General features: G+C 48.3%; 1 long non-coding RNA gene across 1 annotated transcript; it reads left to right on the forward strand.

Annotated features, from left to right (window-relative positions):
• Positions 1–34,722: 34,722 nt before the first annotated feature.
• Positions 34,723–86,850, forward strand: LOC146799040 (uncharacterized). Its single transcript, XR_014968835.1, has 3 exons — positions 34,723–34,805; positions 52,944–53,091; positions 86,086–86,850. It is a non-coding gene; the product is annotated as an uncharacterized LOC146799040 (long non-coding RNA).
• The last annotated feature ends 57,329 nt before the right edge of the window (positions 86,851–144,179 follow it).

Raw genomic sequence — 144,179 nt, forward strand, 5'->3', positions numbered from 1 at the left:
TCCGCCCACCCCTAATTTCAATGTCCACAGGATTATCACAAATAACCGTTTGATTAATAGCTTCAAATCATTCCTCCATGATCTCAACCTGGTTCAAATCTGCAGCACCCTGATGCACAATAAAGATGCCACCTTAGACCTTACAATAGCCAAGGACAATAGCATACAAATGGAATCTATCCTACCATGTGACTGGACAGACCACTGCTGCATCATATTCTCCATAGCAGAAAGGGTAGTTATCTCTAAAGGCCAACCATTGAAAGCTAAATGTTGGGCCAGGGACACCAGAAGCATCAACCCTCTCATGCTAGCCACTCTCAGTAACAACATTCTTCCTCCACCCACTAACATTTCAGACATACAAGTCCTCTCCGATCACTACTTCAACTCCATGTCTGAAATCATGGATCCTATTGCTCCCAATAAATTGAAAAGAATCCAAATCAAAAAATCGAACCCCTGGTTCATTAACAGCCTGAACGACAAACGACGCTCAATTAGCGCAGCGGAAAGATCTTGGAGGCTCTCTCCCTCTTCAACTAATCTCAGTTTATTGAAATCAAAAAGAAAAGCCTATAACAGGCATATCAGAATATCCAAAGCATCCTTCTTCAGACAACAACTTGACAAGGTTGAAAAACGTTCCAAATAACAAAAATCGAACTAATAGTAAAGCCAATCCCCTGTCTTCTGAGAACGCTTCCCCGCCCAGCAGCGATGTAATTGCCTCCTTCATCAATGAGAAAACAAAGCAAATTGACACCATGCTGCAAGCTGGTTTACAGTTCTTATATAGCACTGCCCCACCTCATCTGGATACCCCCAAACCAAAAAACAATGCCTCCTGGTCAACTTTTAAGACGTCTGATGAATCAGACATCTCAATCTTCCTATCCTCTCTGAAATAGTCTAACCACTACAACGACCCCTTACCCTCAAATTTTCTCAACGAGATCAAACACTCTCTGCTTCCTCTTTGGACCAAGGTTATTAACACATCTCTAATACAAGGCTTCATCCCAGATTGTTTAAAAATTGGCCAGGTGGCCCTTACATTAAAAAAAACTCCAATGCTGCCAGCAATTATCGCCCTATTTCCAACATCCAATCTCTGGCCAAACTACTTAAAAAACTGGTACATCAACAGGTATGTAATCACATAGATCAATTCCAACTCCTCGACCACTAACAATCAGGATTCAGGATGGGCCACAGTACTGAAACTGCCATGGTCCATATAATTGATGACACACTAAGACTCCTTGACCAGAATGAATCCTACCTATTAATCCTGCTTGATGTGTCAGCTGCGTTTGACACCATTAAACATGAGAAGCTGTTGAACCTCCTAGAATGCAGGATTGGTCTATCTAGTACCATGTTACAATGGTTCTACTCATTCTTACACAATAGATCTCAAAGAGTCTTCTTCAACCACATTTTATCTCCCCAAACTCCAGTCGTGATTGACGTCCCTCAAGGCTCTTCACTCTCCCCAACCCTTTTCAAACTGCTCGTGGAACCCCTTGCTGAACTCCTCCAACTCTCGAACATCTCATATTATATGTATGCTGATGATATGCAACTGTACCTAAAAATAGTCTCTCCTTAGGACATCACCATCCTCAACAACACACTGACACAAACTCAGCACTGACTGACAGGTAACCCCCGCAAACATAATACCCTAAAACTGAATCCTTCCTAATTTCTCCACCCAATCATCCTCTGAGCATCAAAGAATGGCTTTACAATCTTACAGCCTTGAACTGTTCCCCACGCATCATAACCTCAGCTAAATCACTAGCAATAATCTTGGACAATCACCTCTCCATGCAGTATCCCATCAGTGCCATCACTAGAGTTGCCAACTACCAGCTTCAGCTACTAAGGAAAACTAAAACCTTTCATGCAGACGGCAAATCTCAAGGCAGCATTACTAGCACTTGTGATCTCCAAACTCGACTATAGTAGTGCCACCCTCGTGGGTCCATCAAAATAAAAAATAGCACCTCTGAAGGCTACTTTTAAGGCCGAAGCCTGGCTCATCACATCCACCAAAAAAGTGATTGCATGACCGCAGATCTCAAGGCTCTGAATTGGCTTCCTTATGAAGCAATGATACACCTACAAATTGCCTGAGCTCTTTACTTCAACACGCCAACCTACCGTGCCAAGCAACTCATTCTATCAGGTGCGACTAGAACTCTTATAAGCACAGGCTGCCTTCTACTGAAGCCCTAAAAAATTAAAAAAACAAGAATGCCTACAAGTGCTCCTTCTCCGGAATGGCCTCCAAAATTTGGAACTCACTTAAACCTGGGACCAGATCTAACCCCTCTATAGCCATTTTTAAACAAAGAATAAAACAGATAATAATGATCAGATACTTTCCCCAATGAAGATGCTTCCTTTTTCCCCTCTGGTCCTTTGACTATCGGGCTGCATGTCATCCTACGTTCATCCCTACACTCCCCCATGTGCTTCCTGATGTTCTGCAAATGGAGCATAGTAATGCTCAACTCTATATTACTATCTGCTTACACTTATGTTCACTTTGTTTGTTCTGTTGTCCAGTTGCATGGCTCCAGAAAGGACAATTTTTTATATGTATCTAATTCTGTTGTACACCGCTTTGGTCCCTAAAAGGGTCATGTGCTTATGCTTAGCTTCTTGCCACCTGTAAGATCTTGTTGTACAATGCTCTGATACCCTAAAGGGTCATGGTCGTACTATATAAAGCTCAATAAATAAAATAAATAAATAAAAATGTAAAATAGACGAAAGAATGCAGAGGTCTTGCTACAAGGAATTCTCAACCTTGGCACAGCGGGATAGGCTACTGCGTATTTCATAGGGCAGGCTGCCAGTGTTACCGTCGGCCCAATTACAATGTGCGTTCCTGCGAATTTAACTGTGGTGGTACAACCACCACATCTGAGCTGGAAGAAAGGGAGGAATATAAGCTGAAACTCACCTCTACTCAGCTTAACACATACTGTGCCACCATGGAGCCCATCCCACGTGTCCTGCCGCTGCTGTTTCTGCTTGATGACATCTGAAACCGACAGCGTCATGGAAGCAACCAACGGTAAGCTATACTCATGCCCGTTTCCATCAACTCATCACCAAATAAATGCCCCGCCATGGACCTGCAAGGGATTTTGGGGTCTCTGGGCCAAACATATTTTGTGGGCCCCTGTTCTGAATTGTTTTCAATGTATGATCCAATTACAGCTCTGTGATGCCCTCTTTGGCCGGGTCACTGACACTGCACAGGACACTCTACTAAAGTCGACATGTGTTCACGTCACATAATCAGGGATAGTGATGTGTGCATTAAACATTAAATTGTGTAACACGACAGCACCTCCTCATCAATATCACACATATCATTCTCGATGACACCCTCATCTTACATCTGTATGGATGTGTTATGAAACTGAAACACACCTTCTCTGCTAAATCTCTGTAATGGACTCTCACACATCACCCATATTAAAAGGTAATGTCAAGATATCTGGTTCAAAATAAGCAGTGTGAGAAGCATTAAAAGGGCACAATATAAAGACTCTCTGCAGAATAGGTAAGCCTCTAACAGGGGGACCTGGGCCAAAGTCAACATTGCACATGCCTCAAAACCTCAATGTGCACAGAACCTGTGGCTTGAAGTATATCAGGGACAATATAGATCATAAGGGACACTGTTCCAAATGATGGGTGCAGATTGTCACCCAATCAGTGTGTGAAAAGATGCGGGGGTAGAGTAGAAGATCAGAGAGGCAGAGGTACATCCCCAGAATCAAGGATCCAATCCCGAAGGGGAGAGCCAAGTCTTGCCTCTTAGTGACCCTCACACACCCCGAAGGATGTTATGCTTCATCATTGGGCTTTTTTGCTCCTCGTCGGGCTGGCGCTGCAATGCCCGACAGTCCCCCGAAGGGTCACTTTAATGGAGATCTTTTAAGAGAGAAGCCATCGGGTGAGTGCGGGTGTGTGGGGTGGATCCAGTGACAGTAGTGCTAAGGTGCGTGCAGTGATAAGTGAATAAAAACACCTAGGGGTATCCACAGAGAAGTCCTTTAACAACGTGGTATCCCTGGTAAAATAAAAAACCCGAAGGTTAGTGAATTACTATGAGGCCTAATGTGCCCGTGTAACTTAGCATGTGGTCGACATGTTTCACGCCGGATTGATCAATGGCGTTTCTTTTCCCTAATATGTGGATCCACGGGGATATTTTCCCTAATATGTGGAAATGAAATCTCAACATGTAGATTATGTCCAAGCGATGATGATACCCTCACTTCAGAAGGGAGCAGTCTCCCTAGGCTAGCGGCTGCCTGCAATCAATTGCAGGCAGCCGCTAGGAGAGGGTAGGTGCTCATGAGCCGGTACCCGACGCAACCCCAATAGCGTGCAGGCACCTAGTGGAGACTAGCCTAGGGAGACTGCTCCCTTCTTAAGTGAGGGCATCATCATTGCTTGGACATAATCTACTTGTTGAGATTTAATTTCCACATATTAGGGAAAATATCCCCGTGGGTAATCCCAAGCTACCACTCACCTTTGTGGTTTACCATTTCTCCTTTGGAACACCCCTTTTAGTGCACATCCACGATACCAGTTAGGTCCTGAAGAAACGCCATTGATCAATCCGACTGCCGGGCGTGAAACATGTCGACCACATGCTAAGTTACACGGGCACATTAGGCCTTGTAGTAACTCACTAACCTTCGGGTTTTTTAATTTACCAGGGATACCACGTTATTAAAGGACTTCTCTGTGGATAACCCTCGGTATTTTTATTCTTACCACTGCACGCACTTTAGCACTACTGTCACTGGATCCATCCCAAACACCCGCACTCACCAGACGGCTTTTCTCTTAAAAGATCTCCATTAAAGTGACCCTTCGGGGGACCGTCGGGCATTGCAGCGCCGGCCCGAAGAGGAGGAAAAAACCCCAATGATGAAGCACGACAACCTTCAGGGTGTGTGAGGCCACTAAGAGGCAAGACTTGGCTCTCCCCTTCGGAATTGGATCCTTGATACTGGGGATGTAACTCTGCCTCTCTCTTTTTCCTCTTCTCTGATCTTCTATCTACCTCGCATCTTTTCACACACTGACTGGGTGACAATCTGCACCCACCATTTGTAACAGTGTCCCTTATGATCTATATTGTCATTTGTGGAGCACGGACACTGGACCTTAACAGGTTCCTGGTCCTCCCCTCTCTTTTGTTGACCTAGTATATCAGGGACAACCAATAGCATAAACAAGTGCCATGCATATTTGGGTAACATATAAGTGCAAGTCATGAAAGCAAACACAGCTGTAACAGCATTTGTCACACATTTACATAAAGTAAGTGTAAGACACAGACGAAAATGGACACATGTCCATAAAATGTCTACAAAGGTATGACAATTTAACACTCTCCATGTATGGATAAACAAATATCAAACTTGCACACATCAACCACATATCCAACCTACATCACAGGGAGAAGTGCAAGCTAAAGGATGTTTACATTGGCCAAGCCAAGCTGAAATACCATATGAAATACCACCCAATGCAATGTTAGCCCCAATTGGATTTCATTCCACATATCCATCCTTTCACCTTGTCATGTGTGACTCCATCACTTGTTCCAAGGTCAGATCATACTAACCACTTAAAATGTATCAGCAATCAGCATGAAACAAACACAACTGTAGTCACACATTCCAAAGTATCCAATAACATTCTGGGGTCGATTCCGATCCTGTATTTTTTTCGGATCGGGAAAAGTTGTACAAGACGGACCCGGACACTTTTCCGTACGAATCGTAAAAATACAGTCCGACCGTACAGTTACGATCCGGACCGGCTTTCCGATTTACGAATCATACGGAAAACGTCCCGTACACAGGGAATGACTTTACCCGCTACGAAGCGAACTTTGTACGACTCGTATCCCGGGAAAAGTTGTTCCCGGTGTGTGAGTCATACACGGGTACGAGTCGTACAGGCACCGCCCATGCATATGTACGCACCTTACAACAACATCGCGTATGTATGCACCGTACATACGCAATGTTGGTGTACGCACCGTACATATACAATGTTGGTGTACGCACCGGACATACGCAATGTTGGGGTACGCACCGTACATACGCAATGTTGGGGTACGCACCATACATACACAACGCATGGGGGTGTATGCCTGTACGACTCGTACCCCTGGGGACTCTGCTTTTACGGCTGTTTGGGGCTCCCATAAGAAAAGAGCCGTACGGAGTGCCGTAGGGACGAATTGTACTTGCTAGGCCGGAAACAGCTGCTTAAATATGTCTGGACGTCGCATACAGGCTGTTCCGGATCCGAATCGTTTGTGTTTTTTTACCCGTATGGTCTTTTGTACGATTCGTACGGAAAGAGGCTTTCTGTACGAATCGTACTTCCTAGGTTGTAAGGAAAGTTTACCGGGTACGAGTCGTACGGAGAAAACGCTCCGTAAAACGATTCGTACAGTCTTTTTCCAGGATTGGAATCGGCCCCCAAATAGTTAGAAATGTAATGACCGGACTAATGTGTTATAAACAAACAAAATATTTCTATTTCTCCAAAATAACTAAATAGAGTAATCCGAAGGCCAATTGACAGTCCTTGTATGCACTTTGTGCTCCAGCACACTGCTGTGCCACTAAACTTGCTCTTCATGACACTATCAGAGAACCTCCTAACAAAGGGGCATCCATTGGGCATGGCAGGCCCCTTGAAGATACGATGTTACTTGGGAGATATGGGGTCGGTATCAGGAGGGATGAGTTTGGTTTTGGGAGGGGTGATCCTGACTTTGGGAGGGGTGTCTTTGGTTTTGGTCTTCTTAGGGGTATGGCTGGGTTCAGTGGTGGGGTGATCAGGTTTCTGAGGGGTGGATTGGAATGTGGAAGGGATGGGTTGGGGTGTGGAAGAGGTTCATTTGGCTTTGGGAGAGGGGGATCAGATTTGACAGGGGGAAGGGCAAAGGCAAATAACACACCTTCACAGGGAAAATGGGCAGGATGATTGGGAGGGAGAGGGGTTGGGAGCTAGAGGAACCAGAGGTTTTAGGGGTGGGTTGGTGTGTTGTTTGTGCTGGTGTCTGTATGCCTAACATACCTTGTTAGTGTTTTGTAGGTGTCTGTTGTGTGGGGGAATGTGTGTGTGTTTGTGTTTTTCTGGGGGGTGTGCTGTCGAAGTACTGGGTATGCTGTGGATTGTAGATGTCTCTGGTGGTGCGAATGTTTTGTCTGGGGGAATGCTGGGGTGGTTGATGGGTCTGTGGTGCAGGTGTGGTGTCTTGAAGAATGCTGGGGGCAGTAGATGGGTCTTGTGGTGTGTGTGTGTGGTGTCTGGCAGAATGCTGGGGGTTGTTGATGGGTCTGGTGGTGCAGGTGTGGTGTCTGGGGGAATTCTGAGTTTTGGGGATGGGTCTGTGGGTGTGAGTATGTTGGGGTGGTGGTGAGGGGGGTTAGTGTCAGGTGAGTGGGATGTGCTTGTGTGTTTTCTGGTGTTTCTGTTTGCATGTGCTGCTTGGGGCTGTTGAAGTGTAGGTGTGTGTTTGTGTGGTGCTTGAGACAGGCTTGGGAATAGGGAATTTGGATGGGGAAGAGGCAGGAGGTGGGGTGGAAGTTTGGGATGGGTGGATAGCTGCCTTGAGGGAGTAGGCCAGAGTGTAGGACAGGCATAGCACTGTGGATGCCTTCCAGGTAGTTTGCTCCTGGATGGCATGCAGTAGGGCTGTCTGACCCACAGATATGTTCTCTGGAGGTCAATAGCCTCCTCCCTCAGGGCAGCAGGGGTAACAGGGGCAGGGGCTGAGGTGCCTGGAGCAAAAGAGATGTCTCCCGTCTTAGGGGAGCTGGCCCTTCCAAGTGGGTGGTGAGCAACAGAGAGGATAGAGATGGAATGGGGTTGGCAGACAAGGATGATGTGGGTACAGGTCCTGTGCATGCCACCACCACTATGGATTGTCCACTTGAGGTCGATTCTGAGGATGATGACGTTGAGTCGGTATCCTCCCCGGCACTCCAATCACCCTCTAGGCCACTGGCTCCCTCGGTGTCTGTTGTGTCATGACTGGAGCCACTGTGGCCAGCTGTCTTACAAATTAAATGGCCCTGTCTCCTCTGCTTGCCTTTGGAGGATGCCAAAATGACATTTAAAATAGGTTTATTGCATGTGCTAGAACACACTTGACCAACAGCTTTGATCATAGAACGTTAATAAAGTGTACAGTTGACTCCAGCTGCAAGGTCCATGATAGTGGCTTCCACATTAGCACTTAGTACATACATTCATGCTACATGACCTGTAAACAGTTGCTCACACTTAAGTCATTACCACAGACAGCTACAGTTGCATGAGTGAAGTTGCCTGATCTCAATCCTCATTTATCTTGTAGGATACCTCATCACCTTGTATATGTTGGCTCTTGTAGTATACCTTAATAACCTGATGTCATCAAATAGGATAGCAATGACAAATTAATTCCTACAGATTCCACACAAGGCCCTGCAATCAGCAAATGGTCATATACCTACTACCACATCATGATGAAATGATGGTCAACTAATACCGCTATGTTTCACTAATATGCACAGTAGCAGGAAGATGGTGACATGGAAATACTCATTTAACAAATTTGACACTTCCTAATCGAAACCTCCTCATGTGTCCACTGTCAGAAAAGTCTCATGAAAACGGTACTTAAGTAACTTTGCTATGTATCACATGTTGCACAGAAAAGGAGACTGGAGAAAATCTGGCCCACATATCTGGGATATTTGCAGTGCTTAATTTGTGCCGGCGCTTTCCGGTGCTAAGCACCGGCACCTATTTCTCAGGGCCGGGTCTATAGCATTGAGAGCCATGGGTATGCTCCAGAGCCCGAGGAGTGTTGCAGGTGCCGAATTTTTCATGGTGAAGTTTCGAGTCGGTCAGCTGCAGAGCAAGGAGTGAAGGGGGCTGTTGTTGGAGGCACCTTCAAGGCTCTGCAGGGATAGGCAGGCCTCGGAGCGAAGGGAACAGGCTGGCTTCGGCGTGAATCGATTTGCGGATCACTCCTGGCAGGGTGAGAGGCTGAGAGCTAGTTCGTTGTCCCCATTCAGGCCCCCCAGCCTCAAAGGAATCTTCCGGAATAGGGAAGCAGGAGCACTTGAGTTCGACGAGAGGACAAGGAGCAAGTAGAGGAAGTGGCAGAGGAAAGAAACCGCCGTGCATCCCCCCTAAACCCTCCTGGCAAGAGAGCTCTGGGTAAAAGGTCAGTGCAGTTGGTGAGATGGGTCCATGTTAAAATTATATACATTTTCAGTTTTCCGCCCCAATGTGACAAATTGAAACTTCTTTGCTAACAAACGTGCAGTTCACTGTGTGCTGGGGCTTATTTACGATGGGAAGATAAACGACCGTGATTAGCACAGACACAAATGCCATATTTTGCGTACGCATTAGGAAAATACGGTGCAAAGAAGAGGCAGTGATGGAGAGAGTGCAATGAGCTTGTGGAGTGTGTTTACTTGAGAAAAAGGAAAAGAAAAAGTCATCTTGCCAGATCTTTACAAATACAGAATTATTCTCTTCCAAGAGCCTGGTGTCGCCCCTAAAGATCTATCTAATCTTTTAAAAGGAAAAAGGTTTACACAGGCCAGTCCAAGCCCAGCGTTTCTTACTGCCACCCCCAGCTGGTCATTCCGGTCATTCTCTGAAGGGGCAGTTTGTCTTCAGGCCCCATGTGATGCGCGCTCCGTCAGAGATGGTGCTTGGTGCTAGCGGAGGCAAATGTTGCATGCCGAGGACTCCAGGCTACCTTTCACTATCACTTATACTATGTGCACGAGGGGGCAGTGCAGGACCCGCGCTTCACAGAGCAATGCCATGAGTGCAGGGATAGTCATTCACGCTGCAATGATGAGCATTTTCATGCCACCGTGGCCACCACAGGAACGTGCATCTCACAAAGAGCAGTGTTACACTCTGGAACAAGCTCCGCACAGGCACAGCCCTTTCCCACCCCCCCTCTCAATCACACTCTTAACTACCAGGTCCCGTGACTCCTCAGCGAGGAGCTGGCACGGAGTTGTTATGATTATGTTGTGGGGACAGGGAGGGATGTATGTGTCTATTTTGTCAAAGGACCTAACAATGTATTTATTTAGGATTTTACTTGCAGGGGCGGATCTTATGACTACTTTTCTTGGTTTTTAATTAACCAGGAGTGTAGTTTCCACTGCTGCAGCAGGTGCAGTGGCACCGAGGCTCATTCAGTTGGACTACTGCTATTGTTTACAATCCAAATGGCAGCTAGGAGTGGGGTGTGGGTAGGGGCTTTTCCTGCTTTGCACTAGGGCCCATGACACACTGGCTATGCTATTGGAACAAAATGTTCTAAAATCAAATCTTGACTTCCCATTCTAAAAAGATCTTACCCTGAACAAGCTACTCAACCTCCGTGTCCCGCTTCTGCTTGCCATGGTCAGGATTCATACACTTTGCTCTTCTGCTGTACCATTTTGCACCGACATTTGCACTTCTGCATCATATGCAAAAACAGCTAATTACTGAATGATATGTGAAAATTGAAGTTTACAACCGTTAACAGGTTCAAAGTTATTGATTACACGGTGGGAAATCTATTGAAATGTGAGCAGAAAACTCTATTGCATCGGTACCAAACTGCATAATTTGGACCCAGTAGGTCTTCAAAACAGCGTACATTCTGATTTTAGCGCTATATAACCAACGTTCTTTTACAAAACAAGCAAGAACAGAAGAATGACCAATCATGGTAAGAGAAAGAAAGTTAAACTCACAGACGTTGATTGTTTTGAAACCTTACCAGCTATGTGCCTTTAAAAAATACACATTGCATTGGCAAAAGAAAGTGAAAAGGACAGAGTACAGTTTGCACGTATTAGGCAAAAACTAAGTTGACATTCTAGCCACGTCAATAAATAAACACTCAGGCGTGACTTCACACCGGGCTTGACACACAAAATCATAATCACAAGCTTTTTGTAATCACTGAGACCGCAACTCAGCACTTTAAACAATATATTTTAAAAAAATGAACATAGAAGTTAATATTTCATCAATGAAAGCGTTGTCGCCATATTTTGGCGTTAATACTTGCTAAGGGTTAGAGTGTTTCAAGAAAGATACACACCAGGTTTTGTGTTTACATCCTGGCAGCCGTGCCAGCCTACATCACCGCTGAAGACTCCTCGTCGGTAGGTTGGTGGTCACTTATCCATCAAGCAATCTTCCCACACAACTCGACCTTCGATTATACAGAGAACCAGGCGCACCGGAGCCTCGTTCCCATATATAATATTATGTTATGTTGATTTGTATAGTGCACTAATCACTGAAGAGGGTATTGAGACGCTTGGACAGGTGTGTAGGTGTGAGGCCCCTAAGTGCTTATTTGAAGAGGCTTTCAGCTTCTTGCCGAACTCAAGATGTGAGGAAGCGGCACTGATGTGTTGAGGCTTATGGGTGTGGATGGAGCTAATAAATGAAGTGGGTGGAGCCACTGGAGGAAGTGGGCGGAGCTGGGGAAGTAGGTGTGGCCTCCTAAAAAAATGAGAGCACCTGCACTTAATATTTTACAAATTAAGCACTGGATATTTGTAAACAAATATCTACAGCATAATGAATCAGCTAGGACTATGGACATCCCAAAACCAGCTTGGTACTTGTGAGAATACCATTCTTACATTGTATACCTAAAAACCAATAGACCATTGAAGGTTGTTGAGGTTCAGAGAATCCCCTTCACATGAAGAGATGGTCTTACTTGTGTCCTAATGGGAAGGCACATTGCAGTACCTTTCTGCCTCACAAACGCACATTTCATTGTATTACTGACTGTAGACACTCACATATGATCCCTACATTTCTGCATGTTACTCCCTGATGCATGTTACCAGTCAGTGAAGAAACCTTGACAAATAAACATGTGCAAATTCACATCAATGGCATGGAAATTCACAATGTCAGAAATTACTGTAAGTTTACCAGTCATGTCTTTCATTGCTTCATCAATTGAACCTGAATAATGGCATTGAGTAATGCCTTAGGGAATGTCTGACCACTCACCAATCTCTAAACACTCTTGTCTATGGTAACACATGAACTGTATACCCATCACAAATAGCTATTCTCAAATACAGATTAGCCGACACACACATTTGTGATGGAATTAGACATTAATCTATGAAGACACGTAGATTATGTATGAAACAGTGGTGCAGATGATACTACAACAGGGAAAGGTACACATGCCAACATGTAGGCACTAATACTGATGGCACCAGTGATGTTTGCTATCTCTTGTTACTGTGCATTCCTCGTGTATCAAGGGGAAGTATTGCTCAGTGACTCAATCCATAGTGCACTCTATGCTGTGTCACATGTAAGAAGGCCACGATGACATGAGACACAGTAGTGAGGGAGTATCACTCCTGACACACTGAAGTGGCCTCTTTGGTTCAATTGTCACCCACAACATCAAACAACATGAGCTGATTAACCACTTTGCTTAGCCATATGTCTGCTAAAGACAGTAAAATTGGTAGTGAACTGGACTCTGCTGTGTTCCTGGTCAGAAAGATTATAGCCAAAGCACATCAGCATGCACCTACTACCAGACCTACGCTAACAATAACTTTTCTTGTGTGTTGCATATGGGCCACCCCCAATATTGATGGGGAAATGCCTGCCTGTAACACACAAAGTTGGCAATGTGACATGTATGACTCTGAACAGAACTTACCCCTTCTAGCTGCTGCTGGACCCTCACCTGCCCATCAAACTCTGAGTACGCCACTGCCAGTATGCGGGCCATTAGGGTGTTCAGGGTTTGGCGTGCCCCCATCCACATTGGGAGGACATCCCCAGCTGGACCTCAGTGCCTCACATCCTCTCATCCTTTTGCTGCAATGGACGCTGTTCCGGCAATAGACTCCCAGGGTCCGCATCTTCTGGGTGATGACTTTCCAAATGGATTGCTTCTGTTGATTTGTTTGGTTGACATTCATTTTGTATACACCTAGCACAAGCATTAATCAATAGTTAGCACTCTATATGTGTAATTCTCACATGCAAAGCACTACAATGACATTACTACACACTTCTGTAGTCATCTGCTGACTATCCTCAATCCTGGTCATGACCCATACCGACTAAGCCAACCCACTACCATCATGTAGCCCGGGCCATCCTACATGTACTATGATGTGAGTTTCTATGAAACACAACACACCATTGTGACCTTCTGAAGGGTAAAGTACTTGTGCATTACTGTACAGATACCTTTACAGCCAGGCCTATTGACTTGATGCATATGGTTTATACAAGCTGGTACCATAGTATAGACTACATCCTAAGACTTAGGTCACAATGAAAGGGTTTGCGTGCATGTCACAGACAGCTTCCTCTCTGGGGATGTGTAGACATGTGGACTACTTAATAGTATAACATACTACATCTGATTGAGATTTTATGGTATGTACTGCCATCACAGGACACATCTTTTGCCATATGTGGCACTGTTACAGTATGACATTCAACATAACATTATATTTGTTGTCTGATTGCTTGATTGTAACAAAGTTGGTGATTAACATATCAAAATATTTTAAGAAGTAACCAACTATCTGCACTGTTATTGTGTCATGTGTAAAAGGCCAGTACAATGCCAGTATGATTTATAGAAAAGTGATAACAGACCTGTGGGAGTAAGGGGCCTGTCATAAGTAAATGTCACACACTGGCAATGTGGGTCAATAGAAAGAAGTATCAGGTCTGTGGGTTACCTCAGTCACCATTCCAAATGCAGTCCATGTAAAAGAATTCAGGGCTAATATTGGTTCGGAAAACTCATTTTGGGAACATCTAATGATCAGCAGGTCTACAGGGAGATTACTCTGAGCATCAATTGTATTTATTTAGAACTCTTGTATAGCGCGCAGATACCCCAACGGGTATTGCCATAGTAACTCTGCCAAGCCTGGGCCAAGGCACAGACTTGGCATAACTCATTGTCAGTCCTCTGCAGGCTGAGCATACTGATCCCACATGAACATCACATTTACACCACTTCAATACACAAAAGAACATCTTGTGACCATCCAATAAGTGATCTCAAGGTTGTGTGGCACTTTGAAGGGGTCTGTGAGGTATAGCCAGCTCCTAGACAACAGTTTGGCGAGCCCTGATGTGGGCTGAGTGATATGTGGGGCTGTATGAATAGCTAACATCATCCTCAACAGCTTCTTACACTATACTTACACTGCTCATGTTGTAAAGCCTATACATTGTATTGCACACTTACCATGATCCGATTAGCAAATATATCATAGGTGCTATGAAATATATACATGCATAGATATGTGCATGCAACACAAGTACTATTCAGGGCTTATCACATATCACACTTCAAGATGGTGATTTTAAGTACACAAAGTTCAGTGCTCCACAATCTATTATATGATTGTCCTATGTAGGGACCACAAAATGTTACAACGGTAACCTGAGTTCCCTCTGGGACTCAGAGGCACATTGTAGCCTGTGGGAATGAAAAACATGGAGTTGAACACAGTAAAATATGTTTGTGAGATAGTTACCTGTTCTTCTAGTGAGCCATAGGCCATAGAGCTGGCCATATAAAGGAAGACCTCTTCAACAAGTTTCTCCAGCTCCTCCGAAGAGGGCAGGGCCCTACACACCTTCTTGGCCTGCCATGATTGCGCCCAGAGGTAGCAAACAGCAGCTAAAGTGGAGGAGGTGTTGATAGCAGCAATGTCGGGAGGCACGTGAGTTATTTTTTCAAACCGCAGCGTACATGTACGCCACGTACATGGACATCAGCATAGACAGACACAACCATTAAGCCAAAACAGTCACAATCACCAATGTTAGGCTATGGCTGTGTCTGCCGTGGATGAACCGCATACCGAGCGATCAACTTGGTTGGTGACTCTTAACTGCGTCACCACCACTACAAATGTGTTGTAACATGTTTACATATGTATTACTCTATTGCTCTGCACTTTCCTTTACACAAACATCAGTGTAGTGCATTACTGTGCATACAAATGCTATATTACCACGGTGCAGTATACATCGCCAAAGATGGTTTTTTGTAAGAACAATTCAAACTTTACAATATTAGGGTGCCCATGATACATTTTTGGAAGTATAATGTGAACATTTCTGTTACAGACACATGTGAAGACTACAATGGGTATTACAGGTGGATGTTAAAAAGTAGACAAATATGTGAATTATGTGTAATGCTTTGTGAAGCAGTTATGTTTTATCACATGACTGTACCCTGGGAGATAGAGGAGACGGCAGCCTTTAGTGTACCACCCAATTGAAGACGTTAAGACCATGAAATAAAGGGATGTCATCAATAAGTTTTGTTTGAATAGGCAAACAAAACAGGATTTATGTCATCAGTTGGAGCCTGATCACCTTCCTCACAATATTAATCCCACATGTATCCCACCTATTGTGAGACTTATGGCAGTATTGCCTTTTTTTGCCAAAGGTTCCTTTCAATACACAGTGGCTATATATGGTGGTATGTCAAAACCAATGTTCAGTGCTATACTACAAGATGTGCTTTCAGCAATGATGAGACACATTGACAGCTACATCCAGATTCCCAGATGTGAGGGTTTAACCAATGTGAACGTTGACTTCTATGTTTTTGCTCGCATGCCACATGTTGTTGGAGCCATTGATGGAACCCATATTGCCATAGTGCCACAGCAAGCCAGGGAACACATTTACTGTAACAGGAAGCACTTTCATACTATCAATGTGCAGGTTGTCGTACATCTTAAACGCCTGTGCCTAGTTCCCATACTCAGCCCATGATTCCTTCATACTGCAGAAACACCATACCCGAACTGATGTAACAAGTACTACCAGAGAGGTCCTGGCTTGTTGGTAAGTTCCATCTGTCTTACCTTTGTGTGGGTGATGTCAGGTAGTATGATCAGAAAGTATGCAACCTATTGTTGCACTTTTGTCTGTCTTCCATCTAGGAGAGTAGTATCTCACAGAGAAGGGTCTTATTGGAGTATTTAAAACCACCCAATGTACTACTCTACACAATCTATCTCACATAATGTATGGAGTTGGAAAAAAGGAGAAGAGAAACAGAACAAGAAGGAGGAAAAAATGGACTAGGAAGCACTGCTGTGTTAAGATGAGAACGCTCACTCACCCTAGGGTGACATGCTTCATCATAGGGTCCCCTCTTCCCTGTCTCTGTCTCCCTCCCTGTCTCTGTCTCCCTCCCTGTCTACGTATCCCTCCCTCCCTCTGTCTCCCTCTCCCTCCCTGTCTCTGTCTCCTTCCCTGTCTCCGTCTCCCTCCCTCCCTCTGTCTCCCTCCCTGTCCCCGTCTCCCTCCCTGTCCCCGTCTCCCTGTCTCAGTCTCCCTCCCTCTGTCTCCCTCCCTGCCTCTCTCCCTCCCTCTCCCTCTGGCTCCCTCCCTTTCCCTCTGTCCTTCTCCCTCTGTCTCCCTCTCTCTCCCTCTGTCTCTCTCCCTCTGTCTCTCTCCCTCTGTCTCCCTCCCTCTCCCTCTGTCTCTCTCCCTCTGTCTCCCTCTTCCTCCCTCTCCCTCTGTCTGCCTCTTCCTCCCTCTCCCTCTGTCTCTCTCCCTCTGTCTCCCTCTTCCTCCCTCTCCCTCTGTCTCTCTCCCTCTGTCTCCATCTTCCTCCGTCTCCCTCTGTCTCCCTCTCTCCCTCTGTCTCCCTCCGTCTCCCTCCCTCCCTGTCTCCCTCCATCTCCCTCCCTCTCCCTCCCTCCGTTTCCCCCTCCGTCTCCCTCCCTCTATCTCTCCCTGTCTCTCTCCCTGTCTCTCTCCCTCCCTCTGTCTCCCTCCCCCTCCCTCTGTCTCTCTCCCTCTGACTCTCTCCCTCTGTCTCCCTCCCTGTCTCCCTCTCCCTCCCTCTGTCTCCCTCCCTCTGTCACCCTCCATCTCCCTGCCTGTCTCCCTCCCTCCCTCTGTCTCCCTCCGTCTCCCTCCCTCCGTCTCCCTCCCTCTGTCTCCCTCCCTCTCCCTCTGTCTCTCTCCCTCTCCCTCCCTCTCCCTCTCCCTCCCTCTCCCTACCTCCCTCCCTCTGTCACCCTCCGTCTCCCTCCCTCCATCTCCCTCCCTCTGTCTCCCTCCCTGTCTCCCTCTCTACCTCCCTCTCTGCCTCCCTCTCTCCCTTCCTCCCTCTCCCTCTGTCTCCCTCCCTCTCTGCCTCCCTCCCTCTCTGCCTCCCTCTCTCTGTCTCCCTTCCTCTCCCTCTCTCTGCCTCCCTCCCTCTCCCTCTGTCTCCCTCCCTCTGTCTCCCCCAGACTGCGCCTCTCTGTCTCCCTCCATCTGTCACCCTCTGTCAACCTCTGTCTCCCTCCCTCTCTCTCTGTCTCCTCTCCCTCCCTCTGTCACCCTCTGTCATCTCACCCGTGTGTGTGTCAGCCCTCAGCCCGGGCTGGGACAGCTTCCCAGCGCGCACACACAGCCGCACTGAGACAGCTTCCTAGCGCGCACACACAGCCCTTTAAAAGACCATTTACATGTTAATAAAGCTTTGTTGTATTTCACCTCTTAGGCCCCTGCATCTCCACTTTGACAATCACTGGAATCCCCAGTCCCCCACAGAGCAGAGTCTCAGAGTCCGGGCTGCTGCACCCGGCAGTGTTTTTTAACACTATTTTAATTTATTTTTTTTAAAACACAGGTAGGATGTCTGCAAGGTCCGCGGGCAGCAAAGGAAGGCTTGCCGGGCCGCTGGCGGCCCGCGGGCCGTACTATGAGTAACCGTGTCTTAGACAATAATATACTTTCCATTAAAAGAAAGTGCTAAAACAACACAGTACAAAATAGCATTAGAAATACAATAAAACACACAAAAATTTCATCAATAACAACACACACATTTTCTATACACTTTACTACATACCACACCTTACAAATACGTTAAAAAATGCTTGAACATTTATTTACCTTTATTGCTTAACAGCAGAACCCAACAGCAACTTCTTCCTTCCAATAACAACCCAAAATACCACCTATAGACTACTAAATCTAGTTAGTGGTAGCTAATAATTGCCTCCTAATAAAAGGAAAAAAAGTCTATTTCCCCATAGCGATGAATGGGAAAAATAGCAGAAATGTTATTATAATGTTTAAACAAATGTTTAAAAAAATGTATAAAATATTACACGTGTAAAACAATATTGTATAAATTACTACCAAAATTGCAAATTATATAATAAATAATACTATAACATATATCAAATCATTAAATATATACTGATTATATTTATGTTAAATAACACTTGCAAAATGCAGATAAAAGTGTTTTTAAAAATATATTAACAAATGTACTATGTTCCAAGAAAAAAGAAAATGTCTATAATGTAAAATGCAATCAAGACTCTTATTTTCTGTAGGTGTTTTACATCTATAAAAACATGTTGTTATGTATTTGCATAAAAATGTACTGCTTTTTATGTAATATATATGATTCACAACTATGAAAAGCTTGCAATTAGTGTTATTTAGTTAAACATAACATATTAATAAATATGTATGTGTGTTTGTTTTAGTATGCTTGTTAATATAACAATTGAAATAGTAAAGCAATGAAACTTTATGTTATTATACCAATGCAAAAAAGCTGTTACAAAATATTTAACACTACAAACATAACACTTACTATTCCCACTTCACTACAAACAAACTAAGCAAATATTTATACCACTTGAGGGTTAACTGTCCCAAATCCCACTCCAACATAACTTAACTCAGTGAAGGTGTTGGACACTAAATGGGTTAAATCGTCTATTCCCACTCCAATATTGTTTAACTCAGGGAAGGTGTTGGACCTTAAAAAGGTTAAATGTACTATTCCCACTCCAATATAAAGTAACTCAGGGAAGGTGTTGGACACTAAAGTGGCATGATTTACTAATCCATTAATACTTTTTTTTTTTAAAACATAGTATATATATTTTTTTTATTTACTATTTTTCCAACACAACTATACATGTTTTCAAATAGTTGTACATTTTGATTTGTTTCTAGCACAAATTTAAAACTTCTTAATTATTTTAAAATTTTAATTTAATTTCCCCATTTTTTGTTATACTATAATAATTATATCTATTTCCAAGTGACAATCATATTTTTTAAACAAATATCACGTTACAATATTTTAAAAAAAGTAAAATTTAAATTATTTTTCCCAATAAATTTATAAATATTTATTTTAAATAAATAAAATGTCCTTTTTATATTCAAAATTCATACAATTGTAAGACTGAAATAATATATTAAAAAATATATTTATATTAACAACATTTTTTTTAATCTCCCACCCTTATTCAATATGAACCTAAACTCCCAAAAATAAAACATAAAAAAATTCAACATTAAAAAAGTACACTAATACATTAATTTTTAAATACTTCCCACCCCTATCCCCTATAAACCCAACATCCCACTACAACAAAATATATTTCTACATATAAAAAAACAATTGAAACAATTCCAATGACAAAAAATCATTCTTATAAAGAACATTAACATTAACATCAATAAAAGCAACATATAAGATGATAACTACAATATATAACATACTATTTATCACTAAAATCAATATTATCAATGATATAAACTACTTCAATATGAAATAAATCGATTTTTTAAACAACACCTAAAAGGATAACGAAATTTAAAACATCAATATTTATGTATCACTATATTCTTGACACTATATTTATGTAACATGACATTTTTGATTCAATATTTTGTCCAAATACCATGGTTTACTTTTTGCAAATCACTTCATTTATGAAGGGGTATTTGAGCTTAGTAGTGACTCAATCTAATAGGATTTTTAATTGTGTTGCAATTGGTAGCCTTTAAAAACCTGCGTCTTTATTGAATAAAATAAAGGAAATGGGTGTATTTTATGTGAGGATTAATTGCTTCATATTACTGTGCGTGTTCCCTGGTTGTGCAATAATCATCAACAAAGTACAAGAGTGTCACATTCCACATCACTGAGGGATACAAGAGACAATATTGGGCACCTGCCTCCCCAATTGAGAGCTCCAAAGATAACCTTCTCATAGCCATTCTCAAAGAAAAGGAGTGTAATGTCTTCAGGGTTAAAAACAATGAGTTCTTTACAGTGGTAGGGGACACAAGTATGGTGACCTCACAACTTTTAGTTCATAATAACGCCGATGTCTCCCAGCCAATGGCACAGCCAGGTTACCATGGGCCCTAGCGCAAACAAAATAACTGGGCCCCCTCGCTAAGGTGATATCCTAGGGTCTGATTATGATGACGGTGGGACTGCCACTGACAGCCGGTCAGTGGTGGTTCTTCCGCCATCGGAAGCATCATATCCGCCCACTATATTTCAATGGCGGCAGATGGTTGATGGTCGACCGCCATGCATCTGACAGGTTCCTTGAGCCCGCCGGTGTGTCGGAGGGGAATCATATCCCTACAACGGTACTGTGCCTACCAGGCACCACTGTATGGATAATGATGTCCCTTTCCCCCCGCCTTTTCATGGCGGGTTAACCCGCCATGAAAAGGCAGGCGGAAAGGGACTTTGGGGGCCCATAGCATGCCCCCTTTGCCACCTGGCTCTTTGATGTAGGCACTGGGGGGCACCTACGGTGCCCTCCCACATATCCCTGCACCCGCTGCAATGCAAAAGATACCTCTGACCCTGCTTAAGGGCCGGGTCGCTCCCCTGCCGCCGACCAGCACCACCTGTGCGCGGCCACCCCGCTGCTGCCGCTCTTAGTGTGGGTTCGATCCTCCTGTGCCCAGGATCACCGTTCTGACTGTGGTTTGATTTTCTGTTTTTCTCCCTCCTGCCTGTTTGTATTTTGTTTTCAGTCTGCTCCTGTATTTTACCGATTGTAGCACACCTGCCCACCCCCACCCCCCTTTTTTGCTCTCTGTGACCCGTTGTTTCCCACCGCTGTCCCCCACGGCCACGTTCCCTCGCCGCCCCGCTCCCGCCTTCCGGCTACTCCCCCCTCCCTCCACGCCTCATAAGGCAGCCGCTGCCCGACGGTAGAGGTGACCTCTGACCCTGCTTAAGGGCCAGGTCGCTCCCCTGCCACCGAACAGCACCACCTGTGCGCGGCCACCCCGCTGCTGCTGCTCTTAGTGTGGGTTCAATCCTCCTGTGCCCAGGATCACTGACTGTGGTTTGATTTTCTGTTTTTCTCCCTCCTGCCTGTTTGTATTTTGTTTTCAGTCTGCTCCTGTATTTTACCGATTGTAGCCCACCCCCCCTTTTTTGCTCTCTGTGACCCGTTGTTTCCCGCCGCTGTCCCCCGCGGCCACGCCCCCTCGCCACCCGCTCCTGCCTCCCAGCTGCTCCTCCCTCCCTCCACGCCTTATCATGTGGCCGCTGCAGAGACGCCCAGCGCCAGAACCCCTGGACCCCACACACGCCACAACGCCAGAACCCTATACTACGACAACACTCTCCACGCTCTCAACACCGGCCAAGACCACCGCTGCTTCCAGGCCACCCCAAAACGCACCCACAGACCCTTCTCCTGCCACACCTGCAACTTCACTTGCGACAGAACCACCAAAACCCCAAGGAATGGACCCAACCACCTTCGTTGCATACTCCTCAACACCCGCTCCGTGCGACAGCACGCCGTCGAGCTCTGGGACCTGCTCAACACCACCGCCCCAGATGTTGCATTCCTGACCGAGACCTGGTGGAACGACTCCTCGGCACCTGACATCGCCATAGCCATCCCGGACGGCTACAAGATCTCCCACAGAGACCGCACCAACGGGATGGGAGGAGGAATATCCATCGTCAACAAGTCCACCCTCCAGGTCCACACCCTCGCAGACCACTCCCTCAACTCCACCGAACACCTTCACTTCCGGATCCACACCGACCCCAACACCACCCTCAGAGGAACACTCATCTACAGACCCCTGGGCTCAGTTCAGCGAGTCCACCGCTGACCTCGCCAGCACCCACGCACTCGCCTCCACGGACTACATCCTCCTCGGGGCCCTGAACTTCCACCTCGAGAGCAACAACAACACCAACTCCACCGCCCTGATCAATAACCTTGCCAACCTCGGCCTCTGACAACTCGTCACTGAACCCACCCACGCCGCCGGCCACACGCTCGACCCCGTCTTCTCCACAAGCACCCATGTCACCTTCAACCACACCACCAAACTCCACTGGACTGACCACCGATGCATCCACTTCACCTTCAAGAAACCAACCACGCACAACCGCACCCAGCAGCTGCCTCGCCGCTGCTGGAGCAAAGTTGCCGAAGACCAGCTGACCTCCACCCTCACCCAGAACCCACCCACCGACCCCACCGACACAGACGCCGCCGCCCGAAACTTCAGACAGTGGATCAACGACTGCGCCAACACCTTCGCCCTGATCAAGAAAACCTCCATCAACCACCCCAGCAAGAAAGCCGCCTGGTTCACCGAAGAACTCCAGATCATCAAACGAACATGCCAGAAGCTGGAGAAGAAATGGCTCCACGACCGTGCACCAGACAGCCATGCAGCCCACAAGGACACCACCCACAGACATCACCACCTCATTAGAGCAGCCAAGAGATCGTCCTTCAAAGCCTGACTGGATAACAACGCACACGACAGTAAAGAACTTTTCAACATAGTGAAGGAACTCTCCAACCCCAGCGCCAACACCAACGACATCCCGCCATCACAGGATCTGTGCGACTCACTGGCCACCTTCTTCCATCGCAAGATCGCCGACATCCACAACAGCTTCAACTCCTCATCCGTCCTGACCGCAACAGACCACACCCCGAACACCACCTGCACCAACCAGCTGACCTCCTGGTCCCACGTCAACGACGAAGAGACACACAAGGTCATGAACTCCATCCACTCAGGATCTCCATCAGACCCCTGCCCAAACCACGTTTTCAACAAAGCTGATTGAACCATCGCACCCCATTTGCGAAAGAACATCAACATCTCCTTCGACACAGCGACCTTCCCGGAAAGCTGGAAGCACGCCGAAATCAACGCCCTCCTCAAGAAACCCAAGGCGGACCCCAAAGACCTCAAGAACTTCCGGCCCATCTCCCTGTTCCCCTTACCGGCAAAGGTCATCGAGAAAATCGCCAACATGCAGCTGACCCGCCACCTCGAGGACAACAGCCTCCTAGACCCATCCCAGTCTTGATTCAGTCGCAACCACAGCACTGAGACCGCCCTTATCACCACCACTGACGACATCAGGTGCCAGCTAGACAACGGCGAAACCTCAGCCCTCATCCTCCTGGACCTGTCTGCCGCTTTCGACACGGTCTGCCACTGCACACTAAGAACACGCCTCCAAGAAGCCGGAATCCAGAAGAAGGCCCTGGACTGGACCACGTCCTTCCTCTCCGGCAGAACCCAGAGAGTCCGCCTCCCGCCCTTCTGATCCGAAGCCACCGACATCATCTGCGGCGTACCCCAAGGCTCATCCCTCAGCCCGACCCTGTTCAATGTCTACATGGCCCCCCTCGCACAAGTGGCCCGCCAGCACAACCTGAACATCATCTCCTACGCTGACGACACCCAGCTCATCCTCTCCCTCACCAAGGACCCGCACACCGCCAAGACCAACCTCCACGTGGGAATGAAGGCCGTCGCCGAGTGGATGAGGAACAGCCATCTGAAACTGAACTCGGACAAGACGGAGTTCCTCATCCTAGGTTCCACCCCCTCTCCTTGGGACGACTCCTGGTGGCCGACCGCATTGGGAGCAGCTCCAACACCCACGAACCACGCACGCAACCTAGGATTCATCCTCGACTCCTCCCTCTCCATGTCAAAGCAGGTCAACGCCATCTCCTCCTCCTGCTACAACACCCTCCGCATGCTTCGCAGGATCTACAAGTGGATCCTGACCGAAACAAGAAGAACAGTGACCCAAGCCCTCGTCAGCAGCAGGCTAGACTACGGCAACGCACTCTACGCAGGAATCCCGGCCAAACACCTGCGACGACTACAACGCATTTAGAACGCCTCAGCCCGACTGATCCTCAACGTCCCCAGCCGCAGCCACATCTCCCCCCACCTCAGAGACCTGCACTGGCTCCCCATCAACAAGAGGATCACCTTCAAAGTCCTCACCCACGCACACAAAGCACTCCACAACACCGGACCAGCATACCTGAACGACAGACTCAACTTCTACACCCCCGCCCGCCAGCTCCGCTCCACCAGCCTCGCCCTTGCCGCCGTCCTGCGCATCCAACGAACAACCTCCGGCGGCATATCCTTCTCCTTCCTCGCTGCAAAAACCTGGAACACCCTCCTCACCCATCTACGGCAGACACAGGTCCTGCTCACCTTCAGAAGGCTCCTCAAGACCTGGCTCTTCGAGCAGTAGCAGCACCCCTCAGCGCCTTGAGACCCTCACGGGTAAGTAGTGCGCTTTACAAATTCACTGATTGATTGAAAGATAGGCATTGCGACCGCCGTGGTGGCGGTCGCATTATAATGTCCCTGTTGGGACTGACAACAACCTGTCGGGCTGTCCCATTTCCGATAGTTACATCGGCCCACCACCCTAATCAGCCCCTTAGTCTTTCATCTGCCCCAACACTCCTCAATCTCCTTTGAAAAAGTTATGTACCAGCCACATCAAAACTCACTAACATTGCCATACACACACTATTGTATTTCCACTCCGTGCACTGCATTTCTGTACATCAAAGCCATAAAACTAAAAAGAGTAACCAAAGCCAATAGACTTGGCCCTTGTAAAGTGCGTGCACACAAACACGTAACATGCAGGGACCACACACTCACACTGCTGCCCTCACTTAGGGACATGCCTCATGCTGCACTCACACAGGCATATGCCTCATTCTGCACTCACACAGGCACAACTTTCAACCTGTAGACTACTTACCCTGAACTCACAAAAGACAATGTTAATCCTATATTTAAACAGGCACATTCTTCACAAAGCACTCACAAAACATGGTGGCTAGACTGTACTCACATTAGCCCACTCCTCACACATAGGTATGCAGCTCATTAGAAATTAGCGGAGTTTGGAAAGATGGTGGTATAGGATACATAGGTTGAGTAGCTGGTACATCGATCCACTAATGTAATTCAATGATCTTGAAGTAAACTACACCGAAGCCTGAACGTCCACTGAGGTTATCTAATCTCCCATAAGCTTCACTTGGACTACCACTACAGACTATGCGAGTCTGATCTTCATAGACTTTTGCAGGGAAGAGTCATGGCATAAAAACAAGGGGCTGTTTTTTCTTTGTAGTACAGGCATATACTAAAATAAAGCAAAAAAATAAAGAAAGGAAAAAAAAGGAAAAATATGCCAAAAAAAGTTAAGGGCATGTCTTTCAATAAAGAAACTAAAAAGTAAAGCCTTTCAATGACCTGCCATCTTGGACCAATAAAAACAATGGGATATGCCAAATACTGTTTTAAGATGGTGACATAGTTTTTAAGCTTGTAGCAGTGATGTCTGGTGCTCTGCATACGAAAGTTGTGATCCAGTAGCAATGGCAGTGAAATTGCTGGTACTAACATAACTCAATTAGCACTAGCCTGCATTTGCAGTTAAGCTGCTAAGGAACTATCTCCTCAGGTCAGACTTCTCTGGATGCAAAGCAACACAGAGCAAGCAGGCAAAATATTGTTACTCAGAATACCTGACATCCTGAAGACCAACAGTTGTCTACTAGGTAGAACCAAACATTGGCAAAACAGTCAATGGTTAGAAATTGCTGATCCACTGCCCAATCGTATGTATGTTGTTCTGAAGGGTTGGACTAATATGTGGAAGACACTCTGGGCCTTTTTATAAGTTTGGCGGTGCTGGAGCGGGACTGCCAAACTCCTGCACCACCAAATAAATGTACGAATTGCCTGGTAGATCAGGAGTTTTCTCCTTTCAGGCAGGCGGTTCTTTGTCATTCCCAGGGTGGTGCCTATGAAATAGGCACCGTAATGGAAATGTCAAAGACAGTACCTGCACAGCATGGACTGCTGCAGTCCATGCCATGCAGGTACCCGTATGCATACACACGGGGCATATGTGCCCCGTGTGCATCCACGTGGCATGAGGTGCATTGGGGCCCTATAGGGCCCCCTTTGTTTCCTCACCGCCACACTTTTCATGGTAGTCGCACCCCCATAAAAGTGCGGCAGTGATTAAACTCGTAATATGTTTGGTGAGGCCGCAACAGCCATGCCAAGCATATTGCAACCTCAAGACTGCTGCAACACTGCCAGGGATCTCGGTTCCCTGGCCGTTGCAGTGGTCCCAGGGTGGCCCGAACACCCTGATCATGATAGGGTGCTCGGGAGACCGCCACCGCTAGGCCACCGTGAGTCTGCCAGTTCGTGGACTGCCAGACTCTTAATAAAGCCATCTGTGTGATGAATAACTGAAGTGGGCTTACCTAAAACCGACTTTCTCTTAGCAAGATTATGTATTCTTTTTGAGAAAACATGAGGCTGGTGAGACAGCTTAAACAGTTACTTGGTCAGGCCTAAAAGACAGAGAAAAAGATACACCACAGTAAACAGGAGCATAAGGAGTCATTGGCTTACAAGATATACAGCACCGATCAAGAGTGCCACCATCTTCTCTGAAAGACAAGGCAAGTTTGTTACTGTAGGACCAGTGCAAATTTCCTTTAAAGACATGGAGCAGCTATGCTACTGTAGGACAGTCAGTGCAATCTTCTTTCAAAAACATGCAACAAATGTGGTACTGCAAGGCCAATTCAAGCTTCATTCAAAGACATGGAACAAGGGTGGCACTGCAGGGCCAGTGCTAGCTTACTTTTAAGACATTAAACAAGGGTGGTATTCAGGGCTAGTGCAAGCTTGTTTTAAAGACATTGAACAAGTATGGTAATACAGGGCCAGTCAGCACAAGCTTCCCTCAAAGACATAGGTAGAGTGTTGCAATGCAGGGTCACTACTAACCCTGGGCGTAGTTCGTAGTTCGAAGCTACGCAAAGTGCAGTTCGCACTACGCGAGCTACGCTTAGCACTTCGCGAACTGCGTAGTACCTTGTTCGCACTGTGCCAGATGTCGTTTTTAATGATTGCACAGTGCGGACAAGCAACCGGCACTGTGCAATCATTGAAAATGGCATCTTGCACAGTGCAAGCTGTAGTTTTCTGCTGCTCGAGTAGATTTTTACTCGAGCGGCAGCTTTCTCAACGCGAACTGGTAGTTTCTCATCGCGAGCGGTCGTGAGCATACGCGACCACTTGCAATGAGAAACCGGACCTCCTCGCGTTGGGAATCTCGCCGGGACGTTTATTTTCCATGCTCGCGATCACCAACTTGATGTTGCTGATCGCGAACAAGGAAAAAGTCTCGCCGGGATGTCATTTTGCTTGCTTGCGGTCGCCAACTTCACGTTGAGGACCGCGAGCAAGCAAAAAATGACCGCAGCACTACGCAACACTACGCTACGCGTGTTCGCACTGTGCTACGTACAATTCGCGTAGTGCGAAGTAGCGCGAACTTCGCAAAATACGCGAGCGTAGCGTAGTGCTTTGCCCAGGCTTAGTCACTACACACTTCCTTCAAAGATATGGAAGACATGTGGCACTGGGCAGTGCCATTTAAAGCCTCCCTTAAATAAAATAAGGAAGCAGCATTTCTGATTTGGTACAAGTGCAAAGAACATCACTGGAGTGGTTGAGTGCAAGATTAACTCACATGCATAGCAAGATTTCCAAACACAAAACAGGTACAGCAACAGACAGGATTACCCACGTTTTTCACAGCCATAGAACACATAATGATCTGGCTGGGCACAATACAGGCTTCCCTTGCATGCACAGAACATGGACATCATCTGCAGCAGCAATCCAAGCCTGTGTGTAAATAAACACACGCACTTTGCAGCATTTGGCAGAGGTGTAAATTCCCCTCGCATGAAGCACATATATAAGATGTTCATCAGCAGTGCAAGCTAATAAGCTCATGGAAAAGCAGGTATCACACTGGCAGCAGCATCTAAGATTATTTCCGAAACTGAATACTGTAAAAGAAAATATTGAGGTGGGGAGCCACTAAACCACTGAAAGTTCAAGCCAGATGCTAGGCTGTTGTTCAGTTCGAGGTCCTCTTGAACCCTTGACGTGGCTTGAAACAAGCTGAGCTTTGCAGTGACTTTTGCCTGGTACCCATTCTCTAACCTCATGTACCAAGGATGAAAGACAAAGTTTTAAATTTTGATGTCAAACAGGAGTGAGGGGGAACAACCTTTACAACGCAACTTTTACAACGCACTACCTTTACAACGCATTTTTTACAACGCAGAATCCATTACAACGCATGACATTACAACGCATGACACTACAACGCATTTTTAAAAACTACCTTTACAACGCATTCCATTACAACGCATACTACCATTACAACGCATACCATTACAACGCATAATATTACACTACACTATCCAACACTTACCCTACTGTTGCACCCCCTGGAGTTAGAATAGTAATTTTTACCCCTATACTATCCAACACTTACCCTACTGATGCACCCCCTGGAGTTAGAATAGTAATTTGTACCCCTATACTATCCAACACTTACCCTACTGATGCACCCCCTGGAGTTAGAATAGTAATTTTTACCCCTATACTATCCAACACTTACCGTACTGATGCACCCCCTGGAGTTAGAATAGTAATTTTTACCCCTATACTATCCAACACTTACCCTACTGATGCACCCCCTGGAGTTAGAATAGTAATTGTTACCCCTATACTATCCAACACTTACCCTACTGATGCACCCCCTGGAGTTAGAATAGTAATTTTTACCCCTACACTATCCAACACTTACCCTACTGTTGCACCCCCTGGAGTTAGAATAGTAATTTTTACCCCTATACTATCCAACACTTACCCTACTGTTGCACCCCCTGGAGTTAGAATAGTAATTTTTACCCCTATACTATCTAATACTTACCTTAAATGTAATTTAATATTATGCGTTGTAATGGTATGCGTTGTAAAGGTAGTATGCGTTGTAATGGAAATGCGTTGTAAAGGTATTTTTTAAAAATGCGTTGTAGTGTCATGCGTTGTAATGTCATGCGTTGTAATGGATTATGCGTTGTAAAAAATGCGTTGTAAGTGCATGCGTTGTAAAAGTGTGCGTTGTAACGTCATACATCCGGAGTGAGAAAAGGATATCAGTCTAGAGGCTGAATTACACAATTTGAAAACAGAAAACCTAGGATCAATCCTGGCTTGACCACTTGCCAAATTATGTAATCCTAGGCAATTATCCTATTTTATAGTGCCTCCTATTTTTTTCATTTTTGCATATTGTATTGTATTTGCATTTATATCAATCAATCAATCAATCAATCACTGCATTTATAAAGCGCGCTACATACCCGAGAGGGTCTCAAGGTGCTGGGGAGGGGGGGGTGCTACTGATCGAAGAGCCAGGTCTTGAGGAATCTTTTGAAGGCCAGCAGGTCCTGGGTCTTTTGTAGGATGGTGGGGAGAGTGTTCCAGGTCTTGGCGGCGAGGTAGGAGAAGGCTCTGCCACCGCCGGTGGTTTTCCGGATGCGGGAGACTGTGGCGAGGGCGAGGTTGGCTGAGCGGAGGCTTCGGGTGGGGGTGTGGAAGCTGAGTCGGTTGTTGAGGTAAGTGGGTCCGGTGTTGTGTAGTGCTTTGTGTGCGTGGATGAGGAGTTTGAAGGTGATCCTTTTGTTGACGGGGAGCCAGTGCAGGCCTCTTAGGTGGGGTGTGATGTGGCTGTAGTGGGTGACGTCGAGGATGAGTCGGGCCGAGGCGTTCTGGATGCGTTGGAGTTGTCTCAGGAGCTTGTTTGTTGTTCCTGAGTAGAGGGCGTTCCCGTAGTCGAGTCTGTTGGTGATGAGGGCCTGGGTGACGGTTTTTCTCGTGTCGAGGGGGATCCATTTGAAGATCCTGTGGAGCATACGGAGGGTGTTGAAGCAGGACGCGGAGACGGCGTTGACTTGCCTGGTCATGGAGAGAGTGGAGTCGAGGATGACCCCCAGGTTGCGTGCGTGGTCCGTGGGTTCTGGGGCCGTGCCTAGCGATGTGGGCCACCAAGAGTCGTCCCAGGCTGATGGGGTGGGTCGGAGAATGAGGACCTCCGTCTTGTCTGAGTTCAGCTTCAGTCTGCTGTCCTTCATCCAGTCAGCTACGGCCTTCATTCCTCTGTGGAGGTAGGCTTTGGCGGTGTGGGGGTCTTCGGTGAGGGATATGATCAGCTGGTTGTCGTCGGCGTAGGAGATGATGTTGAGGTTGTGTTGTCGTGCGACGTGGGCGAGAGGTGCCATGTAGATATTGAACAGCGTCGGGCTGAGGGAGGATCCCTGTGGGATGCCGCAGATGATCTCGGTGGTTTTGGAGCGGAAGGGTGGGAAGCGGACGCTCTGGGTTCTGCCTGAGAGGAAGGATGTGGTCCAGGTCAGGGCCTTCTCTTGGATACCGGCTTCATGGAGGTGTGCTGATAGGGTGCGGTGGCAGACCATGTCAAAGGCTGCTGATCGGTCCAGGAGGATGAGGGCGGCTGTTTCTCCTTTGTCCATCAGGGTCCTGATGTCGTCAGTGGTGGCGATGAGGGCGGTCTCGGTGCTGTGGTTGCTGCGAAAGCCGGATTGGGAAGGGTCCAGGATGTTGTTGTCTTCGAGGTAGCGGGTCAGCTGTTTGTTGGCAATCTTCTAAGTCACTTTTGCCGGGAATGGGAGCAGGGAGATGGGCCGGAAGTTCTTGAGGTCCTTGGGGTCCGCCTTGGGCTTCTTCAGAAGGGCGTTGATCTCGGCGTGCTTCCAGCTTTCTGGGAAGGTTGCTGTCTCAAAGGAACAGTTGATTGTTTTCCGGAGGTGGGGAGCGATGGTTGTGCTGGCTTTGTTGAAGACGTGGTGCTTACAACCCATGACAAGGCATCAAAGCACTTTTTTGGCAAGTAGCACACTACTCCGGATACCCAGGGTATATGTTGTACAAACATCTCTCTTGTGTTTGACTTAATAGACTATAATGTTCCTCAGTTACCTGTCACAATTTATTTGCATAAATGAAACAAACAATGTCAAATCATTCATTTTTCTATTTCAGCACTCTGACCTAAGTAAGTCTATGTTCTGTTCCTAACTGCCACCGTATGCCCTCCACTTGTATGCTGAACAACTGGATGGAGCTAACGTGTTCTCAATACTTTAACGGCTTCAAGTTTTATGAACGAGCCACGTCCTCTCAGCAGGAGAGAGGTAAGGGTGTAATATGTAGCTGGAGGTGCATTTAAAAGGATATTATCACAAATATATCACTAAAGCATGGATTGTAGCCACTGTCATTTATAGACGAGCAAATCTGCACAGACATACATTTTTACTGAAAAAACATCGTAGCATAAAATACAATAAAGAGTGCAAATTGGGTTTCAGCGAATATTTGTCATTTCTGCATCATCAAGTAAAATGTCTTGATTTGTTTTGACTCTATTAAAATCTTTGTTTCCATTTCATTTTAGAATTCGAAAATACACACTTCCTTTGAGATTTCCTATTAATTTATTTTGAAACATTTCTATAGTTCATCTATAGGTATTTAAACTTTGTAGTGTGTTAGAGGAAAGCGACATCTTACCTTTCCTTTCACACAAGTAAGATTTTCTCATAGTTCACCTTACAAAATCCTCACATTCCGTAGTATGCGACTGAAAAAAAAGTAAACACCAGTCTCTATGTTAAAGGAATACGCAGCAAATTGTCAGAAGAATATACTGACTTTTGCCTCTGTCTTTGAACTCAAAATAAAAGTGACAAGATAAAAACAAACTGTAGTCCCCTTTAATGTTCGTTCGTCTTCCAAACCCCACCATGGTTATATAGGTGCACTCTCAGGGCTCAAAGGGTAGTTGTTGCTGGGTCCCCTCCGACCTCTGGACTGGTAGTAGCTGAGCCCCTGTGGGTATACACAGTGACGTTTTTTGGATTGGAGATGTGCCCGAACTAAGGCATTCCCTGTAAGACAGCTGTGAAGGGGGATTGAATAATGACTATAACTGAATAAATAGGGGCATATTTATAATAACTGACGCATCCCTGCATATCAGCAGGGATGCGCCAGTTATTTTGCGCCCCAGCTCCGCCATCATGGATGCACCGCATTTATAATGCGGCGCACCATGGGGCAAAAACGACACAGATGCGTCACGCATCTGTGCCGTAAAAGTGGCGCATTGCTGGAGTTGCGGCGCAAGCGCGACGCAGCTCCAGCAAGGCTCGGGGGTGCCCTATCTGCAGAATGCTGCGTCAATCCTTACGCCTGCTTCAAGCAGGCGCAGGGTTTTGACGCAGCATGGGCTCAAAAGTGACTGAGTGAAATCTTGTAGATTTCACTCAGCCACTTTTAGGAGGCGTTCCTGCGCCGGAACGCCCCCACCTGCCCTGGAACGCCTACATGTGGCGCAGGGCTTTACAACGTGACGCATCTCCCAGATGCGTCACGTTATAAATACCCCGCACCATGGCGCAGGATTTGCGCCGCTGCTGCGTCACAAAAGTGACGCAACGGCGGCGTAAATGAGGCGCAAGGGCTTCATAAATCTGCCCCATAGTGCCTTTCTTAGATTTCCAGTATTACGCTGTGCGTGCCTCAAAATCATTTTGCAATACTGGTGCAGTATGCGTGAGCCGTCACCGCCACAGGAAATGTTTTTTTCTTACAACATTTAGCAGTTGCGTGGGCGATATGGAAAGAAAAAAGCCAGAGATATTTCCCAAGTTGCACAAAATGAAGACTAAATGAAAAATGAATGTCCAGCAAAGAAATAATTGTTTAGCGTTGGGCAGATCGCTAAAACAGTGTCGTGCGCCATATCGGGTAGTGCTAACTTTGGAAACAGCTGGAATAAAACACGTTTTACTACACTGATTTGAACGAGCAAATGCGGGGTCTATGATGAACTAAATATTTTCACAACAAATCAATTACTTTCATGCTAGTCCATAACACTAGCAAGTAATTTTAATCAATCTTTCACATTGTTGATTCCGAAATTAAGCAGTGGCGGCTGGTGACATTTGAAAGTGGTGAGAGTAAAATATTCTCATACTGCACTGTGGGTACCGAGCGATCCCTACGGGGGGGGGGTCGTTGAGGTTCTACCCCCGCGCAAAGTTTGAAAAAAGAGTGGACAAAAGGTGCATTTTCAAGCAAATTTGAGGTCACAGAAACCCCTCTCAACTAATTTGCAAATGTCCACTTTCACCTCGCCAATGTCAATACCAATGAGTGGCTGAACAAAGTGCTGCACATGACCTGCACAATGACGCCGTCAGACCAGGCATCCTGTCTTCCGTGGCCTGCTCCTCATGGGAACTGTAAAGACTTTGAAAGTCTGAATGGTGCAGTGTTGTATGAAGCAGTCGGTCACACAGTGAAAGTCTATAAAGTGACATTGCTTCTAAAGTTGACAGGACGTTATTGAATTTCTGAAATTGAGCAGTGCTGTAGGAGAGGACTGTGTACACAACTGTGCACACACTGTATGGCTGGCATGTCGAGGTGAAGTGCAGTAGCGGTGTCAGTGTGCACATAAAGGTCGAGGAGGACACTTTTGAGCGAAGATGACACTCCACAGTCTGGAGGTAAAAATTGTATTAGATGAGGTGCACACACTAAAGAAGTGGCCACCACGTACGCTGGATGGATGGGACTGTGCAGAGCTGTAGGAAGTAATGTCACAAGCAGCATTGTTGTGGAATGAGAGGAAAAGCGCTGATCCATGTGGTATGCTGCAAACAATGTTCTACGTTCTTCAATGGCTGGAATGGTATTCTGCTGCTGGAGTTTATGGTGCAGATAATGCTGCATGTACGTAGAAGAGGACAGCGCACACACCGGAGTGGCAGTCCACGCATTGAGTTGTGGGCATAATGCAATATTGCAGATGCAGTGCTTAGAGGTGGTTAAAGACTATAGCGCTGCTGTAGGAGGTGAATTTAGGACATGAATGCTACAGCACAGCAGAACGATCGCAAGAGGCAGTGCTCACAATAAAGTTTTAACATTGTGCACTGCCTTTTCCAGAAGGTGACAGTGCACACACAGCTGAAATAATGCAGTGATATGGTGACTGTACAGACAATAACGGTCTGCGATGGTTCTGTGGTGTAAAAAGTGATCTGGCATAAGATAAAGGAGCAAACAAAATCTGAAATTAGGTGCTTTAACATGACACACTTGGAAAATCTGAAACAGAACATTTCCGTAGAAAGGGATTATTCAAGTGAAAAGGTGTAAATGTGTTTTGCTTCAAATCTGATAAAAATATTTTGCCCTGTGGAATCAACCTCTGAAGGAAACCGAAGCCCCTCCAAATGTGTATGCATACAACATTACAATTTAAATCCGGTGTTCCATAATGGATTGCTCCCCTCGGCAATGTGCTCCCCCTAAGCATGAGCGCATGCGTATTTCTTCGCGCACGCGCATGCATCAACAAAACATTCAGGCTGTATATCAGGCTATCAGGATCTGCTCCCCAGCGCACAAGTCAACGCGCATGCGCGGAAGCATTGCCCTGCGCATGCGTCTTTGTCATGTATTCAAAGCTCCGGTGGCAACGTTACCTATTGTGGTTACCTAACCGTTACCAGTGATTGTGGATGTTGGTGCGTGGTGGCCGTTCGAGGAAGAAAAAGGTCTGTCTCTTCCTTTTCACGCCTATATATAGATAAGGTTCGCCCCTTTGTGGCTGTTCGGGACGGGCGGGTGGGCAGAAAAGACTTTTCCTTCTTACGAGAAGACGAGTACAGTGTCAGCTTCCGCTCTGCTGCTGGCAGCTGCCCCCATCTCTCTCTCTTTCTTCCTCTTCCCCCTCTTTCTGTCTGTCTCGCTCCTTCTCAGTTGCTGAAAACCGTAACTTCAAGCTCTTACCCTATCTTTCCTTTAATTGTTCCCCTATGAAATGGATCCAAAAAAGAAAGAAACTCTTTTACTGTAAATGTCTTTTTCTGACATTTTACTATTGTAAAGTGCAGCCTCGGGCAGAGAGAAAAAAACGTCAGAAATACGAAAAATAACTAAATAAAGCAAGCCAGAGTGGTCGCAAAGTGGCCAGATTGGTTGTATCCACACCCAAACATATTGGGGCTACTTTACAGAGTTTGCCAGTAAAACGCTTCTTTCATTTTCTCATCTTTTTTTGAACAACGGGGCCTATTTACAAAGAAGTGACAGAGCAGAGGCGTTAGCCTTCTTGGCTAACGCCGCGCTACGCCACTTTTGAAACGCAGGGCTGCACCCTATTTACAACAATATGGTGCAGTCCTGAGTTTCCCCCTGCGTTTGTCGCTAATTTCAGCTGCCTAGCGCCAACAGTCACTCTTGCACCATAGTGCAAGGGCGCCTGTGCTGGAGGGAATGATTGTTCATGTTCAGGAAGGTGCCCCTTCCTGCACATAAACATTCTTAAATGGTGATTTATAACTTCTATGTGGCTGCTATGTGCAGCACATATAGAAGTTGCAACGCGTCAATTTTTACATTATTGATTATGTGCAGGAAAGGACACCTTCCTGTACATAAACAATCATTCATGGTCTTATGCTGTTTTTATGTGAGCTGCACAATGCAGCACACATTAAAAAACAGCAAAATCGAGGAGAAATAAAGCATTTCTACTCGTTGCGCACTGTTAAGACCACGTTGTTCCTGCTTACATTTATCATGCTTTACTTAATCTTGCATTCCATATGAGTAATTGCTTTTTGTAAGATGTTATTACTTTTTTCAGGCAGCATATTACTCTTGTCTAGTGCATAATTTGAATTGAGTATCATCCAGGTGTTTATAGCGGGTCAGTGCAGTGCGAGTTTCTCTCAGTGGGGCAGTATGTTGCTCAGTGGGGGAGAGGATGTGGCGCTATGGCTAGAGGTATCAAATTTAGAACTGGGGAACCAGGTTCAGCCTTCACAACCAGCCCACCAGATCACTCTACTTAGGGAGCACATTCCCATGCTAGACCACAGAAGCCCCCGTCAGACTGTACAAGTCCTGTTGTCTTCGCACCAGCAGGTGGACCCTAGCGATAGCAAGTGTGGGTTAACCTCGAAAGCCTGTCCATCACAATCCGTGCTGAAGTTCACCTCCAGTCTTGCGGGCAGGCCTACAAAGCAGCGCACCCCAGAGTGACAGTGACTCTGTCACAGGACCCTTGAAGCCAGTCCCCCTCACCCATTGGTATCTCCATAGGCCTTGTTTCAGCAGTAGTAGCTGCCACTCACCATGGATCGGCAGTGCAGGATTTGCAAGCACAGCAAACTAAGTTCACAAACTTCACGGTCTCTGCTTCATGCACAAGCACTTTTAATATGGGCTGCCTGCTTTGGGGCCAACAACATTATGCAGCAATGGAGAATAAAATGATGCCGCAGTCTTGACTAAATTAAGGCTGCAGCGTAATACAGTATATTTTCTGATACTTTATTATTTTTATATGTACTAACAGTCTCTGCACATATTTTGTCTCATTAGTTCCAGTGTAACATACAAATGCAGCAGTGAGAAAGGTGACCAGTCAACCTTTTGAAAGGGCCAACCACTTTTCAGCGACATAAGTCAAATTGTTTAGTTACTTTTGATCCGTTTAAGCTACAAACAATTTATTAGTTAAAATCATCAGATTATGCAGCAGAGGATGTATTATGTGGCAAATATGGCAAAGCCATAATTATGTTGAAAATATTTAAAAACTAGGATATATTGCCGTTCATGTTTGAATTGCTCTTATGGAAAAAGGGAGAAGTGATGATGATGATAGAAACTGCATGGCTCGGACACAACTGGGTTGTGATTCCACTTTGTTGCATATTTAGGGCATTCTGTGATTGGAAACATATCCCACTTTTTGAATATATTTTAATGTCAATAGCTCATTAAATCTTTAATAAACCAGTGTATCCATTGGTTGAATTAAATAATGCAATAAGTTGTAATTGGCCAGTGAAATGCCAAACAAATACGAAAAATTGGGATGTTTGGCTCTTTCTGGCCACACCTCTGACTCCACCCACTGACCCATTCCACAGGTTATTCCCGCCCTCTGATTCTCCGCCCACAGTTCCCCTACTTTTTTTTCCCCACTTCGACCACTGTGAAAACCACCCACTTGTTGGAAATGTTGTCTTTATATGACAGTTTTGAATTCCAAAGTGCAGCCTAGCGACGGATAGGAAAAAAGGTTCAACATAATTAAATAAAGCAAGATCGAGTGGTCGCAAACTGGCCAGATTGGTTATTATTCACACCCAAACACATTAGTGCCACTTTTACAGAGTTTGCCAGTGAAGCGCTATTTTTTTTTTTTGGTATGTTAGTTTGAACAATATTGTTTTCCCCGTATGGGGAAGCGCACCATTCCTGGAGGTACTGCAATACTTAGTTGGCATGTGGAGTGGAAATTGTTTAATGTGATCTGTGTCAGCTGTTTTTCTCACTTTAGTTTATAAAATGTGTACCGCTGCTCTGTTCAGGGATGTGGTCTTTTTAAATCGTACTGCTGTCATGTTAACTCTTGAGGCAAAAATACTCATTGATTTCTGAATAATGTAAAAAAATGTTCACCACGTTGTTCCTGCTTACGTTTCACTCGCGTTACTTAAATTTGCATTCATTTTAAGTGTTTACTTTTTCGAAGGCTTTTTTTTTTTTTCCAGGCAGCATATTACTTTTGTCTAGTGCGTAATTTGAATAGGGTCTCATCTAGTTGTTTATAGCGGGGCACAATAGGGTTGTAGCTAAAAGTACTGCAAGTTTCTCTCAGTGGGTCAGTATGGTGTTCAGTGGGGAGAGGATGTAGCACTATGGCCAGAGTTGTTGATTTTGGAACTGAGGAATTATGGTTCAGCCTTCATGACCAGTCCACTCCCCAGAGGGAGCGCATTCCTATGCTAGACCTTAGAAGGCCCCACTACACCTTAGGAGCGCTGCTGTCTCATAGCACCAACAGGTGGACCCTAGCAGTGGCATTTGTGGGTGAACCTTGAATGCCTGTCCACTAAAATCCGTACTGCAGTTGACCTGCAGTCTTCCGGTCAATCCTACGAAGCAGCACATCCTAGAGCAACAGTGACTGTCACTGAGGTCACAGGACCATTGATGCCAGTCCGCCTCACCCTTTGGTACCTCTATTGGCATTGTTTCAGCAGTGCAACTCACCAGGGATTGTCAATGCAGGATTTGCACGCACACCAATCTAAGTTTGCACGCTTCAGGCACAAGCACTTTTAACTAATTGTTCTAGCAGGGAAGCCAGGAAAAAATAATAAGTTTTCCGATTTTTACATTCCTCATTCAGCTACCAGATTATCATGTCTTGCCCTCTTACACTTTACATTAAAGGTTAATTTTAATAATGTGTTTTTCTTTAATTTGTGGCGCTTTAGTTTACAGCGTGTGACATCCAAAAGCCACAACGAAGCTCGGATTATTTGAGCTCTGGCTCAAAGCTCTCAGTGGCTCGCACACATTTTAGTTTAATCTCACACCACCTGCACTCGGTGGGAATGTGGATACTGCCAAAGTGTTAATTATCTTCCCTGTTTGTGAGGGGAAAAGTAGGCCAGGAAATCAGATTTTATAGGGAACACTCACCTAGAACAGCCTGGTGTGTACTGGGTGCAGTGAAACTACAAATACTGGTCCTGCCACTGTGGGACGGATCACATAGACCGCCCTTTAGTTATGTGGTCTGCTGATATGATTCCTTACTTCCCAAAATTCTTGGTCTTTGCAATGTTTGTAGATTGTCCGGTATTTTAAGCCATCTTTCTCATTGTTGTTTATTTCCCACTTTTCCTTTGGATTGTTTACGACTCCCAGCCATTGCCACCCCTGTTTATTTATTATTTGTCCTGTATCTGACAAATGGGAGCATTTTGATGTTGTTGCCATGTTTAGTGCTCCCGTACCGAGGGGGTTGTGACACAGGGCGGGAGCGTGGCCTGTCGGTAAACGGATGGTGCGTGCATTCTTTTAAATGGAAACCTCTTGAGAAGGGCGACTGATAAATAGGGGCCTGGGGGAGGAGGGATGTGACGTTTCCCTCATTGGAAAGTCTTTCATTAACTCTTCAATACTCTTGTGATTCAGTCGCACACAGAATTCTATTGAGTGGTTGACTTGCATCAATGCACTTGCCTTTCTGTCAGTGCATTAAAAAGGCTTCCAATGTGTCCATAATTGTTTCCTGAGGCAAGCATGAGTTCCTGAATCAGACTGTATGACCCAGTGTGTAATAATTGTATAGCTCTTCAATCCCTGGCGGCACAGCACCCCGGATAATGTGCTGCACAACTGAACACTTATAAGGTCCCAAAAGTGCAACCTATTGGCTATGCTGATGCTTGTTCACTCCAGTGAACTCCACAAAGAGCTGATGACTCACCTGATGGTTTTTGGTACAATCTGTATAGAAAGTCCGCACTCTCGTGGCCAAGTACTGCACCAGGCGACACATTTGTCCTAACAACTGGCTTTATTAATTTTACTTAAGGGATGCCTGGCTGCCAAGAGGATATCAACCACCTCTGGAGTAAGATCAAACATGTTCCGCTGTCGCCGCTCAATCTCCATGCACGAACATGGATTTTTCAAATGCCTAGGCTGGGAACCCAGCCCTTCTAAAGCAATAGCAGGTTCTCCCGTGGACACAGCCACATCAGTGGACAGATACTCAAACCCAGGAATTCTGATTATCATACCCTCCGTGCCCAATTGGGGTCCTCTGAGTCCAAGTTATCCAAGTTGGTCCTAATATTCTTGAGTGTGAGACAGGAGTGGTATCGACAGGAAGGCAAACAGGAGTCTGGTCGGCCGCGTCTAGGAGGCCGGCATCCAGGGCTCTGCCTTGGCCTGGGTCCGCTCCTTCTTGAGCAACCGCCATCAGGCGGTTCGGCTCTCTCAGTTCTCTGCTGACGAGGTTGAGGTAACCTGTGGCGTCCCGCAGGGCTCCTCCTTATCCCCCCTTCTTTTTAATTTATACCTTACCCCCCTTATTCGCTCTTTACGAGGCAGCTGTGTCACCGCGTTTAATTATGCGGATGACATCCAGCTGGTCTTCGATATTAACTCCACGGCCCAGTCTATCGACAATTTTCAAACTACTCTTTGTTACATCAGTGACTGCATGGGGGCGAATCATTTGAAACTTAACCCTGACAAGACAGAACTCCTGCTTGTCGGGGGTACAATCAACCCCTGGAACTCCACCTTTTGGCCCACAAGGTTGGGCACCCCCCCTAATCCCGTCAGCTCAGTGAAGAGCCTTGGGATCATCATTAGTAATGATCTCTCGATGAAATCCCAGATTGGTGCGGTGGTGTCTTCCAGCTTTTTCCAGTTGAGAAAAATCCATAAGATTGCCCGCTTCCTGACCACCGAAGCCCTCACCCTGGCATTACTGGCGCTAGTCATCTCCAGGATAGACTATGCCAACTCCCTCTATGTTGGCATACCAGTATACCAATCAAAGAAGCTTCAACTGGTCCAGAACCAGGCAGCACGGCTCATTCATCACCAACCCAAACACCAAAGTCCTTTGTTGGTACAGGACCCTTGTTCATCTCTTCACTTTTGCACCCATATGTTCCTTCTCGCAACCTTCGTTCCGCCCACCTGGCTCTACTCCAGATCCCAACCTTCAAACGTAAAAAACAGGGAGGACGAAGGTTCTCATTTCTTGCCCCTTCCTTTTGGAATGCCCTTCCACTAAGTTTAAGACTGGCCTCCCCCCTAACCCACTTCAGGTCTCTCCTAAAAACCCACCTGTTTCGCATAGCCTATAACTACTCTCCTTAACCCCTTGGACTGTTTGTTTTCTTTTCTCTTTGCTTCCAGCGCCAAGAAACCGTCTGGTGTTAGCCGCGCTTTATAAATTCTTTTTACATTACATTACATTACATTACATAAGGCGGAACGCACATCTGAGTGAGAGATGCCTTGGAAATATTGTTCTGCAGAAGTGCTGACATTGCTCGTTCTTGATGGTGGCAAATAGATCAAGCCAAGTTTCTGCCCATTCGTGGAAGAGAACCTGCCGTTGCCTCCAGGTGTAATTGCCGCTCGTGATCCACTAGGCGCTGTCTGCTGAGCCAATCCGCCAAGACCTCTGGCCTCCTGGTCAGAATACTGCTTTTCCCCTCATGCAGCACCCCCGTTGAGTGCCTGCCCCCAGCGCTGCAAGGTTGGTGCTCGAGGCTTCTGTGCCTCCTCCCGCTCGTCTCTGCTTCTGTGCCTGATTCTTTCCTCCTTATTCTTGTCTTTTAATTTTTCTTTTCCTTTTCCTTTTCATGTTCTTTTTTGCCTTTTTCTTGTTCCTTTATTTATTCTTCCCAATTCCCCCTTCTTTTTTTTTTCCTGCGTTTTTCGTCACTGCTGCCCCCACGTGTTGGCGCTCCCGCCTCTCAGCTGTCCCACCGTCCCAATATTTAATGGCAGCAGTGGGTGCACCAAAGGCAAGCCGGTCTGCGTCCCGACCAGTGCCAGGGACCCTGGTCCTTCGACCCACCAGCACTACAGCTCCCCGATCCTCTACGCACTCAATGCCAGCCAAGACAACTACAATCATTCTTCACTTATCGACACACACAGACCTTTTACCTGCTGCCACTGTCGGCACTTCTTCGCCTTCACTGAGACCCAGGACCCACCTCAACCCACCCGCCACAACTCCACTGCACCCCAAACCATGCAATGAATCTTCCTCAACGTGGACTCCCTCCACAAACATATCGTTGACCTCCTTGACAGCACTTCCACTGACCTCGCCTTCCTCATAGAAAACTGGACGAGCGCCGTCTTGGGACCGGACATCGTGATCGCAATCCCTGAAGGCTCCAACATCACCCGGAAGGACCGCCACGGAGGAGGCATCGCCATTGCTCACAAATCCAACTTCCGACTGAGCACCTACACTGACGGGCCCACAGACATGATGGAACACCTTCACTTAAAGATACAGCCCAACCCGACCGCCATCTTCCGAGGCACCCTCCTCTAAGGACCCGCACACCTTTCTCCGACTCCATCACCAACATCACCCCGCATGACCTCGCCTCCACCGACCTACACCTTGCAGGGACACCTCAACTTCCACGTTGACAACCTCCAAGACCCCAACTCCTCCTCCCTCCTGGACAACCTCATCAACATCGGATTTAAACAGATCGTACCAGAACCCACACATTCATCAGGACACACCCTCGACCCCATTTTTACAGCAGGAAACTCCATCACCTTCAGCCCCACCACTCAACTCCCATGGATGGACCATCATTGCGTCCACTTCACCTACAAAGCCAACATCACTCGCAAATGTCCACACCAGCTCCAATGCAGGAATTGGAAACCACATCCCCGATGAACAGCTCCCGCATCCCTCATCTGCTCTGCTCCCACCACCGTGGACGACGACCCAACCACGCCTTCTTCCACCACAAAATTAGAACAACCTCCAGGACAACCTACACGCGGAACCTACACCCACCATTCCCTACACCATGCGGCCTACAATCGACAGCTGGACCGCCCTCTCCATCAATGACACCCTGAAGACTATGAAGTCAGTCCACTCTGGGGCCCCACTGACCCTTGCCCCCACCACATCTCCCACAGAGCTGCCAACATCATTGACCCACTGAGCTTCTACGAATCATCAACCGCTCCTTCGAGACCTCCTTCCCCGGTGACTAGAAACACGCCAATATCAACTCTCTCCTTTTTAAAAAAACCCTCAGCGGACCCCACCAACCTCCAAAAACTTCAGACCAATCTCCTTACTCCCTTACCCGGCAAAAGTCATTGAAAAAGTCTTCAACAGCCAGTTTGCCTCCTTCCTAGAAGAAAACAGCATCCTCGACTCGTCCCAATTTGGCTTCACGTAAAATCACAGCACCGAAACCGCCCTTCTCGCTGTGACAGACGACATCTTCTCCCTCCTCGACAGAGAAGAGATTGTGGCCCTCATCCTCTTGGACCTCTCCGCAGCCTTCCACACTGTATCTCATCACTCCCTAGCCCAAACACTACATGATGCAGAAATCCAGAACAAGTACCTATACTGGATCCTCTCATTCCCATCTGTCAGTATGAAGCAGGTCAGACTCCCACCCTTCCTCTCGTATCCCACACCGACCATCTGCGGAGTTATCCAAGTATCCTCCATCAGCCCCACCCTGTTCAAGATCTACATGGCCCCGCTCGCACCCATCGTCGGATCCCACGGACTCACTATCCAATAAACCCAATATCTCCAAACACAACTTCCAAGAAGTAATGGAAGCTGTCGCCAGGTGGATGAAGAAAAGCTGCCTACAACTCAACGCGGACAAAAGTGAAGTACTCCTCATAAGCCCACACCCAGATGCCTGTAATGACTCCTTGTGGCCCCCACCTTCTGGAACCCTCCCTCCCCCACCACCACACACGGAACCTCTGAATCATCCTGGACTTAAAACTGCCAAATAAACGCCTTGTCCTCCTGTTTCCACACCCACCGTTCCCTACGAAAGACCTTCAACTCGATTCCTTTTGAGCACAGGAAAACTGTCATCCACGCCCTCCTCAGCAGCTGTCTGGCCTACAGCAATGCACTCTACGCTGAGATCAACAAGAATCTTACCCCAAACAAAACGTCCAGAACGCCTGCACTAGACTACTACTCAACCTACTTCGCCACATCACCCAACACCTGCGGACACTACATTGGCTCCCCATTGAGTATAGAATCCCCTTAAAGCTTCGCCCACAAAGCCCTCCAAAACACCAGACCTACCTATCTTGTTTTACGCACCCCAAAGATCCCTCCGGTCAGCCCAGCTCTCCCTTGCTATGGTGCCGCTCATCAAGAAGACTAGAACAGGAGGCAGTTCCTTCTCCTTCCATGTGGCCAGGGTATGAAACATCCTCCCACCTCACCTCCAACAGACGCCAACACTCTCCAAATTCACGCAGGACCTCAAGACCTGTCTCTTCGACTCAGTGAACATCCGGGACCTGCACGTGCCCCCTGCCCCTCCGAGCGCCTTGAGACCCTTCGGGTGAGTAGTTGCGCTTTACCATCCTTGATTGATTGATGGCCCTCTACTCCAGAAGGTTGATGTGGGGCTGGGACTTCGACAGAGGCCACTGATTCACCCCCCCCCCCCCCCATCTTTCACAGATCGCCACTCTCAAACCAGAAGCAACGCATTGGTCACTGTCCGCTCTGGGTAGGGAAGGCTCTACTGCTGACTCAATCACAGTTCAGTAAGAATCACTGAAGATCTTTTGCAGTGTCTTCCAAAATATCAATTTAGTCTGAGATGTCCCCTTGATATTAAGCCCACTGAGACTTCCGATCCCGCTCCAGAGCCCACATTTGCCACTTGATGTGCTGGAGGCTATCAGTTCCCCAGCCTTAGAGTTGGCCTTAGTCCAGTACCACAGTGTTACATTGAAGGATGCTACTTTGATGTTCAAACGTGTATGTAAATATGAGTACTAAAACATGCGGCCTAAACCTGTATATTATTTTTAGCTTTGTACATCAGGCTTTCCATCCTCCTGTTAAACATTGAGGGATTCTGCTTTGTGAGGTTTGAGTGTGGCAAGCATAAGCCATGTGGAGCAGGTGAAGTCTCTTCAAAATTCACATAACCACACTTCTTGTTGCTTTGTTTTCCATGGAAAATAATTTCGTGTTTGTTGGTATTCCTCTCTGCATTTCTTTAAAATGCGGGAGATTTTCACCTTATTCTTAGATTTTCTCCTACACGTTGTACATTAACTGTTGCACCTTATGTGTTTGAGCATGACGGTTCAGAATCCACATGCAGCAGATGATTGATCTTCAAAATTCCTCCAACTTTATTTTTTAAACATGGGTATTTTCAACTTTTTACATTAGATTTTCGCTTGCCCATTCCACATGAGTTTTTTAGATTTTTCTCTTGCCTGTTTTATATTGGGTTGCTGCTTTGTATCTGCACATCCTTGCCCACAGACACAGGCCAGCACGGACGCGTAGGCCGTTGCTGCCGATTTCGATTCACCACTGAGGCTACGCGGAGCGACCTCTGCCTCGGGTCCAGAGAGGGCCCTGTAAGACCTGGGACACTTTTCTTGTCATCTTGCTAGGGCTGTGGTGCGTCCATCCCTGTTCTTCTCCAGGTCTCTTCTCCCCTCTAGGAGTTATTCTGAGCTCTAAGAGCAGCCACCTTCTCACGGTTCTGCTCCTGCTGCCTCAAACCGCATATCCTCATTATGCCTCGCTCTTTCCTCTGCCTGTTTGCTATACTGCTGTTACCTCCCAAGTGTGCCGCGTTCTCTCGTGCCTGATTATTAGATATCCTAGTGTTCCGTGCTCTCCCTACTGACCTGCCGGTAATACTGTTTACCCCTTCATTGTGCTTTGGCCTCTCCACTCCTTATTGTTAGACTGTGTTTGTTAAAAATCTGGTACATTGTCTCCCCTCATTATTTCTCTCTCTCACCCCTCTCTCTCTCTTCCCCCTCCCTCCCTCGTCACCAACTCTACCTGTAGGAGAGTAGGATCTGCTTCTTATAGTTACCCCCACTTTTTGCTGATGTTTCACTGTTTTTTGACTTATGCTGTGGTCCTGATTGGCAGGATCCCAGTCAGACTATCTGATTTCCCTCTAAATTGATTCCATGTACTTTAGGTACACTCCAGATTGGATACTGGGGTACCCTTATGAGTCCCAAGTATACGGTACACTATGTACCAAGGGCATAGGTACCCCAGAGGTCTACCAGGGTCTGCAGCATATATTATGCCACCTCTGAGCAGCCTTCCAAAATGACACCACAGGTCTGCTACTGCAGCCTCAGTAAGGTGGTGCATTCACCCCTTACTGTGGTATAGGTTACCTATATAAATTTTGATCACACACATATAAACCTATAAGTCTTAACAATCCTGAAGGCAGGGTGCTTTGTTTTCATGTGAGAGGGTGCCCATGCATGAGCAGATCCCCTCTGCAGCCTTCGGAATCTAATCCCCAGGGTTGTATGTGATGCAGCCAGATCATATACTATTAAATGCATTATAACCTCGCGGTAAATGCTAACTTTGGAATGGCTGCACAGAAACATGTTGTGTTTGGTGCCAAACACTTTGGAATCATACCTCCCTGCCAGTAACTGGCGTGGGAGGTATGATTCCACCCTACTAGAGGGAGAAACATAACTACACTGGTACCAGCTTAACAGACCCCGGTGCACCACAAAATGGATGCTGCAGACACAAGTCTGCCCTCCTGCTGCTGGACGAAACTCTGGCAGGGGAAGGCCTGACGATCGGTTTCCTGTCACAGGGAGGTGTGACCACCTCCCAGGCAGGCTTTATTGTATTGGGCCTGGGTGGGGGCACTCCAAGAGTGCTTTGATGTCTGCACTGGGGCACGTTTGGTGCCCCTGTGCATAGTCCAGTTCAAACCGGTCCCAGGGGCTACCAGCCCCTGCTCTAGCGCAAAACTGGACAAATGAAATGGGTGTAGCCACCCCTCTTTCCTGACCCTCCCATAGGTGGGTCCACAGAGTGTACAATCCCTTCCTTGGGTATAAAGTAGGAACTCCTGGCTACAGGACTTTAGATATTCCTGGAAGAAACTCTGACACTGAATCCTGGATCTTCGACGATCTACAAGACTAGATAACTGAAGAATCTCCCTTGAAGTAAAGGAGTTACTCCCCTGCTTGTCAGGCACCAAAAAGACGCATCTGTTCGGAGTCCTCAGGAGCTTCGGAGATGCCAACAGAAGACTGTTGCCACACAGGAGGTGGATTTCCAAGCGTCCATGAGGCTTACATGATTCCTCAGCAAACCTGAGACCCGTAGCCCTTGTGGGGACCGTGCAACCCGAACCCCTGGACACTGTGACCATTTCCAGCTGCACACTCTTCCCGGCATTCCCCGAGGCTGTGCTTTGGGCTACTTGTAGTCCAGACCCCGAGCAGCGATTGCACTGAAGATCACTGGCCTACACTCTCCGAGTGTTCCGTGGGCTGTGTTCCGTGGGCTGGTTCCAAGTGTTTTCTCTCAACACCCCTTTCTAGATCTCTTGTCCGTTGACTTGTGGGTCATTGAGAAGGGCAACTTTACTTTTAGCAGGCTTTCCTGATTGCTCCACAAGTTCCCTGACTCTCCATTGCTTGGGGAGTCCCCTGGACCTCGCTTGTCCCCACCGAAGCCTTTGTTCTCTCACCACGTGGGTTGCCACTGCCAAGGCTTGTTGGTTCCAATCCGGTAACTGAGACCCCTCACTGGACATCCTTTGTGGGACAGCTCGCCTGTGGATCCTTGTCGTCGTCGACTTCTCCTGGTCCTCGTGGCAGCAGAGTCCCACTTCACCTGTCTTCAACTGAAGCACACGACATCGGTGGGCATTCGCCTATCTTGCCCCTGGTCACTGGCTATTGACCCAGACTCTGTCCCCTCTGCTTTCAGGTTCTTCCCATCTCGGATCCAAGCTTGGATCTCCTCGGACACTTCTCCTCTTCACGGCAGCAGCACTTTACATCATCTCGCCATTGAAAACAAGGACGACTTCCGACACCATTTCACACCCATGCACCCGGCTTCCCTGGGTTAGTTAACACGAGTACTCCGGTGCTCCCGTGGGTGTTGACATTAGAACCTTCTATGTCCAAAAGGGTTTGTTCCTAGTCCTCCTCTAAGTGTCCTTAAACTCTAATTTCTCAACCGCAACTTTGTCATAGCATTGTACGGGGCTCTGTAGTATATTGTGCTTATTTACTGTGTTGTATTGATTGCAACATATGTGCTTTGACCTATAATCTCATAAAGAGATTAGTAGGGAGTGTTCAGAAATAAATACATATATATATATATATATATATATATATATATATATATATATATATATATATATATATATTTTTGCTCCTCTGTCGGGGGAAGATTTGGAAAAGGTTTGAACGGCTTGGTTCCGGCGTGGAGGTACGCACCACCAGCAAGTGTGCCAAATTTGCCCGACCTTTAACCATTTTTGTTGCCCGCGAGAGTGTAAGGGTGGACTGGCGCTACCGAAGACTGTCTCCGGTATAGATCCAAACATCCTTGAAAATGGGTTGAACACGGAGCACAAGTATGAGCTGAAATTAACAAATGTTAATAATTTTCCAACAACGAGGAACCGCCCACTGGAGGGTATGGACTAAAAACTGTTCAAAGAACCACAAGTTCCAGGATGCCTTTCGAACTGTGATCGCGCCCCCTAGAGGGCTATAAAAATAAATTTAGGCAATCATTGTGCATTTGAGCAGTGCCGTGTGTGCTTGGTCTACCTTTGAGAAAGGTCTTTGTAAGACCGAAACGCGTCCGGATTGCCAAAATTATTAAAAAGTGAAAAGCCAACTGTGCGAGTGTGCCTCCTTTGCTCCTCTGCTGGGGGAGAGTTGGAAAATATATATATATATATCACACACACCTGGTGTAGATCTCCTTTTATTTGGTTATTTAAGAGATTATAGACTGGTAAAACAAGCTGCTTTACATTCCTTCAAAACTTATCTTGAAGGCTGCTCACCATAGCTACCACTAGGATAGCTTTCAATAAAGGTTGTCTTTAACCTATCATCAATAAGGGTTGTTTGGACTGGTGCAAGGTGCCCACTAGAACTAGTGGACAGCATATACCAGGCCAACTTCTCAAACTATCCACATAGCCGGACACACGCCTGACCCCATTTTCACGTCCAGAGACCTGGTCAGGTTCAACCACATCTCGCAGCTCACCTGGGCCAACCACTACAGCATCCACTCCACCATCTCAAGACTTACCAACACTGGCACCATGCTCCCCAATTCCATGCGCAGAAACTTGAAAAATATAGCAGAACAGTGGAACAATACTCTCAACTCTCACCTCCCACAATAAGCTGTGAAAAACTTCATAGAATCCATCGACATAATTACCACTGCCAAGCAAGCCAGATCCAGATAACTTGTCAGAAGAGCTAGCTGGTTAATCGCTGAGCTGAAATCCACCACATGCAACTGTTGGCAAGTAGAAAGAAGTGGCGCATCAGCAATGAGATGGGGAGTCGCACCACCTTCAAGACAGCTCTAAACCAGTACCACCCCCTCCTGATAGAAAAAAAGAACGCTCTAGCTGACCGCATAGAGCCCAGTACAAAACGAAGCAAGGAGCTCTTCGACATCGTGAATGAGTTCTCTAACTCCCCAGCCACCAAGAACTACACCACCCACTCCATAGACATGTGACACCCTGACTAACTACTTCCATGACCAGATCAGTCAACAACGAAAACTTCAAAAGCCTAACCCCCAGCTGCCAACATAATCAGCCTGCTCACACCCACAAACAGAAACCCCCAACACCTGCTCACCAATTGGGACCTTCACAATTCAAGCCACAATCTCCCTTATGAACTCTATGTAAAAAGGTTTACCCACAGACCACTGTCACCACCCCGCCTTCACCCTCAGGAGCAAGACTATTGGCGACAAGCTCAAAGTCCTGAACACCTTCGTTCCCTCAGCATTCTTCCCTGAAGACTGGAGACACGCTTAAGTGCAGCCCCTCCAGAATAAACCATCTGTTGATCCAGGAGAACTGAAGGTCTACCGGCCCATCTCCCTGCACCCGTTTCAAGCAAAGGATCTCAAAGACATTCAACCAGCTACTCGCCAAACACCTAGAACACAACAGTCTCCTGGACTTCTCTGAATCTGGATGCCGAATCAAACACAGCAGAGACAGCCCTCATTGAAGCCACCAACGACATCGGGGCCTTCATTCTCTTGGGCGTATCAGCTGTCTTCAACCCAGTCACCCTTCACATCTTGATCAACAGACTTCACCACATCAGAATCCAGTGAGACGCTCTTAAATGAATCACCTCTCACAGAAGAACTCAGAGAATCCTTCTCGCACCAGTCACCTCTGAGCCGGAGAAGATATGCAGCATCCCACTTGGATCGGTCATCAGCCCCACTCTCTTCAACATGCACATGACCCTCCGCCCGTTCTCCCCCCCCCCCCCCCCCCCCCCCCGGCAAACACACAGTCAGATCGCCCAGACTCCACATCATCTCCTGTGCCATTGACACCCAGATCATCTTCACACTGTCCGAAGACCCCTCCCCCCACAGACAACTTCCACAGATGTATGAGAAACGCAGCTGATTGGATTAATGGCAGCTCTCCCAAGCTCAGCACACATAAGACTGAAGTCTTCATCTTTGTGGACAACACCTCACCATGAAACAATGCATGGTGGCGTGCTTAACTTGGCCCATGCCCCGCCCCGACAGACCATGCCCGCAACCTCTGCGTCATCTTGAACAGCCATCCATCTATGAAGAAACAGGTAAACGCAGGCTCATCCACCTGCTTCCACACCCTACCCAGCTTGGCAAGATCTTCAGTTGGCTCACATTTAACACCAGAAGGACCGTCATGCAGGCCCTTGTCACCAGTAGTCGGGAACACACTCTTCATCTTGAACAGCCATCCATCTATGAAGAAACAGGTAAACGCAGGCTCATCCACCTGCTTCCACACCCTACCCAGCTTGGCAAGATCTTCAGTTGGCTCACATTTAACACCAGAAGGACCGTCATGCAGGCCCTTGTCACCAGTAGTCGGGAACACACTCTACAAAGGAGTCACCGTACATCTTCTGAAGAGACTATAGACAATACAAAACTCAGCGGCAAGACTCTTCCTCATCTCGCAGACAGACCAGCATTACACTCAACATCAAGAAACTACACTGGCTCCTGTTTCGGAAGAGATTCCGGTTCTAGATGCTGATCTACTCGTACAAAGTCCTGCACAACGAAGGACCAGTATACATCAACAAAAGCATAACCTTCCACTAACAGACCAGACACCTGCGATCGGCTTCCCTCTTCCTCGCAGACAAGCCCTCTGATGCCCCGTGGTTAATAGTCGAGGACGCTCCTCACACCTGGTGGCAAAAGCTTGGAATGACCTTCCCCTGCACCTTCTGGCCGTTCCGGCAATTCAGAAAATGGCTCAAGTCCTGGCTGTTAAAATGAAAAGAGCACCACAAAGCAGTTCAGCAACTCCAGTGCGTTGAGACCCTCACAGGTGAGATGCCTTGCTTTATAAATCCTTGATTGATTAAGAGGTCCTAGACTGTCCCCTCAATTGCTCTGTGGCACCTGGATAAGTGTAGGGAACTGCAGAAGCCTGAATCCTGCTCTGTACCTACTCAGAGCCTTGCACAGCAGCAATGACTCTCTGTGGTCCACCTCTTGGATGCCTTTTCAGGCTGCTCGAGTCATGCGGGCCGGTTGGGGTGTGCCTATACCCTCCCAACGTGAATATGGCTATGCTGTTGGAGAGGGGCGTGACTAGCTCCCACAGCTGGCCCAAAGACAAATGCACCAGTACATTGAACCTACTGTAGATACCCGGTGGACCGCAGAGCACCTCCCCATTAATAACAATAAACAGACATGCCCATCATTCTCAAAGCAATTCAAGGCGCCTGGTATCAGTAGAGACAAAAGTGAATGAGGTCTAGGTGGATGTCACCCTCCTGTGCCAATATACTCACAAAATAGCAGACCGGTTGACTGAGGCTGAAGCCGGGGTCTCAACGGTTGAGGATGAAGTGACGATCCTTAAACTCCAGGCCTCCAAGTTGCTCTCCACAATGGATATACTGGAAGAACGAGCACAGGGTGCTGAAAACCAATGCCTGAGAAAGAGCCTGTGGCTCGTTGGGTTCCCAGAAGGAGTTGAGACCTCAGTGACAGACTGCTTTCTGGAGCAATGGTTCCATTCTTGTGTCCCATTGGATAAGCTGTCTCTTAGTTTCGTGGAGGAGAGGGCGCAGCGGGTCATGGCTAAATGTCTTCCCCCAAGGATTTTCTCATCCCATGATGGGCCACATCTTCAACCACCACTGTCGGTATGTCATCTTCCAGGATGCTCAAATCACCAATATCTGCGCTTCACCACCAAGCCCATGTTCTTCCCAGACTACACCTGGGCAGCCCAGCAATGCAGATGCTTTCTTTAGGTCGTTAAACAAACTTGTGGCCCTTCAGATCCAATATATGCTCCCATTCTCGGTCCATCTGAAAGCTATTTTCAACCCGTCCACCTATTTCTTTGAAATTCACCAACAAGCATGGAAGTGAGCGATGGGTACTCTGGCCCACCAGAGTTGGGGAGGCAGCAAACTCTAGGACAGCTGGGTCCCCCGTGAGCTCTCTCAGGTACCCCTGGGGAATGAGAACCCACTCAAGGAGAGACAGACCGAACCAGCACAGGTGACTATGGTTATTGAACCCATCTCCTGCTGGGAGTCCACCAGGAGCTCTGGACCCAAAGGCGTCGCTCTCAGGCACCCCCACTCTCTTTCAGACTAAGATAGCGATCATGAGCCAATCAATTGAACCCTGGCAGGTGGAGAGGTGCAGAATGCCCCAGTCATGGATAGCCAACCATTGCTGCAGACGCTGTGAACTATTCTATTGCTATATTGCTTAAAAATGTTTTGGATGTGGGGTGGAGGGAGTGTTTTCCTGTGTTCTTTTGTTTTATTGTATGAATTAGAAATTGTTGTCGGCCAGTGTGATCCTTCAATTGAGCAACAGGGAGCCTCCGATGGATCCTGACCCACCCTACTAGTTTCTTTATGTTGAAATATTGGGCGACAGATACTTTATAGTTGTAAGTATGTGCTGGAGGTGGGGCTGTTGGGTGGGATGGGTAAGTGTTCTGTGTTCCTTTTATTCTTGTTTTCTTTTGCAGGCATTTAAATCAAATTTCGTCCACTGCGGGCACTCTCATACAAAATGCTCTACGGCTCCACTAAGTCTATCCCCCTTTGGACCAGGAGGCCTCTCATGAGGAGAGGGGCCAGTTCACCACTTTCCAGTACAGCCCCCAAATGGCTAAGGTAATTTCCTGGAATGTAAACCATGTCCTCAGTTTATAAGAGATTGGCAGTACTTTGCTATATAAAGCGGTTTAGCAACAATGTGGTCCTGCTTTAAGAAACGCATCTTTTAGGTTCCCACTGTCCCTTCGCATCATGTTTGGCTATGACTGAGTTTTTTAACTGAGTTCTTAAGAGGTTCACGAGGGGTCGTGATCCTGCTGCATATGTCCTTCCTAGTTGCGGTGTCCTCCTCATACATTGACCCACAGGGGAGGTACATAGGGATGGAGGGCCCTCTAGAGACTAGACACCAGTACTTCATATCGGCCTACGTTCTCCAACAGAGGTTGCACTGGACACTACAGGCTCTCCAGGACCTTGTGGTGCCTCCCAACCCCCTGGCCTATCTGATTGGGGGTGTGGGTTATTTTTAATGCCGTCCCAGACCCCAGTCTTGATATTTTCGAGGCCCTTTGCCCAGGCTGAATTGCGCGCTCATCACAACTTACATTGTAGGCCAACTCAATTGGCCTATGCGATGCTTGGAGATTATGTAACCCCTCACAAGGGCTGTACACTTGCGTGTCAGCAGCGCATAAACTGGGTCAAAGACCTTGAGACCCTCATTGTTGAAGCATCTGTGTTCTACAAATCATGATTGATTTAATCCGTCTGACTTGGCTCCCAGCCAGTGACCTCCCTTGTATTACAATGCAAAAAGATCCTGACCTGAGTCATCTCGGAACACACACCCCTCTTTAAAATGGAAACCCTTTTGTGCACCTTATGACCTATGTAGCGCATCAACGCCTGGCATCTAGTAGACCAAGACTGTATTGACTTTATAGAGCACTAAAGATCTTCTTTAAGCTCAGCTGTAATACTGTGGCCTCTGCTGGAACCCCTATGGGCGTCCAGTAAACCCACCCTGAGGGGGTCTGACCAAGGGATATGTAGGGGGAAAGAAGACACGCCAACTGGTACAGGTAATGGATTTAGGAGCCCATATCCTCTCCTTGGAGTGGTGGACCTGTGGCTGCACCTCGGCGACATTGAGCGACAGCTGCAAGTCCACCACTCTAGATAGAGGATCTGGACTGCCCACCCTGAAACAGATCTTCCTAGAGGGAGTGTGGGAGAGGGTTGGCCCAGCTGGTCTACGAGCATAGATACAAATCTAGCAAGCTCTTATTTTGGCTGGCAGCTTATGCTGCCTCGACTAGAACTGTACCGGCCATTTGCAATTTTCATGGAACCCTTCATGAAAGTATGCCCGAGGTTGCTCATGTAATCGCAGTGTAAAAAAGACTTGTAGGGTGCAACCCCTGTACCCCCACAGGAGTCTGCATTCCCACTGCTAAAGGAGATTTCCCATGCACTCGATTCCCTGCCTTTTATAGCCAAAAAACTTGACCAAAAGATCACAACTGAGGAGATAAACATGGCAATTTCAGCTCTCAATTTGGGAAAGACCCCTGGCACAGACTAGTTCAGCATGGCATTCCTTAAAAGTTACCCGACCCGTTCGCTCCATCACCTACTGGCCCTCTAAACTGAGGGGGCAGAGCATTGATCATTCACCCCAAGACCTGGCACTGCCATTATTGTGGTGATTTCTAAGGACAACCAAGCCGCAGAAGATTGCTCCTCGTATATGCCTATCTCTCTCAAAAACGCAGACATCACATTTTTTCGAATGTCCTAGTGACTACATTGTCAGACACTGAGTTACCTAGTCTACCCAGACCAAATGTTGGTTCATGCCTGGCAGGAGCACCCGCTGTTGCATACGGAGGGTACAACTCACCCTGCCCCAGGCGTGCCGATTGAGCAGCCCCCCCTACCGAATTGAATTTGAAACGGCCTTTGACACTGTTTTGTGGACCTTCTTGGAAGCTGTGCTGAAGCACGCAGTTTTTTTAACTTACTACTTTGGGCTCATCAGCCTGCCATACAATGTCCCTGCATCCAAGTCCAGGTAAACTGAGTCCTATACCCGCCCTTCCCAGTAGTCAGAGGCTCCAAACAGGTCTGTTCTCTGTCTCCATTTCTTGGCTTAGTAATTGAACTCTTGGCACGTCTTATCAGATGCGACTCCCAAATTCTGGATGGCTTTAAGAGGAGGATCCTGAAGAGCGCACAGCTCTGTATGTGGATAACATCCCATTACTTCTGGTTTACATGCAGTCTTTCGGCCCCAGACACCTCCACCTATATGGTGAAGCCTCTGGTCTGCAGATAAACATGAACAAGTCACTGTTGGTACCAGTTGAAGACACGATGCGATCCCGATATGCTTACTCCTTCAAATAGTTTGATGTATGTATATTCTACACCTCTTAATTTTCAGCCCCTTTACTAAAACCTTGACTAGGGACCTGTAGAAATGGGGCATCCTGCCTTTAAGCGCTATGGGGCGGGTAGCTTTATTTAAGCAGATGTGCTTCCCGCTTTTTGTATGTCATTGTGAACTTCCATCACACAATCCTTCGAGGACAGCCCTGTTGTGCCTTTTGGAGGAAGTTGGTTGACTGAGACTGGAGAGAACCTTTATCGGCATGGCCATAGAGAGGGTTGGCCTAGCTGGTCTACGAGCATAGATACAAATCTAGCAAGCTCTTATTTTGGCTGGCAGCTTATGCTGCCTCGACTAGAACTGTACCGGCCGGATGAACGCCTCCTCAGCGCCCGACATTGTCACAGACATTGTCACAGCCATCCCGGACGGATACAAGATCTCCCGGAGAGATTGCGTCCACCAGATTGGAGGAGGCATCGCCATCGTACACAAGAACACCATCTGCATCACGACCACCTCCGACGACACCTTCACCGCCGCCGAACACCTCCACTTCCAGATACACTCCGACCTCAAGACGACCCTCAGAGGCACCCTCATCTACAGACCCCCGGGACCACGCGCATAATTCAGCGAAGACATCGCAGACTTCATCAGCCCGCACACCCTCCCCTCCGGTGACTACATCCTCCTAGGGGACCTCAACTTCCACCTGGAGAACAACAAGGACTGCAACACCACCACCCTGCTGGACAACCTCGCCTCTCGGACTCAAGCAACTGGTGAACAGCCCCACCCACTACGCCGGCCACACGCTTGACCCAGTCTTCTCATCCAGCAAACACATCTCCTTCAGCCACTCTACCGGACTTCATTGGACTGACCACAGCTGCTTCATAAAAACCACGACCCACCACCACCTGCAACGGGTTCCTCGCCGAAGCTGGAGCAAGATCGCCGCCGAGCAGCTGACCACCTCCCTCAGCCGGAACCCTCCCGCCAGCACAACGGACCCTAACGAAGCAGCCAGCAACCTCACACAGTGGCTGACCGCCTGCGCCGACGACCTCGCACCACTGAAGAACCCTCCCAGCTGACCCGGCAGCAAGAAAGCCCCCTGGTTCACCGACGAACTCAAGGACTCGAAGAAGAACTGCCGCACACTCGAGAAAGCCTGGCGCCACGACCAGACCAGACAACATGACCGCCCTCAAGCACGCCACCCGCAGGCACCACCAGCTGATCCGCACCACCAAGAAGACAGCTTACAAGGAAAGACTGGTCAACAACGCCCACAACAGCAAGGAACTATTCAGCACCATCAAAGAGCTCTCCAACCCCAGCGCCGGAAACAACGACATCACTCCCTCACAAGACCTCTGCAACTCACTCGCCTCGTTCTTCCACCGCAAGATCGCCAACATACACAACAGCTTCGGCACACCAAACACGCACCCAACCAACGCCCCCCACCACCACCACCCCCCCCCCCCCCCCCCCCCCCCCTCTGTACCTGGACACCGGTCAGCACCGAAGACCCCACCCGCGCGATGAACACCATCCACTCCGGATCACCTGCCGACCCCTGCCCCCACCACATCTTCAACAAGGCCGACTCCATCATCGCACCCCAACTACGGGACATCATCAACACCTCCTTCCACACCGCCACCTTCCCGGAGAGCTGGAAGCATGCCGAGCTCAGCGCCCTCCTGAAGAAACCAACAGCGGACCCACCGACCTCAAGAACTTTCGCCCCATCTCGCTCCTCCCTTTTCCGGCCAAAGTCAAAGTCATCGAGAAGACCCTCAACAGACAGCTCGCCGCCTTCCTGGAGACTAACGGATCCCTCGACCCCTCGCAGTCCGGTTTTCGAGCTAACCACAGCACCGAGACCGCACTGATCGCAGCCACCGATGACATTAGATCCCTGCTCGACAACAGGGACACAGCGGCCCTCATCCTCCTGGACCTCTCTGCAGCATTCGACACTGTCTGCCACCGCACCCTAGTACAGCGCCTCAGCAACATCGGGATCCAAGAGAAGGCACTGGATTGGATCATCTTGTTCCTCGCCGGAAGAACTCAGAGTCCGCCTCCCCCCCCATTCAGATCCGAGGCCACCGAAGTCATCTGCGGCGTACCACAAGGATCATCCCTCAGCCCAACCCTCTTCAACGTCTACATGAGCCCCCTCGCAGCCATCACACGCCAACACAACCTCAACATCATCTCCTATGCCGACGACACCCAGCTGATCCTCTCCCTCACCAACGACCCCGCCACTGCCAGAACCAGCCTCCAGGAGGGAATGAAAGACGTCACCGAATGGATGAAGAACAGCCGCCTGAAACTGAACTCAGACAAGACGGAAGTCCTCATCCTGGGATCATCACCCTCCGCCTGGGACTACTCCTGGTGGCCCCCCGCCCTGAGCGCCACTCCCAAGCCTACGGACCACGCACGCAACCTGGGCTTCATCCTGGACTCCTCCCTCTCGATGACCAGACAAGTCAACGCCGTCTCATCATGCTTCAACAACCTACGCATGATCCCTAAGATCTTCCGATGGATCCCCAACGAAACCAGGAAGACGGTCACCCAGGCACTCGTCACCAGCCGACTGGACTACGAGAACACCCTCTACGCCGGTACCACAGCTAAGCTTCAGAAAAGACTCCAACGCATCCAGAACGCCTCCGCACGACTCATCCTGGACATCCCCCGACACAGCCACATCTCCGGCCAACAGAGAGACCTGCACTGGCTCCCCGTCAGCAAGAGGATCACGTTCAGACTCCTCACCCACGCACACAAGGCTCTCCACGACCTGGGCCCCAAGTATCTCAACAACCGCCTGACCTTCTACACACCCACACGCCAGCTTCGGTCGACCAGCCTTGCCCTTTCTGCCGTACCACGCATCCGCAGAGCCACCACCGGAGGAAGATCCTTCTCCTACCTGGCAGCCAAGACCTGGAACTCACTCCCCATCCAACTTCGGCTGACCAAGGACCATCTCTCCTTCAGGAAGCAATTCGAGACCTGGCTTTTCGAGCAGTAACGGACCCCTCTCCCCCAGCGCCTTGAGACCCTCCGGGTGAGTAGCGCGCTATACAAATGCTATGATTGATTGATTGATTGTTGGGCAAAAAAAATATCGCCCGTAACTGGAAGTCGCTGGAACCATGCCTCATTCGAGGGGTAGAGGGGGGTGGACTGGTGTGCCAGCCATGAGAAGCCGATTTACAAGGCCCTGTTTTGCCAACGAAATTATAAGATGTGGAGCGGGTGTTGGATAAATCATGGCCTGAATGGGTAATGATGTTGATGATAATGTATTTACTATGTCTATATCTCCAATGCATTTTTTTTTAGTCTTGTAGAATTTTGTGGAAAATGACGAAATCTGAGAACTTGGGTATAAAAAAAAGAATGATGCTTTAAATTCCCACAGTTTCCTGGATAAGGACAATTTGTCCTAGTGCCGGCAGTGCTAAAGTTAAAGTAGCTGCCACCCATGGGCTGTGCACCACAAAGTTTTATCTTGCCCGCACCACAGGAGACCTAGCTGCAGGCCCAGAAACATTTGGTAGTCTGGCTTATAATTCTACAGCGGCTGGTGCTGGAAAAGAATAGCCGCCTATTTGCAACCATCTCTGGACTTGGATCTTCACGCTGCTCTTCAGAGTTGACAGTAAGTTCCTTTGGTTTCTGACAAAGATTTTGAGTGCGTCAGTGTTTACAAAGTTTATTGAGCAGATGCACTTATTGTGTGAATCTCGACCCACGCTGGTGTTCAAGATCTCCTCTTGCAAATCTCAGGTGTCTTTCACACACTCAAGACGACGTCCCAATTCTGGTCACATCACTGCCTAGGGTGACATCCTGGTCTTCTCCAGCAGCAGTGTACCAATGGCGATGGCCCTTGAATCCCCATGAGCCTTTCCTGGTATACAGAGGTTGTGTTACTCGCCTAAGGAGGCAAGCTTCTTGGGGTCACAGCTATAGCCCTATTATTTCAACATCGCTGAACCAGGACAACTGTCCCTAAGTTCCTGTTGCTCACTCTTGTGCAGTGGTTGTCTCTCACATTTATGGCAGCCCTATAGTCTCTGATGTATTGTTAAAACGCGATGGCCCTAAAGTTTCAGTCCCCCCTTTTCTAATTCAGGGGTCATGTCTCGCATGCAGACAGGTAGTCCGATCGGTGCAGTGGTCCGGATGCACCCTAACCTTTCATTCTGCCTCTCAGATTCTTGCACCATGACTTCTAGATCTTGCTACTGACTAGCTCTGTCCTGAACCTCAGAGTTCACTGGTCTTGGGTTAGGTAGAAGGTTGTGCACTAGGTGAGAATTCTTGATTCTCTTGGGTGATGTTTCCTCAGCAAGCATGGGAGATTGGACGACCCTCTGGGTCACAATCCTGGTTGCAATAAGCTGAACTTTGACCAAGTCTTCGTCTCAAGCCTCCTATTTAAATATTTTCCATTTACACTGTTAGATTTTGTCTCTCTGCTTTTTATGTTCGTGTAACGGGTCGCCTATTTGCAAATGCCCACATCTTATGACACTGTAAGTCATCTATCACTAAAGAACAGTCTTCAAATTTGGGAACTCCCAACACAGGCCACCTTGATTTTTTCATCAGTGATATGTGGTTTTAAAGGTTACCCGTGACATTGTTCCCACTCGTTGTGATTCCCTTATCAGTCCTATAGTCTTCGACAGGTGTGCTCAGGCCTCCTTTGACCAGTGATTCCTTACGAATGAAAGAGTTACCTTTTGAAATGCAGGGCAGACCCTTGCTCTCCCTTCACCCTGTGTTTTCCCTTCCTGTGTGAGAAAATGCAATCCACATTTCTATTTTTAAGATTTATTGATTGACATCTGAACTTAGTGTTGTTTACTGTTGATTATTATTAGACTTTTTTGACTACAGTCTGTCACATGACCTCTTCAGACTTCATGGCAGAAGACAGAGTGCAGGAGTTGCTACGCTTATTGCGAGAAGCAAGGTGCCTTGATTCCCTGTTGGACATGGGAGCGATCTCTGTGTCAGTTCGTCCGGCTAGCCGCCGCAGTATTGGCATGCACTCTAAGTCAGAGCCAGGGGACATTATGAAGCCTAGGTAGTTGGATGGGCCGCTTGTGGGTTCAGGGAGGGCCTCTGAAAGCAGGGAGATGTCTGAGTGAAGTGAGGGTGGCAGGATCGCAGACAAGTGGCATAACTCAATGCACTTACAGTGCAAGATGCTTCCCGCTTGGACTCATGGCATGCAGAGAAACAGAGATAGCTAGCATAATGAAGCGCATGTGGGGGTTGGGCAAAAGTCATGGCAAGCGAGTCCGGGCACAGAGGTGTCTTGCCCAGGGTAGTAAACAAAGACTGATGCATTGTGGTGCGGCCACAGAAGAAAGCAGGCTAAAGCAATTCACAGGCAATGTTGCACAAAATAAGGTTACAGTTCCTCACATAGGGTGAGGGGGTGATATGGCTGATAGAAGGGTGGGTGTACTGGGATTCGGTTGCAGCGGGGGGGGGTCTAAGTGATCAGATCTGAATGCCATCAAACACCCTGAAGGGTGTCCAGCTTCATCATTGAGCAGCTCCACATTGGGCTGATGATGCAGTGCCTGACCGGCTCCTCAGTGGGGTTCTTTAGCTTTGATCTTAGCCGTATTGATGAATTCAAGTGAGTGGGTGTAAGATAAGGGTGGTGTCTCGGTGACCGAAAATAGCCTAAGGAGTGTCGAGGTTACTTTTACTAAAGTGGTCCCCTTGACAAAGTAAAAACAATGGAGCAGTCACGGGTAATGATGTACCAAGATAGCTTCAAAAAGGGTGACGTGGGATCTGCCTGACGTAGGCCAAGCACATAGTCCAAAATAGCTAGGTGGGCCTCTTTGAGAGTTCACTCCCAGCCTTTGCTAGACATGGTGGTCCCCTCACAGGATGACCAAACAGAAGCTCATAGGGACTAAATACCACTGCTTTCTGTGGCACTTCTCTGTAGGTAAAAACCAGACATGGCAAAAGGACATCCGTAACCTTCTGAGTTCATCAGAGAGTCTCGTGATCATACCTTTTTTACATTTTCGTGAATACGATAACAGAAAGCAATCCCAGAAGTACATCAGTGTTGAGCAGACAACGCAGTAATATAAAGAATGCAAAGCATCTACTCAGTATGTTACATGGAGATACATCAATGCAATTAGGTGCATAAATAGACACGATGTTTGATCAACGACGAGCAGAATCTAGTACTCACAGGGCTACAACACATGCAGTGAATAACAGGGTTGTTGTCCAATCATCCCACAGGGTGAAACCCTTGTCTCAGTCTGCACCATCAGTCAGGACCATCCCCTTCAGTCACATCCATCTCTTTTCCCGCTATATAGTGCTGATACAGACCCCAAAAACGTTTAGGGCGATTCTAGGACGATAGTAATTCACTATACAATTCAGATTGTGTAGTACATTAAACCATATCTTTTGACCAGTCTTTGACAGTAGGAGCTGGTCCTCGAGCCCAGCGCATCGCAACCCTGCGTTTTGCAAGCAGTAGACCCATGTCTATTAATCGGCGTGTCTTTCAGCAGTCGCCTTGTACAACCCGGCAAAGCCAATAGTGGGTCCAATGGCAGTGGCAACCCTGTGATTTTGCTCACCATGCGACAAATTAATCTCCAGTGGTTCGCAATCACTGGGCACGACCAGCGGTATGCAAGAACACAGCTGGCGTGACTATACACCGCTCACATTCTGCAGAGTCACGGAGGGCATATCTGTGCAGCCTGTCAGGCGTATAATAACCTCTATTAAGGAACTTAAAATGTATGACTCAGTGTATCCCTTTCAAGGAGACATTCTGCGTGACCTCACAGCAATATGGCCAGGTGATGTCATGGAGACCCTCCCCAAGATCATTTTGCCATTCCAGCTAGCCTTGCTGAAGTGATTCCTACGATAGTCCAGTGATATGTTCTAAATACTGGAGTCTATCTTACTAGGAGATTCCGTACACAGAAGGAAAGAAAAGGAGGCTATCTTGGGCAGTTCCGTCATGTCCTCCCCAAGTGTTCTGCGAATGGCATGCCTCACCCTGTGAAAGTGAAACTTCACAAGCGGTGTGTGAACATGCACTTCCGCCTCATTATCAGCTCATCCTCTAGCCGTGCCTTCAGAAAGTAGCTCCCCAATTTTAACAATGTTAATTGATACCAGTGCTTGGACCACCTCTCTTTCACGGTATGCTGGCAGCCAATGGCATCACTCCAGCGGGGTTGAAGGGAAATACAAGATAGTGGCCGCCTGCCTTTTTAACAAATTTTGACATGCATGAGTACCCGAATTAACGGAGTCCAAAATACCAGCTCGCCTGAAACAACAACAATGAGAGAGGAGGGGGCCCAGCCGCAACCATTTCAATCTGTACATGTGGGAGGCCACTGGTGTACCCAGTGGTACGCATGTGAACCTTGTTCCACAAAATAATTTAATTCCAATTCCGGGGCCCGCCTCAACACTACCTGCATGAAAGGATTTCACTGCGTCGAGAGACCTCAGCAGCTTTGGTTTCTGGCTTAATATGCAGCAGCTTTGGTTTCCGGCTTAATATGCTGTATTGTTCCTAACTCAGTCGGTAGATTGTATGTCGAGGTATGCCCTGGGACAAACCCTGATTGTTCCGGACCAACAAAGAAAGCAACCAGCGGGCCAGCTGGTTAGCTAAGATTTTAGCGAAGAGCTTGGTATCCACATTAAAAAGTGACCGGGGCCTAAAGGATGAACATTCATTAGGGAGTTTGTCTGGCTTTAATAATGTAACTGTTAAGGCTTCCCTCGTTGAGGGGGCATTCCCCCCACCCCCTATCTCCTCAAAAAGAGTAATCCGGTGTGGAGTAAGCAACTCCTTAAAGAAAGCAACAGTAAGGCCATCTTGCCCTGGGGTGCTTCCAGCACACATTGCATTTAGCGCAGCAAGCACTTCACCGGCATCTAACGGCCTCATTAGGTGCTCCTTATGCTCATCAGTCAACCAGGGCATCCAAATATGTTCTAAGTATTCTTTGATCGCTGCATCATCAGCAGTCACTCTAGAGTGGTACAGATAGGAACAGTACTGATCACACTTATCTGCTATTGCTGTTGGGTCTCTCAGTAGCTCGCCACTCTGCACGCAACTCAGACACACAGCCCGACTCACACCAATCTCTCAGCACAGCTTCTTACACTGAGCCCGGCCTTTCCCCTCCCCATATGTTTTGGCAACTGCGTATTTCCCCATGTGTTTAACCTTGCTGTCAGCGATTTCGTGGTACTCCTCCAATGAATTTAATTATTCCGCTACCCGAGCATCCCAACTCACCAAGGCCTCCTGCTCTATCTCGATCAACCAAACGATTCTCAAGGCTAGCCAGTGTAGGAAACTGGCTCTGTATATACTATACCAAAGTGAGTTATAGTGTGCACAGAGTCCAGTTGAACCTCAAAGGTAGGCAGAGGTAAAGTTAGATAGCACCTCACTCTCTATTTGTGGTAGTGTGGTCAAGCAGGAAGGCATTATCAGAGCACCATGTTAAGCATTTGTTGCACACACCCAGTAAGCAAATTAATTCAAAGACTGAACTTCAGACCAATTGGTTTTGTATAAAATTACTCTTTGTTATTTTATTTCCTAGAACCAAGTAAGCCTGGCACAGGTAAGTTGATAATTACTTTGCAGTAAATATACAGTTTGAAATGCCGTTGCAAATGTACTTTGGAATGGTTACAGTTTGAATTAATGGTTATGCAATACTGTGAACTGCTGCACATATACTTTGTATTGATCTTGCAGTTAAAATTACAGGCAAGTTATTTTTACATTACTTTCAGATTTCTTTTTAGATTGTTTTCTACTCCCTGTGATATGCCTAGCTATCACACTGGGACATTTCCAAGAGAAAAAGTAAGTTAAGTCAGTTTTGCACAATTGTTATTTTTCAGGTTTCCATACAATTCAACTCCACACTTGGAACATTTTTCAGAGAAAAACAGTAAATAGGTTCCTATGGAGAGAAATTAAGTTAATGGTTACCAGGTAAGTAATCGGTCTTTGGAGTTGAGCTTCTGGGTTAGAACAAGGGTTCCCCCAGGGTCAAGGATTCACTCTCGTTACACCCTCAGCGGCACTAGGGCGGCCGGGTTAAGAGTGCTGAGGCACAATATTATCCAATGGGGGATGGGGGTTCTCCGGTTGGTGGCTGCTGGCTAGCAGGCCAGTTGGCTGTGTGAGCAAAGCTCCTGAACTTTAGCTCAGGGCAAATGGGGAAATAAAGGTGCACCCTCAGCGGCACTAGGGTGGCCGGGTGCAGGGTGCTGTTTCGACGTCAGGCACCCTGTTGTTTGCTATGGGGAACCTCCGGTTTGGAAAGGCACTGCAGGGAAGAAGGTCTTCTGGGTGCGACCACCACTTCAAAAGGTAAATTGGGGTTTGGCTAAGCACCGTTGGTTGGGCCACCCAAGGCCACGCGGCGTCGGTTGCTGGGTTGCCTTTTGGGGTCCCTTTTGGGGTAGGATCTTCGTACCAGCTCCTGGTCGCGGTTGAGGGGTCCTTTTGGATTTAGGTTGCAGGCGTCGGCTGGAGGCTTGAGGCAAGTCGGGCATCACTGGATCTCGGGTCAGGATCACCAGGGGGACCACCTCGTGCTGTTTGCCCACTCGAGCTCCGGCCGTGTACGGCGGGTGCAAACTTGTGCGAATTCTCAATTTCCGGCCGATGCCAGAGATTGCAGGTTAACAAATCCGGTGTTCAGGGGAGACAAAGTCTTTGTGGTTGAAGGCAGGTAGGTCCTCCGGGGTTTTCAAGGTTGCTGGCTGCAGGACACAACAGGATTTTGCAGGAGCAGGTTCGAGGGGGATACAGGCCGGTAGGGCTGGGGCCAAGTCAGTGGGCGTCTTCCACTTGTGAGGTTCTGCACGGATGTTCAGTCCTTCTTCTTCTTCTTGTAGTTTCATCTTGTTTGAGGAAGCAAGGTTCAGGAGTGCCCCTAAATACTAGATTCAGGGGCGTTACAGTTTGTTAAAAAGGTTGCGACCAATGGCTCCCTTCCCTGTGGTGGGTACTGCCCCTATTATGCTACCCTACAGTGGGAGGGGGCATAGGCCTATCCCTGGTTAGCTGGGTCCCCCCATCTGCAGGATGGCATGGACTGAGATTTGTGCTTCACCTCGCTTCCCCCACCTGAGGGGTGAAGTTGGCAGAGGTGGGCACACCTCTCTCCTCACTTGTTGTTCCTGCCGGTTTTCCCGCCCAAAGTGGGGTTCTAAACCACTGGGGGCCAGTTGCTGATAGCAGCAAGTGGCCCAGGGAAGCTTACAAAGGCGGTAAGCCTTTGACGCTTCCTCTTCGTGAACCCTGCCAATCCTGGGGGAGGAAGCTTTGTACCTCGTCCCAGGATGTACATTGTTTCAGGCCCCAGAGAGCAGTAAGCTCTTGCCACAGGGGTCCAGAAACATGTTTGGTGGTGGCAGCTGAAACACTAGTGGTAGGTTAGTTTTCAGTGGGCATCTCTAAGATGCCCTCTGTGTGCATTTTTCATTCAGTCCCACACTGGCATCCGCGTGTGCTTAATGTGCTGAGAAGTTTGATACCAAACTTTTCAGTTTACAGTGTGGCCATTATGGCGTTTTGGAGTTCATAATGACAAACTCCCAGCACCATATACTCTTAATGGCAGCACTGCACTTACAACATCTAAGAATGGACTTAGACACTGTAGGGGAACATGGCTCATGCACCTGTATCCTCACCACTGGTATAGTCCACCCAGCTAGAGGGGAGCATGACCTATGCCAGAGCAGTGGGTTGCAGGCATGGCACAAAGAGAAGTGTGTCATGTTGACTCTTCACTTTGTTCTGCACCAAAACACACAGCCTGCAAAGGCAGTGTGTGAGTGAAATGGTACAGGACCTCTAAGGGTGGCACAATAAGTGCTGCAGCCTTTAGAGGCCTTCTCTGGTCACAGTGCCCTGGGTACCTGTGGTACCATTTACCAGGGGCTGACCTTTGGCCAGAGATGCCAATTGGGTTTAGGCTTCAATGCAGTTTTAGGGAAAGAACATAGTCCCTGGGTACCTGATTAGCAGGAGCCCAGGGCACACTCAGTCAAAGCACATCATCTATTCAGAAAAAGTGGGGACAACCATGCAGAAAGAGGGCACTTACTCGCAGCCAGTCTCCCTCTAAGAGAACAGAGGACCCCAAAACGCTTGGACATGGCTATCCCCTGTATATAGACTTTTAAAGTCTCCCATACTGTATAAAACTGGCGAACAGAGCCAATATTTGTTTCAAAGAAGCTCTCTATGTCCGCAGCCATCTCGGATTTGAAGACCCTGTCTAACAACGAGTATGGCGGAAACTGCCATGTGAAGGGAGCAGGCCTCTTCTCAGGTCTCTCTATGTCCAGCATTATTGGTGAGTGATCTGAAAAGGAGTGGGGGTGAGTCAACCAGGCGCAAATCTGAGGATACAAAGTTCTAGCGACCAACCAATAATCCATTCTGGTATGGAGGTCATGCAGGGCTGAGTAGTGGATAAAGCCCCCGGCAGCCGGTGAGAATGTCTGCCAGACATCCAGCATATTCAACTGAGTTGCCACATCAGTAATCACTATCCGCAGCTGAAGGGCAACGAGCAGGGCCCCAGGATCGGTCCAATGCCTGGCCCAGCACGCAGTTGAGATCCCCACACCATATTTGCGTTAGAGAGGACTCCCCTTCCAGACCCCCAAACAAGTTGTGATAGAATTGGTGATTATCGTAGTTAGGTCCATTGATCTTAACTATAAGTATGTCAGCTCCCTGCCCTAGACAGCTAGAGATCACAAACCTGCCCCCTTGGGTCTGCCTCAAGCACCTCCAAATGTATACCTGATCTGGGGTTGACCCAGGTGAGCACCCCCATGGCATGCGTAGTGAACCCCGCCGCATGAAAGGTACCATGTAAACGCCTAAGTGTAAGCATTTTACTATCTATGGGCAAATGGGTCTCCTGTAATAAGGCGATATCAATCTCGTGCCTAGTAAGATAAGATATCACCTTTCGCGTCTTTCTAAAATCATTAAGGCCCCAAATGTTCCATGTGAGGAAGCGAGCTCTATTGCCCTGGCTCTGCGTCATTTCAAGTTACATTAACTAGATCTGCACTATCTATAGGATCCATGCGTCTCCAACCCTCTCTCATATAACAGTGCATTGTTATAGAATTATGTAAGTACTGTATGCATACTGTTACCAGCTCACCGCTTGGAAATCCACAAAGTCAGAAATAAGACGTGGCCATTTGAACACTGTTTATACACCCATCGAGCAACAGTTAACTGGATCCCCTAAAAGTTGAGGTAGTCTCACTGTCACCAACTCGAGGCCTTCCTGCCAGGCCAGAGAGGACCATTCGCAAGCTGCGGCAGATCTAAAGTCTCAATGTCGATCTCCATCAAAGCTGACCGCATCCCCAAACAAGCATCTGAAGTTATCCCCTCAAACTCTGGGCAGCAGGCATCCATGAATCACCTCTAGTGCACTTCAAACAGTCCATATGTTACATACCTGTTCAGAGAAATGTAAGAAAACCAGAGGACAACCGTGTTATACTTGCCACTCCATATCAACCCAAACGCCCCGGCCAGCTCCTCAGTGTCTCTTCTCCGTCCATCAGTCTTGATGTACTCCTTGTTGGCCTTCTGCAGTGACTTTGGGTCAGTGAAAATCTTTGATCCGCCATCCACGATGACCCTCAATTATGCTCCCATAGGCAACTCATCAAGGGAGCAAACTGTTGTCTTTCCTCATGCACCCTCATGGTGAAGTCTGGGAAAAGCCAGATCGAGGAACCCTCAAATTGTATATCGAGTCTCTCTCTAGCTTGCCTCAACGCAGCATCCCTGTCCCTTTAGTTCAATAATTTAGCAATAACAGGATGTGGGGGAGCACCAGGCGGTTTCCTAGGACCCAGGGAGCCTTGGGCACGACAAATATGGCTGAAAATGTGTCGCGACCCAGGAGTGTCACCAAGAGCTGCTCAACTAATGCCTCCATATTGCCCATTGCTGGAGATTCAGGAAGGCCTGTGATGCGGATATTACATCTCCTTGATCTAGCCTCCAAATCCTCTCCCTTGTCCTGCAGGACGGTAATGAGCTTCCCCATCTGTTTCTGGGCATTAATTGTTTCCATCTCAGCGTCTTCAGTTTCGAACACCAGTCTCTCCGCCATATTTAGGCGCTCACTATGCTCAGACATGCGGTCCATCCGGTAGGCCAGAGAGTCACTTTTGCCATTTATCGTAGACCAGCTTTTCTGTCTTGCCCTCAAAATTTGATGGATATAACCTTCAGACTCCTCGGTGTTATCACTCTGCACATCGGGAGACTTGTCAGCGCCTATATCCCTCTGTTTCGACTTGCGCTGCTCAAACTGCAGCTTAGACTGTGATTTGTCCATCTTGCCCATAGTCTTTAAATGTCCAAGCCCCACCACAGCTGCCACAAGGCTCACAGTCTCGTAGTACTCTGCCCACGTCAGCAAGGGTCCACAAATCAATCTGCTCAATATTCAGGTCCAGGCAAGAGTCCTCTGCTTAGTAAAAGCCTACACGGGTAGCACAGCAGGGATACAAACAGGAGAAAACCATAGGGGGAAAGCCCAATCCCTGAGTCGTTAGTAGATCGTAGCAGTTGATAGTGGGCATGGGAACTCCCTAATCTATCTTCTGGTGCCAGACAGGACAGAGTAACAAGGCCCTCTGTGTGCAGCGATAACGTCTAAACATGTCCCTCATCAGCCGGCCAGCAATTTAAGTCTCCCCTCACCGATCCCTAGCAGTCTCACCAGGCCTCCCCCAGCAATCTGGAACCAGTATAACAGGGCCCAAATTGCTATCGCTGCAATTGCTGTCAGAGAGGCGGCTGGGGGCCGTCCACCGGTGTTTGCAGTGCACTCCCTGTCTGCCAGCAGGAGCGTGCTCGATCCGGGCAACGTCGTGGATATTGCCCAGCCGCTGACAACCAGGACCCAGCACCACCCGCCGTCCACCGGTTGGGCACAAAGATCGCTCACGTCCAATGTGGGCACACGGTTGCGGTTTTGGGCTACAGGGCAGCCATGCAGAAGCGTACCACACCTCGCCGCACAAGCAGCTTGTCCGTGCCCAGACCGGTCAGCAACGAGCCAGATGCCGCCAGCCCCAAGGATGCCATCCGAGCAAGGTATGTGCTCCGCTCACCAGCGGAGGTCAGTACGGGCCACAGGCCCTGAGACTACTGGTGTCCGTGCTGCCACGTCTCAGCCGGTAATAGACTGCAGCACTCGTCTTCACTAGGCCCTTGGAGGCCGCAGCGCAGCCCCGTCCACCAGCAACTCGGACAGACACGATGAGCACGCCGATGGGCAATGCACCTCAAGTGCTTTACAGAGCGGCAGCGAGCATGTAATTTGTTGCTTGGATGTTGCCGGATTCCTGCCGGATAGTTACGATTGCATACGGAGCTCACCTAGAAAGCGGCCATCTTGAGACCAGGAAAATGAATTGGTGGGTTGTATGGACTTTGACTATGAGAAGGATAGCCTGGAGGAGGACGAGGTCTTGGGCAGTCATGTAATTGATAAGGCGTCACAGACGTGGTGGCAGCAAGGGGCAGGAAGGTCAGTGGGTGCTGGGGGCTGGATTTGTTAATCAGTGTCCACCTAGTGTTTAACAGGTTTAAGACACAGTATTGTCCAGATCCACTGACACAAGGTTGGCGGGCAGGTGACTTCTACTGGCAAGGCAACAGAAGCAAGGCAGCAGACTACGGAGCGGGTACTGACTTTAATGCCAGGTGAGGATGTAAGTGCCACTTTCTCTGCCACTGTTATGTTTTCAATTGTGGTGGAGGCTGAGAATGGAAAGTAGTAAACAACATGTCTACAGATGTACTGGTATGTTAAGGACACTGGGTTAGGCACGGAGGAGCGAAGCTCTGATACAAAGGAAGAAGGTACGCAAAAAAAGGAGGCTGTACAAAGAGATGGAGGATCTTGTGCACGGACAGGTAAGTCAGCAAGAGAACAACGAGGGGGCAAGGTCAAACACGGGAACTGATGCTGTGGAACAGATTGTGATGAGAGGTAGAAAGGTACGGTCAAAATAGCGGAGTTCAAAGAAAGAAAGGATTTGAAAAAAGTTTTCATACATGGTGACAAAACAGATGGGGGCACACAATCTGTTGTCCACCACAGAAAAGATCTGGCAGGGATTATATGTCGGAATGTTTAAGCTGTTGCATAGGGAGCTGAAAACTACAGAAAGGTCCAAGGAGGAAGAATATGACCGGTTCACTGTTAAAATATCGATGTAACATATCGCAGTAAAAATATTGAATACCAAAATATCGACTACCCAAAACTTGAACAGGTAAGTACAAAAATATAGATGTAAATAATATAGATTTTTTTTAAATATATATAACCAAAAATATAATGTATTAAATACGAATGTTATTTTTAACCAAACTAATTAAATTTAATTGACATTTTAACTAAATATTACAAATAAAATTAATTTAAAAAATATAAACACACAAACAATAATTTATACATATATTTACTTAAAAATAATTTAACAATTATCTTTATTGAATTTGTAAACTTTTAAATTACATAAACATAAAATTAATTATATCAATTTAAAATTTAAACATACCATTTTATAAGTAATTCTAACATTTAACTATTATAAAAATAATTACAACATACATTTCACAGTAAAATAAATACAACAGTAGGGAAAATGTTGGATAGCGGAGGGGTAAAAATTACTATTCCCACTCCAGTGACTGCAACAGTAGGAAAAGTGTTTGAAAACACAGGGGTAAAACTTACTATTCCCATTACAGTGAGTGCAACAGTAGGGAAAGTGTTGGATAGTGGAAGGGAAAAAATTACTATTCCAACTCCAAAGAGTGCAACAGTAGGGAAAATGTTGGATAGCGGAGGGGTAAACATTATTATTCCCACTCCAGCGAGTGCAACAGTAGGGAAAGTGTTGGATAGCAGAGGGGTAAAAATTACTATTCTCACTCCAGTGAGTGCAACAATAGGGAAAGTGGTGGTGGTGTTATATGGTAGGGAACAAAATAAATAAATTTATGTTTTAAATGTTTTTTTGGTTTTCAAATTTGAACGTAATTAATTATGATTTTACAAATTAGTATAAAAAAAGATTAATACACATTTGTTGAATTCACATTCTTTAACACTATAATATGCACAACACACCGAAAATAAATTAAACAATTACCAAAATTACTTATTAATTTTTTTTAAACTAATTATTGATTCCGAAATTTAAAAATAAATTACTTCTCACTCTTCTCATCATTTACACCTATAAACACCACAACACCCCTAACATTAATTGCACAATTACCATAATTAATTACTAATTAATTCAAAATAGTTAACTAATTTATCAATTAAAAATAAACTACTTCCCACTCTTCTCACCATAACACAAATAATAAAAATACAAACAATTCTTATACAAAAAATACATGCATCACAAACATAACATATTTACTAAAATACATAACATTAATACAAAAATTGACATTTTTAACATCTATATTTCTGCAAACTATATTAAACACTTCGATATGTTTTACATTTATATTAAATACACAAAATTGATATTCTGCATCACAATATTTTTCTTTCGATATTCTTGACCAACAATATTTTTAGCACGATGTTCTGGCTCGGCACCATATGACCTGCCCAAACGACCTAGGGTTCCCATGACAATATGAAACTGAACAGCAGTATTTTTGCTTTTCGCTAGTGTATATTTAGAAAAATCTCCAGAGCAGAGTGTGGTCCTATTTAAAAAGTTGGATGTTGGCAGATGCTTGCTCTGTATATGGTATACCACTTAGGGGCCGATTCCGATCTCGGTCGGAAGGGCACCGAATCGGGTTACGGCATTAACGAATCCGATTCGGAGGCTGATTTTCAGTCCGAGTCGTACACGGGTCGAAGTACGATGCGAACAAGCGCGAAATCTCCGTCCGAATCTTTTCCGGTTCCGAACCGCTCGGTACAACATGGTCACAAGCAAACCGTGGCGTGCAATGGAGACGTTTCACGACTGAGCTAGTATGATGCTCGATTCGGAAAGCCAGATCGAGTATGAGCGTCCGGCTTGCAATAGCTCCCGGAGATGGACTTCGGGGGTCCGCGACGGACCCCCCCGTCACCCGCAGACTTACAACTCGGACACAGGGGGAGACCTATGGGTCTCCCTAACACAGGCATGTACGGTTCGGATGGCACCGACGCGTACCCACTTTAGGGGGCGCACTTGTCCGCGACGTACCCATTCAGTCAATGGGAGCCCATGTACGACCGGCTCCCTTTGACTTCTATGGGAGTTCGACTGAACCTAGTCCGACAGCATACGGCCGCATCGTACTTGCTCGGTCGGACTGCAGGACCCCGGCTCTTTTGGAAAACACTCCGGATCTGTCTCGGTCGGATTGCTGTCCGACCCGGATCGGAATCGGCCCCTTAATTGTAAAACTCATTACCCAATGTACAGTGTTAACGCATTATTTTTTTCTACATTTTGTAAAAGTTTTTCTCTTTTGCATTAAGGAGCACATTCAAGGACTTCATCTTGAAGTAGATTAGTGGTATAGTAATAATAATGTTACAAATATACTTTGCATGTTTTTCGTGTTCATCCAAGGATTCAGATGTTCAAAACGTTTTAAAGGGTTTCAGTGTAAGTACAGCCAAACAAGGATGGGTTCCAGGACATCTGGATAACTACATAGGGGGTTAATAACACACTCCACAGGACAACATGATCAGTGTCCAGGGCTGTTCCTTAGACTATGTAAAAAAAAAAAAAAAATCAAATAGACCTAGTATTTCTGTACTACTATTAGGTCTTGGACACAATGTCTACTCATGGTCTAGCCATCATTAAATCAAGGAATTGTGCTTTGGAAATTACATGGAAAATCACTATTGAAGAAGGGGCCATTATTCTGGCTGAGTCAGGTGTGTCGCACAGGTGTCGTAAGGTTCTGGATGTGTTACCTATGGTGCTTTTGAAGTCGGACATGCTCTCTCCTCCTTGTGAAGAGCCTTAATTAATCTACAAGTCAATATTAGGAAAATATTAAACCTATTTTGATTTGGCATTGTAGGAACCTGGATCTCTATATAGTGCACCCAAGTAAGGTATACTATGTAGAGTTAAGATGACCCTTCTTGCTTTACAGGGCTCAAATGACGACCACTACATGCTCTATTTTGTGGCAGTGTGGGTGGGAAGTTTAGGCTTATCAGAGGTTATTGCTAAGCATTTATATCAATTTAGATACCACAAACTTCGTATATAGGTATGTACTTTCTGTGTTATTGATTTTAGCAGGTAAGTCAAACATAAAATGTATTGCGTCTTTACGTGTAATGCTTTCCTATGAGTCGAATAACATTTACTGCATACAGATACTTGTAATGCATTTCCGTGGGACCCATTTCGTACGTGACACGTTTGAGGGATCAGGACCAAAGTTTCATCAGCCGGTTGGTCATATCTGCCCTGGTGAGGGTTCGCTGACAGAATATCGACCGTAAAATATTGCGATACATAAATATTGCAACCAACATATCGATTACAAAAATATTCTCATCCTATGTTCATAATCTGAAGTACAGAAATATCAACAAAAAAAATTTATGTAATTACTAGCATTATACTTAATATTATTTATTTTATGTACTTTTAAAAAATAAGTTAAATAATAACATTCAACAAAGTGAAACACATTAATAAATATATAATTTTTTAAACTAAGAATTTTAATTTATATCAATTTCAAAAATTATATATTCTAAAAAAATACATATACTAATAAAATCTTTACTAAAACACCATTCTAATTAAAAAACAAAACAACTTTTTAAAAATTTGGTAAAAGATATTTCACTCATGAAAAAACAATAAATAAAATTATCATAATTTTGAATAAAAAAAACCAATTGAAAAAATGTCATAAAATATAACATTTAATACATATATTATTCACACTAAAATGTATTTAAAACTATGCAAACTATTATAATAAAAATAGTTAAACGTACAATTCCCACTTTACGCAACGCATTTATTATTATTTTTTTTTTTAAATCTCCCTCCAATAAATACGATAATAGTGAAAATGCTTATATTTCCTGCCGGTAACCACGTTACACCTAGTCCTACTCCCATTTATCTCTATTATGCAATCAGGCCCGTGTGCCTCGTAGACACACTCCCCTACCAATATAAAAAGACATCGGCCAGTACACAATACCTGTATGTACCAAGCCAACATAGCCAGTTGGCCGGGCCACCAGGAGGAAGGGTGAGCCGCAGTGGAGATAAGCGAGAGCAGGACTAGGAGTAATGTAATTACCGGTAAGTAATATTACCTCCACGTCCCTCTTGCTTATCTCCATTACGCAATGAGCCATACCAAGCTAAGGAAAAAAACAGGCCAACGGTCCAAGCATCATCCCAGAGCACCACAAAAGATGCCCAAATGAAGGGCAAACAAACAGAAAAGATAGGCCAGTCCCAACACTGTGGACCGAATCACGGAGGTACGCCCGGCCTCAAACACAGGAAAGAAGATGACCCACAGATAACGAGCCGAGGACCCCCGAGCCTGCAAGCCGACACAAAAGGCAACCCGAAAACAAAAGGAAGAAAGCCAGCAGAACCAGAAGGTGCAACACCCACAGATAAACGCAACAAAAGGACCGGTACAACAGACCCAGACTGATCAACAGACCCCAGCATTAGGACCGCTAAGCCCCTAAAGTCCAGCCGGAGTGCCAGAGAAACAGAAAGGAACCACGAGCACACCACGTCCCAGCCAACAGTCGACGCAGAGCACCGTAAGACCAGACAGACCCCCAAAAGGCACTCTCACAAAAGAGGCGACCAAAGCCGAGAGACCAAGGCACCATCGTCCACCATGCTCCATCTGCAAGACGCCCACTTGGGAAACACCCGAGAGGGCACCAGGAAAAAAGAAACCACAAGGCCACAGTCACCAACGGACTCGGAGATTCCAGACCCGCCACCAACTCCAATAACAGAGGGACTAAAGGAACAGGACAGGCCGGAGGCACCAGAAAACCAGACTCACATCCCACTGAAACCGAACCCTGGAACAAGTCCTAGAGAGAGAAGCCACCAAGAGGCCCGGAGGTCAAGTAAACCGCAGAGCAACCCCCCCACATCCACAAACCAAAGCGGTAAACTATGTAAAAGAGGCGCCTGAACAGCCCCTAGGGCAACCCACACCCAGGTGATCACAGGATATAGCCCGGTCGCCAGGAACCAGAAAGGCTCAGAGATCACAGCGGACCCCCCAAACAACGCAGAAGACATGGACCAACGGGGACGTGCAGGAACTTAACCAGCAAAAAGAAGCAGGAACGAAGACCCAAGTGCCAACGGCAAATGTCCCTCCCCTGACCCAAAGCCGGCAGAACCAAGGGGGCCTGCCAGGGTACGGGAGCAGGGAGGCACTACAAACTAGTTTGGAGGAAAAGACGGGAGACCCGAACAATCCAACACACCCACTAGAAGGAAAGGCAAGCCCCCAGCAGGATTACCCACGGCAACCAACCAGCCACAGGACAGGTGCACACTGGCCACCCCAGACTAGGCACACAGCCAGAGGGACCTTGCAGGACAGCAGAAAAACAGACGCCAATCTCATCCAGGCAGAAACCACCCCACAGAAGGAAAAGAAATGGGGTACTGCATGCAGGAAAAACCCATGGGATGCAGGCAGCCAAGCTAGAAAAAGAGCCGAGAGAAGACCAACCGGACCAGGAGGGCAACCAAGCCTGGCAACCTGGTAAACCAAACAACCGGACACCAAACATGGAACCAGCAGGCCAGGACAGCAGAGGAGGCTGTCACCGATGCCCCACGAACCCGAAAGAAGCAGTGGCAACAAGAGGGGCCATGAAGGAACCAGGCAAGACCTCTGAACTCCTGTTCAGGGACTCTGCCCTCTGCCCAAGCAGCTCCGCTAGTGTCGCTGTCGCTGCCCCCTCACCTCGCCTAGTGATTAGGTGTGGTGCCTGGTGAGCGTTGATCCACCAGGATTCGTAATTGTGCCTGTATTGTAATAGTGATTCTGATGGATACATCTGCCAGTGGATTCCTCACCTTGTGAATATCCCCTGCGCCAGCATTCCACGGAACTTTTCTTTCCCAGCACTCCACGTCGACGTGGGCGACGTCACAATGCATCGGCTCCGCTCGCGACTCCGATCGACGTCACCGGAGCCATAAGAAGCCCATGTCAGCGTGATGACGTCAGTTCCTTTTTTTCCGCGCCTTCGACGCGCAACGTTTTTTTTCCAGTGCTAGTTGGCTACTTTGTAGTTTAGCCGTGTTATTCTGTTAATTCGAGTATGTCTTCATTTTTGAATATATTTTTTAAATTATATTAGATGTGGGTTGTGTTGGAGATTTTGGGTGCGAAGTTAAGTTATTCTTGATTATTTAATTGAATAAAATGTAAATTGTGTAACTATCATATTTTTAAAGGTACATTTTAGCGGCAGGTTTAGTTTGTAGGTCAAAATGGCTTGGCAGGTAGTTAAATAACTATTTGGTAATTAATCTTTATTAAAATGTTCAATTTAGTGAATTTGCAAAATTCTATTTGCACTTTTTACATTGTATGTTTGGTGTTTTTGTGGTTGTAGGAGAACAAGGTGGGAAGTTTATTTAGCAGCTAAATTTAAAATAATTTATTTGATTTATTACTTGGGGCCACATTACGATCTCGGTCGGAAAGTAAACCACCTGACTTCTTGTCGGATACGGTTCCAACCGACTCGTGGTTAGCTGTTACGCCTGACTGATTATTATGCTTCCGAACACCGTTTGGAAGGACTCACATTGACTTAAATGGCAGCCTGTGTTCCTACCAACAGCACAGGTGCCTTTATGGGGAAAATGGGTGTTTGCAGAAAACCTTGCACCCTGTGGCGGTGACCACACTGCATTATTTTACAGGGGGGTTCCTTGTCTACCCCCTTGACTCCAAACCGGAGGACTCAGGATGAGGGTGGCCTGACTAGTCACTTTACCACAGCCTTTTCGTGTCGGCCCGACTCAGACATGCTGTTTGAAGCCAACATCGTTATTGCTCATCTGGAAATGCAGTCTGTAGGGTTGTATGATGCGGGTCTGACCGACATGAATGCTCCGAGAGCTGATCATAACCGATTCGGAAAGACCATTTGGTTTGAAATCCCACCGTGAACATTGTAAGTGGTCGGAAGGTTTCTGACACTGTATAGGGGAATCCAACTGTTGGGAGGCGGCTTTACGCCTGACATCGTAATGAGGCTGTTAATTGTAATTGAACACTTAAAGGTTATCAAAACCGGCATGAGCGTTGAGTAGTCATCTACCCGTCGCGTTACCAATTAGAGTGCCATTGTGCTAATCCTCACGGATAAGGTTTAACACACCTATTTCTGAAGCTAATTCTGCCGCAACTAGTTGAATTACGGATCAAAACTTTCAGTTTAAGTATCCATGCAATAGATGGTTGGAGGCGTGTTTTGGGAGCCACGAATGGTGACGTGTGAGCCAGTAGCTCCGCGCCGGCCCAACAACTTTAATGCCGTAATCAAGCCCTAGCCCGCAACGCCCGAGATTGAAACGGTGGCGCAGGAAGGGGAAAGTCTGCTGCATCAATTGAGACGCTTTGATTCAAGGCGAGAGGAAGAGACGCATTATTACGAGGCTTCATCTGCCCCGTCGCCACTGATCGCAATATAGTGGCAGTGATGTGTGGATGTAGAGATGTGGCCCTCCCTCCCTGCTGGTAACATGAGGTCGTGTCTTGTTGAGGGCCTGAAGGACTGCTGAGCTGACTGCCTGGATCCCGTGAACCACACGCTTTGCCGAAGATCAGGCCGTGAGTGTTGGGAGCCTGAATTGGTCACCGTCCCAGAACCAGTTTGGGAGCGGAGGGCTGAGGCCTGCTGCTGGTGCGTACCACCGGATCTGCGACGGGAGGGAGGAGAGATTAGCCACTTGATTAGCTCCTGCGACACCGCCTGCACCGGAAAAAGGTGATGCACCTTGGGGAGCCGCACAACTGCCCAAAACTGCATCAGTCCGATCTGCCTGAGGGGAGAGTCCTGTACTTGTCTGCAACCCTCAACTGAGTGAGAAGTTGAGCCCTGCTCCAAACACCTCGTAACGAAAGTAGGACTTGGGGCGGGTGAGGTGGTCTGCACTAGAGACTTCAAACCTCACCGCCCAGTTGACAATTTTGCCCAGGTGGAGGGAGGCAAGACCTGACAGCCCTCCACAAAATCAGGGAGATGCAAGATACTGGGGCCTGCAAGCTGGAAAAATCACTGGACGCCACTAGTGGGGAAATGCAGCGGTGTTCCTCATTGGACCTAGTAACTGGAATGTGAGAGTACTCATCCAACCCCATGCGTGGCCTGGAGGGGCAGGCCTGCGCCTCCCATACTGCTAAACCTCGATCTCCATCATGACCCCCACAACCTGTGGAACTGGGGGGTGGGCTCAGAGGACAGAGATCTAGCCCTGCCTCGGATACACCGCGGAGGAGGGTCAGCTTGAATTGTTAGGGGCACGTCCACTCGCATAAGCCCTTGGGGACAACTATACATTTTGTTTGTTTGGAGTTATTGCCCCTTCCCCCCCGTGGTCGACAACCACCCCCTTGGTGCCTGGAGATTAGCCCCGCTGATGACACTCTTAAGTACACGATAAGACCCTAACATGGGTAAACCCAGTACGAAGGCGTATAAAGGTGCAGACCCTCCACAGGTCTCGGAGGCAACGCCATCAATGGCCGACCCAGTACAAGGGTGACTAACTAAAATCCTGGAAGCGATAGTGGACACCAAACCTACCTTGCACAGGGTCCCTCCTCGCCCCCCACACCCCCCCTCGCTCCCCCACCACCCCCCGGCTTCGGGGCGCCCAGCACACGCAGTGGTAGCGAAACCCCTGCACTATAAAGATCGACATCCTACTGCAGAAGACACGTACGGATGGCCCATTCACCGTGGACAACTCCTGGGTCTGAAGTTTCTCCGACTACGCCACTGAACTACAGAGAAGATCAGCCTCATATTTGGCAAAAAAAACCACTTTGAGATGAAGGCTTACAATACTCTGAAGTTCCCAGCTCGTCTTCGTATAATACTAGATGGGAAAAATTACTTTTTCAGCCTGGGAATGGTTTGAATCCTACAAAGGTGATAAAGACCCAGGTACAGTCTTTGAGCGCCCACTAACTATAGCGTAACCAGGAAAGAACACAGACCCATTCAAGACGGAAACCACCAAAAAGACCGAGCCCACCCCAAACTGTGAAGGAGAGCTGCAGCCCTACAAGCGGTGGCTGACCTCATGAAACCAACTGACTGTCTCAGAGCCCGGAACTAGATCCCTCAAATGAAATGATAGCTCAGATTCGGACAATTACGAAGCAAATAGTGCCATAATGCCAGATGTTACCGCTAGAACAGGTGATGACCTATAGCCAAGAAGAACCTCCACATTAGGGGTCCAAAAGGAGAAGACATCATGAATCGTATCACCATGACAAAGGACACTACTGCTGGAAACGTTGAATGCATGGACTGGCATTGGCTACGTCGGACACAGGACTTCGTGAAATAAACAGTGGTTTGTCCATCAATAGCCTGCCCCTGTGGAAAGCTCCACCCACCCATGGATGGAGCCTGCCGAAGTCTTGGACAATTGGCCTGTAGGTTGGGCGGCTGGCCGTTGCCAGGCTGCTCCGGGGAGAAGGGAGTTTTGGTTTGTGGGAATTTTAGTTTTCATATCCATGTTTTGGGTTTTTATGTGCAAGTGGGGCCCTGGCCCATCGCCTCTGTGTGTGGAGGGAGGGGAGGCAGACCTGGATGCCTCTATTCTTACAATGCCCAAGGAAAGGCTTACACTATAATGTGTAACATAGAACATTAGTCGAATGGGCTCTACCGTCAAGCATCACAATATACATAGATATCTGCGCATGAGGGGGTGCAGATTGAACTCCTCCAGGAAACACACACTACCTGTGGGTAGGGTGAGAAGCTGCGCAGACGATGGAGAGGGCAGGTATTTGCAACCTCTTATTCTGCATACGCGAGAGGGCCATTGATTTTGATCAGAACTGGCATACCATTCGAACCCTTGCACGTACTGTTTGGTAGAGAGGGTAGATATGTAGTGCTGAAGTGCAGAATTTATGGACAGGAACTCACATTGGGTAGTATACATGCCCTTAATCAAGATCAAGTGCAGTTCCTCCGTAGGCTTTCATGCTCCTTGACTGCGGTGCTAACCCCAAGCGTACTACTGGGAGGGGGCTTCAATTGTGTTGCTGACATGGTTCTAGATTGCTCTCACCCCCCACTGCCGAGTGCCCAAATACATAAAACTGCGGCGGTGTTCCAAGATTGGAGAGGACACTGGAGGACATGCCAGAGACCGAGACTACTCATTACTCGCCCTTACATCACTTGCAAACAAAACTGAACTTCTTCTTGGGTACACTGGGCCTGAGTCGCTTAGTAACACACAGAATATTTGGGGCGGACGCTTTCTGACCATAGTCCCCTTTTGCTAGCAGTCCAGCCGGAGGAACACCGCCCGCCAATTCCAATGTGGCGGTTGAACACTCTGGGTCTTTAATATACTTGTTTCAGAGCGACCATAGGCACAGCTATAGACTTCTACTTCGACAGCAACAGACAGACTGCCTCCAATACACTGATAGAGTGGGAGGCTTTCAAGTTAGGACAGAGGGTGAAATGTGTGGGGGAAACAGTGGGAGCCCAGAGGGAACTTCACCTGGAAAGTGGACACCTAAGAAGGTGACCTACATAGACAGGAAAACTAACAAGGAACTAGAGTAGACACATCCAACTCCCTCAAACATGCACGTCATATCAAGCTCTTGACCGACAGCTGTGTCACGACTTTAGGAGTTACCTCACCTAGGTGCAAGAAGTAGTTTGGGGGTTGGGTAGGTTGTGGCTTGGCTATTTTAGCCGGAGACGCGGGGATCCCCAAACGCAAATTATACCTCCTGAGGGCGACCCATTTTATGGTCCGTAGGCCCTTCATGCCTTATTTTGTGACTACTATTCATCACTAAGGCACCTCCCCTCATACAGAAGGAATTCCTGAAGTTGCTGTGCCCCCAAATCCTTGATGACCACATAATTGACATGCTGGTAGGGCTTCTGACAGTCCCCGAGATCCGGGCTGTGAGGAAAGACCCCTGGACCTGACTGTCTCCCGGACGAATTCGACTCAACTTACACTGCACAGCTTCTGCCGCAATTGGAGAAGCTCTACGCAGAATCCCTGAAACTTTGATGCCTGCCAGAGACCACAGGCGATGTGCTGGTCATCCCCCCTCCCCAAAAAGCCTAAACAGGTGGCATAAGTCGAAGACTTCTGGGCACTTTCTATGTTAAACATGGATTTCAAGATCGTTGGTAAAACCCTGGCGCTCTTCCTCCTACCCCACGTGCCGACCCTGGTTCTCGCTGACAAGAATGGATTTATTCTGGCCAGGAACACATCATACAGCCTGCGAAGGATGTACTTGATGCTGTTCCATGCAGATACTTGTTATTTACAGCATGCAGCCTTCTTGTTGATAGATCTCGAGAAGGCCTTCAACCTCATGCAATGGGACTACTTGCTTGAAACTATTAGACACATGGGTCTGGGGGAAAGCTGGGTAAACTGGGTGAGGGTGCTTTATGAACGTCCCACAGCTAGGATACAGACAGGGAAAACTGTCCCACAGTATGAGATCTTCCGAGGAACACAAAAGGGATACCCATTGTCACCTCTGTTGTTTGCACTGTCAATGGAACCATTGGCAGCATCTTTCCACCAAGGCGGGGAGGGACTAGGCATCCCATTAGGGGGTAACACTCATAATATCTCCCTGTACGTAGATGACTTATTGATATACCTCAGTGACGCAATGGTGTGTACCAATACTGCACTGCGCCTGATAGAGCAGTTTGGATTGCTGTCTGGCCTCAAAGTTAACCGTGGCAAAACTTAACTCTTCCCCATCTCTGCCAATGTGATTCACCCATTCGATTTTATGGTGGGCATTACTGGGCCCCCACAACCTTCAGTCATCTGGGGATTCCGGTCTTCCACTCGATGGACTACTTACGTGAAGGTAATCTTGGCATGGCCCTCCGGTCTCCGAGATCAAATGTTTCCTTCTGGTGCACTCTACAACTGCCGATCATGGCCTGGGTTTCCCTTGCAGAAATGGTCATGCTGTCTCGCCTGCTGTACTTTTTCAGCAATCTCCCCATAACCGTTCCTGCTTCGTCGTTTGGACAACTAGATGCTCTACTGCGAGATATGATATGGTAAAAAGGGAGGAGGCGGTAGCCCTGTCGATCCTACAACGCCCACCCGCGGAGGGAGGACTCTGAGTGCTTAAATTCGAGCTCTACTTTTTAGATTCTCCACTCCAGTGGCTGGTGCAGTGGTTGGCAGATATGGGCACAGTAGGCACTGACCAAGGGATCCGTACGTATCTGATGCTGGCAAAGATGCTAGACGCGGACAACACCATCTCATCTATCCCTGCTGCAGACCACGGCTCTACGCTGCTGGAAACGCTGCCTCTTTAAAGAATGAAAATCTCCCCTATATACCCCGGCCCTGCCCCTGGTGGGCCTCACCCACGGGAACACCAAGCAGATACTAACCCCAGCAATGTTGAAGCCCTGTAATAATGCCAGACCATAACTGGTGGGGCATTGCTACCAGCAAGCAACCCTGGCTCCATTTGAAGACCTACTTGAGAGCTACGACCTACTAACAGGCCAAATCTTAACCTATGAGATAATACTGCGCACCTTTTGAGGACTATGGGAGGGAGCCAACAGAAGCTTAAATCACACTCGATATTACACTCTGTCCTTACATTAGGCACTGCAAGACACCAGGTAAAATGGTTCTATACATCGCAACTGGAGATGGTCTGCACAACCCTAACGAAACTGCGCACCTGTTGAGAGACTGCTCTGGATAGACACATCACAGACCCAGAATGGTCCAAAATGTTGCCATACCCTAAGAAATTGTTACGCAATACTAGATTGAAGTACACACAGTTCAATTACATAAACATGACACCTCACAAACTTCAGCTTGCCTTTGGAGACACTGGATACAAATGGCAAATATGCGACTGTGCAGACGCAGACTTTTTATACATGACTTGGGATTGTGGCCCACTACGCTAGTTCTGGGAGGAAACAATACAACTCATGTGTGCAGCTGTGGGGCGCATACTTTAACCTTCAATGGGAGTGTTCCTGTTGGGGCTCTTTCCCTGTTCTCCTAAAAGGAAATTGGGAAACCGATTCCTAGATTTAACCCTGGTCTTAGCCTGGAGAAGAATAGCACTGGCCTGGGAATTCGTACATGGACCAGCAATGGAAGCCTGGAAACACGATGTAACCCATTGGGCGGGGGCAGAAATCATAGTACTGACGAGGTAAAAGGTGCTTGGATTGTGGCAACTCACCCTTGCCGACCTCCGGAAAGATACTGGAGGCATGGGAAAACACAGACCGAGACAGGTGCGACATAGGGGGGGAGCGAAGAGGGAACACATACGAGCGGCGAGGAGGATGACCAAAGGTATGACGCCTAAATGAAAACACTGAGTTGACCTTCATAAAAACACTACTGCAAACAGACCCCGATATACCACACGACAATGGCCAGATAGGGACTGCACACACTGCCCAGCTCACACATAAAACTTGGGGACACTGTGAACTTACGGCCCGACATGTGGATAATGACCCACTGGTGGTCTAGCGCTCACCCGGCCCCCGCCTCCCATGCCCCACACACCCTGCTTAACTTATTAGCAAATACACAACCCTTGGCCCCACTGCACAGTTAGTTAATTACATAGTATGATTCACGAGTTGTATAGTTTTTTTATTAAATCTGTGAGATATTTACAGACTGGCATATAATATGTGATAGTATACAATAACCGTAAAGTTTCAGGCAAAATAAGACTAACATATGAGACTATGATTCATGTGTAAGAACTTTAATGGATAACCTGCTCTGTTGCTTCTTCGAAATGTAAATAAAGTTAGTACAGGACGATTTTATATATTCTATATGCCAAATAAGTGCTGTATAGTGATATATCACTAATTGCTGAACTATACAATTATGGATGTATATTAAAATAAATGCCAATAAAAATGTTTGGGAAAAAAAAAGGTATCCATGCAATAGATGCCTGGACTTAGCGGGGACAGGGGCGGAGAAGGGAGGAAAAACGTACTTCATGCAAAACTCAGTCGGGCTTAAGTTCCCACCAGAGTGGGTCTCTTTAGTTCGAGTGTGACGTGCTGGTCAGGTAACCTGGCAGTGGTTTGTATTGACAGTATAGTTAAAAAACCCTGGAAAGCGGCCGGTGACTAGAATGCTAACTGCAATCTGGTACGCTAGTGCGTCTAGGCATGTAAATTAGTACGCGGATTCACCAGCAGCAGCTATGGAGAGCCGTTCTATACAGTGGACTGCTGTGTTGTGCACATGCGTGAGTTTAGCAAGTAATTTATTGTGTAAATTCAGAGACCCAGTTACCTTAGAGCGGCACAATACATGCTGCAGCTATAAGGGGCCTTCCTCAGGACCCATGCCCTACATACCAAAAGATAGCCCTTACAGAGGTGCAAAGGACCTTGCCAATTGTGGCACAATTAAGCATTTACATACATTTTTGGGAAATAATACCGGCACTGTGGCACCTGGTTAGCAGGAACCCAGTGCTCTTCAGTCAAAGATGCATCAGATATCATGCAAATCATGGGGCTAGTCATGTCCAAAAGGGGCACTTTAATACAGGCCTTTCCAAAAAAAAATCCTCAACATGACTAGGGGCCTGATTACAACTTTAGCGCAGCAGCAACGGCATAATGCAGCCTCTGCTGCACAAGCACCGCCGACCGTATTACGAGTTGCAAATGTGCAGCTCGTAATATGGTCGGCAGTTCTTTGGCCTTTTCCATGGTGATGCACCCCAATAGGAACTGCCAAAAAGTTCCAGCAATGCATGGGCGTTGACTTCCATGCTGTGCTGGAACTGTGGGAAATACAGGGGGGGGGGACATGTTTTGCCCCCCAAATGTACACCCTGTAGTACTAGCAGCACCAGCTTTTTCATGGTGGGCCTGTGCCATGAAAATGCTGGTGGTGCAAGAACTAAAAAATATGCTGCCTCGGACTGCGCCAGTCCCTGCTCAGTATATTGCGTTGTGGCGCTGCAGCACCACCGCCACTGTTCCCTGGCGCAGCTTGTGTTCCACCGGCGCCATTACGACTTTGTAAGTTGTAATCTGCAGTACAGTGAACCGTCCCCATCCCTCACCCTCCTCCCGTGCCACCGCAAGACGGCCAGACTTGTAATCAGGCCCTTAGTTAGCAAAGCTAAAACTTTTGTTATGCCTAATAAGCAAACTGTCTAACATATTTTTGTTTTATTTGTTCCCTTTTCCCAGCAGGTACTATGTATTTAATTCTTCAGATGGATACATTTACAATGCTTTCAAACAGAAGAGGCAACCTTACTAAAGCAATAAGGCTTTCAATGTAGTTATTAATGATCTTTGGAGTATTAAATGCAGAAGTATAACCCCATTATGCTCTTAGTGGATCGAATAGAAATATCATGATACGTAGGAGGTAGAATCCTAATGTGTTTAAAATAATATAAATATTTGTTGTGCTCATTGTTCTGGTTTTAAAAGTAAAAGTTTAATTTCATATTTATCTACCAATTGTAGCACCCTTTTTGTACAAAAGTGAAAAGATTACTGTAAACATTTGAAAAGTGAAATGTGGTTTTCCTTTATACTGTCTTGGGTGTGTCAATCATTTTTGAATATGCAACTACAAGGTGATTTTTCCTCGTCATCACTGACAAAGAGAGTCTGGCTTTGCGTAACAACGGAAAAAGGTCCATTTTCAACATTTAAAATAATGTAAATGCATTGGAAACTACTGCCATTTTTTAAAGATTTTTTTTTATTGCAATAAAGGCTTGGTTTTTTACTTAAGGTGTACATATATTATTTTTTTGCAAATTTTCAATTCATCATCTAATTTCAAAGAAATAAAGAAAAGTGGTGTTTATTTGTTTCCTGTTGCTCACTCTAAAATAAGGTGTTTCGCTGTAATTATTATTTATTCATAATGATTGTGGTTTAATATTTAAATGTCTGTTAAAATCTCACTGTTGTATTCATTTTTGCCCTTAAAATAAATTTCAGTTAGTATGTAAAAATTAAGTATTACCTGGGTATTAATGTACTACCCCGCCCATTACCCCTATATCCCTTATATCCTGTCACTAAAGGTGAATATAGTAGTGCAATTAAATTATTGAAGTGTAATGCTAAAATTAAATGTATTTAAAGACCAAGGGGCATATGACGAACTCTATCATATACCCTCCAACCTTAGGTCAGAGGCTTTACGACGATATCGCCTGTTTTATTTCTGACCAGCTGATTACAATGCAGCCGGTCAGAATTGAAACTGGCTGGTCATTACAGCTGAATTGAGACAGGCTCTAGGAACCCATTGGCCATTCGGAGACCGGCCTGTAGTCCCATAGGAAGGCGTTTCCACCTTCAGTATTAGGATTCTTGTTTTCCCACAGTCTTTCTGACGTGGGAAGCCTGATGGAAAGCGAGTTTGGGGGCCCCGTTGCCCTTGCTTCTCCAGCTTGAGGTTCCTGCCAAGGAGTGCAGGGATTAACACAATCTCTGATTGGGAGTTTGTGTTATGCTCGGTTTACGGGTGTAACACAAGCTCCCATAGAGAAACCGGAGAATGTGACCGTGCATGGTGCGGTCTCATCGTAATAGCGGTGTCTGACATCGTAATCGTGTCCCTAGTAATTAGTACTCTGGAATTAAAATTTATGCCTGGGTATTAATACAATTTCATCTCCCGTTACCATAATATTATTTGCACTTTGTCCCTAAAAGTGTTAAATTTGGGTTTAAAAAAATGTATGTTTAATACTTTTTTCAGTTAAAAGCCTATTAATTAGTACACAGGTATTAAAATGAATTCTCTTTCCTAAAGGTGAATGTTCATCAGTTCCAAAATATATTTAAGTTTAAAGATTAAATAAGGTATATTGTGGTGACATCCACAGGTGCTCAGGGTTTCCAACAAAATAAAGACGGAGGAGAAAAACCTAAAATAAAGGCTTACTCTCTGAAATGGCTTCCTTAACCATAGTAAAAGGATGGTTGCACCCCAATGTACAGTGTGCTACAAATATGGGCACAACAAGGGTAAACGCAAATGTCCCATAAGGGCACACCCCTCTACCTGTGGGCAGACACCTGGGTTGTCTAGTGTAGTGATCGTGATGGAGGTAGTCACAGTTACTTTTGGGGGTGACAGGCAGAGGTGACCCTAGTTTCCATGGATGATAGAGGAATAGAACCATAATCCAACATGCCTTCAAATGCTTCCAGATATGGGCAGTGGGACACCATTAAGAGGTGGAGGCTCTGTGAGACACCGAAGCCAGCATGAAAACTGTCAAGTGTTAGCTGTTGACTGCAGAGCAGGTCCTAACAAACACATTACACAAAGTCCTAATTTTCTGGCACCCATGCGAAACATCTACCAGTGTCTCCAGTCCCATTTGAGGGGTGGGGGATCGTCATAGGTTTGCAGGTCAATGTTGTTAACATACAGCTTCACAATATAAGCAAAGTCTTGAAATAGAGAACGCAGGATTGACGCTCATGGTAGATGGGGGGACATGGCCTTTCGATTGAAGCTAAGCATGGATTAAAAGTTATTAAAAAGCTGAAATGCTCCAAGCTCTGCTGGGTTGAAACAGGTGAACTCCAAGTGGGTGAGATAGCAGATCAGCGGTTGCCAAATCTAATGAAATGTAACTTCTATGTGAGGTAAGTTGTGGAAAAGTTGTTGCATCACCATCCCCTCCCATGGGCGGTGAAACATTACATTATTGGGAGGGCGGTTGTATTTTTCAACTATATTAATACCAGCTGTGCAGCATTCAGTATGTGGCTAATAAGCTTCCAGTCAGCGTGGGTTATTGCTTTCAAGGCAAGGTATTGCACACCTAGTGTAACTGTGGTGGTAAGAGGCAGGGAATGGTTCCCCTATGGTGACCTTGTTCCAGAATCACTTTCCAATATGTGGTAATGAGGCTGCAGGAGCATCGGAGGTGGTAAGTATATCCCACTACTAGCACACACTGATGGCAGAGGGAAGATGTTGATGGGTATATGCTGGACAAGTAAGCTGGTGTATAATACCATTGAACCATGATCTTGTAAGCCATTTACCTGTGGGATAAACTGCGGTAAGTTTTAGGAGTCTCACCAAAGGGTTTCCTATTGCTTAGACGAAATGCCCTCTATATTGGAAGTCTGCAAGAAAGTTTGAAATCTGTGGGTTTGAGGGGGTGTGGAGTGTTGAATGGTCCGGTATATGTTGGAAATTAGTCCCTTAGAACCGTCATGTTTGCAGTCATTTTTCAGATGGAATATACAATATGGTAGCCCTATAATAATTAGAGGGGTGCAACACTCAATGATACAGCTGGCGATACTCCAGCCTGGTCGTTTCAGGGTGATGGTAATCAGCCTTACATTGGTCAAAAAACGTTATGGAGGCTCCCACAAAGATCAAATTTGCATGCAATCAGACTGAGGGGGAGGAGAAGATACTAAGCCCCTCCATTATTCCCAATCTGTCCTATATGTTGAGCACTGTTCTAGTGGGCATAGCTGTTCAGACTGTTTTTGTGCTACCAACATAGACATATATATACACACACACACATACCTATAGGTGCTGCACAGTCGAGCGTGCTGGCATAGCCATGCTAGAACCCGGATTGTCCGGCAGGCCACTGCCAGATCCATGTGGATCCCATTTTTCACACTCTAGCGGACCACCCAAGACATGTAAGTGGGCGGCCAAATAGTGCTAGAGAATATTAGGGCAGACCAGTCTACCGCTTTCTCTAGGGAAGAGTTGCAGATCTTTTGGCTGCTTCCCATTCTGGATAAAAGAGTGAATGCCCTGTTGTATGTGAGTGTTATAATCTTGGGTGATATGAGTAGGCAGGGACTGGAAAAAGATATATGGCCTATGGGATGACATTGATTTTTATGGCATTAATGTGAACCACTTAAGAAACAATGAAGGGTTTCCAATGTCTTAGATCTGCTAGGATGGACCTTCGGAGTTACTGCCATTTGGTCTGTGTCTAAGAGGACCGCGTAGGGCTAGATTATCACCCAAATATCTAATTGCGTTGGGTGCCCATTGTAACTGCGTTATGGCTTGCAGAGTAGGGAGGTCTTGCCCGGCTATAGTTCGATTGAGCATGCAAGATTTAGTAATGTTGATTTTGAAGACCGATACCGCCGCAAATGTGGCACGTCTGTCAACTATAGGCAGTAGAGAGGTAGTGGTCCAACAGAAGTAAGCAAGGGATGATTTGCAAACAAGTTAACCTTATGATCTCAGCCACCAAAGGAGATGCCCACAATAGCAGGATTGCAGCAGATGGAGATGGCAAATGGTTGAGCTGCTAGGGCTTAGAAAAACCCGCTGACCAGCATTTTTAGCATGTATCTCGTCTATAGCTTTATTGATACCACTAGAGGTCTTTACGTTGGTAGGCATAGACTTGACTGTGTTCTAGTTTAGTTATAATACACCCTGCCAGGGGAATTGGAGAAGGAATTTTGTATAGTCAGTAGTTATCCACAGGTAACTGAATTCAGGTACCTTTTTCACTTGTATTAGCAACCTTTTCCTTCCCTTCCACAGAATCATTGCATACGTTATCCTCAAAACATGGTCTAACCTGCACTTTGTCGATAATACTCTCTGTTAAGCGGATGCACCTCCTTGATGTGGCCTTGGTAGCAGTTACCTTTCCCCACACAGAGCATGACTAACCCAGGGACCAATTAAGATGCGGCCTGTCAGGGCTGCGAACATCGAGCGAAGAACTACAGCCCAGATCGTATTCTCGTTTTTGATTCTGTACAGACAGACCCTTTTCAATAAATTAGTTTGAAAGTGAGTCCAATTTGTTTTTGAAAATATAGTACAACGGGCATTGATAGCCCGTCAGCCATTCAGAAGTCCTGCAGTAATCACACCCCCTGCTATATTACTGTCGAGAAATTACAATGGCGGATTACCACTGCCATTCTGTGCAGGCCTTTCTGACACTGAAAAGCATTGGGAATCTATGTTTGTGGCCCCCCAGGATGTACAATATGAGTGAAAGGATGCAGATTGGCAACCTAGGGGATACCTGTGACTCACTACTTTAGATCAATGGATACAATAGGCGTTAAATTAAGGTACCTGCGCCCGGGTGCAGAACTGAAATGCACCCATGATCTTTACAATGAGAGCATGCATTGCTTAATTAATGCAAGCTTTAATTGTAATGCAAAGGATTGCGACCGAACAAGGTTGAATGGCATTGCACTTGCGGAGCTGTAACCAACTCCAGATGGTCATTCAGTTACTGTTCATAACCAATGTGTGATGGTCTCCGGTCTGTCAGTTATCGGAATATGCCCGTCAGACAGGATTGTGTGGGTGCTGTGATACTTGCAATTAAGACAAATCCCACAACCCAAGTAGCCACTTGACACAGAAAAAAAAAGGTGTGACCATCCTGTTATTGAATCCCTGGTGCTCAGATCATTGTGGACACAGATAGAACCAATGGGTAGATATGTCTAAGTAAAAATATGGACAACAAATAAGGTCCTGAAAAAATGGTAAGTTTTCTGCTTTCGGATGTGAAAAAGTGGGCTTCCTTGCCAAAATTCACAAACTACCTCTTTTTTTTGGCAACCGAGATTTGCAATGTCTAGAGTGCTCATGGTTGTGTGTTTCTGTGTGGGAGGGACCTTGACACAGATGGTAATTTGATGGTGCTACCCCAGCGGAACAGATTCCTGTTATCTGACATTAGAGATGTTAATGCCATGACAGATCCCTGTTGAAAGACACACCAGAGAGGCAAAGACCACCCTTTGACCTTATGCCTCCAAAGCACAGGTTTCCATATCGACTAATTTTTACTCCCTAGCGCGCTGCTTGTTAAGGTAGATTTTACTGGGAAAAAAAAAACCAATAAATCCTCACCTTAAGATCTCAGCAAAAATATTTAAATATGTAAAATCTATTCATAATATATATTAGCACAGAAAATCACAGAATCATTGAAGTTAATTGTTCGTTGCTACTAATAGCATTTGAGCAAATATATATTTTAGTTTATATGAAAATCTCAATTGTAAGCATAAAATAAGGCAAATAAGAACACAAATTTAAATACCATGCAAATTATATTATGGTTTAGAAAAATATCTATTAAATATAATTAATTATAGAAATTCGCAGAAAAACACACATATTTAAAAATATATATATCTATAAAACTATAAATATATATAAGCATATATATTTATGTGTATATATATAAATGTGAAAATATATATATATGTGGGAATATCTATATATATATTTTTTTTTCAACCAAAAAAACAATAAAGTAATAATTTAATTAAAGATGTAGATTCAAAGTTAAAACTATTATACAGTAAAACGTTTTGGCAATTTTGTTTGATATTGAATTGTATATTAAATCACAAAAAAACTTTAAAGAAAACAAAATTACATAATAAATGAATAATTTAAGAATTGAAAATTCTTTCTAAACCTAAACGTAATAATAAACTTTTTATAAATGTAGATTATACTATACAATCTGTCAATTGAAAGATATAGGTGCCAATTCCGATCCGGTAAAAACCGGGTACGAACCGTCGGACGGAGCCTTTTCTCCGTCCGACTCGTACCCGGTGCGAAATCCATCCGAAAATGCAAGTACGATTCATACGGAAACACCATTTCCGTACGATTCGAACAAAACACCGACCGAACAGAAACTAAACACAATTCCGATCCTGAAAGGAGCCGACGTGACGTCGGTACGCATCCAGCCTACGTTTCACGAACCAGGAAGTACGATTCGAACCGACGTCATCCCGCACGGAAAATATTTACCGGCTGCCAAAAACTGCCGGGAAATCAGGACGACACACGCAAGGAGCAGCTGGACGCGACGAACAGACATGGACCCGAACCTACGTGCCATCCCTGCCCTCCTAGCAGTCCACCTGGCGTACAGGAACCGACGCAGACGCCGCAGAAGGTCAGCACAACAACCAGGGGCAAAGGGGGGGGCAGGGGCAGGACACACAACACCAACACATGGTACCAAATCACACATGGCCTGGACATACCTGACCATCAGGGCCTGGTCACTTCCAGGGGGTGGGGGCGAGGCCAGCAACGCAAGCGTCCGCCACAACGGAAGTGGATGGTCACGCGAACCGGTACGTACCCTACCCAGGCCGCAAGAGCGTGGGTACGGAACGTACCACGCGTCCCCCTACGTCACTCCAACAATAGCGGTACGGCCCGTACCCACGTCAGAAAGGCCTTGGTACAGCTCGTACCAGCATTGCTGGGGTCATGTAGGGGTACGCGTGGTACGACCCGTAGCCACGCCCCCAAGGCCTGTGTACGGTGCGGACCCCACGGCCCCGCAACAATGGTGGGACGCACCGTACCCACCCACCAAAGGCATGGGTACGGCCCGTACCCAGGCACGCAGAGCGTGGGCAGGGGTATGTACGGACCGTACCCCCACCCGTGGAAGTACGGCCCGTACCCCCACCCGTGCATGTACGCCCCGAACCCCCACTCGTGTATGTACGCCCCGAACCCCCACCCGTGTATGTACGCCCCGAACCGCCACCCGTGTATGTACGCACCCAAGCGCCACCCGTGTATGTACGCCCCGAACCCCCACCCCACCCTGGTATGTACGCCCCGAACCCCCAGCCGTGTATGTACGCACCAAACCCCCACCCGTGTATGTACGCACCAAACCACCACACCAGCCGTGTATGTACGCACCAAACCCCCACCCCAGCCGTGTATGTACGCACCAAACCCCCACCCGTGTATGTACGCACCAAACCACCACACCAGCCGTGTATGTACGCACCAAACCCCCACCCCAGCCGTGTATGTACGCACCGAACCACCACCCGTGTATGTACGCACCGAACCCCCACCCCAGCAGAGTATGTACGCCCGAACCCCCACCCGTGTATGTACGGACCGAACCCCCACCCCAGCCGTGTATGTACGCACCAAACCACCACCCGTGTATGTACGCCCCCGAACCCCCCCCAGCCGTGTATGTACGCACCGAACCACCAGCCGTGTATGTACGCACCAAACCCCCACCCGTGTATGTACGCACCTAACACCCACCCCAGCAGAGTATGTACGCACCGAACCACCACCCGTGTATGTACGCCCCCGAACCCCCCCCACCCGTGTATGTACGCCCCCGAACCCCCCCCAGCCGTGTATGTACGCACCGAACCATCACCCGTGTATGTACGGACCGAACCCCCACCCCAGCAGAGTATGTACGCCCCGAACCCCCACCCGTGTATGTACGGACCGAACCCCCACCCCAGCCGTGTATGTACGCACCAAACCACCACCCGTGTATGTACGCCCCCGAACCCCCCCCAGCCGTGTATGTACGCACCGAACCACCAGCCGTGTATGTACGCACCAAACCCCCACCCGTGTATGTACGCACCTAACACCCACCCCAGCAGAGTATGTACGCACCGAACCACCAGCCGTGTATGTACGCACCAAACCCCCACCCGTGTATGTACGCACCTAACACCCACCCCAGCAGAGTATGTACGCACCGAACCACCAGCCGTGTATGTACGCACCAAACTCCCACCCGTGTATGTACGCACCTAACACCCACCCCAGCCGTGTATGTACGCACCGAACCACCACCCGTGTATGTACGGACCGAACCCCCACCCCAGCAGAGTATGTACGCCCCGAACCCCCACCCGTGTATGTACGGACCGAACCCCCACCCCAGCCGTGTATGTACGCACCAAACCACCACCCGTGTATGTACGCCCCCGAACCCCCCCCACCCGTGTATGTACGCCCCCGAACCCCCCCCAGCCGTGTATGTACGCACCGAACCACCACCCGTGTATGTACGGACCGAACCCCCACCCCAGCAGAGTATGTACGCCCCGAACCCCCACCCGTGTATGTACGGACCGAACCCCCACCCCAGCCGTGTATGTACGCACCAAACCACCACCCGTGTATGTACGCCCCCGAACCCCCCCCAGCCGTGTATGTACGCACCGAACCACCAGCCGTGTATGTACGCACCAAACCCCCACCCGTGTATGTACGCACCTAACACCCACCCCAGCAGAGTATGTACGCACCGAACCACCAGCCGTGTATGTACGCACCAAACTCCCACCCGTGTATGTACGCACCTAACACCCACCCCAGCCGTGTATGTACGCACCGAACCACCACCCGTGTATGTACGGACCGAACCCCCACCCCAGCAGAGTATGTACGCCCCGAACCCCCACCCGTGTATGTACGGACCGAACCCCCACCCCAGCCGTGTATGTACGCACCAAACCACCACCCGTGTATGTACGCCCCCGAACCCCCCCCACCCGTGTATGTACGCCCCCGAACCCCCCCCAGCCGTGTATGTACGCACCGAACCACCAGCCGTGTATGTACGCACCAAACCCCCACCCGTGTATGTACGCACCTAACACCCACCCCAGCAGAGTATGTACGCACCGAACCACCAGCCGTGTATGTACGGACCGAACCCCCACCCCAGCAGAGTATGTACGCCCCGAACCCCCACCCGTGTATGTACGGACCGAACCCCCACCCGTGTATGTACGCACCCAACCCCCACCCGTGCATGTACGCACCGAACCTGCTATAAGAATGGGGTGTGCAAAACACCCCCAGCAGTGCCCAGACACAGGAGGGGTGGGTGCAGGGTCCTCCCAGCAGTGCCCAGACACAGGAGGGGTGTGTGCCTATCACTCCCAGCAGTGCCCAGACACAGGAGGGGTGTGTACCTATCACTCCCAGCAGTGCCCAGACATCGGACAATATACCCCATCAACAAGTTCAGTGACCTACAAGGGTGATACCCCAGATGCAGGCGGAGCCATCGCTGAGCCAGCATGGCTATATTGAAAGGCAACCCTCACACATCCAGGAAATGTAGACACAGCACAGCACAGCATTTGGGAGACACCCTGCAGGAAAAATGGCCTGGGCCACAGAGGATGGAACACACCTTGGGACAATGTCACCATACAGTGAGAGCAAACATGACCAAATACCATTTGCAGAGACCTTTGTGATGGCACGCAGATGGCAGGGTACACCCCATGAGCAGCACACTCCAACATTTCACAGACCCCTAACACATTATCACCACCCCAACGCAGGGAGCACCAGCACCAACAGCAAGTCCAGGAAAGCATCAGTGTGCAAAACAAAAAGAAAAGGCTTTATTCAGCAGGAAAATATATCAGAGAAAATGTCCACTATGTACAAGGGCCATGGGCCAGCCCAGCAGCAATGTCCGGGGGGGGGGGGTACACATCGGGACGTGTGTCCCCTAGCTTGCCTGCACAGTTCACAAGTCCATTTCATCCACAGAAGAGGGGGCATCAGGGGGGAGGGTGGAAACAGGCACCGCAGGGACAGGAGGGGAAAGGGTAGGTGTTGTGGGTGCAGGGAGGGATGAATCTGCCACAGGGGGGGTGCCAGCGCCAAAGGTGGAGGACAGAATGGCGCTGCACACGTCGGCAAGTTCCCCCAGCGACTCCCCCGTACCCAAACCAACCACAGGCCCCAATGAGGGGGGGGGGCAAAGGGATGGGTCGCAGCGCCACTGGGGGAGGGTGTGGACAGGGTGGGGGACTCAACTCCCCTGGCCGGGTCCCGCCTCCACCGCTTGCGGGGTGGTGTCATCCTGGGGCTGGGGGGCACACTCGCAGTGGATGATGCTGTCACTGACTGTTGGCCAGGAGAGCTAAGGGGAGTGGATTTGGAGGGAGTGGGTTGTGTGGAATGCGGACTCCCACTGTGGCTGCGTGTTCTACGTTTCTCCCCCGACCCAGTGGGTGTGCCTTCCTCACCCTGTGTGTGCGTGACAGGAGGTGTGCGCTTCGCCTTCCCTGGTGGTGTGGTGCCTGTGTCTGTTGGTGTGCGTGCACGCTGACGTCTGGATGTGCGTGGGACAGGCACGGGAGTGGGAATTGTGGATGGGGCAGGGGTAGGGGGTGTTACGCAGCGCTGCAGGAGATCCAGTGCTGCAGTCAGTGTGGAGTCTATGGACCTCAGCAACTGCCGTTGGTCAGACTGCGCAGCCGACATGCCCTCCATGTATGCCTCCATCTGGGTCAGCACCTGGGTGTGGGCATGGAGGACATTTAGCATCGCAGTCTGACCAACCTGCAACTGCCTCAGGATGTCCACAGACTCCGCACTCACCGCAGCAGTGGTGACAGGGGCAGGGGGTGCGGTGCCTGGCAGGAAGGAGACATGTGGGGACCGAGCACGGAGGGAAGGGCCACGAGCATGTGGGAGGCCGGTGATGGAACCTGAGGTGGCGGGGGGATGTGGAGGGCTGCCATCAGCTGGGGGGGCAGACTCCGCCACCTCTGGGAGCTCAGCCTCGGACCCGTCTGCGTCATAGTCTGTGTTGGCAGTCAACAGGTCCTCCGCCTCACTCCCTTCGGCCTCCGTGCCACTCCATGTGCCAGACAGGACAGCACTGCTGGTACTGGTGCTCAATCTCTCCTCCCGGTCCGTGCTAGTGTCTCCTTCCGTGTCCCCCGGCGATGCTGTGGGCAAGGTGAAGAGACAGGAGAAAATCAGACACCTGTACACTTATGTCACATGAGTCAAATATACATAGGTCACATTGCATAGCCTGAAAAGCAACAGGAGTAACACCTACAAAACAATGTACACATGTAGGCCATGGAACACACAGTTTTTCTACCCACCATGCCACTGAGACACAATGGAGATCATGACACAACAGCAAATCACTGCACCTGAAATTTTAGAGAGGAGTCAGCCTCTGGGGACAAATGTGCACAGCACCTGCACCACACTGCGTCGTCAAAAAGGGATGAGCATGAATCATATCCATTTACTCTTGCCGCATGCTGCAAAGGCAATACATGAAACCAGGCCACACATGACAGGGTCACTGCACCTTGAGCGTATGTCCAGTCAAACATCACACACAGGCTAAACCCAGCAAGGAGGATGAAGCTTCTGACATGTAGGCCTTGTACGCACAAACCACCCACACCTGAGACAATCTCATTGAGACGGAGGAAGTATGTACACCTCTTACTCTGGGATGGAAACACATGGCCTCCACTAATTCATGACTGTACACACACAGCCCCTGGTGGCCATGTCCACACATCATTGACAGGCAAACATCATCAGATTGTCTCAACAACACACACAGGTAATGCCCACTATGAGTATGCACAAGCAAAATGGGTCCCCCTGTACAGTGGACACATGTAGCAACCTGTAGGTCCTAACAGTTGAGCCCAGGGTACAATGCCACCCTACGCAACCCATGGCAAAGACACAGTGAATGGCCATATTGTTGGATGACGCACATGATACCTAGGAAGAGGTGCCCCAGGGCACAGTAGTGCCCACACTCCTCCATGGTCCAGGATGGACATGACTGCAAATTAAGCAACCGTCCCTGCACTTAGCAGGCCTCCCACTCAGGCACATCATGTCAGAGGGCACACAATTGGACATGCATGCTGGAAGGCTGTACATTTTGGAGACACACCCCTATGTCGTGATTCACAATCAGTGCCAAGTGACATGGACACCACAATGACTGAAATTGGCCATGGCACACGCAAGGTCCCCATACCTGTGGCACATCACCCCCACACATGATGCTGATAGCATAGGGCACCTGCATGAACTGCCTGCCTAAATAACCGTGTGCAAGAGTGGCGACAGACCAGGGAACACATTGCAAGGAGGGGAAGGGAGGGAGTGAGAACAGCACTGTGCTACTTTGTGGAGAAGTTGACGCACTGCACAATCAAACCCTGGCAGTGTATCCATGCAACTGCACACTTACATTGGCTGGGGACACACACCTGACACACATGTACCTACCCCCTTCCTGCTGCTGCCTCTCCTGTAGGCGCCTGTCCATATCGGGGAAGACCACCGCCAGCACACGCTTCTGGATGTGGGTCAGACGACGGCGGCCACGGTTCTTACGGCTCTCAGGTGAGTCCCCCAGCAGGAGCCGTGCAATCCTCCTCGTCCAGCACCGGATGTCCTGCCAGCGTTTCCTCACCTGAGACAGGCTCCGCCTCCGACCCTCTGTACCCCTCACGGCACTGACGGCTTCCCTCCAGATCTCCCCCTTGGCAATGGCGCCTACCTGTGAGGATGCAAAAGAGAGAATACATTAATCCACATGAGCAAAGACACAGAGACACACATATAGAACAATCCTCATTATGAACAGGCCATGGTATGCATGCAACTAATTGCACCTTTGTCATAGGGACATTATCCACTGTGGAAGGCCAAATGCACTACGTGCCAGTGGAAGCACACGGGTGGCATGAGGGGTACCACACACTCACTGACCAGGGATCACACTGTGCCTCACAGGCTACACCAGGATTATGTACAGCACCTCACAGCAGTCACCTGCCCCAGCACACTGATGCTACCTCAGCAGAGTACACAGACACACACAGGTACAGGACAATCACATGGCATTGCCAACTGCGGGTACACACCTCACTCTGCCCATGTGCCAGTAGACGGGGGTGTCACAGGTGTGGGGCTGGCTCAGCACGGCATGCACACAGCACTGCTCCCTGCTCACATCCGATGGCCAGGCCATATCCATCCCTCATGCTGCTTGTGTGCAACACTCCCCATATGCACTCACCCACATGACAGGGGACTAACACACACACCAATGTGCAGGGGACGAACACGGCCTTTGGACACTCACAGCACAGGTACACTGAACAAACACACATCCATGGGTACTGACACCTGTCACACTGGGGGGAACACAGGATCACATCAGGACTGTGGAAACAACATCCCCAGGAGGAGTATGCAGGCAGAATGTGGCATGCACCTTGCATTCATTGTCACAGTAGGCACTATGCAAGTGAGGAGTGCACACAGGAAACACAGCATGCTCTGCATGGGTGACATGAGGCCTTCCACACCCTGGGACCCACTCCAAACAACAGTGCATGTCTGTCACACATGGACACAATGCCAGAAGTCACTGTCACACAAAAGGGGCACAGTCTAAGCTAGTGGAGTCTGCACTCACCTGAACCCCTGGTCGACCATACAGGCTCTGGAACTGTGGGAGGATCACATCTATCAGGGCAAGGTTCTCCTCCTGGGTGAATGGCTGTGACCTCTCCACAGTCCTGGACATGGTGCCAGAGGAATCACTATCAGCAGCAGTGGTCATGGATGAATGGATGTGCAGGCAAGTGCTCTCTCATGGGACCTGGCTGCCTTATATATGCCTGGCTGGCCTGTTCATGTATAGGAGTACAGATTGATTGGTCAGTCACATTAGCATCCTACGTTTCATCCAATCCCTTCAAACCTACCCCAGTGTGTGGCTTTGCATGGTTTCAGTTTTGATAATGATGTCAAGTCAACATCCACATTGCAACAATGTAGATGCTTTCAAACTGACTTCTGCTGTGCACCTGGTGCTCAAATTCAAAAATTTAACTCAGTCTCCATGGCAACCATCAGGCATTTAGGCCCTTATACTTGTCCCTCATGTGTCCCCTATGTGTTTTCATACATTTACACACAGGTACGGTGCGTTCCACGCCCTAGGCACCCCACAAGCAGTGATACCGACCGTACATGCGCTTGTACGGTCCGGATCACAATATGGGCGCTGGCGTATGCGTACGCCACAGTAGTACGGACTGTACACGCGCTTGTGCGGTCCGGATCACAATATGGGCGCTGGCGTATGCGTACGCCACAGTAGTACGGACTGTACACGCGCTTGTGCGGTCCGGATCACAATAAGGGCGCTGGCGTATGCGTACGCCACAGTAGTACGGACTGTACACGCGCTTGTACGGTCCGTACTACTGTGGCGTACGCATACGCCAGCGCCCATATTGTGATCCGGACCGCACAAGCGCGTGTACAGTCCGTACTACTGTGGCGTACGCATACGCCAGCGCCCTTATTGTGATCCGGACCGTACAAGCGCGTGTACAGTCCGTACTACTGTGGCGTACGCATACGCCAGCGCCCATATTGTGATCCGGACCGCACAAGCGCGTGTACAGTCCGTACTACTGTGGCGTACGCATACGCCAGCGCCCATATTGTGATCCGGACCGCACAAGCGCGTGTACAGTCCGTACTACTGTGGCGTACGCATACGCCAGCGGCAATATTGGCCCAGGGACCCTATACACGCGCTCCGAGCGTATGTACGGTGCGTATAACAACTGTCAGTGGTGACAGGCGGCACACAGACAGGAATGGAGCGGACAGGTATTGCCAAGGGTGGACACAAATGCATTGTCTGTGCAATACCACCTGTGTGTGACACAGGTGTGTCAGGATGTGATGTGGCACTTTACCCCTGAGGTGTGGGCAAAGCACATGTACGATGAGCTGTGTACACATGTCGTGTGTGATGGTGCGCATTGTACCACACATCCCCTGCACTCCTTTGACATGTGTGCATGTCGTACACACTAGTGGAGCCATGAGTCACTTGCATGTCCCAGTCACGGACACCCGCACCTGTCCCCTGATGCCAGGTACACGGAATATTACATATGACACGTGTATGGCTGCGTTGCATGCTGCAACCATGTCATGTGTGTGGCATGTCTTTCCATGATTTTGCTGTAGGTGTGTGGTTCAATGCGTCAGCAGTTGCTGCTGCCAACATGTGTCTGTGTGTCGATGGGCATGGCACACTGTTCCGCACACCAGCCCACATATGTGATTTGCCATGAGGTGTGTATGTATCCAACTACACGGAGTATCAACACAAGTACATATCCACATGCTCCCTATGTATGTTCTGTCTCGACATGTACTCCTCAAAGGCAATGTGTGTGGCCTGTCCTATTCCTATGATATGTGACCAGTGCATATCGCATCCAACTACCTGTCTGTACCATACGCATACTACTTCTGCACATGTGTGGATGTCTGTGAATCCTGTGATGCGTGTGCATGTTCACTTACACTGGCCCACAGCTAGTCTCATGCCATGTCATCGTGATCTTGCCCCCCTCCGTTAGTGGCTGTCCCTTGGTAGGAGTGTAACCTGACTGGCGTACGTGTCCAGGAACTGGGGCACAGACCTGACTCACAACGTGGCATATGTGTATTGGCTGTGTAACATGTGCTCAGTGCATTGACAATGTTGTTGTACAGTGCTCACTCTTAGGTGTTCCTTCCATTTCACTGCAGGGCTCCGCCTCTCCCTCGACGTATGCCAGACATTGCTGCCCTGCATGAACGGGACTGTATACGCCGCTACAGATTCAGCCAACGGTTGATTGATGAGTTGACTGGCCGGCTGGAAGCACAACTCCTCCCGCGCCACAGGTATCCAAGTGCACTGACACCCAAGTTGAAGGTGATGGCAGCCCTACATTTCCTTGCCACGGGTACGTTCCAACATACCATTGCTGATGTCGGGGGCATGTCCCAGACGATGTTCAGCCGTGTTCTGCATGATTTCTTAGAGGCCATGTTGGTTCACCTGGATGAGTACATTAAATTCCCAAATCGTGAGCAGTTGACAGATGTCAAGCGTGAGTTCTATGCCCTGGGAGGGATGCCCCATGTCATTGGGTCCATAGATGGGACACATGTTGCGTTGGTACCACCACAGGCACAGGAGGTGGTGTATAGGAATCGCAAACATTATCACTCCATTAATGCCCTTGTGGTGTGTCTGTCCAACATGGTGATTTCACATGTCTGTGTTCGCTTTCCAGGATCAGCACACGATGCCTTCATCATGAGGCGTAGCAGGGTGCCAGAAATGATGCTGCAGCTGCGGAACGAGCGAGCATGTATTGTTGGTGGGTAGACTCTGGCAGTTCAGTGTTTGGCGTCATCTTCCAATCTCACTGCCTGTGCTGACACACTTCTGTCCATGATGTTTCCTTGTAGGGGACGCTGGCTATCCCAACATGCCATGGCTGATGACGCCTGTCCGCAACCCCAGCACGGCTGCCGAGCACCGCTACAACAACGCACATGGGCGGACCAGGAGAGTCATTGAGAGGACGTTTGGACTTCTGAAGAGCCGATTCCGGTGCCTCCACAAGACCGGCGGAGCACTCCCATATGCCCCGGTGAAGGTGTGCAAGATCATCATCGTCTGCTGCATGCTGCACAACATGGCAGTGGAGGAAGCTGTTCCACTCATACTGGATCAAGATGACCAGGACCATCCACCCGTGGAGGATGAAGGGCTTGGTGACGGGGCAAGTGATGTGGAGGAGGAGGAGGCTGTGGAGGACATGCGGAGTCGGCTCATACGCAACTTCTTTGCTTAGTGGTGAGTTCCAGTGTCTGAGTGTGCACGCATTGGGCCGTGTGTGGCATGTGTTGCAATGTGTGTGTCCATCTGCATGTCTGCCAAGTGAGTCAGTGGTGTGTATTGAAGTGTCACTCAAGTGATGGCGCAATGGAAGGATGTTGTCTGAGGGTCATCATTGTCACCTGTCATGTTAACAACATGATACGTGTTAAGTACATGCTTGCGGATGTGCTCCTTTGTGCTGAATCCTTGTGTGTCTCTCTTCCACAGGTCCATGTGCATGCTGTCTGCTGGTGGCATTGTTGTGCTCCTGCTACTCCTCATGAACACAGCGACATGTGCTGATTCAGCGTCACATGCACGGGCAAGTGTTGAAATCTCCTCAGGGTAAGGGATGCCTCACGTCGTTTTGGGTGTGTGAATTGTTTGTAGTCTGTGTGCACTTCTCCGGTTCATGTGTGTTCCATTTGCATACATGGTGATCCTACATGGGGAACATGACATGGGGCAGGCTTCACCTGGAGCCATGCTCAGACTTGGTGACTGTCATGTGGCAGGGGATTGGGGATTGTGATGAGGCCATCATTGTGTGTAACACTGGCCTCGGAAACATACAGGTTGCACCGGGTTGACATGGTGTGTGATTGCCCCATCAGGGCCTCAATGGTGTATAGCGGCCTCTCCGTGGCAGCAGGGGGTGTTTAGCTGTTATCCGTCACTTGTGTGCCAGGTCAATGGGATGCCAGCATCTGTGTTGCAATGGGGGGTGCCAGTGTTGCTCCCACATGTACATCCACATGACCTGTGTATGTGTTGACAGAGTATCATTGTCATTCCAACACACATGACTAATAAATTTGTCCCTCTGTCTCCAAGGTGCCTCTTCCCTGTCAATGGTGCCCTGTTGCCACTGTGCGTGCCGCAGGTCTGGCATAGTTTTCATAGGTGGTGCATATGTGTCTATGTGTAGAGTGACAAGATGCTAGGGGTTTGTCAGGGAGTGGGAACTGTATTATGCACAAGATGCACAGTTCCATCCACCTCAAGGCAAGAGAGACCATCCCCCAGGGCAACTACAACATCCGTGTCGAATCCTACCCTGCAGTCTACGGACATGTGCCTCACGACTCCCATGGTACTTGTCCATATCCGGAGTGCATCTGCACAGCTCTGCTACTGCGTCGGGCAACCAGGCCACATCAACGTCCTAACGGGATGGGGGGAATGTTTCACAGCCAGCTGCAGGATGACCTTCTAGATCCACGCCCACACTCATGATGCAGCCCACAACCCCAACACAACCATGTGGCACAGTGATCCTAAACTGCATTCTGGCATCTCCATGCATCCAACCTTGGCCTAGCCACCATTCTCAACATCCGCCTGACGCAAGCATGCTGCACATTGTAGGGACACATGTCTAGACATACCTGGGAGCGGCAAGCCAGGTCACTCAACATGATCCCTGACCTCTGCGCATGACTGTTGCTCCCCTGAATGTGTCTGTAGCCACAGTTGTGCGGGAACCACTCAGCTGGTTGGGCCCAGCACAGGTGAGTTTGGTACTCCATGTCTGTATCAGATGAGACATTGGGACCCATGTGTGTCCTGGGCAAGACTGCGACCCCACGGTTTGGATGGTTGGAGTTAATTCTGAGATCAGGCATGCTTTGACTGTACGACACACACATGTATTGTAATAATGTAGAATCACGGCATCATCTTGTAAGTGTGATTAATTTATTTGTGGTGGGGTACGGGTTTGTGGGGATGACAAGAGGTGCACAGCGGGAGTGTAGAATCCAAAGTTCACTGGGGGAGTTGGTATCCTTGTCGTAGCAAAATGTCAGAGTCCATGCCACAGTCTTCGTCAACATAGGTCAGACAGTGACCAGCAAGTCCATGTGGCAGAGAATGTCATGTGCTGCTATTGGGCCAGAGGGCCAGGTGCCAGGCCAGGTGACCTGGGAGATGGTGATGTTCTGCTGACTCTCACAGTCTTTTTCGTGGACGACCCACCTTCCTGCGGGGACCCTCGGAAGCAGTCCGTGACGATGTCTGTGACGCTCCGTCGGATGAATCCTCCTCCTCCTGATCCCTCCCTGTGTCTGGTAATGGCCTTCGCCTGGTGCCACAGGGAGGGTTGCCCATGTTGTCGGCAATCCGACGGAGTACACCGGTCATTTGGGTTTGCACCGCCACGAGCTCAGCCTGTCTATCCTCCATCCTTCCTTGGTGTTGCAGTTGACAGGCATGTTGCTGGGACTGCAGGGTCTTCATCTCCTGGAGGGTCCCCTTGATGTCATTGAGGGTGGACGCAATCTGGTCCATGCCCCTGGTGTCACGCCGGTATGTATCCAGGATGTTGCTGACCTGGGACACTACCGGGTCCTGAGCTGCCTGGTCAGGTTCGCGCCTCCGCCGTCCTCCACTCCCGCCACCCCTGCCCACGTGCACCTGGCCTGCCGTTGTGGGTGCATCGGGTCTCCGGGACCCCTGAGGGATGGCATCTGCGTTGCCGCCTGCCTCCTCCTGGGTGCCCGGAGGACCGTGTCCCTCCTGGGCAGACTGGCTGGGTGGTCGTGTGCGGGCAGGGCTCCTGGACGTCTCCTGGGATGTGGCAGGAATGGGGGTGGTGGTTGGCACAGTTGTACCTGACGCAGGTGCTGCAGGTGGTTGGACACCAGAGGGGCCAGGTTGGTCTGGGTCATCCACGGAGTGGTGAGAGTCATCGCTGGCGGTGGGGTCATCATCCCGCGGAGCCTGGTCCTGTGTGACTTCCCCCCCAGTGTTGGGGGGTGTTCGTCGACGTTGACCTGTGTGTGAGAGAGACAATGTTAACAGTGTCACATGTGGCATCCATGTTGCATGCATTTCTGATTTGGCACTCTTCCTCTGGGTAGTTGGATCTGTCCTGCATTCCTCTCACAGTGCACTTGTGCATGGCTATGTCCCTTGGCCACAGCTGTCAGGGCTTTACGCATGTGTGAGACACTATCTTAGTTGATGCATCTATTTGGGTACACAGTCAGCAGTGTGGTGTGCGGGCGTAGCGAGCCATGCAGAGGCGCCTTACGTGTTGCACTGTACGTGGCCAAATGGTGTTTTGGCAAGGCAATTTGATGTTGCAGGTAGGGGACTGAAGCATTTGTGACAGGGTTCTTACCGACACGGTGGGTGGGTATACTGGGTGTGTGGTTAGGTCTGTGCCTGCAGCACGGATGGACTCGTGCACAGATTGACACATGGACCGGTCTTCATCTACGGAAGGGGGGGTTGAGGCACTGCCAGACCTGGTCTGCATGCACACAGTCCACCGGCTGACGAGTGGACATGGCCACACCACCCAAGGGTGATTTAGTCTCCCTGTGTCTCCCTTCCTCCCTCCCTCTGTCACCCTCCTCCCTCCCTCTGTCGGTCTCCCTCTGTCACCCTACTCCCTCCCTCTGTCTGTCTCCCTGTGTCCCCCCTCTGTCTCCTTCCCTCTCATTCCCCCTCTCCCTCCCTCTCTTTGTCACTCTCTGTCACCTCAGGCCAGCTTCCTGGGCACACACAGTTAGCCGGTCTTTGAATGGCCATTGGCTTGTTCATGTGAGTTAGTCCCTGTTCTCCGGGCACCCATTGGGCAGTGTGTCTGAGTGTAGGCTGCTGCTGTGGCGGTGTGTGCTGAGACTCTATCAGAGCGATGCATCTTCATTGTCTGCTGTTATGTGCAAATTGTGCCTTCAGACCCATGGCATCCAGCATGGCAGCCATCATTTGCAGGCAAGACAGTACTGTGTGGGTACACACAGTTTGTATGGCTGTGCCCTGGGCCATATGGGCTGAGGGCATTGTTGTGTGCTTGTGAGTTGCTCAATGTTAGTTTTGCTGCCCCCACTCCCAGCATCGACCACATCCTGTGTTGTGTTGGTGTTTTGTGTGGCCTGTGACTTGGCATGGCCCTGATTGATGCATGGGGCATGGAGGCGCCAGTGGCATGTGTGTGTTTGTGGAGTGTTGTTGTGTCCGGTGGTGGCTTGGGGGGGGGTGGCATGCATGATTGATTGTGTATGGCATCCCCCCCATGTGAGGTGAGTTGTTTGTGTACTCACCAGGGTCTGGGAGTCCTGGCAGTCCGTGTAGTCCCTCCACCGCCAGCGTGGACATCACCTTCTCCTCCCAGGGATGGTATTGTACCGGTCTGGGGGGCGGCCCTCCTCCAGTGATGTTCCCCTGGTTGTGATTGTCAGTCATCTTCCTCTTGACCGTCCTCCGCAGATCGTACCACCTGGATTGGCACTCGTGCCTGGTCCTTCTGGTTGTCCCAACAGCATTCACAGAATCGACGATCCTCTGCCACATGGCGGTTTTTTCGGATATGCTGGTCTGTCTGACCAATGTCCCAAAGAGCTGTGGCTCGACTCTGAGGATTTCGTCGACAAGGATCTCCAGCTCCTCCTTTGTGAACTTTGGATTCTTGGTGGTGGACATGGCGTGGGGTGTGGTTGTGGGGGTGTGGGTGTGGATGGCTGTGGGTGTGTGGGTGTGGTAGTGGAGGTGTGTGTGTGAATGTGATGAGGGGGTGTTTGTGTAGGTGGTTGTGTGAAGGTATGCAAGTGTGAGGTTCAAGTATGGTGGTGTGGGTCGTCTGTGGGCTCTGGCAGCAGTGGGTCTGTTGCAAAGGCTCATGGTTTGTGTGTGTGGTCCATTTTTATTGGTCCATTTGTGGGTGTGGCTGTGTTTGAAATTTGTGTGGGTGTGTTATGAGGAGTGATTGAGTTTTGGGCCTCTGTTTGGCAGTTTGGCAGTTGCAGGTGAGTGTATGTGATGTTTGTGGGGTTGTTGGGCCTGTTTGGTGGTGTGGGGAAACTCTACTTGACTCTCCTTGTGTAAATATGGTTTGTCCGGGTTCAGTACGTGTTTTTTTGGCGTCAGTACGGTCCGTACATGCACTGGTGGGGGTGCGGTCCGTACATTCCCTGGTGGGGTGGTGGTTCGGTGCGTACATACACGGCTGGGGTGGGTGTTTGGTGCGTACATACACGGGTGGTGGTTCGGTGCGTACATACACGGCTGGGGGGGGTTCGGGGGCGTACATACACGGCTGGTGGTTAGGTGCGTACATACATGGCTGGGGTGGGGGTTTGGTGCGTACATACACGGCTGGGGTGGGGGTTTGGTGCGTACATACACGGGTGGGGTGGGTGTTTGGTGCGTACATACACGGGTGGTGGTTCGGTGCGTACATACACGGCTGGGGGGGGTTCGGGGGCGTACATACACGGCTGGTGGTTCGGTGCGTACATACACGGCTGGGGGGGGTTTGGTGCGTACATACACGGCTGGTGGTTCGGTGCGTACATACACGGCTGGGGGGGGTTCGGGGGCGTACATACACGGCTGGGGGGGGTTCGGGGGCGTACATACACGGGTGGTGGTTCGGTGCGTACATACACGGCTGGGGTGGGGGTTTGGTGCGTACATACACGGCTGGTGGTTCGGTGCGTACATACACGGCTGGGGGGGGTTCGGGGGCGTACATACACGGCTGGTGGTTCGGTGCGTACATACACGGCTGGGGGGGGGTTCGGGGGCGTACATACACGGGTGGGTGTTTGGTGCGTACATACACGGCTGGTGGTTCGGTGCGTACATACACGGCTGGGGGGGGGTTCGGGGGCGTACATACACGGCTGGTGGTTCGGTGCGTACATACACGGCTGGGGGGGGGGTTTGGTGCGTACATACACGGCTGGTGGTTCGGTGCGTACATACACGGCTGGGGGGGGTTCGGGGGCGTACATACACGGCTGGGGGGGGTTCGGGGGCGTACATACACGGGTGGTGGTTCGGTGCGTACATACACGGCTGGGGTGGGGGTTTGGTGCGTACATACACGGCTGGTGGTTCGGTGCGTACATACACGGCTGGGGGGGGTTCGGGGGCGTACATACACGGCTGGTGGTTCGGTGCGTACATACACGGCTGGGGGGGGGTTCGGGGGCGTACATACACGGGTGGGTGTTTGGTGCGTACATACACGGCTGGTGGTTCGGTGCGTACATACACGGCTGGGGGGGGTTCGGGGGCGTACATACACGGCTGGTGGTTCGGTGCGTACATACACGGCTGGGGGGGGGGTTCGGGGGCGTACATACACGGCTGGTGGTTCGGTGCGTACATACACGGCTGGGGGGGGGGTTCGGGGGCGTACATACACGGGTGGGTGTTTGGTGCGTACATACACGGCTGGTGGTTCGGTGCGTACATACACGGCTGGGGTGGGGGTTTGGTGCGTGCATACACGGCTGTTGGTTCGGTGCGTACATACACGGCTGGGGGGGGTTCGGGGGCGTACATACACGGCTGTTGGTTCGGTGCGTACATACACGGCTGGGGGGGGTTCGGGGGCGTACATACACGGCTGGTGGTTAGGTGCGTACATACACGGCTGGGGGGGGGGTTCGGGGGCGTACATACACGGCTGGTGGTTAGGTGCGTACATACACGGCTGGGGTGGGGGTTTGGTGCGTACATACACGGCTGGGGTGGGGGTTTGGTGCGTACATACACGGCTGGGGTGGGTGTTTGGTGCGTACATACACGGGTGGTGGTTCGGTGCGTACATACACGGCTGGGGGGGGGTTCGGGGGCGTACATACACGGGTGGGTGTTTGGTGCGTACATACACGGCTGGTGGTTCGGTGCGTACATACACGGCTGGGGGGGGTTCGGGGGCGTACATACACGGGTGGTGGTTCGGTGCGTACATACACGGCTGGGGGGGGTTCGGGGGCGTACATACACGGCTGGTGGTTCGGTGCGTACATACACGGCTGGGGGGGGTTCGGGGGCGTACATACACGGGTGGGTGTTTGGTGCGTACATACACGGCTGGTGGTTCGGTGCGTACATACACGGCTGGGGGGGGGTTCGGGGGCGTACATACACGGCTGGTGGTTCGGTGCGTACATACACGGCTGGGGGGGGTTTGGTGCGTACATACACGGCTGGTGGTTCGGTGCGTACATACACGGCTGGGGGGGGTTCGGGGGCGTACATACACGGCTGGTGGTTCGGTGCGTACATACACGGCTGGGGGGGGGTTCGGGGGCGTACATACACGGGTGGGTGTTTGGTGCGTACATACACGGGTGGGGGTTCGGGGCGTACATACTCTGCTGGGGTGGGGGTTCGGTCCGTACATACACGGGTGGGGGTTCGGGGCGTACATACGCGGGCGGGGGGTGGTGGGGTGTTCGGCGCGTATGCGGGCACATGTCTCCATGGTTGCTATGGGAGTTCGGTTCGGACGGTGTTTTTTGCGTACGGTTGTGAAATGGGGAGGACGGGAGGGATCGTACTTGCGCAGTCGGACTTTATTTTTCCGCACGGTGGGTTTCTCGCCCGGGGACGTGTCGGTGACTTTTCCCGACCCGAGGACGTGTGGGGAAATCTTCCCAATGCGATTCGTATGGACTTTTTTCCGTTCGAATCGTACTTGGCAGTTTGTACGCTACTTTGACGATTCGGACGGAAAAAAATCCGGATACGAGTCGGACGGGGAATTTTTTTACCGGATCGGAATTGGCACCTCAATATTCACACTAAAAGGTATTAAAAAATAGTAAAAATTTAAATATTATAATGTGTAAAATGTACGCAAACCACAAAAGAAAATCACACATTAGTAACAAAATAGGATTTGTCGAGGGGTAAAAAAAAGTATTTCGATTTCAATAAGCACACAAGTAGGAAAAGAGTTATTTGACAAAGGGCTAAAATTTAATATTGAGACTCTAGTATGCGCAATAATAGGGAAATAGTTGTATTGCCTAGGGGTAACTATTATTAATTACTACTCCAGTAAGTGGAATATTATAAACAGAGTAACTTATTCAAACAATGTATAACATGTTTGAAATAATACTAAATACACACAAAAATTACATGTGAAAATACATATCAAAATATAAATATTTCAAAAACTATATAATATATATGTGTTATAACTCTAAAAACAATGTGCATGATTATAATATCGGTAGGACCGTCAGTATCTGTAGTACTTTGATCTCTACACACGGGCGAGAGCCACATTAGGATGCAGTCCGAAATAATTGCCGAAGGATCAACCAAGCCAAATCTTCCAATTGCCTCAAGTAAAACAGCGGACGGTACGATTGAATTCCACCGCAATGGATTATGATGCAACATTCTGCCAACCACTTTGCTTAGCTTGTGCTGACTTAAAAAGGCTGGTGGAACATTGTTTTGGGGGTACGTATCGGGGGCTGTGCCACCTATGGGCCTCCGCAATGTTCAAATCCTTCCATGGTGCAACACCTAAACATACTTGCATGCCGTGCCGGCCATGTGGTACAGGGATGTTTAAAAACAGGCCTCCTTGGATTGAAGCTGGTGATGCGGTACTTTGCAATGCTTCAGTACAAGCCTTTATAAAATAGACATGTTTAGGAATGACTGAAAGGCAGTCTGATGATAAATTTGGTATGGTGGGACTAATGAGTACCTGTTGGTCCGTCACATTCTTGCAACAATGGCGGCAGGACAGTCTTCCAAATGCAATCATAATAAGAAATAATGTTATTCACAAGCCAAATCACACGACAATAAAAATATACAATAACCAAATATTGTAAAAAAACAAGTAATTCTAAAAACCTTTATTATTTTTTTTAAAAATGTATACACTTTACATATACAAAGTACACAAAAAGAATCGTAAACAAAGTATTCAAATGATGTAATATACACGTTATTAAAATTGTAATATGTGAATCTATTAATAGCAACTAATAATATAACACACTATTTCTAATTATAAACATACATACAGTTAAGAGGATAGAATAAAAAATCAACCAAAACATAATATACAAATTAAGATAATATTCAGTGCTGTTTAGATGATTACCAGTTTAATTATTATTAGTTATTAACTAAAGCGAATGAATTATATTACATTAACTTAATTTCAATAATGTTCCGACAAATGCCAAACGTCACACCGATTATATCAAATCAACATTATCACAAGTACAGAATAAGAATAAATATTTAACATTTCATTAGTTAATAGGGATCAACATGGTATTTAATGATTAAAATTACATTACTTCAGAGGGTTTAAACATACTGGAATAACATATTGTATTAGAGTCGCTCAATCAGTACATTTGTAGAGCCCACAACTTACCTGTGAGGGTGTCTCGACGCTGGGGGGAGGGAGGGCGTGGATGCTGCTAATGCTCAAACAGCCAGGTCTTAAGCAGTCTGCTGAAGGCCAGCAGGTCCAGGGTCTGTCGTAGGCTTGTGTGGAAGGTGTTCAAGGTTTTTGCGTCGAGGTGGGAGAACAATCTGCCGCCGAAGGTCGATCAACAGATGCAAGGGACTGTGGCGAGTGCGAGGTCAGCATAGCGAAGCCTGGCGGTTCGGGGTATAGAAGGTGAGTCGTTCATTTAGTCCAGAGTTGTGGATTAATTTGTGAGGGTGGGTGAGGAGACTGAAGGTGATCCTCTTGTTGACTAAGAGCCAGTGCAGGTATTTCAGGTGGGCTGTGATGTGGCTGTTGAGTGGGTTGTTGAGGATGAGGCGTGCAGAGGCGTTCTGTATGCGTTGTAGTAATTTCTGGAGTTTAGGTGACGTTACTGCGTAGAGAGCATTGCCGTAGTCCAGTCTGTAATTGACGAGGGCATGGGTAACTGTCCTTCTGGTACCGGGGGGGGATCCAACTGTAAATCTTGCGGAGCATGCGGATGGTCTTGAAACATGAGGAGGAGACGGCGTACACTTGATGGGTCATTGACAATGAGAAGTCTAGGATGATTCCCTGGTTGCGTGCGTGGTTAAAGGGCTTCAGTGCAACTCCTGGTGCGGACGGCCACTATGAGTCATCCCAGGCAGAGGGGGTGGATCCGATGATGAGGAACTCCATATTGTCCGATTTCAGTTTAAGGCGGCTGTTTGTCATCGGTTTGGAGTTGGCCTTCATTCCTTCGTGTTGGTCGATTTGGCGGTGGTGGGGGCCTTGGTGAAGGAGAGGATCAGATGGGTGTCGTCAGCGTATGAGACGGTGTTGAGGTGGTGCGATAGGGTGATGTTGGTGAGAGGTGCCATGTAGATGTTAAAGAGTGTCTGGCTAAGGGACGATCCTTGGGGTTTGCTTGTGGTACGTATTACAGAATAAAATCAATACATTTTCAAGCTAACCTTGAAAATCAACTAATAATAATAATTACATTCAAAATCTTTGAATAAACATCATATGCAACTGCACAACACAAAAGACTGAGCAAAAAAATAGGGGTCTAATAGGATAGCAGAAAAATGGTTGCCTCAAGGCCGGCGGTAGCAACCACCAAGCCAGCGGCGGCCATCCGTCTGCGAGCGAAACCCGAAAAATGGATGGTCACATTAGCATTGCGGTGATAAATTCCACAGGCCACTTTTCCGCAGTTAGCAGTCCTCACGCTTGCATGGTGGGCAGAGATGGACCGCTAAAATGGTGCATATGCAGGGGGAGGCTCTTCCGGCACTATTATGATGACAGCGGAAGCCAGCCTTTCCCAGCATTGGAACCTCCATTGAAAGGATGGCGGAGACATGTTCCGGTGGGCCAATTGGCTGCCCCAAATGTTTTGGGGGGGTGTGGGTGCGCTGGGGGGCTAATATGTACCTGTACCAGGTGGCAGGCACTGTGCAGTGCCTGCCACACAGTGCATGGAAATCAGGACATACCCCTTTTGATATTGCCGCGGTGCTGCTGGCAGCAGCAACCAGAGCAATGTTAAAGGCCAGGATTGTACCGCGGAGGTCGGATTTGGACTGCGGAGCATACTAATTGGACCGTTGGTAATGCCGCGGTCCTTGTGGGCGGTCTTTTTCCGCTACCATGAAGGTCGGGGTGATTTTGCGACCTGCATCCTAATGACCCCCATTGTGAAAAATTGTAGTATTCAATTGACATACATATTTCTCAAATAAATAAGTAATACTATCCAAAACATAATAATTAACTTCAATTCATTACATACCTTCACTATCTATACACCTAAAAAACACATGCCGCTAAATAATCTTTATTCATAAATAACATTTAATTATATAAGCGACAATTAATGTTTATTTATATTTAATAAATTTTATATATTAATAGTTTGCTGATGAATTATAATTTATTTACTATCCACCCTAAATGGTTATGAACCACACAACCATTGTGTATTTTAACATCACAAAAATAATAAAATGTAATTAAAAAAATTAATTACATTTTAAAAACACTAATAGAGATAAAAATAAGAAAAAACATTTTATAACAGATAAAGTCAGAAAACATATTAAAAAAAAATCTTTAATATTCTTAAATTTCAAATTTATGTAAAATATAGAAATAATTTCAATAATACTAACAACTGTATTAATTTAATCAAAAGCAATAATTGTGATTCTTATATTCTAGCACAAATTATTTCTATGTGCCAATATTTAATACTCGATGTTTATGCATGGCAGTATTTTATGTAACATATTTTATTCAAAAAACAAAATATATTGAATACCTAGATTGTAGTGAAGCATACATCTGAGAAAGAATGTGTGTTGCTGTAACTTGAACTGTGTCTCCTGTAACCCGACCAGGAGCCCTTGATTAGGACCAATATACAGTACAAGGCACCAGAGGACAAGCATTGGTTGGGCCACTAACTGAGATTCTTTTTGGTATTAGAATGCTGTATTAATTTGCTCTACACAGGTACTCTGTACAGACGGATATTAATCCGTGAGAGGAAATTTGTTGAGAAACTCAACTGCCTGCAAGCCAAGTTGGTTGAAACAATGCAAGTGGTTGACTGACATGATCATTTGCCTGAGTATGGCACATAACAGTTTACCAACCCACTCAGTACATATTGAAATTAAAAAAACCAAGATCAATAGAATCACTTATTGTAAGGAGTTAAAAGAGAAAATAAATTTTTTCTTCAAGCTGCGAATTTTAATAAAAGGATAAAGGCTGGATGTTGATTTGCTGCAGAGTTTTACCATGCTCAGTCGTGTGCAATGATAAAAACAATAAAATAAACGTGATATGCCAGTAACTGGCAAGCAAGAAAAATTGCGTAAATATGCAATTATTAGCAAGGCACTTACCTACTTAACTAGGCAATAACCTTCTTTAACAAAACTAGTGTTTCAATAAAATTCACAATTAAATTTCCAAGAACGCAACTGTGAAGGACACGGGAAAAAATAAATTTTTCCAATTGCATTCAACGAACAGACTTAAAACATTATAATGCATTTTTAACATCAAAATGATACTGTGTATATCCAGCATCCCAGATAATCGTGCATTATTAAGTAGGGGGCTTATTTCCTTATTTGCGTGCCTATCAAAAAATTGATGTAAAAAATATAGATCATTTAAAAAAGGTTAAAAAAAAAGCCAACATATTAATTACCTATACCTTAACAGGTAAATTCGATAAATGTTGGAAAAAAACTAATTGAATTTACAAATATTGTTCTGAAAATTATATATGTATGTGTATATATATATATATATATATCTAATATTTTATATAGATATTTTCTATATATATATCTGTGTGGGAAATAAATTAAATATATATATATATATATATATAATTAAAAAATTCTTTTTTTATTAAAAAATAAAAGTAATAAACTTTTAACAACATATACCTCATAAAAATGAAGGTAAAACAAACATACATAATCAACAATTGTATAGATATTAACTTTAAAAAAAAATACATTTTTGTTTTTTTAGTTTTAAATTTATTTCGAAATATAAACACACACACACACATACACATATATATATATATATGTATATATATATATATATATATATATATATCTCTTCAAACCTTGTTTCGCGATATCCTCTGCCTCAAAAGGGTGGCGGGCTGCCAGCAAGGACGCGACCCTTAGTATTCCATCAATCAATCCTTTGCTCATAAAGATTGCGCCGAGCCCCAATTTGTTTGTAACAGCGTGCTTTATTCCATCAAGTTTGTGGCAAACAACTCCCGACGCGTTTCGAAACCCTACGGTTTCTTGGTCACAAAGAAACCGGAGGGTTTCCAAACGCGTCGGAAGTTGTTTGCCACAAACTTGATGGAATAGAGCACGCTGTTACAAACAAATTGGGGCTCGGCGCAATCTTTATGAGCAAAGGATTGATTGATGGAATATATATATATATATATATATATATATATACACATTTCAATAACATAAAAATAGTAAAAAATAAATCTAAAAGTCTTTTAACTATAATATAGTAATACAGTCAGTGCAACAGTAAGGAAAATGTTGAATAACAATGGAGTTCAAAGTACTATTCCCAATCTATGGACTGCAACAATAGTAAAAGTGTTGGATAGCGGAGGTGTTAAAAAAACTTTTCACAATCGAGTACGTGTATCAGCAGGTGAAAGTGTTACATAGGGGAGGGGTAAAAATTACTGTTCACACTCCAGTAAAGGCCCGATTCTGGTGCGGGTTGGAAAAGCTTCCCAAACAAATCTTTTGGGAAAACGTTTCCGACCCACTCGGATCGGGAGAGTCCAGCCGGCAGAGTACGATGCATCCGGATGCTTCCAGATACCATATGGTTGGACTCCCCTGGACTTAAATGGGAGCATATGTTCCTAACCGCATCATAATTGGACCCTTGGTCAGGAAAACACGTTCCTGATCCAATTTGGAAGGAGCAAATGCCATTAGGAGGAATTCCTAACCGCATCAGTGGTGAAAGTGTTGGATAGTGGCGGGGTAAAATGTACTGTTGCCAACAAAATGAGTGCAACAGTAGGGAAAAAATTGAATTTGCGAGGGATAACATTTACTATTCCCACTACAATAATTGAAACAGTAGTGAAAGTGTTGGAAAGCAGAGGGGTATAAATTAAGCTTCACAATAAAATGAGTGTAACAGTAGTGAAAGTGTTGGATAGCGGAGGGGTAGAAATTTACAATTAGAAATGCAATGAGTGCAACAGTAGGGAAAGTGTTAGATAGTGGACTGGTAAAAAATAATATTCGAACTCCAATGAGTGAAAGAGTTGAGAAAGTGTTGGATAGCAGAGGAGCAAAAATTATTATTCATACTCCATTGAGTGCAACAGTAAGGATAGTGTTGGATAGTAGCAAGCTAAATGTTAAAATTCACACTGCAATCAATAAATAGAATTAATATTATCACTACAGTCAGTAACAAATTAAAAAGAATAAAAATATTAAAAACAGCAAACTTATTCACAAAAAATATATATATATAAATCTGATAAAAATTCAATTGAAAATATATTTAATATTACATATTGAGCAAAACATATACTAAGGATAAATGCATATATCACATGACTAAATATTATATTGAATTAAAAAAACTTAAGAAATTGGCTTGACCCAAAAAGAAAGAAAAATATTAATTTTTACTTAAACGTACTTATTTTTATTATCTCCCCTATAAGACTATAAAATTTGAAAAGCCACCTCTAAATTTAAAAAAAAATAGTACTTACCTAATACACTTAGGTGCCGATTCCGACCCGTTAAAAATATTCCCCGTACGAATCGGATCCGTATTTTTTTACGTACGATTCGTACAAGTCCCGCACAAACTGGCAAGTACGATTCGTATGTGAAAAACTACATATGAATCGCATTGGGAAAATTTCTCGACATGTCGTCGGATTGAAAAAAGTCCCCAACACGTCCCCGTACATTTTTACGTACAATTCGTAAAATTGATGCCCAAGCGTGCAAGTACGATCCGTCCCGTCCGTCCAAATATACAACCGTATGAAAAAAACACCGTACGGAGCGAACTCCAATAGCAACCATGCAGATGTCTAAACATGTGCCCGCATATGCGCTGAACACCCCCCCGTATGTACGCGCCGTACCCCCAGCCCCCGTATGTACGCGCCATACCCCCGGTCCCCTGTATGTACGTGCCGTACCCCCAGCCCCACCTATGTACGCGACGTACCCCCAGCCCCCCCGTATGTACGCGCCGTACCCCCGGTCCCCCGAATGTACGCGCCGTACCCCCAGCCCCCCGTAAGTACGACCTGTACCCCAGGCCCCTACACCAGCACCCTCACCTAGCATCGTGCATTTACGAATCGTACCAAACCATTGCAAATGTGAGCACTGTACAACAACATGGCCGATGTACGCACCTTACAGACGCAAAAAACACTCGTACTGAACCAGGACACTGCAAAACACCACAAGGAGGGTCAATTCGAATCGCACAACACCACAAAACACGTCCAACAAGCCCAAATACATGGAATACACTGACCTGCAACATCCAAACAGGTAAACAGAGGCCCAAACCACAACCACATCTTATAACACACCCACCCAAATTTCAAACACAGCCACACCCACAAATGGACCAATAAAAAGGGCCCACACACACAAACCATGAGCCTTTGCAACAGACCCACTGCTGACAGACCCAACATACAAACCACTGCACCATACCTGAATCCTGACTACACCTTACACTTGCACACCTTCACACAACCACCTTCACAAACACCCCCTAATCACATTCACACACACACCGTCACAACCACACACCCACAACCATCCACACCCACACCCCACACCATGCCCACAGACAAGGATCCAAAGTTCACAAGGGAGGAGCTGGACATCCTTGTCAACGAAGTCATCAGAGTCGAGCCACAGCTCTTTGGAACATTGGTCAGACAGACCAGCATAGCGGAGAAATCAGCCATGTGGCAGAGGATCGTCGATTGGGTGAATGCTGTTGCGGCCATCAGAAGGACCAGGCATGAATGCCAAGCCAGGTGGTACGATCTGCGGAGGGCGGTAAAGAGAAAAATGAATGAATAGCACGCCCAGACAAACATCACTGGAGGCGGTGCCCCCCGCAGACCAGTACATTACCATACCTGGGAGGAGAAGGTGATGGGCACGCTTCCGCCGGTGGGAGTACATGGGCTTGAAGGAGTCGCATAGCTTGGTGAGTACACAAACAACTCACGTTACATGGGGGAACCGCATCCGCAAGCCAACTCCAAATAATACACGCAACTACCTCAAAGCCCACACCGGACACAACCACACTAAAAAAAAAACGCACATGCCACTAACGGGTCCATGCCCCATTCATCAAGCAAGGCCATGCCAAGTCACAGGCCACACAAAATACCAACACAAGACTGGATGTCCGCAATGCCGGGAGGGTGGGCCTCTCAAAACACATTGTGCAACTCAGAAGCAGACACCAATGCCCTCAGCCCATATGGCCTAGGGCAGAGTTTTCCAAACAGTGTGTCCCGACACAGTACTGTGTCGCCTGCAAATGGTGGGCGCGTCGCAGGATGACATCGGTATGAACAGCCATTTTGCACATAACAGCAGCTAATGAAGAGGCATCCCTTTGAAAGAGTGTCAGCACACACCGCCGCAGCAGCGCAGACTCAGAGACACTCTGCTCTATGGGGGCCGGGAGATTCAAAACTAAGCCTCATGAACAAGCAAATGGCCTGTGAAAGACCTGCAAAGTGTGTGTGCCCAGGAAGCTGGGCTGAGGTGACAGAGGGTGACAGACAGACGGAGGGAGAGGGAGGGAGACAGACAGAGGGATGGAGAGAGGGAGACAGAGGGAGACCAAATCCCCCTTGGGTGGTTTGGGCTTGCTCGCTCGTCAGCAGGTGGACTATGTGCATGGTTACAAGGTTTGGCAGTGCGTGAACCAGCCCTTCTTGTGTTGTAAATCACTGGGGCATGTGTCAATCTGTGCATGAGTAGATTCTTGCTTCAGAACAAACCTAACCTTACACACAGTTTTGCCACTCACTGTGTTTGTTAAAACTGATTCACAAATACATAAGTAACCTTCCTGCTTACTCTAATTGTTTTGAAAATGCACCATTTGCCCACTTAAAGTGCAAACCGTCAGGCGGCACTGCCTCGCTCGCTAAGCTCGCTCGCTAAACAGACTTACTGAGTCCCAAAATGAAGCATCTACAAAAAGTGTGTCACCAACAGGAAAGCAGTGGCCTAGGGACATACCCATGCACCATGCTCAATGCACAGGGACTTGCCAAGTACAGACAAGGTAGATGACACTTGGCCCTGCTGTAGACAGCACAAGGACCTCCTGTGACCACTGTACACTCAAACACCAACTCCACATGCCTCTACCTACCACAGGAACTCACATTCACTGTCATGCCAGCATGCACCATGAGGGGATAGAGACATCACCTGGTAGACCCAATGACAAATCACACCACACCCAACAGCATGCCCGGTCAAACCCCCCCCCCCTTACACAAGCACACACCCCCATGGCAGGCAACGGATTTTGACACTGACACAATGGACATGTGACACAACAAGACCAATCCATAGCCAAATAAGCATCCTACCACTCATTAGACAGGCCAAAGACTCAGGAGTACATATCAATCTGTCCCCCGCAACATACCCATCCACAAGTGTACTTTGAGAGGAATGCTAGCCATATCCAACTACCTAGAGGAACTGTGCCAACATGAATATGTATCAATCATGGATGTCGCATGAAACACCATTAACATTGTCTCTCTCTCACACACAGGGCAACGTCGTCGATCTTCCCCCAACTCTGGGGGGGGAAGAATCACAGGTCCAGGCTCCGCGTGACGATGATCCCACCGGCAGCGACAACTCTCACCACTCCGTTGTTGACCCCGACCAACCTGTACCCTCTGGTGCCCAAGCCCCTTCAGCACCTGCATCAGGTACAACTGTGCCAACCACCACCCCCATTCCTGCCACATCCCAGGATACACCCAGGAGCCCTGCTCGCACTGGACAACACAGCCAGTCTGACCAGGAGGGACAAGGTTCTCCGGGCACCCAGGAGGAGGCAGGCGACCCCGCAAATGCCATCCCTCAGGGGTCCCGTAGACCTGATGTGCCCACAACGGCAGGCCAGGCTCGTGTGGGCAGGGGTGGTGGGAGTGGAGGACGGCGGAGGCGAGCACCTGACCAGCCAGCTGAGGGAACCGGTATGGCACACGTACGCCACATCCTCGACACATACCAACGTGACACCAGGGCCATCAGCCAGGTTGTGTCGACCCTCACAGACATCAAGGGGACCCTCGAGGAGATGAAGACCCTGCAGGCCGAGCAACATGCCAGTCAACGACAACACCAAGGACGGATGGAGGCAAGAGTGTCTGAGCTCGTGGCGGTGCAAACGGACATGAGCCGTTCACTCCGTCGGATTGCCGACAACATGGGCAACCCTCCCTGTGCCACCAGGTGAAGATCACCACCAGCCACAGGGAGGGATGAGGAGGAGGAGGATTCGTCCGACAGAGCATCACAAACATCGTCGCGGCCTGCATCTGAGGGTCCCCAGAGGAAGGTGGGTCGTCCACGGAAAAGACCGTGAGAGTCAGCGGACCATCAACATCTCCCACGTCACCTGGCCTGGCACCTGGCCCTCTGGCGCAACAGCAGCACCTCATCCAATGACATTCTCTGCCACATGGACTTGCTGGTCACAGTCTGACCAATGATGACCAAGACTGTGCCATGGACTTTGCTGACTTCCAATGCCAAGGATACCAACTCCCCCTGTGAACTTTGGATTCTAGACACCCGGCGAGCACCTCTTTTCATCCACCCAAACACGTACCCCAACACAAATAAAAATCCTCACAATCATGAGATGATGCCGTCATTTTGCATTATTCCATTACATGTGTGTTGTAATGTCAAACAATGCCTGAATGTTGAAGTAACTCCAACCATCCATACCCTGGGATCTGAGTCTGGCACAGGACACACATGGGTTACAATGTATCATTCAATACAGACATGGAGCACTATACTCACCCGTGATGGGCTCAACCTGCTGAGGGGGGGCTTGCACAACTGTGCGGACAGACCTATTTTGAAGAGCATCATTCATGCGCAGAGGTCAGGGCTCATGTGGAGTGTCCTGGGGTGGGAGTCCCAGGTATATGTAGTCAGGTGCGAGAACTGTGCCCTGCATGCTGGAGTAAGGTGGATGTGGAGAATGGTGGCCAGGCCAAGGTTGGAAGCATGGAGATGGCACAATGGGGTCTTGGATGACAGTGCCACAAGGTTGTTTTGGGCTCGTGGACTGCATCCTGAGTGTGGGTGTGGATTGTGAAGGTCATCCTGCAGCAGACAGTGATCCATTGCAGCTATCTCTGCTGGACGGTGATGTGGCAGGGTCGCCAGATGTTGAAGCACAGCTGTGCAGATGCACCCTGGATGTGGACAAGTATAATGGGAGTGGTAATTTACTTGCTCCGTAGAGGGCAGGGTAGGATTTGGCACGGATGTTGTAGTGGACCTGGAGGATGGTCTGTCTTGCCTTGAGGTGGATCGAACTGGGGATCATGTGCATAATGCAGAGTGCGCTGCAGCATGAGGTACAGATGCTGGTGATCAGCATAGCACATGTGATCAAGCAATACATGATGCACACCAGCTTGTGTGCGTGGCCACTGGGTGCTTGTGCAGGGCTCTTGCGGGTGGGACACAAGCAGTTGACCCAGCTGTAAGGGGACAATCCGCAGATGATCACCTCAGTCCTGTACAAGTCCAGCCTCAGGTGGCTGATGTTCAGCCATCTGCCAATGGATCTCATGCATTATTGAATATGAGAACTGGCAAGGTCAGCGTCTTTGGGGAGGGTGAGGAGCACCTGGCTGTCAATGGCACACGAGATGATGATGAGGTGCTGTGCGCATGTGATGGTGTAGAGGGGGATCCAGGACACATTGTAGACTGACACTCTGAGACATGATACCTCTGCCATGTGTCCGACAACGACACCATACTACATGCAGAGGCCTTGAGTACCACTCCCATGGGCTTGTTGGGGTACATAGCCGGTGCGGAGTAGGAGGGACATGACCTGGTTGGTGTGACAGGGCCTGGAAGGCGTGCCAGCGCTGTGTAGGCAGTTGGAGTTGCACACTCATTATGCAAAGGTGTCGTGTGGGCGCTTACTGCATGCCTGAGTGCAGGGGACAGATGTTTTGGATGGACATTGCTTGGAGGGTGGCTGCAACATCATACTGTAGCATGATGTGGCTCATGCAAGGACATGAGGCTCGTGCAATGTGCACGTAGCATGTGCAGACGGTCCAGCCTTTGGCACCGCGTGGTCGCAACTGTGTCACACACAAGCTGATTACACCCAAATGAATGGGTGGAGGGAGGAAGGGAGGAGCATCTTAGAGGCGTGTGTGTGAGGCCAAATATAGAAACTGTGTGCCCTTGCTGCAGGGCCTGCACCAGCAGGCGGCATGTCCTGAAAACCATGCCACAAGTTTCACACAAAGACAAGGATGTCAGAAAGGACTACTGCAAAAGGTGTATGTTAAGGAAGAAGTGTCTGGTTCAACATGGCACACACAGAGACAATGGATGCACAATCAGCAAAGATGACTGACAATGGATCAGGAAACTGAAGGGCGAGATGCGCAGAGGAAACAAACACTCAGCAGGTGTTGAGTGCCCGTTGTGGGGACAGAGATGCAAAAATACCTACACAGCCATGGACTTCATGCACAATACAGATTCTAATCCCTGACAAACAGCCTGCATCTTGCTACTCTGCACATAGACTCATATGCACAATCTCTGATAACAAAACAAGAGATGCCGCATGCACAGTGGCAAGAGACCTGCATTGACAGAGATGCGGCACCTTGGAGCATGAGGGACACCTTTATTATTCATGCTCGCATGAAGGCAAATGCATCAATATGAACAGACGCACAGGTCAGGTGGATGAACATGTGGGGCCTACACTGGCACCCCCCTTTGCACCACAGATGCTGGAAATCCATTGAACTGGCACACAAGTGACAGGGTTGAGCCAAACACCCCCTGCTGGTCACAGAGAGGCTGCTATTCACCATTGAGCCTCTAATGGGGATGTCCCACACTATGTCAAGCCGGTGCATCCCGTATGTTTCCGAGGGCAGTGTGACACACATTGATGCCTTCATCACAATCCACAGTCCCATTACAGATGACTGTCACCAAGTGTGACTATCAATTCATGTGAATACTGCCACATGTCATGTGCCCCATGCTGAGTCGACATGTATGCATAGTAAGAAAACAAGCACAGGAGCAGTGCACACACATTGTAAACAAATACCACACCCAAAAAGCCGTGCTGCATCCTATACCCAAAGGAGACTTTTCACCATGTCCTTGCATGTAACGCTGATTCAGCACAAAATGGTTTGAATAATTGGTTGATGATTATTTGTACCAAAAATTATACAAAAATGTTGAAAAAGTAATAAAAAAAAAATTAAATATAGAAAAATAATTTATGGATAAAATTTTTTTTATGTATAAACCTGTATTTCAGGTTCAAGTGATAAATTAAAAAAAATATTATTTAAAATTATAACATCATTTAAGGGATGATTAGCATTCAGCTGTAAAAGCCTCCGACCCTTCATCAGAGCCTTTAAAGATGCATCGTAATATGCCTGTAAGATTACTTTACGAGTGCCTCATTTTCATGATAGCAGTCGTAATGGAATTCAAACGGTCATTCAGGCTAACTTAGAGGCGTAAAAAAAAAATTATGCCAATTCTGTATTGGACACCCGACCAAGTGAGGTTACATTTTACTCGGAAGACTGAGAGGACTCTGTGTGGTAAGACATTTGTGCCAGCATGGTGATCACACACAAAGGTGCTGATTCCGATCCGGTAAAAATAATTAGCGTATGACCCGTATCCGTATTATTTACCTACGAGTCGTACAAGTACCGTACAAACAGGCAAGTACGAATCGGTAGTGAAAAATAACTACGAATAGCGTCGGGAAAAGGGTACGACAGTGCGTCGGATAGTTTTTACGTCCGAATATAGTCGGGAAAAGTGTACGAGAGTGAGGCGGACATTTTTAAGTGCAAATCGTAAAATACAAGTCCGAGCGCGCAAGTACGATCCCGACGTCCGTCCGAATACACATTTGCACGTAAAATGGCCCGTACGGAGCCAACGCAGTAGCACACATGTACACGGTAAACTAATGCCCGTGTATGAGCCGTACAGCCCCCCCACCCCCAAATATGTCAGCACCATACACCACCCTGTCCGCACTGTACCCCAGCCCCGCAACTGTACATGCCGTACCCCCATGTACGCGCCTAACCCCCCCTGTCCGCACTGTATACCAGCACCGCACCTGTACGCGCCATACCACCACCCCCCATGTACGTGCCTTACCCCCCCATGTATGTGCTTAACCCCCCCATGAACGTGCCGTAGCCCAGGGACGCACGTGTACGCACCGTACCCCCACCACATGTACGCACCTCACCCCCCCATGTACGCGCTGTACCCCCAAATGTACGCGCTGTACCCCAGGGCCGCACGTGTACACACCGTACCCCCACCGCATGTACGCGCCACACTCCAACACCGTACCCCAGCACCTTCACCCAGCATCGCGTATGTACGCATCGTACCTACGCGAAAACTAGTCTTACAGAACCAGGACACTGTAAAACAGCACAAGGAGGGTCAATTCGACTCGCACAACACCACAAAACACGTCTACATGACTAAATACATCTCAATGACTGACCTGGCACATCCAAACAGGCAAACAGAGGCCCTAAATCACAACCACCTCTTATAACACACCCACCAAAATTCAAACAGAGCCACACCCGAAAATGGACCAATAAAAAGGGCCCACACACATAACCCATGAGCCTTTGCAACAGACCCACTGCTGCCAGACCCCACAGAGAAACAAATCTACATTACTCATACCTGCACTACACCTCCACTCACACACCTTCACACAACCTCCTTCACAAACATCCCCCTCTTCACATTCACACACACACCGTCACATTCACACCCACACACCCACAACCATCCACACCCACACGCACACCCCAAACCATGCCCACAGACAAGAATCCAAAGTTCACAACGGCGGAGCTGGACCTCCTTGTCAACGAAGTCATCAGAGTCGAGCCACAGCTCTTTGGAACATTGGTCAGACAGACCAGCATAGCAGAAAAATCTGCCATGTGGCAGAGGATTGTAGATAAGGTGAATGCTGTTGCGCCCATCAGAAGGACCAGGCATGAATGACAAGCCAGGTGGTACGATCTGCGCAGGGCGCTCAAGAGGAAAATGAACGAAGAATATGCCAACAGTAACATCACTGGAGGTGGGCCGCCCCGCAGACCCGTACACTACCATCCCTGGGAGGAGAAGGTGATGCACCTGCTACCGCCGGTGGGAGTACACGGAGTCGAAGGAGTCGCAGAGCCTGGTAAATACACAAACAACTTACGTAACATGGGGGCAATGGGGTCCACACCACATGTACACCAAATGCACGCAACTTCCCCAAAAGACCTTACCGCACACAACCACACTCAAAAACCAAGCTCATGCCACTAACGTCACCATGCACCCTTCACAAATCAAGGCAAAGCCATGTCCAAGGCTACAGCAACCACAAACACAAGACTGGATGTCCGGGAGGCTGGGAGGGTGGGCTCCACACAACACATTGTGAAAATGAGACGCAGACACCAATGCCGTCAGCCCACATGGCATAGGTACATAGCCATGCACAATGCACAGGGACTGGCAAAGTACTGACAATGTAGCTGACACTTGGCCCTGCTGTATGCAGCACAAGGCCCTCCTGGGACCACTGTACACTCAAACACCAACTCCACAAGCACAGGTATCTAGCACAGGCACTCACACTCAATGTCATGCCTGCATGCACCATGAGGGGACAGACACATCACCTGGGAGACCCAATTACACCTCACACCACACACAACAGCAGGCCCGGTCACAAACCCCCCCTAACACAAGCACACACCCCCTCGGCAGGCAACGGATTTACACACTCCCACAATGGACATGTGACACAACAAGACCAATCCACAGCCAAATAAGCATCATAGCCAACAATCTACAGGTCAAACACTCAGGAGAACATCCCAATCTGTCCCCCGCAACATACCCATCCCCAAGTGGACATTGAGAGGAATGCTAGGCACATCCAACTACCTGGAGTAACTGTGTCAACTTGAATATGTATGAAAGATAGATGTCGCATGAAACACCATTAACATTGTCTCTCTCTCACACACAGGGCAACGTCGTCGATCTCCCCCCAACACTGGGGGGGAAGAATCACAGGCCCAGGCTCCGCGTGACGATGATCCCACCGGCAGCGACGACTCTCACCACTCCATGGTTGACCCCGACCAACCTGTACCCTCTGGTGCACAAGCCCCTGCAGTACCTGTGTCAGGTACATCTGTGCCAACCACCACCCCCATTCCTGCCACATCCCAGGACACACACAGGAGCCCTGCTTGCACAGAACAACAGAGCCAGTCTGACCAGGAGGGACAAGGTTCTCCGGGCACCCAGGAGGAGGCAGCCAACCCTGCAAATGCCATCCCTCAGGGGTCCTGTAGACCCGATGTGCCCACAACGGCAGGCCAGGCTTAAGTGGGCAGGGGTGGTGGGAGTGGAGGCAGGCGGAGGCCCGAACCTGACCAGCCAGCTCAGGACACCGGTATGTCACACATACGCAACATCCTGGACTCATACCGGCGTGACACCAGAGGCATCAACCAGGTCGTGTCCAGACTCTCAGAGATGCAGGGGACCCTCGATGAGATAAAGAACCTGCAGGTCGAGCATCATGCCAGTCATCAACAACAGCAAGGACGGATGGAGGCAAGACTGTCTGAGCTCCTGGCGGTGCACAGGCACATGAGCCAATCACTCCGTCAGATCGCCCAAAGCATGGGCAACCCTCCCTGTGCCACCAGGCGTAGACCAGCACCAGACACAGTGAGGGAGGAGGAGGATGAGTCTGACGGAGCGTCCCAAGCATCGCCAAGGCCTGCATCTGAGGGTCCCCGGAGGAAGGTGGGTCGTCCACGGAAAAGACCGCGAGAGTCAGCGGAACATCCACATCTCCCAGGTCACCTGGCCTGGCACCTGGCGCAACAGCAGCACCTCATCCAATGACATTCTCTAACACATGGACTTGCTGGTCACAGTCTGACCAATGATGACCAACACTGTGGTCTGGACTCTGATGACTTCCAATGACAAGGATACCATCTCCCCCTGTGAACTTTGGATTCTATTCACCCGGTAGAGCCCCTATTTTCATCTACCAATACACGTACCCCACCGCAAATAAATATATTACTTTGGTCATGAGACGTTCCTGTCATATTGCATTATTCAACCACATATGTGTGTGGAAAAGTCAAACTATGCCTGAGTGTTGAACTAACTTCAGCCATCCATACCCTGGGATCAGAGTCTGCTACAGGACACACATGGGTCACAAGGTATCATTCAATGTAGGCATGGAGCACAACACTCACCTGTGATGGCCTCTGGCTGCTGAGTGGGGGCTTGCTAAACTGTGCGGACAGACCCATTTGGGAGAGTATCATCAAGGCGTAGAGGTCATGGCTCATGTGGAGGTTCCCGGGGAGGGAGTCCCAGGTATGTGTGGCCAGGTGGGAGGACAATGTCCTGTATGCTGGAGTACGGTGGATGTGAAGAACGGTGGCCAGGGCAAGGTTGTATGCACGGAGATGGCCCAACGGGATCTAGGATGACAGACAGTGATCCATTGCAGCTATCTATGGTGGACGGTAAGGTGGCTGGGGTGCAGGGTGTTGAAGCTGAGGTGTGCAGATGCACCCTGGATGTGGACAACTTTCCTGGGAGTTTGGATGTACTTGCTCCGTAGAGGGCAGGCCAGTATTTGACACGGATGTTGTAATGGACCTGGGGGATGGTCTGTCTTTCTTGGAGTGGATCTATCTGTGGATCATGTGCATAATGCAGAGGGCGTTGCAGCATGAGGTACAGATGCTGTGGACTACCATGGGAAATGTGAGCGAGCCAAACATGATGAACGCCATCTTGTGTGTGTGGCCACTGGGTGCTTGTGCAGGGCTTCTGCGTGTGGGACACAAGCACTTGACCCAGCTGGAAGGGGACAATCCTCAGATGATCACCTCAGTCCTGTACAAGTCCAGCCTCAGGTGGCTCGTGTTCAGCCATTCATCAATGGATCTCATGCATACTTGAATAATGGAACTGCCAATGTCTGTGTCTTTGTTGAGGGTGTGGAGCACCTGGCTGTCAATGGCATACGAGCTGATGATGAGGTGCTGTGCGCATGTGATGGTGGAGAGGGGGGTCCTGGACACTCTGTAGATTGACATGCTGAGAGATGATACCTGTGCCATGTCCCAGACAATGACACCATACTAGATGCTGAAGCCTTGAGTCCCACTCCCATGCCCTTGCTGTGCTACTGAGCCGGTGGGGAGTATTAGGGACGTGACCTGGTTGGTGTGACAGGGCCTGGAAGGCAGGGCAGCGCAGTGTAGGCAGTTGGAGTTGCACACTCAGCATGCAAAGGTGTCGTGTGTGTGCCCAGGGTATGTCTGACAGCAGGCGTCAGATGTGCGGATGGACATAGCTCGGAGTGTGGCTGCTACATCAGACTGCAGTGTGATGTGGGTCATGCAAGGACAGGAGGGTGGTGCAATGTTCACCTTGCATTTGCTGATGGTCCAGCCTTTGGCACCGCGTGGCGGCAACAGTGGCATAAACAAGCTGAGGACAGCCAAATGAATGGGTGGAGGGAGGAAGTGAGGAGCATCTTGGAGGCGTGTGTGTTGCCAAATCAGGATACTCTGTGGGCCCTTGCTGCAAGGCCCGCAGCAGCAGGCAGCATCTCCTTGCAAAATGCCCGAATTTGCACACAAAGAATAGGATGTCAGAAGGATAACTGCAACAGGCGCATGTGTAAAGTAAGGAGTGTCCAGTGCCACATGGCACACCCAGAGACAATGCATGCACAATCACCAAAGAGGCATGACGCCGGATCAGGAAACTGAAGGCCGACCTGCGCACAGGAGACACACCCTCAGCAGCTGTTGATGGCCCATTGTGTGGACCAACATGCAAAATAACATACACGACCGTGTACTTCATGCCCAATATGGAGCATAATCCATGAGCAACTGCATGCATGTTGCTAAACTACACATGGACTCCTCTGCATAATCTTCCACAACTATGCCAGATATGCCGCGTGCAAAGTGTCAAGAGACCTGCATTGACAGAGATGAGGCACCTTGGAGTGTGACGTACACCTTTATTACTCAGCCTCACACTAAGGGAAATGCATCAATTGGAACAGACTCACAGGTCATTTGGCTGACCATGTGTGACCTACACTGGACACCACCTTCAACACAAAGATGTGGCAAGTCCTACAGAGCTGGCACACAAGTGAAGGGGTTGAGCCTAACACCCGTTGCTGCACACGGAGAGTCTGCAATTCCCCAATGAGCCTCATATAGGGATGTCCCACACTATGTCCACCATTAGCATCCCATATGTGCCTGAGGGACGTTTTACACACATTGATGCCTTTGTCAGAATCCACAAACCATTACAGATGACTGTCAGGAAGAGTGACTATCAATTCATGGGAGCCATGTAACACGTCATGTGGCCCATGGTTAGTCGACATGTATGCATGGTAACACAACATGCACAGGAGCAGTCCCCACATATCACAAACACGTACCACCCACAAAATGCCATGCCACACTCCTTCCCCCAAATGACATTTCACCATGTCTGTTCATGTTACTCTGATCCAGCACACGTAGCAATACTCATGAGGAATAGCAGGAGGGCAATGATGACATGAGCAGACGACCGGCGCAATAACCTGTGGAGGACAGACACACAACAAGTCAGCAAAGAGCTAGTAATCCACAAGGAATGATGTTGTCACCATGCTCTTAATAATTTATTGTCCCAGCAAAAAGGTGTGGAATGACATCATCACTTTAATGACATCAGAACACAACTCCAAGTCACTTAGCACACAGTCAGCTGGACACACACATTGCAACACATGCCACACAAGGCTCAAAGCGTGCACACTCAGACACAGGGACTCACCATAATGAGAAGAAGTTGCAGATAAGCTGACTCCGGATGTCCTCATCCTCATCCTCATCCTCATCTTCACTTGCCCAAGCCCTTCATCCTCCACGGGTGGATGATCCTGCTCATCGGGATCCAGGATGAGTGGCACGGCCTTCTCCACTGCCATGTTGTGCAGCATGCAGCACACAATGAAGATTTTGCAGACCTTCACCGGGGCATATGGGAGGGCGCCGCCGGTCCTGTGGAGGCACCGGAATCTGCTCCTCAGGAATCCAAACGTCCTCTCAATCACGCGCCTCGTCTGCCCATGGGTGTCGTTGTACCGGTGTTCTGCGCCTGTTCTGAGGTTGCGGAGAGGCGTCATCAGCCATGGCATGTTGGGATAGCCAGAGTCCCCTACATGGAAACATCATGTGAAGAAGTGGGTCAGGAGATGCCGTACGATACAAAGATAGCGCTAAACACAGGACTAACAGAGTATACCCACCAACAAGACATGCTCGTTCCGCGTGCAGCTGCAGCATCATTTCTGGCACCCTGCTACGCCTCATGATGTATGCATCGTGTGCGGACCCTGGAAAACGTGAACAGACATGGGATATCAGCATGTTAGCAAGACACACCACAAGGGCATTAATGGAGTGATAATGTTTTCTGTTCCTATAGGCTACCTCCTGTGCCTGTGGTGGTACCAAAGCCACATGTGTCCCATCAATGGCCCCAATTACATGAGGCATCCCTCCCAGGGCATAGAACTCACCCTTGACACGTGTCAACTGCTCACGAGTGGGGAAATGGATGAAGTCATCCAGGTGCACCAACATGGCTTCTAAAACATCATGCAGGACACGGCTGAACATTGTCTGGGACATGCCACAAACATCAGCTATGGTCAATTGAAACGTGCCGGTGGCAAAAAAATGTAGGGCTGCCATCACCTTCATTTTGGGGGTCAGAGCCGTAGGATACCTGTGTTGTGGTTGGAGGTGTGGTGCAAGCCGGCGGGTCAAGTCCTCTATCAACTCTTGCGAGAAGCGGTATCTGCGTATGCAGTCATGTTCACGCATGGCATCCAGGTCTGGCATTCGTCTGGGGAGAGGCGGTGCCCTGCAGAGATTTGGAAGGAATAACAAAGAGTGAGTACATTACCACACCAATGTCACTGAGGTGAGCACATGTTCAACAGCTAATACACATCTGCTTAATACAGAGTCTGGCCTGTGCAATACATCCAGGACACGTAGGCCAGCCAGGTGATACTCCTACGAAGTGCCAGCCACAATAGTTGCATGACAATGTTGACGTGACATGCCATTAAAATAGCTGTGTGCCAGTGTAAGTGACAAGCCAGACACATTACATGAGTTACAGACATCCACATATCAGCATTTGAAGGATGTCATATCATACAGACAGCTGCCGGGAGTCTAGACGCGCAGGTCACATGTCATCTGTATAAGGACAGATAACACACATTTCCATGAAGGGGTACATGTCAAAAAATGATGACACAGACATTGAGAGAACGCAGATCTTGCCTCATGTCAGGAAGTCATCTTCGAACCATCATGACACATGCAAAGTGTGAGTCCACATGCGGCATGGTGTGCGTATATGTGTGTCATGCACATATGCACACAGACACATGTTGGATGCTGCAACAGCAGATGGAGTTGACGGAACACCAACGCCAAGCTCATGGGAAGACATGACACACACATGACAGTCACATCGTGGCACGCTGGTAGTCACATGTCAGGTGTAATTATCCATGTACCTTGCATCAGGGGACAGTTGCGGGTATTGCTGACTGTGCCATACCAGTGATGCAGTGCTTGACACGTGTGTCCCACATGCACACATGTGCAAAGTGTGAAGGGGAAGTGTGCCACGTAGTGCCCCATCACACATGACATGTGTAAACAGCTAATCACACATCTATTGTGCCACTACATGAGGACACATGTGCCGCATCACTGCCTGACACACCTAGGCCCTGCACATGAAGGACTGCACTGACAATGACTTGATGTCCAGCCTTGTGCGAGTCTGACACCTCCATTCCTTTCGTGTGCGCCTCCTATCACCAGTGTAAGCTGTGAAACGCATTACACACGCTCTGAGGGCGTGTGTACGGCCCGTACTCACGCGTGAGTACCTGCCGTACACGCTTGAGTACGTGCTGATCACTCTGCCCTACAGTAACACAACTATAGTGATCAGTGTTCGGCACGTACTCACGCGTGTACGGGCCGTACACTCGTGAGTACGTGCCGATCACTCTGACCTACAGTAACACAACTATAGTGCTCAGTGATCGGCACGTACTCACGTGTGTATGGGCCGTACACGCGTGAGAACGTGCCAATCACTCTGACCTACAGTAACACAACTATAGTGATCAGTGATCGGCACGTACTCACGCGTGTACGGCCCGTACACGCGTGAGTACGTGCCGATCACTAGGGCCGACGGTAACACAACTATAGTGATAGGCACGTACTCACGCGTGTACGGCCCGTACACGCGTGAGTACGTGCCGATCACTGATCACTATAGTTGTGTTACTGTAGGGCAGAGTGATCGGCACGCACTCACGCGTGTACTGCCCGTAAACACGTGAGTATGTGCTGATCACTCTGACCTACAGTAACACAACTATAGTGATAGGCACGTATTCACGCGTGTACGGTCCATATCACTGTAGTGACGGTGCCCTAGGGGTACGTGTGTAACGCGCCGTACCTGTGTGGGGATGTAAGAATTACAATGGAGACACATGAGGGACAAGTATTAGGGTCTAAATGCATGCTGGTTGTCATGGATACCGAGTTTCAAGTTCAAATTTTTACATCATGTGGTCTGGAAAAATCAGTTGGCCACATTATACATTGTTGAAAAGTGGTTGTTGACTTGACATGATGCTGCAAAATCGAAAGATGCAAAGGCTGTCACTGGTGTAGGTTTAAAGGGATTGGAGGAAACGTAGGATGCAAATGAGTCTGACCAATCACTCTGTACTCCTGTAAATGAAATAGGCCAGCAAGGCAGATATAAGGCAGGCAGAACCCATGAGAGGGCACTTGCCTGCACAACATGTCAGTCGATACCACTGCTGCTGTATTGTCTACCTCTGGCACCATGTCAAGAACTGTGGAGAGGGCTCAGCCTTTCACACAGGAGGAGAACCAGGCCCTGCTGGATGTGATCCTCCCACAGTACCCCATGCTGTATGGTCGACCAGGGGAGCAAGTGAGTGCTGACTCCACTACCTTTGCCTGTGCACCTTTATTGTGTCTGTCACTTCTGGCATTGTGTCCAGGTGTGACAGACATGCTATGTTGGTTGGACTGGGTCCCAGGGGGAAGGGGTGGCTTATGTCTCTCATGCAGGGCTTGATGTAGTTAAGGTGTGCACTCATCACTTGCATTGTGCTTACTGTGACATTCACTGCTTAGTGCATGGCACATTCAGCCAGCCTAATCCTCTTGGGCATTCTTGTTCTATTGTCCTGCGGTGATGCAGTGGTCACCCCGGTGTGACAGGTGACTGCACCCACAAATGTGTGTGAGAGTTGAGTGGAGCTGTGGTGAGAGTGGTGAGTGTCAAAATGATGTGTACGCCCCCTGAACATTGATGTGTGTGAATGTTTCTTGTCATGTGGGTGAGTGTCTATGTGGAGTGTTGCACCACAGCTGCATAGTGGATGCAACTGCTAAATCCATCTGATGTGTGAAGTAAGCCGTGCTGTGTGTCTGACTTGCTGAGCTAGCCCCACACCTGTGACCCCCCCCACCCCCTGGCAAGTGGCACATGTGCAGAGTGATGTTTGCATCCGCTGTTGCCAATGGCTGGTGATTGATGTGTGCCTGTGTGTGTCTGTGTACTCTGCTGAGGTTAAGTCAGTGGCCTGGGGCATGTGACTGCTTGGAGGTGCTGTCCATCAGCCTTGTGTTGCTTGGGATGCACAGTGTGTGCCATGATCAGGGATTGTTTGGCACCCCTCATGCCACTTGTGTACTTACTATGCCATGTAGTGCATTGTAGCGTCTCCAGTGGAATTAGTCCCTATGACTTAGGTGCTATTACTTGCCAGCATACTATGCCCTGTTCAACAAATAAAAGATGTTCAAATGTGTGTCTCTGTGACATGGTGCAGGTGTAGTGATGTTGTCCCACTTTGTCATCCACACAGGTAACCGCCTACCACAAGGGGAAGATCTGGAAGGACGCCGTCAAGGCCGTGCAATCGGTGGAGGGTCGCAGTCGGCGCCTGGCACAAGTGAGCAAGAGATGGCAGGACATCCGGTGCTGGACCCGGAGGATCGCCCGGGTCATGTTGAAGGATGAGTCTCCTCGCAAGCATGGCGGGCACCGGCGCCTGACCCACCAGATGAAGCGTGTCCTGGCGGTGGTCTTCCCTGACCTGGATAGGCGGATACAGGAGTTACAGCAGCAGGAAGGGGGTAGGTACATGTGTGTTTGTTGTGTGTCGCCAGCTTTTGTACATGTATATGTACTTACTGATACGCCATTTCTGCCTACCAGTGGCTGATTTGAATGAGTCTGGCAGCTCCAACAATGACTGTGTACATGTAGTTTGGTGTGCTCATCCTTGTGTGACTTATGCTATACAGACACATGTGTGTTATGTTCACAGAGTGCCACATTCACACATGATAGACATGTCCATTGTGTGAAGGGTTGTGATTCTCCAGGAGTCACAATGTATTTCGTTGGGGTGTCAAAAGTACTCACAGGTCTCTGAGTGTGGGAACACCTTCTGCATTGGCATGTGGTATTTTGCCTTGGGTGCGACAATACTGTTTGGTTCACAGTGCACAAGAGGTGGCATGCCTTCATAGTCTTGCTGTGCTCAAATGATCCCAGACACTAGCTTCTCATGATCTTGGTATTTCTAGTTTTTTGCTGTTGTGCCCCAATTTTCATTGTTCCCAAGTGGCATGGTGCGTCAACCAACTGGGGAGTGCAGGGCTTACATATGTGGGGAGTATCATAGATGTTCCTCATGATGCCTTTCCTGATATGCACTGTTGCCTATTTTGTTTGGACTCATGTGTCAGATGTATGCAGGTGACTGATTTCTTCCTGTCTCTTCACCTTGCCCACAGAATCATCGGAGGACACCGAGGGAGACACCGGCACGGACATGGAGGAGGGATCGAGCACTGGTGCCACCAGTGCTGTGGAGTCGGCGGAATCAAGTGGCACGGAGGGCGAGGGGAGTGAGGCGGAGGACCTGCCCAGTACCAACACTGACTACGAGGCAGACGGGTCCGAGGCTGAGCTCCCAGGGGGGGCGGAGGCTGCTCCCACAGCTGAAAGCAGCAGTACATCTATGGCTGCCCCCTCTATTCCCATCAGCGCCCTCCCACTTGCTCGGGTCCCTTCTGTCCGTGCTAGGCCACAACGTGTCTCCTTCGTGCCAGGCACCGCACCCCCTGCCCCTGTCCCCCCTGCTGCCCTCACTGCAGAGTCTGTGGACATTCAGCGGCAGTTGCAAGTTGGGCAAACATCGATCCTGACTGTCCTCCATGGCCACACCAGACTGCTGACCCAGATGGTGTCGTACATGGAGGGCATGTCATCAGCGATGTCTGACCAACGGATGTTGCTGAGGTCCCTGGACTCGTCACTGACGGCAGTAGCGAGTCACCTGCAGCGCTGCCTCCCCCCCCTACCCCTGCCCCATCCACAAGTCCCACACCAATGCCTGTCCCAAGCACAGCAAGACATCCACACACACGCACCCCACCAGACACAAGCAGCACACCACCACGTATGGGCAAACGCACACCTCCTGACACGCACACTCAGGGGTAAGCAGGCACACCCATTTGGTCTGGGGCACACAGGCAGGCACGCAGCCATAGTCCTCGTCCACATGACTCACTCCCCAGTCCCTCCGATGTCACTCCCCTTGGCTCCCCTGCCCCAGATTTGGAGAAGGAGGCCTACTTTGCTGGGCTGGGCCTCCGGCACACTACTTCACCTGGCCGGAAACGGTCAAGGCACTCCACGGGTAGGGGAGTTAAGTCCCCCAGCCTGCCCACCACCTCCCCCAGTAGCGCTGCAACACATCCCTCCGACCCACCCCCCCCTACTTGGGGCCTGTTGTTTCTCCGGGTGCAGGGGAGACGCTTGAAGAACTGGCAGAAGTGTGCAGCGCCGAGCTCACCTCCACCTTTGGCGCTGCCCCTCCCCCTGTGGTGGAGTCGTCCGTCCCTGCACCCACCACACCTACCCTTCTCCCTCCTGTCCCTGCGGTGCCTGGTCCTTCCCCACATGATGCCCCCCCCCCCAGTCGACGACACAGAGTCTTCTGTTGTGCAGACAAGCTAGGGGAGACGCATGGCCATGTGTCCCCCCCCGAAGGACTGATGATATGGACTGGCCATTGGCCTTTGTGAATAGTCTCGTTTCCACATTATTATTTTCATGCTGAATAAAGCATTTTCTATTTTCGTTCGAAATGTCTTGTAAATCAGGTATTGATGTTGATGCTGATGCTACAGGAGTGGGGGTTGTGGGCATGTGTTATGTTTCAGGGAAATGTTGTAGTCTGCTGCTCATGGGGTGGAACCTGGTATCTGCGTGCCATCACAAGGTCTCTGCAAAGATTCTTTGTCGTTTATGCTCTTTGTGTTTGGAGACATTGTCCGAAGGAGTGTTCCTTCCTCTGTGGCACATGTCATCTTCCCTGCAGAGAGTTGCACAATATTTGTGTCGCCCTGTGTCTACATTTCCTTTGTTGGTGATGGATCCCTTCTACTCTGGCCATGCCTGCTCTGCAATGTCTCCAGCTGCATCATCTGTGCCATCCTTGGTACTCACTGTACTTGTGTATTGAGTATTTTGCCATGCCTTCATGGTGAATTTGTCCTTTTTCCGCACAATGCATGTGTGTAATCCCAGGCTAGCACACATATGGGACTTGTTCTGCTGGGTATTTGAACACCTGCCTGACAATTGTGGGCATTGTATGTGTAGGAACTCCACCCTATTCCTTCCATGAGAGACAACATCTTGGTGGCTGGTCCCGGCACCTGAACATTCCTATCAGTCCTGGGATGTGCGTGACAGTGTGTGTTCGCTTTGGCTCTCTTAGTTTAGTGGGCAGTGACATGAGTATACAGTCTTGTGGCATGATCTCAGTGTGTGTATTGTGCTGCATCTGCCAGGGGTGGGTATGCATGTGTTATTTGTCTTCACACCCACATGTGGTGTGTCATGCAGTGGGGGAAAGACATCCATCATCCTGGGAGTGGGACACTGCTGTCAGTGATGTGTTGTTATGGCACTATCATCATTGTCCAAAGTTAGGGATGCGTACATACACCCATGGAGTTGTGGTCATCTGATAATTATGTACACCCCCCCATGTCCCTGTCCACTGCTGGTATTCCTCTGCACCCACCCCCATGTCTCTGTCCACTGCTGGTATTCCTCTGCACCCACCCCCATGTCCCTGTCCACTGCTGGTATTCCTCTGCACCCACCCCATGTCTCTGTCCACTGCTGGGAGTCCTCTGCACCCACCCACCCACCCACGTGCGCCCTTGCTGTGGTACACTGCTGTCCTGGGCATACTCTACCCCCAATTTATAGCTGGTGTGCTACACCAAGCCGTACACCTACATCCGTGGCGGGTGTACGCCTTGTATCCATCATGTAATGGGACTGTAGGGGTACGTGTGGTATGGCCCGTACCCACGCTCTGGGGGGCGTGGGTACGGGCCGTACCACCATTGTGGCGGTGACGTAGGGGTATGCGTGGTACGGCCCGTACCCACGCTCTGGGGGGCGTGGGTACGGGCCGTACCACCATTGCAGTGGTGATGTAGGGGTACGCGTGGTACGGCCCGTACCAACGCTCTGATGGGGCGTGGGTATGGGCCGTACCACCATTGCAGTGGTGATGTAGGGGTACACGTGGTACGGCCCGTACCAACGCTCTGATGGGACGTGGGTACGGGCCGTACCACGCGTACCCCAATGTCACCGCCACAATGGTGGTATGGCCCGTACCCACACCCCCCAGAGCGTGGGTACGGGCCGTACCACCCTTGCAGTGGTGATGTAGGGATATGCGTGTACGGACCGAACCCACGCTCTGGGGGCGTGGGTACGGTCCGTACACGCGTACACCTACATCACCACTGCAATGGTGGTACGGCCCGTACCCACGCTCTGGGGGGCGTGGGTATGGGCCGTACCACCATTGTGGCGGTGACATACTGGTACGCGTGGTACGGCCCGTACCCACGCTCTGGGGGGCGTGGGTACGGGCCGTAACACCATTGTGGCGGTGACGTAGGGGTACGCGTGGTACGGCCCGTACCCACGCTCTGGGGGGCGTGGGTACGGGACGTATCACCATTGCAGTGGTGATGTAGGGGTACGCGTGTACGGACCGTACCTACGCTCTGGGGGCGTACACCTACATCACCACTGCAATGGTGGTACGCTCTGGGGGGCGTGGGTGCGTCCCGTACCACCATTGTGGTGGTGACGGGTACGCGTCCACTTCCATTGTGGCGGGACGTGGGATTGGTGGACACGCCACCCTAAGTGACCAGACCATGGAGGTAATTAATGCGCAGGATATATTTGTTTTTGTTGGGGTGTGGGTTATGTTTCATGCCCCTTGCACCCCCCCCCTTTGCCAATGGGGGTTGCTCTGACATTCTGCGGCGTCTGCGTCGGTTTCTGAACACGAGGTCGTAGGCTATGAGGGCCGGGATGATGCGTAGGTTGGGGTCCATCGCTGTCCGTCGCGTACCGGTGCTCCTTGTTCGCGTCGTCCTCAATTTCCCGACAGTTTTTGTCTCCCGTAAAAAATGCTACGTGCGGAGTGACGTAGGCACGAATCGTACTTGCTGGTCCGTAAAACGCTGCCTGACTCCGTCCGGACGTCGCGTATGCGCCGTCCAGATTCAGATTTGTATGTATTTTTTTGCCAGTCGGTCTTTTGTACGACTCGTACGGAAATGGTATTTCTGTGCGAATCGTACTTGCGTGTTTGTAAGGTGTTTTTCCCGGGTACGAGTCGGACGGAGAAAACGCTCCTTACGACCATTTGTACCCGGGTTTTACAGGATCGGAATCGGCACCAAAATATGTGGAAAATGTGATTTTTAAAACTAAAATTGAGGTTTGCACGGAATTCAGGTCAGGAATATTTTTTGGAGGATACACGCAAGCCATAAATCCCTGTATTCGCCCAGATGTCTAGTTTTGAGACATGTTTAGTTTTAAACAATGTATAAATTTGCTAGGTTTCGCTAGGTGCAAAATCCAAAGCTTGGCACTTGGAAAAATAAGGGTCAGTTTTCACTTTAAAAATGTGGTGTGTCTACATTGCATTTTGGGACATTTCCTGCTGCAGGCACTAGGCCTACACACGCAAGTCAGCTACCATTTTTATCAGGAGAATTATGGAATACAGGGTGGGTAGAATTTTGTGGGCCAAGGCAGATTCAATAACTTTACATCCCAGTAGTAAGAGGAAAATGTGTTTAATTTTTTTTAAAGTTTAAGGTTTGCAAGGGATTCTGGGACATAGAACATGAAGAGAGACACAGAAGTGACCCCATACTGGATTTCACTTGGAGGCTCATTAGTATGTCGTAACGTTCGACACCGCCGAGCCTGCAGTGGCGACCACCACCACATCGTAACAACTTAAACCAACCGTCATATTACAATGGCGGGGGTTCCCAGCGGATGCAAAGTGCGTCTGCCGCTTTTGCGCCGTCAGGCAATCATTCCAAATGCCAACTGGGCATAATTGGCCCCTAATATGTTGGAGGTGCCTAGCAGGCACCACCATCCATATTAGGATGGTGTAATTAGAAGACCTATCCATGGCGGCTTCACCACCATGAAAAGGCTGGCGGGAATTGCTTTGGGGGTCTAGGGGTTAGAGGGGTGGGGGGCTGCACTTGGGGGCTACCTATGGTACCACCCTCATTGTCAACTACAAGGTGGCAGGCACAAAGAGGTGCATGCTACGTTGTGCATGGCAATGCAAGACATGCCACTTTGGCTTTGCAGCGGGTGCTGCTTACAGGAGATGTGCAAAACACACTGCTTGTAAAAGCTATATTTTGTTTAAGAAATATTTGGCTTTCTTTTGTACCTATATTTATCTGTTTATATTTACCAAATGAATTGCGATAAACACAGTACACAATGAAACAAGTAGAAGATGCAGCTCAGTTTTTGGATCTGTGTTCCGCGGGTTCTTGGTGAACCTATAAGTCCTACATATCCCAAAAAAAGAAGGGTTAGGCGGATTCAAATATTTAGACAAATGTCCCCATTACTTAATTCATAATTTTGTCTACTTTTCAGAAATGTCTAGTTTTCGGGGCTCCATTTTTGTTTTGAAAACCCATTCCTACCACAGAAAGATTTAAAAACTTCAAAGAAAATTTAAATTACTGTCAAAAGTTTACTTGCCCCTGAAATCAGAGATGATGAAGATTTTATCACCACAAGCACATTGTTGATGCCATTTACAGGAAACACAGCAGACCCTTTCGAATGTAGATATTTTTCATTTAAAAAGGCAAAAAATTAAAATATTTAGAAAATGTATGGGTACCTTCCAGGGGAATTAAAAAACCCTGCGTACCTTTCCAATACTGCGGTTGTTGGGAAAAAGTGGAAAAAATTAACATTGATACCTTATGTGGACAAAAAGTTACAAGGGCCTAAGTGCGAAATAACACAAAAATAAAAAAAAGAAGGATGAGCACAGGGTGGTGGGGAAAGGCACTATTATATTTATGTATAAATATATACATATTTGTAGAAAAAATTATGGCATTACTCATTCACGAATAAACTCCTTTTTTCAAAATCTAAAAATACTTTAAATAACAAAAATTTCGGAAAAATAAAGATGTTCAAATGCCTGATGCATATGCTACATATGAAAATATATTCAAAAGTATTGCCTAAAAAAGGAAAGGTTTTCAGTCAGGTAGGTAAAATAGCTGCAGCGCTTTAGGGGAGGCATAGACTTATGGCCAGGCACCAACAAGCAAAAGACGTAGGGGGAGCACATACCGATGGGGGAGCAGAGCTCTATAGCTTTATGCTATATTTGTAAGCTCCCCTCTGACGTAGGGGGAGCAAATCCCGATGGGGGAGCACTCCTCCTTAGAACACCGGCTCATTTCAAGGATCCCTGGTCCATTTGTAGGATGTTTCTTTCAACATGTAATAATTGTAGAAGTTAACACATTCAATAGTGAGGGGGCGGCACAGAACAGACGTTAATGCTCCGTCTAGCTTGTGATTGTGTCGAGTTTTGAGTTAAGAATTGTGGTCAGTATCTTTTCAATCTAGTTTTGTGGCTTGCTACCTTTAGCAAAGAAAGAGTTACAATATATATGCAGGAACTCCGTACAAGTTAGCATTGGTAATAGTGAACTGATTTAAGGAGTCGTGGCCGGCATGATGGGTGGGCGGGGGGGTGGAAATGGGGTCCTGGCGGGGGGTGGATGGGGAGAGGCGGGAGGGATTAAATTAAAATAAACTATAAAATAAAACTCACTGTCCCGCGCCACCTCAGCTCCTGGCCAGGTCCTGACTCCCACCGGCCCGCTTTTTCCTGCAGCTCTCATCAGGAAGGTGACCCACAGACAGCCTACCTCTCCTCCGCCAATCACAACGCTGCTATAGCAGCGTTGTGATTGGTGTGGTGCAGGCACACCGCGCCCCAGCCAGGAGCCTAATCGGAGGCCCGTTTCTCTATGTAGAGAGTGCGCATGACTGCTTTGGTCGGCCCCAGGTGTGTTTTTTCAATGTTAATTTCCATTTTGTTTATTTGGTGTAAATCCGTTCAGTAGTTTTTGAGAAGTATCGAAATTTACAGATATCGATATTTGGCAATTCTGCCATCTGATTGGCTGAGGCGTTATGAGCACGAGCTTGCTGGTGATTGGCTGCGAGCAGTTGCAAATAGGAAGTGTTGGCCGCCATTTTGTAATTCCATTGAAGCGAGTAAGGGAAAAAAGGGAGAAAAAAGTGGGAAAGAGGAGGGTAGGAGCGCTGTGAGCTTTGTAGGGTGGGTAAGGTGTGCTATAGAGGGAGTGTGAAGTGAATTATTTATTACTACTGGTGTGAAAGTGCTGTTTTGCTCACTGTGAGATGGTGCTGAGGTGAGGTGCCGGTACAGTCTGGGATGAAACTGTGCGTCTAAACTGTGAGATGAGTGCTGTAAAGTGATGTGCTCTGGGCACTGTAGCATAGTGGGCGCTGTAGCATATCTGTGCAGGTGGTGTTAGTATGCTTTTAGAGTATAGCGGGAGTGGGAAGCAAAGTACTTAGTGGTATCGGTATGAAGACTCGGGGATGAAACTGTGAGTGTAAGTCGTGAGTTTATTGCTGTGAAGTGATGTGCTGTGGGCGCAGTAGGATACTGGCCACTGTAGCATACCTGTGTAAGTAGTGTTAGTGTGCGTTTATTCTATACAGGGAGTGTGAAACGAACTATTCATCCCTATTGGTCTGAAGAGTGGAATGTAGTGTTGTAGGAAGCAGGAATAAAGGAATAATAGTGAAGAATATGATGCAGAATGTTGCATTGCCAGAGAAAGAAAATGGTAAAATGAGTTGTGTCTAAGAAAGTGGTTGTGTGTAATAAAGGGCTGGAGTTTGAAAATTATATAGAAAGTGTCTTTATTTTAGTGCCATAATTGGACCCACTGGTGCAAGAGCTAGGGTATCCAGCTGATGCAAAGTTGAACCACTTCTGCTGTATTCAAACGTAAGCTCCGGCATCGGTGAATTGTATATTACATGTTACAGTTTCTTGTGAAATAAACAATAGCTATTACACTTGAA

Source organism: Triturus cristatus, chromosome 9 (genome assembly GCF_964204655.1).
Source record: "Triturus cristatus chromosome 9, aTriCri1.1, whole genome shotgun sequence".
Taxonomy (NCBI): domain Eukaryota; kingdom Metazoa; phylum Chordata; class Amphibia; order Caudata; family Salamandridae; genus Triturus; species Triturus cristatus.